At 46.6% G+C, this 144,179-nt stretch overlaps 1 protein-coding gene across 1 annotated transcript; it reads right to left on the bottom strand.

Moving 5' to 3' along the window:
• Nucleotides 1-23,612: 23,612 nt before the first annotated feature.
• Nucleotides 23,613-110,014, bottom strand: LOC119179762 (uncharacterized). Its single transcript, XM_075868328.1, has 4 exons — nt 109,839-110,014; nt 99,446-99,567; nt 92,909-93,020; nt 23,613-23,817 (listed from the first exon to the last, which is right to left on the bottom strand). The coding sequence occupies exons 2-4, from the start codon at nt 99,531-99,533 to the stop codon at nt 23,715-23,717; spliced, it is 303 nt and encodes a 100-aa protein (XP_075724443.1). The 5' UTR covers nt 99,534-99,567; nt 109,839-110,014; the 3' UTR covers nt 23,613-23,714.
• Between the last annotated feature and the right edge of the window lie 34,165 nt (nt 110,015-144,179).

Here is a 144,179-nt window from a genome sequence, read left to right as displayed (position 1 = left end):
AAATCGCACTTTTCAGGTTCGCATTGGCACTACTCTCTCGCGTATTTCACTCAGAAGAATGGGGTACCACAGGGATCTATTTTAAGCTTAACCCTCTTTATCGTGAAAATGAATTACGTTGCAAAAGAATTACCCCGTACTGTAGAGAATTTCGTTTAAGTGGATGACCTACAAATTGCATGTCGCTCTTCTAACATACACTCCTGAAAAAGACAGATACAACAAACTATAAACTATCTGAATGGGCAGATAAAAATGGCTTCAGATTTTTAAAACACAGAACGGCGACCGTTCAGTTTTCACGCAAAAGAGGACTCAAACCCTACCCTAATTTACGGCTTAACAAACAAAATCTGCCCGTAAGAAAAGAACACAAGTTTCTTGGTGTTATATTTGATAAATCATTAGGTTTTACACCTCATATAATTGCTCTGAGGAAAACAGAAATTTAAATCTCTCAACACTCTAAAGATGTTATCTGAAAAGAGGTGGGGCTCCCATAGAGTATGCACTCTTCATCTGTATCAATCATTATTACGCAGCATCGTTGATTACGGTTGTACAGTATACGGATCAGCCAGACCTTCATACCTCCAAAAACTAGACCTCATTCAAAACCATACTCTACGACTATCGACGGGAGCATACCGAACATCCCCAGTAGAAAGCTTACAACTAGAAGCTAATGATTCATGCCTAGATGACAGACGGTGCTTACTTTTAGCAACATACGCTCTAAAAATTCACTCATTACACTCACATCTATGCTTTAACATTGTTACACAATGCAGAGAGAGACTCCTATATACCAGTAAGCTTTCCCATGTAAAACCGCTCTGCCTCAGAGTAGAAGAGGTTTGTCGAAAATAGATATTCCAGAATACTATCTGCACGTCTGAAAAAAAAAAACACAAGCTATTCCGCCATAGAAAAGTCTTCACGCCATCAGCGAATTCAGGCCTACAAAGCTCAAAAAGAGTGAAACACCGACGGAACACTTCATACAGCAGTTATACTGTATGCAGAAAACTTACCAAGGTTTCACAGAATTTTACACCGACGGATATAAAACACAGGAACATGTGGGCTGTGGAGTTATCGGTGTGGAGTGGCAAAAGAGCATACACTTACCAAATCACACTTCAATTTTTACGGCTGAACTTTTCGCTATATACACCGCAGTAAAAAAGTAATAGAAGACAACAGCCACAACACAGCTATAGTTATTCTCTGAGTGCACTCCAATCACTCGCATAAAAAAAAACCGGCTCCCCATTGTAGTAGATATATTGAAACTCGCCGCAGAGGCAAACGAAACCGGGAAAGCCATAAAATTCGGCTGGATCCCAAGTAATGTTGGTATAAAAGGAAATGAAAGGACAGATAACAGTGCAAACATGGCAACAAATATGCCGATAAAAGTCTAGAAATTCCTTGTACCGACTGTGTAGCAGAATTTAGGCGATCACTCAACAAACACTGGCAAGTAAAGTGCGATAAGTATTGGCGAATGAAAGTCACCAGGAACGTTTCATAGTAGTTCAGTGCATACTACAAATTGGGGATACATGCCTGACCCTTAGCTACCTTCTGCGTGAGGAGCAACCACCGGCATGTCAGAGGTGTGCAGAAAGCTTGACAGTAAGCCATCTTTTGATCTTTTGTACAGAACTAGAGTGGGAACAAAAACTTTTTTTCAACCCCTATACCATCAACAAACAGAATTCCATCCATCTTTTTTATTGGCGAAAACCCTACAATTTAACTGAAGAACCTCATCGAATTGCTAAAAGCTATAAATGTACTGAAATTACTCTGACCCTTATTATCAAAAATATTAGAACCTGTAATATTTCTGTTGCACACAAAAATACGTTGTCTTTGGTGCAATATAGCGATAGTCGCTTTTGCGTCACAAACTCCGACACAACACCAACATATATACCCCATATAGTGGCTGGGAGGATAGCCGCCGTGGTAGCTCAGTGGTAGAGCACGGAACACGTTATTCAAAAGTCGCATGTTTTGTTCCTGGCCACGACAAGTGATCTTTTCACCCACTTTTCTTTCTTTACACTTACCTTTCAATTCGGTCTATTAACATTTCTATACTTTTCATGTCATTATTGTCTGTTACATTACATTATTATTGTGTCAAAACACGGAAAAAAGAGCCCTTAAGTACACACTTATTTTTTGTAGTTATTAACAATGGTCTCGTACTGGCCGACTTGGTGCCTGAGGTTTTATGCGAGAGATTATTGGTCAGCTGCCAGCTCGTAATAAGTTCATGTGCTACGTGAAGGCACGCAGGCTCATAAAAGAGTGTGCCACACTCACCGCCTTGGCTACAAACGGCGCTGACTGACATTCCCACGTTTAAATTGACATAGATACCCAACAAAGTAGCTGGGAGGATAGCCGCTGTGGTAGCTCAGTAGTAGAGCGTCGAACGCCTTATCTGAAAGTCGCAGGTGCGCTTCCTACCCACTTTTCTTTTCTTTCTGCTCATGAACCATACAAGCGGTCAACAGCCTCATTGTACTTTCCTTGGCTTTATTATCTGTTAGATATCATTATTATTGTGTCAAAACACGAAACAATGAGCTCTTAAGTATACACATAAGTATACACATACAATATACACAAAAGTATACACAAAATACCACACAACTAATTGCAGTGTTTTTTATTACCGTATTCAGTAGGGCCGGACTGATTTTTGTGTTTCGCTAATTTGGTAATTAGGAAATATTGTTTAATTTATTCTGATGTCAACGAAGTTGGGCAGATAACTCCTGAAAAAAATGTAGAGTGGTTTGTTACACACACCCTGTAAAAGTTTCTGCGTTTCTATCTGTTCATTATAAGTGTTTTGCAGATTAATGCAGATGCCTGCGAAATGTACTGCCCCCACAGCGACTGCGGTGCTCTCAAACTTTCTGCATGCGAACTAACCCCGCATTTAGCTGCGTGTACCGCCGTTTACAGGCACCAGGAATGTGAAGCAGCAGGTGACCTTGTGGTCTATATCATAAACCGTTATCGCTTTTGCTGCATAAAGCGTCTGACAGACGCAACAGTTACGGAAAGTGACTGACTCGCGAGTCGAGTGTTGAAGCGAAATTCTTACGACTGAGACGGTTTAATTGCACCTAGAAAAGCAGATATGGTTATTTCCCTAGGTGCTGCAGGTAGAAAGACGCGGCAGGCTGCAATAGTACTAGGCACCATGACTCCTGGCACGTAACTTAGTCCGATGACCATAGTGAATAATTACGATGAAAAAAAGGCTCCTTTGTAAGAAAACGGCTAAAAGCTACGCCCATAAGCGACGATTTTCACTATAACATGTTGGTGCATATGGCAATAAATCCTCACGCGACCACAAGTAGCGTGAGTAGCACAAGTAGCTCCAATCTCTGCGCCATTATCAGCGCAGAGATTGGAGTGTTCAAATCGACTGTCTGGAGGAATTTGCCAGTAGATTGGGTACACCCCTGTCATCTGCATTTTCATAAATGCCTGGAGCCCTAGTATCTGCAAAACAGACTTGACTTCGTGAACTGGATATTGATTCAAGTTGAACAGAACTGTGTATTGCTAACAAGGTACTCTGGACAGACGAGGCCATCTTTTTCTGAAATATCAAGTAAATCTCTACAAAGCGCACTGCTAGAGCGCAAGAAATTTATACTGGCTCAGAAAATTACGCCACCGAAAGGAATGGTATGATAGTGTTTGTTGTCACATACCTAACAGCAAAAAATTGGCCCATTATTTTTGAACAACACACTAACTAGCCGGAGGTACTTAAGTAAGATTCCTACAAGTCCAGCTCAATACTTTCACTGCGACTTACCACTGGCTCGGCTCGACGCGATATAGTGTCAGCATGCCGGGGCGCCAGCCCACAGCTCTTTCGAAGCGTGCGCGTGGCCTGATGTGAACTTCCAAGGGCAGTGGATAGAGGTGAAATGGGCCCGTACATCGGCTAGCTAGGTCGCCCGGCCTTATTATTCTGGCCTTTCTTTGCGACCCCAGAAGAGTTGCAAGACAGAATAACTGAAGTATGCCGTGGTATTTCACCAGTCGTATTAAAGGCAGTGACATCGAACTTGCTCAGAAAATCCCTGTGTTGTATTGCAACAAAATGTGACCTCTTTGAGTACGTTTTGTGTAAGTGCATGTGGCCAAATAAGCATAACACCAATGAAAAACGGTCTATGGTTATCGACGTGTCTGTTCTTCCGCCATTATCAGCGTTTTGAAAAAGTTTTCTTTTCTTTTTTCAGACATGATCATTGTCCTTACAGCTATCCCGCAATGATGCAATTGTTTCTTATGACAGCGCAAACAAAACTCACTGTGTCTGCAGAGCTTATTGCAATTATGAATCACAGCGAGAGAAGCAATATCGCTGGCGTAAATCGCCCAAATAATTTACCTACCTTCTTTTAGGCGTGAGTATAACCAGGTAAGAACGATGCCAGTTTGTACGCACGAAGTTGAGAGTACTGCGATGGTGGCGTGCAAGAGCGTATGTCACGTGGTTCTGTTTTGTATATCACAGGCATCCACAGTAATCTTAATACCACCAATTGTGGATAAATATAAAGTAAGAAAGTATTTAAGATGGTGCTTGGCAGATCAGTCCAGATGTTTTCCTTAAGAAATATTTACGTGATTTTGCTACTTCCAAAGTAACTACCATTATTTCGCTAATAACCAAGTAAATGAAACAAACAAATAGTTATACTTACTCCATACTATGGTAAGAAAACGCATTTGCTCTCTTTGCTCTCACCGTCTTCTGATGCGTCGGAGTATATTTACCATGTATATATATATATATATATATATATATATATATATATATATATATATATATATATATATATATATATATATATATATATATATATATACGTGTGTGTGTGTAGTGTGCGTACAATAGCCTCATCCAGTTTTGAAACAAATGTGTCAAAAGTCTCGTGTTGCAGAAAATTGCACTGCGGCATGCTTTCGTGTCGGCTTTTGCGTCGTTGTTGTCTACGGAAAATCGAGAAATGAGCTAATAAAATGAATAAAAAAAATTATGGGTCCGAGTTAATCCAACCAGGGCCGTTTGCGTAGAATGCAGGTGATCGACCACGCAATTTTGCGTCTGCTTGAAAGTACCGTAAAAAAAGCTCCCCATGCTTGGAAATGCAGTCGAAATAACAGACATGTTCTACGAAGGCATGAGTCTTGTATACAGGCTCCATATTACAGCTTGTAATACCGCAGGGACATTGCGTGGAGTGCACATATTCATTGTGTTAAAGAACGAGCTTTTACCATGACGACTGCATGGTTTAAAGCCGGCCACCCACTTCAAAAGACACGCACGGTACCTGTGCGTGTCTTTAGCAGCTTAGCCAGCCCTCTTATTTGGTACTAACTGTAAACAGTGCACATGCGTACCCCTTATAGAAAAGGAAATACAATTGTTGGGCTAATAAAGGATAAAGAAGAGAGAGCAGCTTACGAAGCAGCTGTCATGGTACGTGTGGCTCAGCAACATGCTTCAATGAGCCATCGATAAAACTCTCTCCTGCTGAAATCATGTTTGTGAACGACGTCACAAGGGCGAGTCAAGTGTAATATATCTTTTCACTTGCTTTTGTGAACATTTAATACATCTATATCTATGGCTTCTTTATTAGGAAAACTTTGTGCAATGTAAAGCGTTTTTGCTTTATGAATAACACATACATAAAACTGGGAATACGTAAGAACACCAGGTTAGCTGAAGTTAGGAGGTTGTAGGTAGCCGGTGGTTTTAGCCTTGCATAATTTGCAGGCAATTGCCCCGCCAGGCTTCCTTTTCGCTAATTGTAGCTACTGTCTTTTTTTGACAAAGCATAATCAGGCTCTTAAAATAAAAATCTTGCATAGCGTGATGTAAGGCTTCATAGGCCGGTAGCCTCTGTGCTATTCCACATGCAGTATTGTGCCGATATCTCTATCTCACTGCACCATACCCTAAACATATTTCTCACTTATCACCAGTCACATGTGAGGTCTGTAGCATTCAACGATTGCAAAAGAAGTCGCGACACCTGTTTCCTGAAAATCGAGTGACCACGTGAAAACACAATATCAGTCACGCTGTCACATGGCGAACCTAAACGTTGCAGTCCCTCAAATATAGCTTGCCGTTCCCTCTTAAGCTCACATCAATTAGGCGAATAAAGTTATATATAACCTTTTTCCTTGCACTTCGGGCACAAGGGCGTCGCGGAGAGCCTCATCTTGTGAAGTCATGCACGTGTACGCGCTGAACCCATTCGAATACGATGAAGCAAGCAGGCCTCTTCTCTTGATAGTCCTTTTGTCACATTTGGCTGGTGAGACGCCTGCCATAACGAGTGAAAATAATTATTGACAGTTTTTTGTAAGATACGCTGATTGTCTATGGGAGCCTTCTTCGTCGGTGTAATATCTAGAGCACACTGTGAACGTCTGTCAGCCTCCTCATTGCCCGCTCTACCCTCATGTGATGGTACCCATTAAAACTTAATGTTTATACCAATGTCATGCAGGTATTTAAGGATTCGCAATGATCTTTGAGTGCATGAATCCCAAAATCGTACCACGTTTTAGCCGCTCCAAAGTGGGCTTACTGAGCGAAAACAGCACGACTTGTAGTTGACTTCAAAATTTCACTTTCTTAAGGGCTGTCTAAATTGTCACGCTTTCACACACTGTCGATGAAAAAATGCACTCGAGTTAGGCTGCCCAGGACACCTTTAGAAACGGGATCACAAACGCTGCAGCGCTTTCTCAGCGCACTATGTCAACTGATCCATCGGTGAATCCTTTCAAAAGATTGGCATACTATTTATCATAAACTCAAGTACAAAAGAACGTAATTCTGCTGTGGGTGTTGAAGGCTAGCTATGCGTCCGTGGAATCGTCACCTGGCAGCCGACATCCTCATGCGACCAAGGTGGTTCTTGTCGAAGCTGTCTTTGTTTGGGAAAATCGATGCCAATATGGCGAAGAGTGTTCAGGGACACAAAAGCTCGCGATTCCGTGCGTCGCTCAACACTACTGAGTAGTACTCGTTCTGGGCTCGATTCACCAAGTTGGCAAAGCTGTTTCAAAAGTCGTTGAGAGGCGAGAAGACGTAACGGCGGAACAAGAACTTCATGAAGCCCCTTTATGCTCGCTGCAAACTTTAGCACTCCCAAAGCGAGTCTGAGGCTTTTACGATAACTTTTTTTAAGCGGCTCGTACTCTGAGGCAGTTGGAAAAGCACGCAGTTGAAAATCACTGCCGCGTGTAGCTATATCAATGATGTTGGGTGGCTCCCCCAGTTTCTTCCTGCCATGGCTTGAAGAATATTTACACGGAGCGACAGCGCTGACACTGTCTTGTCTACTGCCCGTTGCCAATTGATCTACTGTCTAGTTTGACTCCAACGAATCTGATTTACCTAACTTGCTGAAATGATGCATCAGCAAGTAATACTTTTATCCTTGTTTCTAGTCTTCGCATACCTGCAAATAGCATGATTCTACACTTTTCAGCTGATTTTGTTAGCCTAAGAGAGTCAAGATAAGTTTGTGCGATGAGCATAACTCTTTGGCCAATCATTTCCAATCGCTTATGCTGATATCCAAACAGCCAGATGCATATGTTGTCGGCATAAATTGATATTTTAGCTGCCTTGCTGACAGTCTTAAGAGATTAGGTAAACCAGCCATGGCCACGTTGAACAACTGTAGAGACAGGACAGTGCCCTACAGCACTCCTCTGGTGGTTTTCCTTGAGCTATTTAGCACTGTCCCTAACTTGGCCTGCATCGAGCGATCACTAAGAAACGCCTAAACAAAGCGTAAAAGGTGCCCTGTTATTCCCATAGACGCAAGACCACAAATTATCGCAACATAGAACACGTAGTCGTACGCTTTTGAAACGTCCAGGAATATTGCCGGAGTTGAGAAGCCGCTTGCTCATGGGTGTTCCATATGACGCACCAAGTACAAGATGTCCTGTGCACTGAACCGTTGCGGAAACCATGTTATACATGCTGGAAGGGCCTTGTGATTCTCCATCAACCATGTCAGCCGAACAAATGCCAGCTTCTCTATAGGTTCGCTATGCACAAACTTAGTCATACTGGTCTGTACGATGCCAGTTCGGTCCTGTCTTTACCTGGAGTCAGCACTGGCACAACCCAGGCCATTTTTCAGGATTGATGATTGTTTCCAGGTTCCAAACATAAATGAAATGCATCAGAAGTCTGCTCTTCACTTCTGCAGGCAGATTTGAGATCATTTGGCATGTAACTATGTCAGAGGCAGGAGCACAGTGTCGACTAAGGAAACTTATGGCTTACGTAAGTTCCCGCCGCGTGAAAGATGCGTCGATGGCATAAGTAAAATGAGGTGGAGTCGGTAATGTGGTTCACTTTCTCCTCCAATCACATAGACGTCAACAATCTTTTCGGATAGAGACAGCATTGATGTATCCTTGAGTGACGCCAGGGCAATAAACGGTCTCAAAAGCTGGGGCGTGCTTTGGACACTACTTTCCACTCGCCATATCCTTGATAGTGAAGTAATTACACTTGAACTCTCACAAAACGTTGGCCATTGTTTTCTCCGAAGTTTGTTGCTACATCGCAGTATGGCTGCTACAATTCTGTTCAACTGAGTTTTGCTCGCTTGTTCACCACCTCTCCGCATTAGACTTTTCTCTGCCCTTCTTCTAGCCACACACAAATTACGGAGTTCTGAGTACGGGACAGGAAAAGGTACAGGTAGCTTAAGCATAGTGGTTGCAGCATCTTTGCTCACCAGGATATTCTAAATCATATCTCCTGATCGCTGATGTAGATGCTCTTGGTAGCGATCCTAATCAGTTAATTTGCAGGTTTTAGTTACAGTCAAATTGTAGCTAGCAACATTCATGAATATAGGGGAATGATCCATTGCCTTTCTTGCCGGAGCTGTGCAACACGTGAGTTGAACTTCAATTGAGTGCGAAGTCAAGTCAATAATACATGTACAGGCTGGTGTCTAAAAAATGTTACATTGCCATCATTCGCAATGCATAAGTCTAGCTTATCAATAACATTTTCCGGACAACGTCCAGGTGCATCCGAACCCTTGTCCCCCCATGACGTGTGTTGGGCATCTAAATCACCACAAATGATGCGTGGAGCTGGGCAATGGTGACACAAATATTCTAAAAACTTTTTGATCAAAAATTTCTTGTGAGATGACGCATTCACCAATGCACTGCTCATCTCTGCCCTGATTGCACAAACTTCAATAACATCTGTACACAAGTCCGCCACATTAAGAGCTACTTGTGGTATCTCTCTTCGTATATAGACAGTATCACTTCCATTTTGGAAAGTCGTTATGGTGGGGTTCTTGTCAGTGACGTATCCAGTGATCTTTGTCTCAGTAATTGCGCCTCCGCCAGAGCCAAGATCGAAATTAGTTATGCTCTCGAAACTAGCTGTAGTTCTATCATGCGAGAAACAATACAGGCACAATTCCACTGCATTATGAAATGCCCTTTTCGGCAATTTAAGGTGCACAGAGCCTTGGCCTTCGACATCTTACTGCTGGTCGTGCCCGAAAAAACAAAACAGCACTGATACTAGAGGCAGCACGGCCTGCAGCGTGATGTTTGCAGTACTTGGTAGCATTGTCGCTAGGTGATAACGTATTGAGGCAAACAGGTCACGAAAAATATCCGTGTGTCGAGGATATATTCCTCATTTCTCTTTGTCTTCTGCTGGTATTCTTGCCTCAGTACTCTTGCATAGGTAGCTTGTGTAGAAATGTTTTCAGCAGACTCAGTTGGCTCCTCGTTTTTCTTGACTGGTTTTGCCTGGTGTTTCCAGAAAGCATTCTTCTGATTGCACCCCACGTAAATTTTTGGGCTAGTTGATATTTTGTCTTCCAACAATAGAGGAAAATCCTCAGGTGATTTAGAAACGAACTGGGCAGTAGCTGGTTTAGGCACCGTAAAAAGGCGTTTCGTCTAAGCAACGCACTCACTCGGAATAAGAACCCACTATAACTGGCGGAATGGTCACTATTGTAGTTTGCGCACCAAAGTCCGCCCTGCAAGTTTTAAAACATGTGGATCTCTACACCGTTCGCATCGCAGCTCTTCTTTGCAGAATATTGCCACAGGACCAAAACGTTGGCTTTAGAGCACCTCGGTTGTGGCTCCTTGTATTCAGCATGTAAACGCAAATACCACCACGTCCGTGGGTGTAACAATCATCTGAGTCATAAAAAAAACTTCTCTTCTAACAATCACTTTGATGTGAATCACGCCTTGGGGTTCCGTGTATCCGAGAAGATTAGCCTCTATGTACCATCTGGAACACCTCTGATCAAGCAGGTGTTCCGTAGGTAGGCATTCGGAAGATGAGCACAAACTGCTACACCACAGAGCTTGTTACACCTGAAAAGCGCATTTACTTGATCTTCAGCGGCCACATCAAGCAGTAGCAAACCTTGAGCAGTGAAGTAACTCAAAACTGGCTCAAAGTCAATGACTAATTTCACCAAAGAATGTAAAGCAATAGCGTTCACCTTTCTTAAGTCTTTTCCGCTCTCTACAGGTGATATAATTACCGCAACACCCAGAGTTATGCTTTTGCGGTGGCTTACAATCTTGATGTTGTCGTCCTTAATGTTCGATGAATTCTCTACCTTCTTGTCTTGTATCACTATTGTGGTTATGTCCTCATCCGTTTGAGGTTCATTGTTATCGCCGCCGTTACGTTCGCCTGTCATTAGTCTGGTCATTTCGATGACGTGTGGGATTGATCACGCTTCTATCCTGGTCACTTGCGTGGCTGGGCCATGGCGGAACTCCCGGAATAGTATCCTTCTTACGGTCGCGCCTTCTCGAAAGGGGCCCGGTAAGGAAAAAATCTTGATGCAGCAGATGTCTCCAAAAAATGACGGAAAATACCACACAATAAAAAAAATAGAAGATTGAGGCTAGTGTTAGGACCACTCTCAACATCGTCATAAGCATACCACATCAATGCAATGAGATATGCTGCAACCTTCACAATTTAAACTTAGGCATTGAAAATTGTATACCCTTATTAGGAAGTATATTTTGATTCTCCAGTTATTCCTTCGTTGCCATCTCTTAAGTGTTGAAGAAGTGCCCGTCATGCGTAAAATGGTATGGGGAAAAGTCAGCTTCGAATCACATGAAGTGTTTCGGTACAGATGTGAAACTCACCTCATCTAGCGAGCCACAGTCTGAAATTTATTACGTCAGAAGTAGAACTGGTAAGGTTTATTGGTCAAATGGCGCGAATGGTAAAACCGCAGAGGATTAATCTGCCGAGAGATCATCTTCCCACCTACACGCTCCTTCCACCTCTTTTCAGTCGGGCACGTACACGCCGTCATATTACGCTACTTGCAGAAGAAGGGCACCATGCGTTTTATTCATTGTCCCGCCATGCAAAAGATTTGAGGTCAGCCTCAAGGATAACCTTAAATTTTGTTTATTGTCTATCACTAGATGTCAGTCGTGCTAAGACGCTCAAAGACAACCAATTGGATTTTGTAGTGTGCGAGGAGTTTTTGGCACCAGCCACGCTTGCGCAAAGGCCCCTACACCAACACAAGACCTTCCGGTTCACAGGTGACATGCCGGCACTTGCTGGAATAGTAGAAGTTTGATCGTTCATGGGATGCTATTGCACGTAGGTGGGCAAAAGGGCAAGATTTTACAGTGCAACAAAGTTTGGGCTAAAGAATGATTGGTCATATAAGAGAACAAAAAGATTGTGCTCCTAGTATAACGCGGAGGTCTAAAATAATGAAAGAAAGGGCTGTGGCCGGAGGTCTCGTGTTGCCCACTACTGAGGGCATACGTGATGAACAGTAAGCTGTCTCCAAAGTTGCTATGGTTAGACGCCACGCAAGTTCGCAACATAATCACCAGTGTCCGATTTGCTCGTTGGGTTTCCATTATTGAAAAGAATAACCTTCATAAAAAACTAAAGTCGCAGCCTTATAACCTCGCATTAAAATGCCGCTTTCACAAATACTCAGCAACACTATCTTCCTTACTTAGGCGTGCTAAGCGCAATTACTATCGAAATCTCATTGTAAAAAACACAGGTAACACGAGACGCTGCTGGAAAATCAATAATAAACTTTTGAACTTGAAAAACTGCTTAGAGCCCACAATAAAAATAAAGCAAGGCGACGAAATATATAACGACCCTGTAAGAGTGGCCGCCACGTTCAATGAGCATTTCTGCGCATATGCGGATACGCAGCAATCACCAGGTCATCTACGCAATATTCCACGATGTACTCATTCTTTTTATCTTCATTCCTCGTCTGCAGATTAAGTCCTTCAGGTCACCACATCACTAAAGACCACAAGTGCTGGTTTAGATAATATTGATCCTTTTAAAGTAAAACTAGTTTCAAACTTAATATCACCACCTTTGGCAGTAATTATTAACAAGCTGTTTTCAGCGCGTGTGTTTCTGAGCATCCTTAAGGCTGGTAAAATAGTTCCAGTTTTTAGGAAGGGTGATAAGACTTCTGTACAAAATTAGAGGCCAATCTGTATCCTGTCTTTCTTCGGTAAGGTAATTGAAAAGTTATTCGACAATAGATTAATGCGTTATCTGAAAAAAATAATCTTTTATCTCCACAACAATTTGGATTTCGTCAAGGATATTCAACTGAGCTGGCAATAATTACCCTAATGGAGGAAATTAAACAAGCTATTGATAGAGGGTTACTTGTGGGATCTGTGTTTATCGATTTGACGAAGGCTTTTGCCACTATAAATCATCACGTTCTACTTGCTAAACTCGAATCATTTGGTATGTCTGGTCCGCCACTAAGTTTTATTAAGAGCTACCTCAGTAACCGGTCTCAAATGGTTCATGTTAATGGCCACTTTTCAACGCCCAAGTTAATTAATAATGGTGTTCCACAGGGATCGATTTTATGCCCACTTTTATTTCTGATGTTTTTTATTGATCTACCTACTATTCTTACAAGGACCAAGTGCATACTTTACGCTGACGACAAAACCATCTTTCAGTCCTCTAAATCAGTTTCTTCACTCCAGTCTGACCTGAACACAGATTTACTTAACATAACTTTATGGTGCCAGGCAAATTATCTTCAGATAAATGCTACTAAAACCTTGTTTATGTTGTTACATTCGCCGCGCATTTCACTTGTTATACAACCTTCCCTTCACATTGGTAATACCGTCATAAACATTTCCAGAGAAGCGCGGTTTCTTGGCGTAATCTTACATAGTGAACTAAAATTTCATAAACATGCAGCATCACTCGTTAAAAAGATTGCATATGGTATTCACGTTATCATCAAGACACGAACTTACTTTCTGCCTCACATCATACGTACTTTGTATTTTGCTTATATCCATAGCCATATTTCGTATTGCGTATCGTCTCGGGCCAACACATATTTCACGCACATCGAACGTTTGCAGCGACTTCAGAATCAAGCAGTTAGATTAATGACTTTCAGCCCATTTTACTTCTCCTGCAGCTCGTTGTTTCCTCAGCTTACCATACTCCCATTGAGACAAATATTTTAGCATAGAATGTCCATTGTCGCTTTTGGACTCATCACGCATGACATTTTTATTGCATGCATTGATCATCGTCACTTAACTAACGGTAACATCACCCAGTTTTCCCAGTGCAATAATCTTCTTTTGCCGGCCGTGAGGACAAACTATGGCAAGTTCTCAACCTTATTTACTAGCATAGCCATTTGGAATTCATTGCCTTTCGAATTGAAATCTTCGCATAACATCCATATTTTCACTTCGAGCAGTAAGAAATATTACGTTCAGGAATTAATCAACCCACACGATTCGTGTAATTAACTGTTAATAGGTCTCCACAGTTCTGTGCTCTTTTACTACTTCAATTTGTTTTTGTATAATTGATAACACTGATAATAAAATGTGTTGCATTTGTCACGTAGAGTTCCTTAATATTGTTTTTGTATTCACTAGCTTTTGACTATTTCCTTGTTATTTTTCAATAATGACTATTACCTTCATGTTGTGTATTGATCGTATTTTTATTGTTAATCAAGATTATTCATTATTACTCCCAAGTCCGTTTACTATTGCTGTATTTTTTGTAATTACCCTATCCATGTAGCCATAGGAGGTCTCTCTGTCAGTTTCTCTGAAACTTTGGGACCTCCTGCTGTAATAACGCTAACCATGTAAATCAACTGAACTATTTAATGAACTTGACTTGGCTTGGTAAGGCAATTTGTGTGTGTATGGTAAGGTGTCGAATGTCGAAGCTCTGAGACATACATAGGGAGGTGTTCCAAGACCTCTGCCGTGAGCTGACGTCCGCGGTCACTTATGATACGAGGAGGTCCGCGGCGCATTATAATCTAGTGCAGCAGCAAGGAGGAGACTTCGCCAGCAGTCGTAGATGGTAGGCAAGCCACCTCGCAGTAGCGGGTAAGATGATTGCTGCGAACTACAATTCATTGGCTGCCTTCTGACGAGCGCGAAAAAAAGCTCATGAGGTGAAGGCCAACTTGCTGAATTGGAGCACTGGGAGAGATCACAGACGGTACAAGTCCGGCTGGAGCTGTCATGACTTATTTGAGGGTATCATTGAGCACAACTGGCCGCCTACTTCTCAACTCACTGGGGCATGCTTGGCCAGTAAAAGCACTCCTGTGCGCCTTAGATTGTTCGCGTCATTCCCAAATGACCCGAAGCTGCATCGTTGTGCTTGTCTTGCAGAACAGATGAACGAAGTGTATCTGCAAGCACCAGCAGGAATGGGTAAGCCATGGCCGAAGTAGCCGTCATGCGAAGCAGTCGGCCTTCCGAAATGACTGCTTGTGCTTTGACAAATAACTGCTCCAAACTGATGCCCTCCCGTGTGCTCCATATTAAAGGTGGCTTGGTTACTTACTGGGACATATACGTTGTTTAAAATGTGGGCATCGCAAAGTGTTGTTTTAAGTGGCATTCTAAAAAGTCATTGATTGTCTCAATTTGTACATTAGCATTCAGTCGTATTCTTATTAGCGTAGGACCCAGCGTGGAAGGCCACCTAGTCAATCTCGAAAGCTTAAAGCCACCTCAAGCAAATATGATGCTTGAGTACCGTGACCACTAGGAGGAAACGACCGCAAGAGTACAAGTAGAATTGGTGTTAAACAAAGATGAGTGCCTCACGCCCTTGCTCAGTCACAGTGTGTTGCGTTCCGGCTTACTTATTATTTTGCTAGTACCCAGCCATTGGATGAAAAATCTTGTTTTTATCCAGTGGCCGCGGCTGGCATATGCTATCACGTGTTCCTTTTCATTGCAGTGTTTACTAATACTGCAGCTATAATCATTCCACTGGCGTAAGTATGAAGTTCGGTAGGCACAGAGGGGTCAAAGTACTGGTAAAAAGGCTGCGACGTTAGTAGATATTTCAGTTTGTTGTAGGACGTTTGCACTCATGTGTCCAATCAAATCAAGTTCCTTGACACAGCAGATTACTTAAGCGAAGGCACCGTTAGCAAATTTAGGAATATATCATCAAAAGTACGAGCACAGGCGTAGGAAGTTACGAAGGTCCTTCGCTGAGCGACGTGGCTATTATGACTTGACGACCGCTTTCTCGTTTGACTGGGGCCTGATGCCATCTTAGTCAACAGAGTGTCCTAGTACCAAGGTTTGTCGCTGGCAGTAAGGGCACTTGTTAAGATTATGAACCAGCCCGGCGTTTCTAATGCCAGCGACTCATTTACTTTATCAATGTCAGCCACCCAATCCTTCTGTTCGCCACCCTCCTCTCTAGTCCTTTTCTGCTCTCACCTATCGCCTAGTCTTTGCCTGTGCTTTACAGTCATAAGAGAAAGAGCCGTTCATGTAGTGCCTCCCGAAGGTAATAATAAACAGTAAGTTTATCCTCATTTCTGTACAGATTCGTGTGGCGGCGTCTTGCATTCATTGCTATCACAATGTTGGCGATCACGTTGACTCTGTAAGTGATACGGCCATTTCAGATGGCGTGTCACCTTTCGTGGCACTTTGCTGGAACCAATAAAAAGGCCTAAAGGTGACGCCATTGCATGACTAGGTTTGTAAGGTGGTGGCGGAAATGCTTCGAGCCACAAAAAAGGAGCGTGAAGGAACGAATCTGACGGACGTATAAGGTTGAGAAAGGACACACGTCTATTGGGTTTCTGGAAAAAGCTGTCGTAAGCACGCGTGATGCAAGCAGCCCTACCCCTCCTGTGACGTGACATCACGACCACTCTCTAACTAATACGGACCACAAGCGACCGTTGAAAAGCACGCACTTGAACTGACATTGAATAAAATAAAAAAAGCTTTCCTAATGCATTCTTGAGCACTGTCCCCGTGTTCCTTATGCTCACTAAATTTACGCAAGAGCAGAGACTACATTTTAGGCCACACAGACCAGCATCCATAAATTCATCAGATTCGGTAGAAGTTTTACATAACCCAAACAGCATCACGGTTAATTATTACACTCTATCCGGGGTACTGAAAGCAGTCGTTTCTTCGTCCATTGAATGCATAGGGATCTACCAGTAGCCTAATACAAATCTATAGACAAAAACTGGCAGATCCCACGTACCTGGGGAATTGACGTTATGAGAAGCATGCAGAGGGAATGTTGATTGATATGTGGGGTTTAACGTCCCAAGTACAGAGGGAAGGTGACCGTGTTGTAATATTCTTACTGTGCGACACGTTATGAAATCACGCAAAAAATATGTATAAATGTCGCACGTACAGAAATATATCGAAGAGTTCTTGATGTTTATATAACTAGTTGTTTGCACTTGCACAATGATGCCAGCTTGAACATTCGTATTGGCCAAGTGGTGATGGTGGTTGCGATGTTACAAAGGCGGGGTTAGCTCGGTCTAAAAAGCCGGCAATTGTTGCACCTGAGCTTCTCCTAAAGGAAAGAAGTCAGTCAGCAAATGTCACTTATCCTAGTGTCTCGAAGGAAAGTCATCAGGATACGTTGCACGCTCTGTCCCGTCAGCGTGGGTACTTCAGAAAAAATGACATCTTTTAATGCCCTGTGCTTGTGACAACCTTTCTGCAAGCTGGGTAGCATTTCTGTTTTTTTTTCTGTGAAACTGCGGGCGCAGCCCAATGAAATGTCTGATGTCACCGACATCACCAGAAACGGCACAATACAGGGAAGCGCTTCGCCCAGTCTCGAAAGACCAAGCCGGCGGGTATGTGGAGTCAGTTCTTATTCGATAAAGCAGCGTCACTTGTTGTCTGAAAAGTCCGTGGATTACGCATGATTGATGCGGGGACTTGTTGATCGCCCTGAAGTCCTTGCGTATATAGTTCTTGTTGTTCTGGTAAGTTTTAGGACACCTTATTGTTTGAACGCAAGTTTGCGCTTCACGTGCAAAGGCAAAGCTTGGTTATTGCCTTCCATTCTAACGTGAGATGGGATCTAATGAAATTTCACATTGATACTCTTGCCGATCAGGTGGTTGATGAGTGCCAGAGAATGTCTCGAGAATTTTTCTTGTGGTATTCCTCAATCCAGTCGCTGTAACGCTGACTGTGAATTAGTCAGAACCACCAAATCTCGAACAGAAAGCGTTTGTGATTTTCTCAAAGCCGCAGTGATTGCTGTGCTTTGTAGTGTCGTGGACGTCACAACACGATCCAGTCAGCCCGTTCATGACACGCCCAAGGAGGGTATGCAGAAAGCCGCTTTGCAGCTATGAGTCAGTGTAGACTTGTAGGTGACCACGGTACATGGTGCTCAAATCATCCAACACCCGAAACATCGCTTCCTCAGCTTGAACAGTGCGTTTCGTCGGCAGTTTAGGGACCCTGAAGTTACAGGCAACGTTCACAAAAGGCCACAGTGGGTTGAGAGGTCTACGGTGAGGTGATGTCAAGCCGAAATGTCGAATGGAGTTCGGCGCCGCGAAAAAATACAAGTCAGGTCTTGCTCTTAACCGCCGGAGAAAGACCGTCTCTGTGGAGGACTCGCCCAGTCTTGATATTTGCGTCAACAAAGCCTGAGACGCCAGAAGTTGGAGTGATAGATACTTGGCTTCATTGCTGGTCTTGTTTGACGTCGCCTGCGGTACTCCCATCGCCAATCGAAGACCCTTTTTGCGGACTGCCTGTGAGCGTTCAAAAAGCTTGGTGATGGGGATATCAGTGGCAGCTAGTATATAATGTGGCTTGTTACGAGCAAAGCATTCAGCTTAAGCGTCGACATAGGATTGTTGCCCCAGAGTACACCTGCCATGCGACGAAGAGCGTTGAGTGTCTGCACGTATGTGGCCACAATACCGTTAACCACTTGTCGCCATAGTAACTTGTCATCGACAGTAACGCCCAGAAAACGAACACTTGTCCCACGACGAAGGAAATGGCCACTGGTACTCAGCGACAGGCGCGCTAACTTTCGCCGCACCCCCGGGAAGAGAACGAAGGCACACATCTCTGCTGATAGAGACAGGCCAAGTGTCGAAAAATGGCGTTCAAAGATTGAAATGGTGGCCTGTGCTATCCGGGCCAGATGTTTGTATCGGTACCTTGAGATTAAGGTGCAGATATCATCGACATAGAATAATAATTTAATTGCTTTCAGAGCTACTTTCAGAGCGCCTGGAAAGCTGGCCTAGGCAACGTAAAAAGCAAAGGAGATAGAACACTTCCTTGTAAAACGCCGAGGAAAACGCTTCGCTCTACGCTAATGCATTTCTAAACTTAACCTGGACATGCCCGTCTCCGATCAATGCATGTAATAAACGAAGAGCATTTCCCGAAATACCCATTGGTTGCAGTACGTTGACGATGCCCGTTGGAAGCACACAGCCATATTTGGCAACGTCCATAAAGACGGCGAGCGTGGGGAGGCCGCTAACACGGTGGTGCTCGATGTGGCTCAGCACGTCGGATGCACTGTCCTGGGCACTCAGCCGTGATTAAATTGTGTCATACAGGTGGGCCATTTTCCTTGTTTCTCAAGGTTAGTCTTGTGCATATGAGTCTTTCCATCAACTTAGATGCGCATGACAATAGCGATGCCGGTCGATGTCAGGTGAGGCTCGCAGTAACTTTTCCAGTCTTCAGCACTGGCACCACCTTTGCTGTCTTCTATAGAAATGGAATCTCTCCTGTGCTCCAGACATTATTAATTATGTCCAAAAGGGTGCACCTTCGATCACATGGCAGGTTTGTCAGCATCTGACTGCTGATCATATCTAGAGTCAAACAGCACAAAGTCTTTTTTAATTTGCTAAGCGCCATATCCATGTCTCTAAATGTGAATGGCATATCCATTGTATGGGATGATTGAGGTAGAAGAGGTATCGCCACTCCTGCTGATCTGCCAGATGTGCGTACGTCTGAGAAATCTTCAGAAAGGGTTTGCAAATCTTTATCTTGCTTCAATTCGAGTGCTTCTAGTGGTCTGTGAGAGCGGATCTTTCCAGAAAGACTATTTGTGACTCTCCATATTCTTGTCAAGGGTGTAAACGGCGATAAAGTTTCACAGAAAGCAGCCCACTGCACTCTGCGTAGTTTTTTTGTGTGGCGACATATGGCAGCGTTTATGCGGTTATGTTCAGTTTTCACCGATAGGTTTCCTTTTTCTGATAAGCCTCTACTCCGCTCTTGTACGTGCTGCGCACAGGTTCTTTAACTTCAATTGTTGAGCAGGGAAATTATCGGGCAATTTTAGTAGCAACGTAGCCACTCGCTTTCTTCGTTATATGTCTGCAAACAGCTCCCCAGAGCATTCGTCAAGTGCTGTTCTGTACGTGTCCCAGTGAGTCACATTGCAGAAATGTTGACCAGTGGTTCCAAATTCAATGATATTGGTGAATATAGAGAAATGGTCGCTGCCCATTCTGTTTGGGACCATTGCCAATGATACAAGAAGGTCCGTCGAGCGTAGTACATTGTCTATCACACTCCACAAATCCTGTTGCCGGAAAAAATGTTCCTTTGCCATTATTGGCCACACATACGTCAGCAGCATTTTGCTGCTGCTAAAAGTTACTTGCCTCGGGAGTCAGCACTCTTATTTTACCAGAGGGGGTGATGTGCGTTAATTCACTACAGATTATTTGAGAAGCGGGATACCGAGTGCAAATATCCTTTAGGACAGCCTCTATAGAGAACTTCCTTGGTGCACTTTTCTAAACCGATATTACACTGTTTTTTCGGTTTTCTATGCACACTTTCACCGCAGGGACTTCAAGTAAGTTGGAGCAGAGGTCTTGCACTGGTAATGTGACGTGCGTTACTTCCCGCCTTATGTATATTGTGACGTTTCCATTTGCAAATCATGGTATGCTCGCATCGCAATGTCAGATATATCATGTGGGCGTCCTTCCATTTGGGAGGCTGGCTTTCAAGAGGGCTGAAATCGGTATTGGAATGTCTCGCAAGACAAGTTCCCACAGACACTGCACAAGACCGGAACAATTCCATCGCATTATGAAGGGCACGTTTGAGGGAAGGAAATGGCCAGGCGGGCAAGATATTCCCCATATTCTACTGTGTATGCGTGGAAGCGGAGCACAGTATCACTGATTCAAGAGCCAGTACAGCTTCCAACATATCTTTAGTAGAAATCGCTGGCATCTTTGCGACGTGTGAGTGCAGTGCCTTGCACGAAGCTTGAGTCACATGCTCGATGTTTTCATGTTGATTGCTTGCAATTGTTTTAGATTGGTTCAATGCAGCAGCATAGGTGCGCTTGGTGGACTCTGAGACACCTCCTTCAGCAACAATAATAATTTTCGTTGGTTCAGTTACGTCTCTTGTTGGTTTCAGGCGCGGAAACGTTCCTGTGCATGGTCATTATCTAAACCACTACGTTGCGGCGCATTGGTTGTCTTCCTTGTGTTCGATAGTTCGCCTACAGCCTTCAGGCCGAGAACAAATGTATTATTTATTCTCTGAGCGGCTGTTTGTGCTGAACATTTGCCATGGCTAGCTGGATAGTCACCACTGCAGTTAGCACAATTTTTGTTCTTTACCTATACACGGCTTCAAGTCATGAGCACCCCCCCCCCCCCAGCGCTTGCAGCTCTGTTCTCCACGACAATGTTTAGCGACCTGCCCAAAACGCTGACATTTGAAAGAACGTGTCCGTGTGTCCACGTAGCCTTCCAGCTCATGTCTGCTAAAGCCAAGGTTTATCTCGTCCTGGCGCTCTGATTCGGGCGGTAATATGAGCACCATAAAGCCAGTATGCCTGAATTGCTATTCGTAGGATGAGGTTTGGACGCGATGGATGATTCTTCTTGCGTGGTATACTCCGTGAGATTGCAGGTATGTTAGCAACTTTTCGTCCGAGTACGATCTTGAGACTTTTTTTACGACGCACGTATTCTTCATATAGCTATGGGATACACGGGCAGATATGGCTATGCCACAGATGTGTTTGGTCTCCAAAGCACGTTTGCTTGATCTTCCGTCGCAATATCCAAGAGCAAAGAACCCTGTGATTTGGAGTGACTCTTGTCTGGGGCTACACCGACTATCGTTTCAATCTCAGAAGAAAGGACAATAGGGTTCATTTGCCTCAAGTAGGTCTTTCAGATGCTGAAGCAAGTATTAAAAAAATACACCTCTCCTGTCTTTGCGATGACACACCACATAAAGCCACCCTCGTTCATATCTAGATCCACAGAGTTCGCCGAGTTGGGGTCTCCGATGTCAGTTGAGGCGTCCTCAGGTTCAGTGATGTCTTTTTGCTTGCAGTCAGGCATACTTGCGCAGGCCAGTTGATCTTTGTGGCCCTGTGTCACCACTTGGGAGGTAATGGTGGCACTCTCGTTGACCCTTGTTTCGGTCCTTTTAGTACCTTTAAAGCGGCGGGTTGCCTAGCACTCGATGCTCTCTGATAAGGGAGGTACCTTTTCAAGTCGTCTGACGTCTTTATCAGTTCTGAGATGTAGTATAAAATGAAGGAATGATAAATGAAAGTGGAGATACTTAGGCAGGTAACACAAGCTTCGTAGTCGTCTTCCTCCTTACCTGCGTATTAAAAACACCAGAAGCTGATATATTAGTTCGCGAGGATGCTCGTCCTTGGACACTGCTACATAAATCAGTTTCAGCGCACGGCAACTAACCATTATAGATGTTTACCCGACGTGACGGCTGTAAAAATAGAGTAAATATGTAATGTTTATAAAACTTGGTAGGCCGCACTGCAAGCACTATTGACGTTTACGACAGTTAGAGTTTGCTTGAAAAGGAGCTCCGAGACCTGGCGTAGCTCTGTGGGAAATGACTTCATTGCCACGCAGAATGCTTGGGTTCGATTCCAGCTGGGACGCTGACCTTTATTCTTTGCATTTGTCGAGTCCACGTTACCGCTGTCAGGCATTTTTAATGCTTGCGCAATAAAATTGCCCATGTGGGTTCTCGTCATTCTTGGGTAGATACTAAGTGTCAATCACCTGTCGCAAATATTCGCATACTAGTGGCGCACACTCGCTCGTAGGTATGTGCCATCGTCTGACGGCAAGTGTTTGACGACGTACGTGGTGTGATTGTGACATATTTTATGCCTTTACAATCGCGTCATAACCTCACATGCGAATTTTGGTTCATCCCAAGTGAAGGGGTTGACCACGAGAGCACCAAAACGTAAGCTGCTAGATAGATAGATAGATAGATAGATAGATAGATAGATAGATAGATAGATAGATAGATAGATAGATAGATAGAGAGAGAGATAAGCTAAAGGCCATCAAAGTTCGCTAAGAAATACTTCACAAAAAAGTAAGTCACCAAAAAATAGGCAGTCACATGTCATTCGCCGCTGTCGGACGTATGAGACACAAAAGCAGGCCAGAATAACGCCGAAGTTTGTTCTTGAAATAATTACCACGGTGGCCAGTGTAGAGAGTGTACCAACTGTTGAATCTGCTACAATCGTCCATCAGATCGTTCGAGGAGAACTAGGAGGCTGACATGAGAGCGTGACACGTGATGTGGCCAGCTCTCTTCGGTGATATTTTCCGAAAGCTGTTTTTATCCCGCAAATGGGTTCACCACTCTGTAACGTCCGAAATAGGTGTTTGACGGTTTTAGTGGCCAGAAAGCTTGGATGGCCACACCACACAGAGCAAAGGTGCCCATAAAGTTTCTTCCAACATCCACGCTTCGCCTCCTTGTTCTTAGTCCGGCAAATACACGGCGTAATATTACGGTACACCAATGGCTGGCTTAACGAAGTAAACTTACGCATGTAGGCGCAATGTCTGATCAAAATGTTACCTCTTATATGAAAAAAGTTTGAAGGATTCAGCGTCACGATTTGAGAAACATATCTATGCAACTGTTCAGAACGTTTCAAATCTGAATGACGATTTTTAAATTTAGAGCTTCTTTGTGTCGGTTTTCTCTCAACAAATTGTGACAGCATGAGATACCTTGGAGGAGAGATGGGGACCTTGAGACTAGTGCCGCTTCTTTCACTTACCCGGAAAAGCAGTAATAACCAAAATAAACGAGTAAAAAAAGGTGTCTACCAATTGGAAAAGAGGCATACACTTTATTCGTGCTGAATTCGCGGGCCGCAAACAAATCATTTTAGAGACCCCTACATTAGGGTTCCAAATGATCGTCCCACGAGATCATCGAATAGCTCGGCAGCGCTCGCAGCAATGTGGGTAGGCGACCGGGCTTGCTTGTCCCAGACCTGCAACATCTACGCTTTGGCCAGTTTGGAATGGACACCTGCGTTCAAAGAAGTTTTTGTTTTGCTTAAATTTTCTGCTCCTACAGTAGTACTGCCTCAAAAATCAAACATTTCTACATTGAAAGCGGTAAATGGCCTTGGGTCAAACAAATATCTTTCGCCACCAGAAATGATGAACGTCTGTGTAGGGTGCTCTGTAAGTTATGTCTTTTTCTGCTTCACATCCAAGTGCCCATGCCATTGAGAGTGCCATCAACAACGTCGACAACTTCTAGGCAGCCTTGCTCCCTACCCACACGCGTAGTAGTTTCGACAGAATTACTTTTAAAACGAGAAAATGAAAGAAAGAAACGAGGCTGATTCTTTTTTCTGGAAATCGGTAAAACACGAGAGTGAAACATGTCTTCACCGAGATAGTTGAGTGTTTCTTGTGCATTGTTTCGGCACAAGGCCGAAGGAATGAATGCTACAATCAGGAATTGCAAAGTCACGCGAAGAATGGTAAGCAGCAGCAGCTCAAAACTTGCAGCGTGCACCCTTAAGCAGAAAGCAAGTGCAGCGCCGAATAACAACTGTCACAGCTCCACACTTAAAGAGCGCTGAATAAACAGAAAAAACGGTGTGAGAAATGAGCGCACGAGTATACAGAGGACCAGTGCGTATAAGTTTCACATTTCTTACTTCGTGTGTGATCTGCGTGCTCTTTTCGCCAATGCGGCCGCGGCAGTTGAGTGACCTTCGTGCTCGCTTGAAACACGAGTCTGATACGCACACGTGCAGGAGACCACGCTTCGTCGAGCCGGCGCTTTCAGAAACACGACAGGCGGTGACAATTGACGCGCCCAACGCGCGGTTGTTGTGCCATCTCGCTACTGACAACGAAAACGCGCTGAATAATTGGACCTCTAAAAACCTCCAAATGGTTTACGGCGCAAAATAATGGCTTTCCATTAGCAGCACCGACTGCATGCGCACTGTAGCGTGGTGGTTAGCGCCGCGCGCTGCTGATTGATAGGCCACTGTTTTGACGTTCCATGGCAGAGATCTCGATTATTGTTTTTTTTCTTTTGCCGTATATACTTTACATGTGTCGTATATACTTTACAACACCATATGCGCGAGGGAAATACGTCCGCAGCACAGTGGCGAACCCCGCCTAAAACACTATCGTGTTTAAAAATGAGGAACGCTTAGTAAATTTCAAAGTGTGTTCGGCGAACAATGTGCCTCTGTGGCCAGTGCGGCAGGGTCAATAAGAATGGAAAGCGATACGCGGGTCTCTCTTCTGGCCAGATTAAACATGCTGGGCACAGCGACTCTAGGCAATGAAAATGTTAGTGCTGTTGCGCGGCCACTGGTTAAAATATTGGCCGCATATCTGCGCGCTTCACTGCCATAGGTCCTCAAAAGTTGATAGTCCTCTGTATAGAGACAGAGACTAAATCACTTGTTTGACATTTTACGCGACGAGATTGTTGAATGGCACCCTTAGGCTGAGATTACATTGGCGTGGGCCGCTGTCAACAGGCGCTGGTAGACACATGTACGCCATTTGAAAGTAGTTTCTAAAAAATTAAACTTTTAAGAGCCGCCAACTACTAGTGCGTGACAACACCGTGTCGTTTGAGTGAATTGTAGTACTGCCCGCCAGTTATTCGTAGTGCCGAATGGTCAGCGTACCGTAATTAGCACTGTGGCCTTTAGAATTACGTATTCATATATTAAAAATGGACACATACTATTTAATACTCGCGCATTGTTATTATTTACAATTTCTTGTGTTTTGATTGACAATGTTCACAAGCATGAATAGAGCAAGGAGTTTGAAATGGCTGGGCGTTCGCTCTGAGCCTAAAATTTTGTCAGGAGGCGGAATTGTGTGATACTTAGTATAATAGAAAAAACAGACATGCCAGAATTTTTCAGTTGAAGTATCCCACGATAGACTACCGTCTTTAAAAAGCCGACTAATGCCACGTAACTTGGTAATCAACGTTATGCAAAGCAGGCGGAAGAAAAGTGGTAATCTTGTAGTTTTTTATCAAGAGACACCTCATGAAATGACGCTGAATATATCTCCTAATCTTGCACGCACAGACATATGTTGAAGAGCGACACATATTTATATACCAAGTTTTTTGCCCTTGCGCAACAATACAAACAGAAGCGTGAGCTTTAGCAACAACAAAAGCGATAAGCTGATGCGAAGCGCTCGTGCTTGCGAGGGTGTTAGCCGTTGAATTTTCTTGCCTAAATCGACTTCAGTGCATAGCACACAACTATGGTAGGCTCGAAGTGACGGCTGTAGCATAGGAGTATATATTGTGATCATTATTCGTACGCGTCTTCTTATCATATCTACATACTCATCATCGTCATTCTGATTTGTGTTGCGGGGCAGAGGCTCGGCATGTAAAAGAAGTGTCTTGCAGCCAAAACGTTGCTTTACAAGTAGTGGAGAGTGCTTTCCAGCTCCCTCGTCCTCTCTCTTAGGCGCTTTTTCGTTATCTGCGACGTCAAACCATCCCTGGAGCTCCGGTCAGGTCACCGTCTGCGCAGTCAGCCTATGGTCATGTCGCAAGACGAGCAAAACAACACAGCTCCATACTGTTATGCCTGCGAGTCCACAGCGAACGGCCGTGCCTCTGAAAAAGGCAATCTGTGTCAAGGCCAGTCCGCCTGACGCGATCAACAACTCAACGGCGCCTCTCTGGCGTGCACGTGCAGTGAGTCAGCCTCGGCAAGCGACCCGTCGAGTAAAAAAACTGGCGTCTTCATGTCTGGGGGTCTGACGCATTGCGCGATGACCCCATTGGAGGAGTCTGCCCTGACGACCAGCGGCGCTTCTGGTTGGGCATTTTGGTTGGACCCGGTGCAAATAAAAGAAGCCCTGCGGCGCGTCGTGATCGGCGGCCCTTGGTGAAAGCTGACATGTGTGTCAGAGTGGACCCGTTTGAGAGCACACCTTTGTGTTAGAGAGGAGAGCTCGGCTCTTCGAGTCTCTGTCGGCCCCAGAGCCGAATTCGTAACGCCTCTGTATATATGCTGTACATAAACCTTGTTTAACTCACCGTCGTCTCGTCCGCTCGTCTATCAGCTCTGCGCAGAAGCAGTCGCGAGCTGAGAAACCTACGCTACCAAACGGCTGGTGACCTTCCCTGCGGAGTTCGAAGCAGTGGCGCCTTCGGGACCGTGTTGGCATTGCCGTCTTTCGCAACAGTGGTGGCAGCGGTGGGATCGGCCAGCGTCGTAACAGTGGTTGCAGCGGTGAGGTTCGTAACGCCCTTCGTAACGTCGTCAGAGGTGGTCGTTCATAACAGTGGTTGGCAGCTGCGGGATCGGCCGGCGTCAGCGACATCGATGCGGTGAGTCCCTGATGTTTTCCCCTCAGTTCACCAGACTACTCTAGCTCAGGTTGTAGTAGTTTAGAGAAGGGCTGTGTGAAGCATTGAAGTGAGCTTTGATCGTTTCAAGCAATGTCGAAGTGCTTTGAAACCAAAGTTAATGCGGAAGGGGTAAACATGGGAGTGTAAAAAATTGCTTGCGCGTCTTGCTAGTAGGCTTATAGTGAGTACGGCAAGTATATTCTTAACAGGGGCAAACAGCAAGAGGCTAGTGTGAACGATGGAGAAACCTAAAGTGAAGGAACTCATCGAAATTTGTGAGGAACTCGGCATTACTTTGAGCCGTGCGAAACGAAAGCAAGCGATCATTGAGATCATGAAGGATGAGGGAGTGTCGGCTGAGGAAGTCGATGAGGCCTGGGTGGATATCAAAGCACGCCACGAGGAGGCTGAAGGGTGAGAAGCTCGCGAACGTGAGGAGGCTGAAAGGCGAGAAGCTCGTGAAGAAGCTGAAAGGCGCGAAGCTCGCGAAAAAGCTGAAAGGCGCGAAGCTCGCGAAAAAACTGAAAGGCGCGAAAATCGCGAAGAAGCTGAGAGGCGCGAAGCTCGCGAAGAAGCTGAGAGGCGCGAAGCTCGCGAACGTGAAGAATCTGAAAGGCGCGAACGTCGCGAGGAGGCCGAGAGACAGGAGCACCTCGAGTTGAAACGAATAGAATTGGCAATCCTACAGTGTTCGCAGGCGCCTAGCATAGCTTCTCCGACGATTCAGGTCAGCGGTTTTAGAATTCGGGACCAACTGCCACCGTTCGTAGTAGGCGAGGACATGGCGAAGTATCTCGTCAAGTTTGAACACGTCTGTGAGCGAAACGCTTTGGAGCGGTCTCTTTGGGCGCGGAACCTGTTAGCTCTTCTTCCCGGCGAAGTGTCCGACGCGATAACTTGCTTGTCGAGGGAAGCGTTTGAGAGCTATGACGAGGTTAAGGAAGTGCTCTTAAGACGTTATAAGTTGTCACCCGAGGCTTCCAGGCAAAGGTTCCGGTATGCTAAAAAGGGGAATGAGTCACACGTTGAATTCGCGTTTCGTCCTAAATCTGATTTAATGGAATGGCTCAAGGGCGAAGGTGTTTATGACGACCTAGATAAAGTGGTGGAATGCGTTGCATTGGAGCAGTTCTACCGCTGCATCGAGGAGGATGTCAAACTTTGGCTGCAGGACAAACTTGGTGAAGTACAGCTAAACAAGGCAGCAGAGTTAGCTGAGGAGTATTATACTCGCCGAAAGTTGCACAGCAGGGCAGTGCGCGTTGAAAAGAATGAGAGAAAAGAGGGCTTTTCAAAGAAACCTGATCAACGGAGACCCGCTCCGCACCGTAATTTCAAGAAGGACGCGTCTCTTACGAAGGACAGTGAAGGGGAAGGGCAAACGGAAGCGGAGAAATCGAGTGAGGTTTCTACCACACGGGCATTTGAATCACGGAAGCCGCTAATCTGCTACAACTGCAAAAAGGAAGGGCACATGGCGAGAAACTGTCAGGAAAAGTTTGCCTTCGCAACAATTCGAGAATCAGAAAAAAACATGTGGTTGTTGGAGCCATATCTCCAAGAAATTAGGGTGAATGAGAAAACGTGCCGAGCACTTATAGACTCCGCGGCAACCATGGATGTTGTCCATCCTTCATTGGTGTCTCCGGATGACTTTACAGGAGAATGCGCGTGGATCAGGCAAGTCGCCGAGGAGCAGAGTGTTCGCTTACCGATCGCCACCGTTGTCATTGAAGGCCCGTTCGGTAAGCTTCGCACCGAAGCGGCTGTGTTTGCCGCGCTAAACGATCGTTTTCTTTATCTTTTCTCCAACAACTCAGAGCAGCTTCTCGAAGAGCTGGGTAAATCGTTCTTCCCCGACTTAGCGTACATGGCCCTCACGCGATCGCAAGCGCGGAAGCTTGGCCTTGTTCAATGTGGTGAACTCTCAGGTGACCTTGTCGGCTGGTCGACGGAACCCCAGAAAGGAAATTTTTCGCTTGAGTCTTGTGAGCAGTCACGCGAGCGGCCCGTCGCCGAAGCGACCAGCGCGGTATGCGCAGGGGGAGACGACATGGCGCCATTGAGTCAGAGCGAGAGGGTTGCAACGCTCTCGCCTGTAGCGAAAAGTTGGGGCGAGCTGTCGAGGGATGATCGAGAGACGCCCATTCAAGAGCAGCGCGAAGACCTCTCGATTAAAGCGCCAGTGGAAAGCCACATGAAAGCTTCACAAGTGCTGTCGAAGGAGCACTACGAGAAATCGGTGAAGAAGCGCGCTTTTGAAGTAGGAAGTCAGGTATTGCTGCTGCGGCCGTCCAAAAAGAACAAGCTTGAGGTTCATCGGGAAGGGCCCGCAAAAGTAGTATCGACGCTTTCTGATACCAATTGTGAAGTTAAATTAGGAAGGTGGCCAAACAAAATTTACAACTTGATAAAACCATACGTGCAACGTCAAGCGGTCGTCAATCAGCTGTTGAATGCTTCAGAGGAAGAGGGAGCAGAAATTTGGAGTTCTAGTGATATATTCGAAGGGGGATCGAAAATAATCGGGGGGCAGATAAACCTAGAGCCTAGGTTAAGTGAAGGCCGGAAGGAGGACCTGAGAAAGATTGTTTCCGAGTTTGGAGACGTGTTTTCGGACCGCCCCGGAAACACGAGGGTGATCGAACACGATATCGAGCTAAGCGGTGAGGGGTCAATCCGTAGCAAGCCGTATCGTTGTTCCCCTGTGCAACGTCGCAAGTGTGAGCCGCTCTTGGTGCCGCATAAGTATCGTCGACTAAAAGTGGCCTGTTACTGAGGTGGAGCATGATACTCCAACAGCACAACTTTGACGTTCGCTACAAAAAAGGAAGGCTAAACGCTAATACAGACGCATCGAGCCGTGCGTTTAGTTAGTACCTTCTCAACCTTTCGGTTTCTCGCTAGCGATTCGGGGCAAAATTTTGACCTCATCATGACCTGAGCTGAGCGCTCTCGTCCAGAGTGATCTCAAGGGGCCAACTTTATGTGGTATTCTAATTCGTTGCGTTGTTGTAAGCGTGAAAATTCAAGTTCTTACTTTAAGAGTCTTGTGTCCCACATGTGCCTCTTGATGTAGAGGGAACAAAATTCCGATAGACACGTAGATAGGTATATGTTGTACTATACTTTGTCTGGTGTTCTGTTGGGTGACCGAGGGCACTTGCTTGTGTCGTGTGTTGTCTGTTGTCGAACCGTTCTTAGTAAGTTGCAGAACCATCGACAAGCGCTGAAACCGAAGATGGTCAGAAGAGACGAGCGAAGTTGGCCAGCAAGTTGTGGCGACAAGCCAGTAGAGCTGGGATCTGTCGTCAAGAATAAGATGTGTTCCCGGAACAGAGTCTGGAGCTGCATTCTCCCCATGGCCCTGGAAGCGAACCTGGAGGGACCAGGCGAACGAGCGCGCCTGTCATCCGAGCCCCGTGGAAGCAGCTCGTCTTTTCGGCGCATTGTCTGGCGGCGGGGGTGCTGTTATGCCTGCGAGTCCACAGCGAACGGCCGTGCCTCTGAAAAAGGCAATCTGTGTCAAGGCCAGTCCGCCTGACGCGATCGACAACTCAACGGCACCTCTCTGGCGTGCACGTGCAGTGAGTCAGCCTCGGCAAGCGACCCGTCGAGTAAACAACTGGCGTCTTCATGTCTGGGGGTCTGACGCATTGCGCGGCGACCCCATTAGAGGAGTCTGCCCTGACGACCAGTGGCGCTTCTAATTGCACATTTTGGTTGGACCCGGTGCAAATAAAGGAAGCCCTGCGGCGCGTCGCGATCGGCGGTCCTAGGTGAAAGCTGACTTGTGTGTCAGAGCGGACCTGTTTGAGAGCACACCTTTGTCTTAGAGAGGAGAGCTCGGCTCTTCGAGTCTCTGTCGGCCCCAGTGCCAAATTTGTAACGCCTCTGTATATATGCTGTACATAAACCTTGTTTAACTCACCGTTGTCTCGTCCGCTCGTCTATCAGCTCTGGGCAGAAGCAGTCGCGAGCTGAGAAACCTACGTACCAAACGACTGGTGACCTTCCCTGCGGAGTTCGAAGCAGTGGCGCCTTCGGGACCGTGTTGGCGTCGCCGTCTTTCGCAACAGTGGTGGCAGTGGTGGGATCGGCCAGTGTCGTAACAATACACACCGACTGCACCCCTGGGCATGCCTTCTTGGAATGTCACCTCCCCTGAAAAAGATCCCCCGATGTTCGCCAGCCTTCGTGGTGAAGACGTTGAAGACTGGTTGGATGAGTACGACCGTGTGAGTGTGCTTGACTATTGACAGGATTCTGTGAAGCTGTCCCGGGTACCCTTCTATTTGACGGGTGTCGCTGAGACATGATTTCTCAACCATGAGCTGGATTTCCCAGACAGGCCTACCTTTAAGTAGCAGCTCCGTCAAATATTTGCGAACTCTTCTCTACGTGCAGACATAGCCAAACAGAAGCTTACTGAACGTGTCCAGCACTCCGGCAAATCCTATTTCTCGTACACTCAAGATGTCCTCACCCTATGCCGTCGCGTCGACAGCTCGATGGCGGAGCATGACCGCTTCCGCCACTTGCTCAAGGGCATAGGCGCCGCCGCATTTAACGCTCTGGCGGAAAAGAACGCGACCACAGTCGACGATATCATCCGTACGTGTCAGCGGCTCGATGACCTTCAACTTATACGTTTACAACCTGAAACAGCAGATCTCAGGTCAACGCATGATGGTGAGCTCCGTGCATTGATATGGTCCATGATCCGCGAGGAGCTGCAACTCCAGGCCACCTCGTCATCTGATGAGCTCCGCATGACGCCTTCTGCAGGCAGCCTCCACAACATTGTGAGAGAGAAACTAGCATCCATGACGTGTGAGTAACTCCCGAGCTCGCATACTACTCCAAAGCCGACGTACGCTCAGGTAGTTGCAGTTTCACTTTCTCAGCAATCACCACAATATGGATCAACCATGGAGCCTTCACTGAATGTCCTCGCCCCAAGGGCAACGCCTCCTTCTTTTCAAGCCTGGCGTCCATCTCGACCAATAATCTATTATTGTGGAATACGCGGCCCGATCTCACGATTTTGTCGTCGACGTCAACAAGACGAAAGGCGTGGCTATGGTGACTTCGAGAGGGATGAGTTTGCCCCTGCTCCACAACATCGCCACCCATACCAACTGTACCAACGTCGCTCACCCTCTCCACGGCACTTCGATGCAGCCAGTACCTTCCGCTCCTCGCGCCATCGCTCCCCGTCACCTATGCGCCAGTCCTCGTCACCACTCTGTCCGGCTACCACGGCGTCTGATCATCGCCCAGAAAAATAAACAGTGCAGCTTCAGGAAGGAAAGATGCATTTTTCAGACTGCATCGAGCTCCCCCGGAACGCGTCTCAAATGTACTTTCAGTGTGCGTTGAGGGTATATGTACTGAAGCTTCGGTGGACACAGATGCATTGCTCTCAGTTATCAGTGTGGACTTCTTTTCCCGTTTGCGCAAAGGGAAGACACCGTATGATGGCCCTCCACTTCGAGTGCTAATGCGGTATTTGTTCTGCCTTCAGGTGTTTGCACAGCACGAGTTTTTTTTTTTATTGAGAGCATCCTTCACCATATGCAGTTCCTCGTTCTGTCATGGGGAACCAATGCGCTCATTTTAGATGAGAATTTCTCTCATCAGCTTCAGCCGTGATATCTTCCCGTCAGAGGGTCATTCGCATGTAAGGTACTGTGCTTTGGTGTGATAACGATACCCATAGCCAGCGTTTCATCACCGCTGATGACTGTTTTATTCCTCCAGATAATGAGCATATTCTGACTCTGACATCCGATAAGATCGGTACTGGTGATGTGTTCCTAGCACCGTGAGGACGCAACATTTCTGGTGGACTTACCATCACTCCTAGCCTGGTGCGCTTTTGTGATGGCAGAGCATTAGTTACGGCAGTTAACCCCACTTCATTGCCTGTTGCACTGCCCCAGGGAAACAGTGTGGTTTGCTTCACAGATACAGAACCATTTTCTCTGGTGCCCTTTCACGCAGACTTACCATCTTTCTCTACGAGTACTGATGACCATGCTACAACGGCTGCTTTAACAGCCACAATAAATCCCGATCTCACGTCGGCGCAAAAGCAAGAACTTTCAGGTATGCTTGAAAAACACAGCGCTTCACTTGACGTATATCCCAAGCTTCTGGGTCTCACTTCTGTCGCCGTGCTTCGAATTGAAACGGAAAGCAATACAATTCTACGCCACTGCCTATATCGGGTGTTGTCCGCAGAGCGGGAAATGATTGAGGACGACGTTGCTGATATGCTGAAACGAGATGTTATCCAGTGTTCGTCCGACTTGTGGTCATCGCCTGTAGTGCTATTCTGAAAGAAGGATGCTTCGGTGCGATTCTGCGTTGCTTATTGAGCAGTTAATAAGATCAAGCGCAAAGACGTCTACCCGATGCCACGAGTCGGCGACGCACAAGACTCTCTGCAAGGCGCTGAATTTTTCTCCTGCCCCGATTCATGGTCTGGTTATTGGCAAATACCTATGCACACAGCGGACAAAAAAGCTGCCTTTGCAACACCAGATGGGCTGTACGAATTTAACGTCATGTCATTCGGTTTATGTAACGCTCCTGCCTAGTTTGAACGCATGATGGACACAGTTCTACGCTGCCTAAAATGGAAAACAAATCTCTGTTATCTAGAAGATATCTTCATTTTCTCTTCTTCTTTTCGTCAGCCCCGCCGTGGTGGTCTAGTGGCTAAGGTACTCTGCTGCTGATCCGCAGGTCACGGGTTCGAATCCCGGCTGCGGCAGCTGCATTTCCAATGCAGGTTGAAGTGTTGATCTTAGTTTTACGGACGCTACTTTAAAGTTATTACAGACCATCACGCCTTAAGCTGGCTCTCATTACTGAGAAACTTGTCTGATCACCTCGTTCGTTGGGTGCTCCGCCTACTAGGGTACGGGTTTGACGTCATCTATGAGTCATTCAAAAGACACCAAGATGCAGATGCTTTCTCTCGCTGCCCCCTTCTACTGTCATCATCGAGTACGTCAGATGATTGCTCGTCTGGTGGGCAAGACACTGCGTCACCCTTCGCATGAAAACACCTTGCCGTTATCGACACGCCGGCTTCAAATCACTGCACCGAGTTCGCCACAGGCCAGCGTGATGATCCATATTGGAATCGAATTATCCAAAGCCTAAATGGCATACCACCTACACCTAATGCTAGATTGCGCCGACAACTACGGCAATTTAAGCCCTATAACAATATGCCCCGTCGTTAGGTTTACACTACTGATGGACACCGCTGGGTTCCAGTACTTCCGCGTTCTCTACGTCATCAAGTCCTCGAAGCTTTTCACGACAACCCATATGCAGGCCACTTGGGATTTCACAAAACACAAAACCGCATCAGAAACCGTTTCTTCTGGCAGGGCATCTCTACCTTTGTGGCCAAGTACGCTGCATCTTGCCATCTGTGTCACCGGCGGAAGCGACCAACTTCCTCTTCTGCTGGCCTTCTGCAACCTATCCCATGTCCCGAGACTCGTTTCGCCATCGTTGGCGTAGACCTAATCGGACCTCTCCTCATCACGCCAGCAGGTAATCGTTGGATTGTGACTGCTGTAGACCGCCTGATATGGTACGCAGAGAGTAACTCCACAAAATAACTGTATTAAATATGTGGGTGCACTGGTTTTGGGACGTTAAATACCACAAATCAATCAATTAGTCAAACATCTGGGTGTATGGTGCGATGAAAAACTGGACTGGCATGATCACACTGAACATATTAAAGCTAAGAGTACACGCGCTGTTGAGATGATAGGTAGGCTTGGCCGCATCCGTTCCAGTCTTCGCAGAAATAAGCTGATCATAATTTATCACTAGTACATTTGTCCGATTCTTGAATTGGTGACCCGCCCCGCCACGGTGGTGTAGTGGCTAAGGTACTCGGCTGCTGACCCGCAGGTCGCGGGATCAAATCCCGGCTTTGGCGGCTGCATTTCCGATGGAGGCGGAAATGTTGTAAGCCCGTGTACTCAGATTTGGGTGCACGGTAAAGAACCGCAGCTGGTCAAAATTTCCGGAGCCCTTCACTACGGCGTCCTCCATAATCAAAGTGGTTTTGGGACGTTAAACGTCAGAAATCAATCAATCAATGAATTGGTGACCAGTCGAATAGTGTGGAATGGTGGGATGCACCGTCTGCTACCGGTTTCCGGGTCGAGAAGAGTAGACGACGGTGAATTGCTTAACCACAAGCCTCAGATTATTCGGGCTTCGCGCGCGCGGTGTTCAGTTGTTGAGCCGTTGGCTGCTCCAACTCTAGCGTGAAAGGCGAACGGCGAGTATTGACTCCTAAGAAACAAAAAAAATCTGTGGGCCGCGGCTGTGAAGAAAGCCACAGTGACAGGTAGCCTTTAAGTACAGAACGTTCAAGCCAGAGTGTGCGAAAATTATTGTATCACAGGTACATGTGTATTTCACACTGAAAAAAGCTTACGTATGAATTTTCTACGAATAACATATTGACAAATAAATTGTCGCGCAGGCGCACCTGGCAAAGATATTATAGAAAGGCGCAGGCGAAATCTACCTGCGATATGAGATTAGCGCCGGCCATCGCACCCATATATAGGACAAAAAACGCGAAAGCTTCATGCAAGAGTAAGTTTACACGAAGCGTTAGACGCGTGCATTTGCGTTCATCTTGGTCAAACTGTGCGCGAGGACTGCACCCAAAGGAAGAAGTTCGTTAAACAAGCGCAGGATTTCAATTATTTGACGCCATCTATGTCTGACTGCATTGGTTGTGTGCCAGTGTGCTGCACAGCTTGATCAAGATCTGGCTTTGACTAAGAAAGGCATCTTAGAGCGCACTGAAGGCAAGAGAGAAAAAATATATCCCAACGTGCTCACGTTGCTGCGCTTCATGCCGAATAAGTGCTGCGCTTCATGCCGATCGACCGACGACGTCGGCCGAAGCAGCGATACAGAAATGAACTCTTAGGACAGTTCTACAGTCATGCCCAACCCGGAGATCTATAAAATGGTGATCTTGTATCAGAAGTAACTTATCATACAATGAAAACTGTTTTCTATATCTACTGATCGGCTAGCCAAACTGACAATACCCCCGAAGAGCATAAAAGCATGGCAGATCATTTTAGCGCGAAAAAAAAAATTCGTTGCCGTTCATGGCTTTCGTAGCTTGTCATCGTCGCAGTCACGGTTAGCAAAAAGAAGAAAAAAACCAACTTCAAAAGCATTGACATTGAGCAGTGAGTGGTTTTCTTTAACTGTGTGGTACAAAATGCGCCACTGCTAACCCACGTGGTGCGTCAAACCGGAAGCGGTCGTATTCCACAGTTCCCTGTGATTGCCCATATTACCGGTCACCTATTCGGATGTGTACTATTCTCTGGTGGACCAGCATACAATATACACCCCTTGGTTCCCTTGGAGCGGGAAGCTCTTAGAAGTTCTTTAGGTGTGCGAAAATTCACAGCAAACTATGTTTTGTACCAAGAAGCTCGGATACCCACTCTTGCTTGCAGATTACGTAATTTAACAATTAAATCTATTTAAAATTTTCTGAATCCACTTTAAGAAGGTGACAGTTAGTATTCTTTGCCGAGCCCGGTATCTTTTTCAATAAGCATTGGTCCCGTGTATATAAACCCCAAGTTCTATTTGTTGAAACAACTCCAGATGCTTTAAATGTAATGTATTCCAGGTAACACCATCTGGCAAACCAATCAGCCAAGTGCAAACAGAATTTGACAATATGTTCCTAATGAATGCTAAACACTTGCCCTCAAAATATTTGATTGGCTTATTAGAAGAACACCTGTATCAATTAGGTACTAAGATAGTAATTGCAACAAATGCATCTATGAGTTGCGAGAAGGCAAATGTGGGTATTATTTCTCTCTCATTATTTTGAACCTTTTCATAACGCCTCCCCGCTTATACACCAATATTTGAAGCGGAATTAACGGTCGTTATACTAGGTTTTCGTAAACTTCCTGCGACTCATTAGACAGCTGTGATAGTGACTGACTGGTATTTCGTGTGTTTTTTTTATCATCGTCGTTGGCATCAGCAGTACTAAAAACTTTTAAATCATTATTCCCAGCAAACATTCGTCTAGTGCAAATTATATGGTGCAAGGCCATCGTAGTATATTTTTATAAATGAGATGGCTGACTCACTCGTGCGAGCATCCCTTGACCTTCCGATTGTGCCAATCATGCCTCTTACAGCTTATGTAACAGCAGCGAGGTTCAGGAAACTTTCCCCTCTTGTAGACTCATCCAAAATTACGATACCGAATCGAGATTTCACGCACCTGCACTTCGTAGGGAATAATAAATGGTGTCCCACGCGTAAATTGGAAGTTTCTATAACAAAATTACGCTTCCGTGTACCAACTATTAAATTTTGTTAAACGGGTCTGGTCTGGTGCCATCCCCTCTGTGGTCAAGCTATAATGAACCCGAATATATTGACCGCTTTCTTCTCACTTGTTACCGTTTCAAAATTCACAGAAAGAATTGTTTGAAGATTTTGTTCAAAAAGCTAGGAATATCACATACTACTCCTAATATTTTGTCTTTTTGAGCTGCTTCATTAGGACACAGCAACAGGAACGTCTGTGGGACTCTCTCGTAATTTCTATGTAACACAAGAAGATTACCTCACTGAGCCATTGATCAGCTCTCGATTTTTGTTAGCCAATGTAACAATTATTATTTAGCTCCTACACTGCAATGATTTACCCTCTAAAGAAATTTCATATAATGATCACACCTCACACATTCAACAAATCCTAATATTTATATTCTTTGCTTCTTTCCCCAATGTGCCAAATTAATCCCACCAGGTCAAAAGAAAGTAATCGTATTTCCGTAGCCTAGGTAAAATTCCAGACAATCCAGCCAGTGACCGCACTGGCAGTCATTACTGACCAGACAAACCTTCTCGCACAAATGAAAGACTTCGTGCGAAAGGAAGTGGCTCGGCAGCTTTCTCTACTGCCTTTTGCTCAACGCCAGGAGCTGGCGCAGCAACAGCCACTGCGACACCTACCACCATTGGCTCCCATGCTCCGACTTGTGGTCCAGGAGCAGATTTCCGAGGCTATCCCGGTGCCCTTGCAGCAACCCCCTTCACCAAGCCTCTTACTTACGCTGAGGCACTGAGTGGCAGCTACACCAGCCCTTACCGTTCCAAAGACTGCTGCATACCTCAGCCCCGACTCAGTCGTCCACCACCTGGGCTCCTCCCGTTGCAACCACTGTCTCAACTCACCCGTCCGCCACATGGGCTGCACCCTCGTCGCCAATACTTGGAGAAGGCGTGATAACCAGCCCCTTTGTTTTGCGTGCGGTGGTCCTGGCCATGTCACCCGATACTGCCGTCGTCGCGTGCTGGTATACACTGACAACCAAACACAGAGGAGCTTCATGGGCCATCCTCCATCTCATCTAGAATATTCGTATCCTCAGTCAAGCTCGTCTTCACGGGATATCTGCGTACATTGTCTGGTCGCGCACCTTCACCCTGTCGTCGCTCCCTGTCACGCATGCGTCGTCGGCCAGCTGCTGAACACCAGGGAAACTAAGCGGCGCAGTTCAGGAGGCAAGAACTGTGCTGTCGAAACTCTCAAGTCCTCGGACATTGCCATCAAATATTGCCGAATTTTTGTAGAAGGTACTCGAGCACATGCTCTAGTTGATACTAGTGCTGCAGTTTCGTTAATAGACGCTAAACTTTGCTGCAAGCTCTGGAAAGTGAGTACACCTCTTGATATGCATGATATTCTTGCAAACAGCGAATGGAGACCCGGTTCAGCTTGTAGCCGTCTGTACTGTGCGACTGATCATCGCGAAGGACCACTACACTGTTGAGTTTATTGTCCTTTCGTCATGCTAACAAGACATCATACTTGGATGGGAGCTTTTATCGCGTAACCACGCCGCTATTGATTTTGCAAGATCCGAAGTTGAACTCTTTCGGTTTTATGTCCAACTGGCCGACCGCATGCAGCCCGCCGCACACAAACTCGTCGTCAAAGAAGGCACTGAAATTTCTCTGACAGCAGCTGTGTTGCTCCACGTGCTCAGTGCAGCATTATGGACGAAGCTGCACTCTTTGAACCATCAAGCATCTTCCTTAGCCAAAGATCACTTTTTCTGCCTTATTCAGCCCTCTCCATTTCTGATGGAAACAGTGCTCTTTGCCTCACCAGTCCCTATCCTTATTCCGTGGATCCGTTTCAAGGTGAATCTTTTTGACATGTGCATGTCATTCATAAAAAACAAATATTTACCATGGCACCAGAATGTTCTGGCGACTACGACGCCATCAGTGCGCTCAACTCTTCGAATGTACCTCCTTCCGAGCTTCTCAATTCGGCGATCACTGACGAACTATCACCATCTGAATGCTTAGAGACTCTCCAGCTGCTCTACCAGTTCCGTTAATCTTTTGACGTTGCTCAACCCGCCATTAGCCGAACTCCCAGTTTCATTCACTGCATCGACAAAGGTTCCAACGCGCCCCTATTACAGCGACCATACAGCGTTTCCACCGCGGAACGCCAGGTTATCACAGAAAAGATTGGCGATATACTGAAGCGCGACGTTATTCGACCTTTCCGAAGCCTATGGGCATCACCAGTCGTTCTTGTTAAGAAGAAGAATGGTAAATTTGCTTCTGTGTTAATTAAAGGCGCTTAAATAAGATCACTCGTAAAGACTTTATCCTTTGCCCAGAATTGATTACGCTCTTGATTGCTTACAAGGTGCCAAGGTGTTTTTTTGTCGTTAGATTTGCGTTCGGAGTATTTGCAGGTGCCTTCACAAGATGCCGATCATCCAAAAACAGCCTTCGTGACGCCGAACGGTCTATATGAGTTCAATGTTATGCCCTTCGGCCTCTGAAATGCGCCTGCCACGTTCAAGCCCACGATGAACTCAGTTCTGCGGGCTATGAAATGGAATATATGCCTCAGCTACCTCGACGATATTGTCGTCTTTGCACCCAATTTGCAATACGTCGTGTACGCCTGAAACATGTCCTCACTTGTCTAAAGAATGCGCAGCTCCAAGTGAATCTCAAGAAATGCCACTTCGCTGCTCGGAAGTTCACCAATTTTGTTCACGTCCTGTCAAAGAATGGCGTTCTTCGCGACCCGGCTAAACAGCGCGTTGTCACTGAATTTCCCGAATAAATGACTGCAAAACGGTCACGCAGCTTCGTAAGATTGTGCTCCTATTTTCGTCGGTTTGTGCGCAACTTTGCTCCCTAATTGCTTCTTTGACGCAACTTTTAAGCAGTGCCCACGACATCTCATCATGGTCTTCCGAGGAATATCACGCATTTACCACTCCTCACCATCTCCTGATATTGCTGCCTATATTGCGCCATAATGATCCCACGGCAGCAACTGAGATCCACACAGGTGCCAGCGGTGTCGTGCTCGGTGCAGTTCTCGCTCAACGCAAGCCAGGATTCCCTGAGTATGTCATCGCTTACGACAGTAGATTGCTCAACAAAGCTGAGGTACACTACAGCGTTACCGAAAAAGAGAGCTCAGCCATAATTTGGGTGATTGTCAAGTTTCGCACATACTTATGTGGCCGCATGTGGGCTGTAGTTAGAGACCATCATGCCTTATTTTGGTTGTCGCCACTGAAGGATACATCAGGTCGCCTTGCTCGTTGGGTTCTGTGACTTCAAGAGTTTGAAATCCGCGTCGTGTGGTGTTCGGGCCGCCAGCTTGCGGAAGCTGATACGCTCTCGCCATTACCACTGTCCACTGAGTATGCCTCTATATCTTCTATAAAACTCGCGCTGTCAGCTGTTGACATCAGCACAACGTCCTACACGACGTTCCATGGACAACTTCGCTTCAGCACGTTTTATCTGAGGTACCGATTTGTCCAACGTCTCGAGCAATGCGACGCCAGGCTTCGCACTTAACCATTCGAGGTGGCTTCTTGTACCGGCGCTATTACTCACCAGACGGCAGGAAGTGGCTGCTCATTATTCCGCGAGAGCTACGCTCTACAATCTGTACATCATTTCACTCCGACCCGCAATGCGCTCACGCGGGTGTCTTCAAGACCTACAAACATTTAAGGAAGCGGTACTACTGGCGTGGAATGTTTACTTTTGTTCGACAGTTTATTCGCGGCGGCCACGAGTGTCAGCGGCGGAAACAGTCACCGAATCCAGGAGAAGCTCTACTACAGCCCTTTGTGTGCCCCGACCACCCATTCGATCGCATCGGAATTGACCATCATGGACCACTGCCATTGACCACAGCAGGCAACCGGTGGGCTATCGTTGCAGCAGATCACCTGACACGGTAGACCGAAACCGCTGCTCTTACGGTGACTGCTCAGGACGTCACAACTTTCCCCCTCAATCGGTTTGTGTTGCGTCATGGCCCTCCTCGTTAGCTCCACACTGACTGGGGCCATGTATTTCTATCCGAAGTAATCCAAGCACTTCTACGCCAGGGCCATATTGTACACCAGATGAGTACTGCTTACCACCCTCCGACGAATGGCCTGACTGAGTGGTTTAATCGGACCCTGGGTGACATGCTTGCGACGCATGTGGCATCTGACCTAACGAACTGAAACCTGGTTCTTCTGTTTGCGACCTACGGGTACAACACCACCAGCTTTTCCCCATTCTTCCTTCTATACGGACGTCAACTATCGCACAGAACTGACACTTTGCTGCCATACGAATCAGATACATTTGAGTGCACGAGCGCGTCCGAAGCCACCCGTTTTGTCGAAGAATGCCGCCAGCTAGCGAAGCAGTTTACTACGGCTGACCACCAACGCCATAAAAAGGCCCCCAATGATGACCACCCTCCTGCCGAAAAGCTCACCCCTGGAACTCTTGTATGGCTGTATGCACCACAGACCTGCTTTGTCTACCAAGCTACTTTCAAATTATCATGGTCCATACCGCGTGGTAGAGCGCCCATCACCCGTCAATCACGCCATTGAACCGTTTACGCCGCTCGTTGACCATCGTCGGCGTAGACACGATGTTTTTCATGTGTACCACTTGAAGCCGTACTTCAACCCTCTCGTTCCCTCCTATTAAATAGCCAGGATGACTTTATCTTTCTTGATGGGGGCAGTTATGACAACACCAGAGATGATGACAACACCAGGCAACAACAAGCTTCATCGCCGAGAAAGGCACCACGAGATTGGCGCTCGAGCACCACCATCTGCTTCGCCCTCTAGCTAACTGGAATCTTCCACCCACCTGTTACGTTCACCCAATAAACCTCTTTACACAGAGCAATTCGTGCCATATAAGTATGGGCAGAACTTTGTGACTGCCCAAACAAGAGCAAGACTTTCACGCTCTGTGTTTGAATAGTTGTGCTCGGCAGCTGTGAGAAGGCGGCTAGCGTGGCGATAACTCAGTCGTGTCCCCACTGGCGTTGCGCTAGGACGGCTCCAATCCCGTGACCACTAGCATCGGTTCGAACTTCTGTCGTAGTGGACGGGTCAAAGTGGGCCAATAGAGGTTGGGCCTTGAGGAGGGTGATGAGGTGAGAAAAAGCGGCAGCTTGAGCGGAACCCAACGTAAAAGCCCTGTCTTTCTTCAAAAGGTCAGTAAGTGATAGAGCGATCGTTGCAAAATTTTTACGAACCTTCTAAAATAGCAACAAAGTCCCACAAAGCTCCGCACGTCTTTGACAGTCTACGGTACAGGAAAGCTCGTGACGGCACCAGTTTTCTCCGGATCAGGCTGCACACCTGATGCGTCGGCAATGTGGTCCAACATCGTAATCTGCTGGCGGCCGAAGTGAAATATCGACGAGTTTAGTTGAAGGTCTGCAGTGCGGAAGATGTAGAGAATTGCTTACAAATGCTGGAGGTGTGCCTGAAATGTAGCGAATACACAAGGACACCATCCAGGTTGCACGGGCATATTGACCACTTGAACCCTTGTAATAGCGAGTCTATCATACACTCAAAAGTGGCTGAAGGGTTTCATAGCCCAAACGGCCTCACCTTGAATTGGTAGAGGCCGTCGGGAGTTACAAACGCTGTCTTTTCGTGGTCTTTCTTCTACACCACAATCTGCCAATAGCCACAACGTAGGTCAGTTGAAGAATTTGGGAACTGGGGAATTGAAAAGTATCGTGCGCCGTGAAGACAATCGAGGTCATAATCAATTCGGGGCAAAAGATAAACGTCCTTTTTTCTTGATTCGAATAAGATGGCGGTAATCAACACATAAGTGCCAAGTGTCTTTTTTCTTTTTAACGAGCACAACAGGAGATGCCCAAGGGCTCGAGGAAGGTTCAATAATTTGTCTAGCAAGCATCTTGTTCGCTTCTTGAATTACCTTAGGCTCTGTGGCGCACACCCAGCATGGTCGGCAGTGAATGGGAGGAGAATCAGCAATATTGCGGTGCTTCAGGAGGTAAGTCTGACTGAGTGAACTGCTGTCGATGTCAAATATGTCGAGGTATTAGGCCAGAAGGCGGTATAGGATGTCGGGTTGCTCAGGTATGAGTTTCGGGTCGATCAAGGGGGCGCAAGGCTGCATCGAGGGATGTGGCACCCTGCGGGCGACATGGAAGATCACAGCATGCGTCTGCCGCAAAACCGGCGACGTGTCCGTCTATTAAGGTTAGAAGCGTGGAGACTGAGATTCCGTGTGGTAGTACTTGCTACGTGAAACAACGCGAAACCGAAATTGAGAATGGGCAGACGCGTTCAATTAGAGGCCATAGTTACGACGGAGTGTGGCACAGTGATGTCGCGCGCCTGGTGAACATCAGGAATAGGCACGACGACATATTCACTATCAACAACGGGTGAATTTGTTAGCAACTCAATGAGTTATAGGGCTTTCGGCAGTATCCGACTGAATCCTGTGGTGCGGAGGCTTTTCAGCAGCTCGGGGCGAGAATCTGGAAAAAGTGGAAGTTCTAAACACAGAGTGCCGGTGGAGCAGTCGATCAGGGCACAATGCGTCGATAAGAAGTCTACCACGAAGTAGAGGGAATGAGGAAAATTGTCGAGCACGGTAAATAAAACACGAACATGCGGCCGGAAAGGCTAATACGACCGGTACACATTTTAATGAAGGCCACAGTTCCACCATCGGCGACACGGACGGCTTGTGTTGTGGCAGGCGTGAGTACTTTTTTGAGGTGGCGACATAGATGAGCACTCTTTATGGAGACCTGAGCTCCAGTGTCAACTAAAAACGTCATTGAAAGACAGTCGACATGCACTTCCAACAAGTTCTTTTAGTAGGCAGCGTCAACGGAGGATTTTGGCCAGTCGTACCTAATGCAGCAATATCTTGGTGGCTAGTACGCCAGAAAGGAGCAACGCTGAATGCTATATCAGAGTCAGGTCAGTAAGGGTGGCGGACAAAGATATTGAAGTCAGTGCATACGTGACTGCCCCACACTCTATGTGTAGAGTGGTCATTCGCCATATGGTGATTATGGATGAACCGGCTGCACTTGAGCGGAACATGGTTAATGATCGCAATTCACTGGCTCTGGCCATCAAAAGAATGAAGAATATCGGCTTGGTATTTATTGTGTTCGACGGCTTAAGAGTCCCCAAGTTTGTAAGGTATGGGCCAACTTTGGTACGTTGTTACTCGTACCGCAAGCATCTTGAGGTATGCTACGTGTGTGGGAAGCTTGGACATTGGGTTGATGGCTGTCCTGCGCCCGATTGCCTAGAATGTCGGAGATGCAGTGCTTGGACTCCTGCAGAGGACCATAACTGTGAGCCTTGTTGCAAGCTTTGTGGAGGTCGACACCTGATGGTGGATAAACAATGCAGACGACGGTACCCAGGTTCCCTACGCCGTGTGTGTTCACCGACAGGAGCGAGCCGCAGCAGAGCTAGCAGCGGAAGAAGAAGCAGTCAAGGCGGTGCAGCTGGCAAGCATCTCTCAACGCTCTGGCAGACGCTCGCACTCTGGGTGCCGTTCGAAGTCAGGACGATGGTCATTATATGAGAGTCCAGCCTCAAGGAACCACTCTGCGTCTATTGCTTGAGTCGGCAGCTCAGCTAGAAAACGGACCACCTGGGCTGACAAGGTCAAGGGTGGACCCGTCACTGGCCGAACACGTGAGCAGAGCCAAGAGCATGTAAGTTGTAATCGGGATAAGGACAGGATCGCACAGATAGAGAAATTATATCATGGCTCAAAAGCAGCCATTGAAGGGCTTGTAACAGAGATTGCTGAACTTATGAGAAGTTTACCGTCCGGTAACAGCACCAGTGAGGGTATCAAACCTGATACCCCGGTTAAGTGACCAAGGTCTGTGGAGCTTTTTAAAATGAACATGGCTGACGAGGAGAGTCCGGCTTCGAAAAATAGTGCACTCTCGATTTTGCGCGCACACGTCAAGGTTGGTTCTGAGCTTAAAGAATTGATTGCGACATTGCAGGAAAGCATTATTCAGATCAATATTAGATTGCAGCGGATAGAAGAGAGAGAAAATATCACGGTTTAAAGATTAGATAACATGGAGGTATATATTATCTAGACAGTGGTTCCTGCTATGGAGCGGGAGTGCTCTCAGTCACTGGCCGAGCAGAACAAGTCCCCTTGTGGAAACAAACTCAGCATGAGAAATCCAAATTTGCATAGCCAAGATAGTGGCTTCATAAATAGTTCATTTAGTATTTGGCAGTGGAATTGTAGGGGGTTCACTCATAAGAAGGTGTCCCTGCAACAGTTTGTTAGAACGACCAATGGTGAACCTCAGGTTATCATGTTGCAGGAAACTCTGCCATCCAGCGTAACCTTAACCGGTTTCAAAGTTCAGGTTAAATATAATGAAAAAGGTGGTGGGCTCGCAACAGTCATCAGCAGAATGTTGGCATATGTTAGGCGTGATTTTCACAATGTGGATTACAGGATTGAATATATTATGGGCGAGGCGATTTTAGGTCGGCAAGGAGCCGGTCAGAGGAGAGTTTACCTGCTTAACTTTACACCAGCCCCTGCAACACGAAACAGAGTTTGAAAGCTCTCTTGAGCAAGGCAGGCAATCTTGCTAAGGACGCACTATTGCTTATTGGAGAGACTTTTATGCATCCTAGCTTGTGTGGAAGTATTTCTATAGCACAACCAAATTAGAGAGACTTTGGCAACAGGCTCTAGAATTAAGTATTTTATTTCTCATAACAGGCGCTTCGTATCCTACTGGTGGTGGCACGTTGACATGTAGAGATTCGACACCAGATCTTATTTTTGTTCGTGGGGTGGCTGATTTGGGCAGATCAAATTCAAATATAAATTTCGGCAGCAATCATTACACACTTATGATTACTTTAGAGCTGGCTCCTCAAAGGAGCGAAAATTTAAGCTTGTTGACTGGGATGCATTTAGAAAACGGCGAGAACAGAGATACGAAGATCATGGGAATAAGTTGACCTTAAAACAGTGGACTACTCAGCTCAAGAGTGACGTTTAGGCAACCACTAAAAAACTTAGAACAGCTCTGGACACAAAGCAAATAGATAATTGTCTGGCACACTTGTTGGCAGAGAAGCAGTCACTGTTGGTGAGATGGAAGGGTCCGCGGTTGAACAGAAGGCTTAGAAAGCTTGCTGCAATGGTTAATTAAAGATTGAAGACCACTGTCGGGTATTAGGCAAGCACCAATGGGATGAAGTATGCAATTCTCTGCATGGTGGTAATAAAGGGGGGGCACTTGGAATTTACTCAGAAATCTACTGGATAAGACCAATTCTAAGTTTAATCAGAAGACGGTTATAGGTAAGCTGGTTCTTGAGGCATGCCGAAACTCATCATCGAAAGAGGTGCTGAAGAATTAGGCTGAGAGATACCTTCCACTACAAGCCCGCCAGAATACATGTGACGTTTCTTGGGAAAATTGTGGGGATGAGAATATATTCATGGATAACAAACTAATGAAAGTGACATAAGGATGGCATTGCAGTATCTTAATGTTGATTGATATGTGGGGTTTAACGTGCCAAATCCACCATATGATTATAAGTGACGCCGTAGTGGAGGGCTCCGAAAATGTCGACCACCTCTGGTTCTTTACCGTGCCCCTAAATCTGAGCACACGTCCCTACAACACTTTCGACTTCGTCGGAAATGCAGCCACCACAGCCGGGATTCGAACCCGCAAACTGAGGGTCAGCAGCCGTGCACCTTAACAATTACTCACCACAGTGGGGCGCAGGATCCTAATAGCCAATCGCCATCAGGGCCAGATGGCATTTCTAATAAAATGTTAAAGAATTCAGACGAGGGGTCTATTAGGTTCCTTCCGCGGGAGATAAATAACTGACGATAGGAAGCATCTTTCGCAGAATAGTGGAAAGTTGCGACTACTGTTTTCATACTAAAACCGGGCAAGAGCGTAGGGCTGGAAAATCTCAGACCAATTTCGCTAACATCGTGTTTGGGGAAAGTCACTGAGCATGTCATTTTAAATGGGCTAACGCGTTCTGTTAAAGGCAATGGAGTCTTTTTGCACTCGATGATGGGTTTTCGTTACGGCCTCTCGACTCAAGATGCCATGCTTTGGACTAAGCATCACATACTTGATAGGCAGACAAGGGATACTGAAATACTACTTGGGCTTAGTGTGGTAAAGGTTTTCGACAATCTCCGACACTCCTTCATTGTACAGGTGCTGTCTGACTTGAATTTGTGGTAACGGCTGTTTTTCTTTGTGAAGGCTTTCCTTTAGGATAGAAGGACGTCTCTCAAGTTAGGGGATATCAACTCTTCTATGTTCAAAATGAGTTGTCGCGGTACACCACTAGGATCCGTACTCTCGACAATGTTGTTCAAACTGGCGATGTCAAAGCTAGCTAATGTACTGGACACTGTCGAGGGTATTGGCTATACTATCTACGCGGATGACGTCACAGTATGAAGTGTCTGCGGTAGAGAGGGACAGCTTGAGGCTAGGCTGCAGGACGTGGTAACGCTTACGGAAAACTGTATGGCTTGTATGGGACTCAAGTGCTCCTCTGAAAAGTCATAGTTAATCTCAAATTTAAGAAGTTAGGTTGTAGGCCAAAGAATTGGGTACCGTAAGCTGAGACTTGCATCACAATTCATACTTGCAATTGGCCATTGGTACCAAAAGTTGATGCTATTAGGGTCCTTGGTTTTGTAATTGAAGCAAATGGATTGAATAATATAACTATTCAGTGTATTACCAAGAAGACACAGGAAGCCAGAAGACTTATCGGAAGGATCTCTAACAGGCATAAAAATTAGGAGAAGAAGGTGAGATGCGTTTGGTTCACGCATTTATTTTGTGCCATTTTTCGTGTGTAGCTGCTATGCTAAATTAGAAAAAGAGAGAGAAAGACAAATTAAAAGCTTTCATTAGAAAAGCTGTTAAGGCGGAGCTTGCTTTGCCTGTGAGTACGTCAAATGATATGTTGTTGTGGCTGGGTTTGCATATTACTCATGATGTAATTGTCGAGCCTCAGTGCATAGCACAGAGAGAACGATTGCTGGGTACGCCAGCTGGTAGGTATATCTCGCAGTCAATCTTAGAATCGGTGGTGACTCATGATGGTGCGCGCCTATACGAGTTAACCGTGAACATCAGGGCTAATATCGTGGTTCGTCCGTTTGCGCGAAATGTGCACCTTGTTCTTAATGTAGGGAGGCGAATGGCGAAATCTAGGGCTTTGTTGCGTGAGGCAAAGGATCAGAAGGAAGAGTCTGCGTTTGTTGACGCAGCAAGGATTAATGGGAAACATGCTTACTCAGTGGTGGTGGTACATGTGAAAGGGAGCATTCCAAATGCCGCTTTTGTTTATACGAAAGATCTGGGGGTCACTGAGCAGGCGGCTACTACCCTAGCACTTATTGATTCGGAAAGAGTTTTAGTGTTTAGTGACTCTCGCTCTGCATTCAAAGCCTTCTCGAAAGGAATTATTAGCGAACTGGCTTACAGACTGTTGCAGGGTAAGGACATCACTCTGCATACCATAGCTTGGTTTCCAGCGCACATGTGGTCAGTGGATGGAGCCCCGCGAATCGTCGACGAGGTAGCGCACGGGGAGGCACGAGGATTAGTGGGCCTTGCCATTCCTGAGGAGGCTGAATCTCCCAATCTGGAGTTTAGAGACCAGCTGTTGACGTACAACGATATAACCAACCATTATTACTTTGAGCGCAGGGCGTTCCTCTTGCCGCATTCTAGATTTACGAGGCCAGACGCGGTTAGATTAGGACTTCTGCAGGCGATTACGTACCTCACCCCAGTCGTCAGGAACGAAATAATCCGGACTGCCGGGTTTCCATTTCTTGTAGTGAGTGTGGGGCTAGCTCAATTTTGAACACATACTCTAGCACTGCTCGGCAATGGCCGGTGCGGTTTCTCGTGGTGAAGAGTAGTGGCAGCGAACGCCGCACAGTGACGCGCTGGTGGACAAACTCAGGGCTGTACAGAGGGCCCGTGTGGCGGCAGAGGGGCTTGGTTTCTCTGTCCTCACGTGGGAGCAGCCAGCATCAGTGTTGGACTGATTCTCAGGACTTCAAAAATTTTGATTGATATGGGGGATTTAACGTCCCAAAATCACTATATGATTATGAGAGACGCCGTAGTGGAGGGCTCCGGAAATTTCGACCACCTGGGGTTCTTTAACGTGCACCCAAGTCTGAGCACACGGGCCTACAACATTTCCCCCTTCATCGGAAATGGAGCCGCCGCGGCCGGGATTAGAACCCGCGACCTGCGGGTCAGCAGCCGAGTACCTTAGCCAGTAGACCATCACGGCGGGGCACTCAAAAATTTTTTTCCATACCATACCATAGTGCTTTGCCCTTACGGCAAAGCTGTGACTTTTTTCTTCGCCCTCTTTTTGGCGCGTCTTCAAGTTAGTTTTGCACCGTAAAGAACATCACTCAAATGTTCATGTGCAGCTGCTACGGGTTACCTTCACATTATACTCCTTGATAGCGCCCGAAGGGACAGTGTTTTTTTTCTTTCTCAGTGCAAGGGTGCCGCAAGATACCTGGTACATAGGGTATGGACAAATTCCACCGGACATACGTCAAAACAATGCGGTGACGCTGTCTTGGTAGGCAAAAGATGCTCTGCCTACCACAGTTTTGGCTGGGTTTTCAATGGTGCTTGTGGTGTTCTCATACAAGCAACGAGAAAAAAAACGGTATGCCATTGAGCTGCGTCGCGGTTGGATGGGAGTCGCGTTTCACAACTTATTTTTGTTTGTTGGCGCACATCGCTGTTCTCAGCGCTTACGGCTTTCAACCGCTTATGGTGTCTCACAACGTCGTTTTGTTGGCGCACATTGCAGCCCTCAGCACTTATGGCAGAAGTTACGTGCGGACATTGCTATAATTTTACGCATAATATCGAAATAAGCCTATCTGTGTTTGAAAACATAAAATGAGTCGGTAACAGTGACTGTCTTGCAGTGAAAATAACTAGTCACGATGACACAGTCGACGCGGGATGGTGATGTCGCCGACAGCAAATTTTAGCGTTTGGTGATGCATCCAAGGCTTTCATACTAATAATGATTCAGAGGTCATGCATCAATAATTGGTTACAAGTCAGAACAGCTGTTGTTGTTTCGCTAAGTGGTTAGACGCACCCGTCACGATTCGGAAGTATGCCTTTTGGACGTATCTCACATACGATTGAAGAAATTCCATTGTAGAAATAAGCTCGCATATGAATGAACTAGCGGGTCATCATAAAGTATTAGTTCTTTAGAGCTTTAGTCGTGGATATAAAACTTCAAACGTACTACCAAATCAACTACCACGCGTCATGTCACATATGTGTGAGGCTCAAGAAATATGCACGAACCTAATGACCAGCGTGCATGCATGCTTTGCATAGCTGCCCTCGCATCGCAAGTCTCCCGACTGATCGGTCTGTGCGAGAGAGAACAGAAAGGACTTTGCTCTGAAATTTACAAGCACGCAATAAAAACCAACGGAGAGTATCAATCGCAAATGAATTTGCTGCACTCTAGTTTTGTTTATTGAAAACAGCAACGCAAAATCTTTGAAGTTTCGCAATTACACTTTCAGGTGTTTTTTGGCGGACAAATTAAGGGCACAACCCGGTACAGAGAGCTTAAATTATTCTGAGCATAACGAAAAACAGAACTTTTATTTACGTATTGTTGACAAAAAACTTACCCTGTAGAAGCGGTAATAAAACCTGAGTGAAAAACAGCGACGTCATGCACGATTAACTCGGACTTGTGTACGTGGTTATAACAGGCATTGAATTGAACAAGCATCGAAACATGCTCATTGTGAGAGATGAGCAACTCACTTCACAAAGTGGAATCTAAAATGTGGGCCTGAAGTTCTCACTTGCAATTCTATCTAACCATTTCTTTTATCACAAATCATTTTGCTTAAGGGGTGGTCTCATAAAGAGCTTTTTGTTGTTAATAGACTTGTTCTGGCATCAAAAAGCACCACAACTACCTACGGCAAGGACCCGTGGCGTCATTCTTGGGTGAAGACTTTCTCACAGCATACCGTGCACGGAGGAACAAGTTCGTACCAATCAAAAGAAATGCACTGAACCCCAAGGAGTACGCGCCCTGAGAGTGAAGGTGTAGTCGCGAGTGACTGTAAACAAACGAACACTGCGAGTGGCCCCATGTGACGGCATCTGGCCAATACCGACGTGGCACAGGCCTTGAAAAAGCTGATTAAGTAGGAAACAGAGGGGGGGGGGGGGGGGGTGATAAACACATTTGTCGCTGCTTAGCGTATCATAAAGCCCACATGTGCGTGATTTCATCGTTGAGTCTCCCCGAAGTTCTAGCCTCTCCTAGTCGGCGGAGCCATGAATACGCTATTTTCTCGCTTTTAGCCGCTATAAAATATATTCGCGAGCTTGTTCATTCAGCTTCTTGACGTATTTTATGAGGTTGTGTCACATGAAAAAAGCTTTGACCAAAGTAGCATTCAGGTAGAACACAGTGACTGATGTATTATTTATGCGCTTCAATAAGTATAAGTGGAAACACATTAAAGATTAGTGCGCCTTATTGGTTGAGTGGTTAAACCCGTATAATCTCCTGCTGTTCGTAGCGTGATAAGCTCTCTAATGTAAGCGCATATGGTTTATACTGAATGTTTATGAAATATTGTGATTCTGAAGAGATCAAAAAACGTAGCCTAGAAAGAATGTGGCAGTTTACCTATGAATTCAAGGGTGGACCTGACGTCGTTTTGTACCATTACCGGTGCGAAAAATTTACGTCATATTACCAAAAAACCCAAGTAAAAATAATGTGCGTGCCTGTATTCCGTCCCAGTGGAATGACAAGATATTGTTTTCCATTACCTCTGCATCTTACCTGAGTCTCCTCAAAAGATGGAAAAAAGAAGCTAAACGCACACACAAAAGCTTCAAACACTATGGCCTCTTGTAATAACACTTGAAACATGCACAAACGCTAGCACACGCTGGCGCATACATACACCTAGAAAAAAACGTGCGCCTAGTTACGTGCAAGCTCGCACACGAATACATGCAGAAGCGCACAAAGGCGCTCTTGCACATGCGCATGCTCAAATTCAGACATCTACAAACAAACGCACACGCAGGCATACACATAGGCAGATATACATGCGAACGCACGCAGACACGGGTGTGAATACAGACGTAATAAACGTACGCACTCACATAACCATACACATAGGCTCGCACACACACCGGCGCAAATACTGACATACGCAATCGCAAGCAAATGCAGCCGCACACTTTCACACATAAATGCACGCACACGCAGGCGCACACGCAGGCACACACGCAAACACACACACACATAGACATGCTTTGGCAACTATAAGTGGGGCATTACATACGTTAGCTTACAAAGTGTATACCTTGAAAACTAACGCACACAAGAAAACCTAAAAAAGCTTTGCCAAGGCACAGAGAAAACAGCATACATTAGTGACTCTCTCAGAATAAGCTTAATCCACATTCATATGTATTCGCTATGAAATTCAACGAGCCGTTCGGTTCGCTGTGAGCATTGCATTGTCCGCACAACTTCATCCAGAATTATCTCGCAATGAAAGGTGTGCTTGGAAGGCACAAATTTCTTTTGCTCGATATTCCACTTGCACTGGTTTCCGCGCAAACATTTTATTGCCTTAAGGACTATAAAATATTTTACTCTTTTATCTGACGTGCGGCTGTACTGAAACACGCAGAAACAACGTATCGCCATTAAGAGCGAAGCTCGGTATCCAACAATAAAGCACATTTGGAGTGGGGAGTCTGGAGGATATAGGGCGTCTATGATGAATAAAAATGGTGCGCAGTTGCTTTGCGCGTGACTCACGTGACGTCAGGGTCACCTGACTAACTGGTAGTGCACGTCTCAGCTATTCAGCGCTGAGAATGTGCTGACTCTTTGTGTCTCCTTTACAAAATATAGGGATTTCAGCTATGATATAACGATGATGAAGGTGGTGATGATGATGGTGAATTGTGGTTATGCCCTTAGTATCAGATAGGCAACTCTCAAATGCCTTAACCAAAGTGAAAAACAAAGAGAGAAAATAGAAGAAAAGTCACAATGTAGAATACGGGACAAAAATGAGACAAACAAGAAAAAGAAAAAGAGCGATACACACGCACTCGCACATAAAAAAAATGTTTGCCACAGCCAGCTAGTGTACTCTTCAGGGCACCTATATTGCTTGAACAGTCTGAACACCGTCTGTGCATTGCAACTGCCTGGACATCTTACGCTACCACTAAGCCAGTCTCTGTATCGTGACGTGGGCAGTCTGGCTACTGCTGTGTTCTCCTACTCCGCATCTTCTCGAATTGCTGTGCCAGCGGACATGTCCTGTCCTTTGCGTGAACCGGGCAGAAACCAGCGCAGCTGAGGACTAGGTGTCCGGTTTTCTACTCCTCAACGCATATATTTGACGTAAGGCCCAGTCCACCTCGTGATTTACAGTGCATAGAAGTGGATTGGATTAGATTGATATGGCTGTACTTAGATCGGGCGGTGGCTAACACCACCAAGCCGTAATACTTAGCGAACCAAAAACTAGATTCATTTTTTTTCGTTAAATAGTGAGGTTGAGTACTCCTGCTTTGCAGTGAAGGGTTTATTTTTTAACGAGTCTTCACTTTATCTACCAATCAGATAACCTCCTTCTAGTTAATTCTACCCGCTTAAAGTCTATTTTGCCCTCCCTGTCACTAAACCCCAGTGCTTTGAAATACTCGGGGCCATCATCCTGAACTATAGGGGGAAGCCCTTTACAGAACTTTATAGAAGTGTTCAGCAATTTTCTCTTCCGCTCCACACGAACTGCATACCGTGTCCACCCCTTCGTATTTAGCCCGATATGTCTTGGTTCGCAATACTCTCATCCTGTCTTCAAACAGTAGAGAACTACCCCGAGTATCCTCATATATCCTTTCTTTGGCAATTTTCTGTTTGAAGTTTTTCCTTGGCAATTTTCTGTTTGACAGATCTCTAGTGCGGACCTCTTAATCATGCCAATTCTCAACATATTGGTCTCAGCTTCCATCACCTTCTTCTTAACCATTGTTTCTTTATCGTTTGCACCCCTGCTGTTTTCTAAGTATTTATCAGTCAATTTTCTGATTCGCTTTCTCCATTTTGTATCGATATTCTTCATTTACAAGTAGGTGAATACCTTCCTAGCCCAACGCTCCTCCCCCAATTTTCTCAATCGCTTCTCAGATTTTATCTTGCTGCTAGCTTCTCCACCGTAAAATGATGTCCATCCCACATCACCTTGTACTTCCTCATTTGGTGTACTACCGTGAGCTCCTAAGGCAAGTCTACCTATTCCACGTTTCCTTATTTGTAATCTTGCTTGAACTTCTGATGGCATGCACAAAACTACATTGCCGAACGTCAGACCAGGAACCATCACCTTTTCCATATTTGTCTCACAACCTCGTACTTATTGTAATTTCAAAGTGCCCTGTTTTTCGTCACCGCTGCATAACTGTTACCTTTATTCGTCACGTATATTTCGTGTTCCCTTAGGTACTCGGCCCCATTGCTTATTCATACGGCCAGATATTGGTATTTATCTCTTATTTGTAGCATGACCTCCTGTATTCTAAGCTCACAACTTTTATTATCATTAAAATTATGACTGCTGATTTTTCCTTACTCAATATGAAATCTAACCTATCTCCCTCATTACCGCAGATGTCCATCAATCTCTGCAAATCTTCCTTGTTGTCGGCCATTAGCACTATATCATCTGCGTACATCAATGCTAAAAGTGCCTGTTCAATGATTTTTTCTTGTATCACGAAAAAGAAGCTGAAGCCCAGTCCACTTCCCTCTAATTTGGCCTCTAATCCTTTTAGGTACATCAAAAATAAAAGGGTGACAGAGGCCACCCAATCCTAAGCCCCGTTTTACTTCTGTAGGATTGGATACCTGTTTTTCCCACTTTATAACTGCCTTGTTACCTCTATAGAATACTTTAAAAGATTAATGAGTCCATCTTCCACACCTAGTGTGTGCAGTATTCCCCAAGTATACTCTTGAACCATCTTATCGTAAGCTCCCTTGATATCCAAAAATGCTAGTCACAGGGGCCCGTGTTACCTTTTTGTATTTCGATGCAGGGCGTCAGTGAGAACAGATTGTCTTCCAACCACCTGTGTTTCCGAAACCTATTATCTCGTTCCCCCAGCACCCCTCATCCTCTATCCATGCGTGCAGTTTTTCTTTTAAAATCTGCATCACCAGCCAGTAGACTACTGATGTCACTGTAACAGGACTGTAGTTGTTTATGACAGCTTTGTCCCCCTTTCCTTTATAGATCATACTCATCCTGATAAGTTTCCATCCATCGGGGACTTCACCATCGATTATTTTGCTCACTGCCTCTCTCAAAGCCTGCTTAGACTTCGGACCTAATGTCTTTATCAGCATAATTGGAATGCCATCTGGGACTGTGTATGTACTTCTGTGAACCCTCTTTTTTCCACTTTCCCACTCTCGTTGTGACAATTGAGCCATTGCACCATCCAATGGAGCCATTGCACTTTCCTTTTTCAAGGAAAGTGCTTTTTCAAGGAAAGTGATAAGGGTAAAATTTTCCTTTCACCCTTGATCTTATATATTCAGTAGCTTCGTCCCCTTCTAGCCTAGCACCTTCAGCTGTAGTTATAAACCTCTACTCTAGGCTCATCTCGTTTCTTAGGGAGTTTAGGTGGTTCCAAAATTTCGCAGCTGCCTTTCTATCTTTTTTATCTACTTCTGCCAGCCACTGGGCCCCCTTTCTTCTAATCTTTTCGTTGATCAGAAGGGATGCATCCCTTCTACAGCTTAGAAAAATTTCCCAATTTCTTTCAACACCATCTGTCGGTTCATCGCGCTGCTTTGCATGTCTGTGTTCTCTAGAGGCTTCCTGACGTTTTGCTAGGGCACTCTTTTTCGTCGCACCAAGTCTTGGGTTTGTGTCTTCTTTTCCGGGGTGACTTGTCACGTGCTTTAGCAAGCTCTAGTTCAGGCAGTCTAATTTGATTTGTGTATGTCCACATTGTTTTATTATCATCAGTGATTACTTTCTCAATTTGTTTGGTAGCTCTTACTATTTGCCTTTCTGAATAAAAACTTTCCTGTATTTGCTCAACTTGTCTCCTTCCCACTTTCACTGCTCTTCCAGAACTTAGCTTGATACGTTTGTGATCACTACCCGGACTTGTGGAGCCACCTTCATCTATATGCATTCCACTTAGCTTGTCATACATCTTATGTGACAGCAGTGCGTAAAATATCATCGACTGCAGCCTTCCTACCTACCGTGTTATTTGCCCCTCACACCTCTCGATACTGTTGCACATGATCAAATCATGTCTTTCACACATATCCATGATCATTTTGCCTGTCGGGTCAGTATATCCATTTAGATCTTCTATGTGCACATTCTTATCTCCTAGTATAACTATTTCGCACTCTCCTCCTGACTCCTCAATGTACTTTGATATCAACTGAACTGGCTAACCTCCCTGTCCTTCCTCATTTATTCCTCCTCCTCCTTGATATAAACACCACCATTGCCTGGTTTTCCTCTCTGGCCTTTGCTCCCGTCCACAAGTACACCAAACCAACGAGCGTCTTTGCAATACAACTTTCCCTTTTAGCCATAAATGTTCCTCGCACTCCTGCTTGACCCTTTGCCAGTCTGTACTTTTATGAATGAATTTCCCAATACCACGCCCCTTTCTGCTGCCTTCTGTTCTATACCAATATTCACGCGCGTAGTCAGGACTGTTAGGGGGTTCTTCTATATTTTAAGATGTGTTTCTACAAAACCGTGTACCATCGGCCTCTCCTCTCTTAGCAGTTCTTCTATCTCTTGCCACTACAGCCTGTTCCTGCTAATATACCCTGAATTGGCTCAGCGCTCGTGGCTACATCTATTTCTGCCATGGACTCTACCTATCTTAGATATTGGGGTCACTTTGGAATCGTATCTGTTCATAACACTTGTCAAAGAGTCTCCCTGGTTGTTTTCCTCGTTGCTAGCTACCCTGCACCCCGAAGGGCCCGTGTGCCCCCCAAAAAAGCTACTGCGCGTCCTGCAAGTCGCCAACCAACCTCATGACCTAGCCGCTCAGCGAAGTGATTTCTGTCTTGTTGAAAACCCCCCACCTATGCACCTAACTGTTTTTTGTTCACCACATCAAAGCCTTTCGCTCGAATCATCCGCCATATCTCTATGTTTGCACTGACAACCACTCTTTGCAAGTTCCTGTTACGCACCAGTACCTCCGGTATTGTGCATATCACTACCAGTACCTGAGGAGAAGTGGCGTGCTAGTCTTCGACCCCTTTCACCAGTGTGGTCGCTAGTCCTGCCGTATCTTTATTCAGGACATTATTTAAGCTGCCTTAAATTATCACGAGGTTTCGTCTATCAGGTTTAGTTTTGAGTTTTGCGCTCGCTTCTCTCATGGCTGCTTCCAGCTTGCGTTCTTGAAACGTCGCTATACTGCAACCCTCTTGTCACCTCTTACCCTCTCTTTGATTGCTTCTGCACATCGATTCAAATTCGAGCCCCCAGCGATTATCACATCCTGTGACTCTTCAGCTCGAGCGTCCTGCATGGGGGGGTTACTTGCACCTGTGACGCCAGCTACTATGTTCCCTCCAAGCCCCACCACTACTTTAATGAAGCTGGGCCTTACGACAATGGAACCGGCTGAACCGGTTTTTAGGGGCAAAGCTTTTTATAGCTACACCCGTTTGTCCCTCGTAGCCGTAGTGGTAGTGTGTAACAACTATAACATTTTGACCTTCAATGCGGTGCCGGTGAGAGATTTCTTCTTTGCGTTGTTGAACAATAAAAGCTTGTGCTCAATGTACATGCCAATGGCTGCTAAGGGGGAATGAGAGAGAGGAGAATTCGGATTTTAGTTAACGCGCACGCTGCAAATTTTTTATTGTTCGACAACGCGCAGAAGACAAGAAAGGTTTGCTGCGTCATACTCGCTGGGTGTAACCTTCTAGGTTTCAGAAAGGTTTGGCGAGCGTTAGGACGCAGTGTCATGAATACCGTGAACTAGCATATACCATGAACCCGAGGTGGTTAATGGTGGGAAGTAGACACGAAGCGCAAGCCGTAAGAAAGTGCGCGTGTGCCTCCTCTCATTCAGTCCTTGGAATGTCCGCTGGACGACGGTGCTTCTATATGAGGAATATATAAGAAAAGATGCGAGATGGTGGTACTTGGAGTGTTGAATAGGTGGACAAACGAACACACAGACAAATGCATGGACGGAGGCACGGATGGCTGCATGGACGGACGTGCAGACGAACGTGTGGACGCACGAACGGATGCACGCACGGACGGGCAGATGAACGCATGCATGGATGGATGGAAACAAGAACAAATGAACGGACGGATGCTTCGCCCCACTATCCATCATTCACTCCGCGGATATGCTGCCATTTTTTTCCAAACTTGCTAGCTCTTTCTTCTCCGCCGTTCTGGTTGGCGGTCCCCTACTGTTCTCTCCGTCGGCCGCTCCTTTGTTCTCCTTGGCTAGTGCTTGCTATGTGGACTTCAGCCTTTCTCCCTTTGCCCTCGTTTTTTCTTGCTCTGTCGCCAACGCAGTCTCCAGCTTGGCGATTCACAACAACAGTTCACTCTGGGCAACTGTCGTTTTCTCCCTTTTTTCTTTGACCTCACATTGCCTACACATCGTGTGAGCCTTCTCTCCATTTGCTTCTGCACGTGGGTCTATTTTCAAATTCACTCCGCATCCTGAACACTTTACAGCCTTTTTAACTATGTCTTTACAACACCAATTGTCCTTATGACTTGTCTCACTCAATTATTACAAACCACGATTCCTGCCCTACGGAAGAAAGAAAGTACAAGCTGTACTACAAAAATTTGCGTGTTCAATGTACGTGCACCTCGCCCGCGAGGCGGCAACATAGAAAAAAAAACAAAAAGAAACAAACACACACATGCGCACAAACTAGTAAATACCTGATGACTCACGCACTGCATTGAATAGCGCAGTGCAAATTCACAGTGCATAGCACCACCTGCCGAGGCGCGTGCAAGTCATTTAGCACCTTCAACGGCCTCCGAGAGGGTGGGTGGGTCGCGTGTTTCTCTCTAGCCGTCCCAATCGCCGTCCTTCTCTGCAAAACCAACGTGTATCGATTCACGCGCTCAGCTACCGCGAGAGGGCGCGGCTTTAGGCGGCGTCCGAGGTGGCAGCATAAAGAAGAACGTACAGGATTCCAGCGTGCGCGTTTTTTTATTGCGGTAGCAATTATATGCACAGTCTCAGCTGGTTTTCGCTAGTTGCTGCTGCCGCCGCTGTCATTCAAGTATATACAGGGAAGGATGCGCTAGCATCCTCTTTCTGTGCAGCAACGACCACTTTTCCGCCCTTATCTCGGAAGCGAAAAAGAGGAGATGGGGGGATTATGGTTGTTGCTATATTGGAGCAAATATCAGCGCTCTGCTCTTGCCCCCACAGCAGGCGTGAGTATTTATGCGCTGCGCTCTCAACACAAAAAAGCGGTGCAAAACTTGTACCTCAAATGGCCTTCCACACATCGATGCGCTCTACACATAACTAATTGCCTCCAGCGGCAACACACGATGGGCCTTAGTACCAGCATGCGCTTCCCAAGGAAAGTGCTTTTTATTAACGCCGTCCCTACGCACGAGCCTTCTTGTTTTCATCTACTGTGGCCGCGCAGCAGGAAGCTTGGATATTTGGCGAGCGCATGTTTACTACCCTCATTATTGCTCCTAAAACGCTAGCTTTGTTTCGTAAAACATTCAAGTATGTTGCTATCGAATTCATTGCTTAGCCGTTTTGGTGAAAGCATGACTTTTGTTCCGCCTAAGAGCAAGAATCACCGACAGAGCTTTTTGGCTGAACAGAAGGATTTTTTTTTCTTTTAACTGCAATTTTTTGTCCAAGTTGCAAAAAAGAACAGAGGAACTGCTGCAATGTCCTTATAGGTACTTCTAAGGATGTATTGATACGTCTAGGGCATTCATTGTGGTCTCTTTTGTGTCTGTGCCAAGTACCTCAGTTTGATAAATACAGAGGCGTTCTTGCATTCCTCCTTTTTGGAGACCTATAAGGGTGAAATTGATATGTGGAGCACAACGTACCAAAACCAACATATCATCATTAGAGACGTTGTAGTGAAGGGCTCCGTATATTTCGACCACCTGGGGTTCTTTGACATGCACCCAAATCTGAGCACACGGGTCTCACCATTTCCACCTCCGTTGAAAATACAGCCGCCACAGCTGGAATTTGAACCCGCGACATGCGAGCCAGCAGCTCAGTACCTTAGCCACTGTACCAACGCGGCGGGGCTATAGAGTGAAACCTGGACTAATTATAGGTGTCGAATCATATTGGTCTCCTATCTTGACTCCAGATCTACAATTATATAGCGTATTGTAATTTATGAGGTGACTAACCAAAGCGCAATTATGCTGTAGATAACTAAGTGCTCTCGTCATGTCACTGATATAAGTTACATAAGATGAAATCCTGCCAGAACATAGTAGAAGGCTTCGGTTAGGCGACCTGCATTCATATTCACGTCATTCCCGCTGAAAGAGCCTGAGTTGTCATCGTCAACTTTTTCGTCTTCTGACTTTCAATCCAGTGTTGGCAGCTCAATGGCGATACCAGTGTGTGTTTGTTTAATGTAACCTCAACTGCATCCAAATCAAAGGACCGCACGTGCAGCTTAACGACATCTTTCTAATGAAAAACTCACATTTCTGCCGCAAAGGCGAAGCAATGACCGCATAGCAACAATTTGAAAGGTCACGTGTAGAATGGAAAGCAGATCGAAACGTGCCCCGCATTTTTCGCGCACAAATGACGCCCGAAACCTACTCACAGTTAAGGATGCACGCGAATAAGCGTCTCACTTGTTACTTCGCTGAGTCTGAAAAGCGCGCGTTTTTTGGCGAACGGAGACTGCAATGACTGCAGTGACCTTTTTGCGCCAGGTTACTACAACAGAATCATTCCACGTAAAAGCCTGAAGTCAGCCAAGGCGCACAATTCTCCCCTCCTCGCCGTCGCGAGATAAGGGCGCGCGAGAGAGCTTAGATCCTCTTTTTTAAGCCCGGCATAGTACGTGTGGGAAATAAGAGCGGGCGCCGCTGCGCGATGTGGCGACGTGTGCTCATTGCGTCATCATTCTGGTAATGCCGAAAACACAGCAGCGGTAAGTGGTAGATGTCAATAGCTTGCCGTTTCAACGGTGAAGAACGTTCTTCGGGGTGGCTTAGTGAATAAGGCCTCGCTTTCACGACGCAGAGTCCAACATTCGATTCCGCGCGCCCGAGTGCTTTTTTGGATTTTTTTCATGCGTTTTCAAGTATGCAGTTATATATACGGTGCATGACACCGACGCCGACGCCGGTGGCAAAATCCATCCAGCCGATTGTGTCCATATATTTGCTATCGCAATAAAATAAAGTATTCAGATAGGTTGAGTACAAACGAAATAAAAAGTGCAAATTGTCACTGTTATATAACACCACAATGCTTCTGACCAGGTACGTCAAACTCTTAACGTGTGTTCCGTACTTCTTCAAGAAGCAAAACTTCTTGATGTTCGTTCTTACATTGCCCAAAGTATTTTCTAAACACCGTAAATTGCAAAGTGCGAACGGGTGACCATAGGTGAGGAAAACGTACCTCAAACTAACCCGCGGTCGGCGAAAAATCGGCGACGTTAAACATAGTCTAGACACTTGACGACCATCTGCATCTTCCTCTCTGTATCTTGCTTATGCGGATTGACAGGAGAATTCTTTAAACGGCGTTAAAATAAAAAGAAGTGCGAGTTCTATGGAAGGAAAGACAAAAAGCAACCCTTTCAATCGAGTGCAACCTGTGAGCGTAGAACGCGGCACTCTTTTGACTTCGCTTGTTCATCAAGGTGTCATTTTTTTCTCCGCCTGCGCCCTCCATACTATACAGTTTGCAATATTTGAAGTACAGTAAGTTTGCAGCACATTCGAATCACTTGCAGAAGCCTGGCCATTATAAGTGCGCTATTGTGGGCAGCGCAGGTCTACAGCAAAAAAGCCCATATGAGAACATATACGCCGAAGCCTTGAAAATGCCTTTTGTATACCTTTGTTCGACATTACCAAGTGAGCGTGACGTTAATAGAAGCGCGAAACCACTCTTTCTCGCCACTTGCAAGCTTCGCCAAAGGCGCGGTAGCCTTTTTTACATGACGAAGCAGCGCCGCGGTGCCGAGAAAACAGCATGCTACGCCCACCTTTGGAAACCCTATTGAAAATTCTGGAATAGTGGACGCTGGTATTTTTGGTGAATATGGTGGGAATAATACTGGGTATAGTGGAAATGATAGTGGATATGGTGGAAATGATAGTGGATATGGTGGAAGCTGTTGTGGTCACAATGGCTGATGATGGTGACAGTGGAAAGTATGGTGGCAGATGTTGGTGGTGGTGGCGAGCCAACAGTGGTGTCAACGGAAAGTGCTGGATGATGATGGCGCGAGCGGAAGGAATGGTGGCAGATGGTGGTGGTTGAGGCAAGCCAATGGTGGCGACGGTAGAAAATTCCGGCTGATATTGGCGATTCAATACGTGTTTGGTGGATGGCTTGGTTAACAATCAGGATAATGGTGGTGTGTTGGAAGCCTGGGAGATGATGATCGCATGATAAAAAAGCATATGGCAGTAGGTGAAATCTCTTATTTACTCTTAAAGTATCACTTTGAAATGCGTAAAGAAGTATGTTTACGGTCGAAAGAAACGGACGCCACTCATTACGCTTTCTAGCGTGTTTTTTTTCCTGTGGTGTAAACAACACTTTAAATTTTGTGAAGTGTAGATAGTGGCCATGAATGCTTACATTTTGTGCACGTATAAAATAGTTTGACATGCGCGATTTGGTGCTTTGTTGTGATGTTTAGAAGACTAGAGGTGTCGCTTTGAACATCGACAGTAAATAAGTTACATCGTCGCGCAGTACCCGAGAAATAAATGAGCTCCAGTTGGCAATTACCCCTTTCAACGGTAGACAAGAATACAGCGGTCGCTTGTTGTCGCGAAGCTAGAAACCCAACTCTCGCGATTTTTACAGACCCAATTATTTCGGTGTACATTTAGGTTAACAAAGTGCGTGCGACACTAAACTGCAGAAACTTCTGCCTTCGACATACGTCGAGACGAGACTCAGCAAGTTTGACTTTCACCCTTCTGTTCTACCACCATGATTTTCACCAAAGGTTAGGCCGACTGACCGATCGCGGACAAGTGTTATCGGGGCTTCCGTGTTTCAGAATACACCATTTCGATGAGTAAGAAGCACAATACAGCACACCAGTTGCATCATTCAACTGAAATGAGGCATTTTTGTAGTGTACAGTGTCCGCGGAATAAGGGACAAACATCGATGCGACGCGGCGCCAGCACTCACAGCAGCCTGTGCTCTTTGTCTGCGACAGCCGCCGGTCGTACTTGCCGGTACTTCTCTAGCTTTTACGCAAGAACACAGACTTGTCCAATCGTATGCTTACTGAACCAGTATGCTAGCATAATGTTTCCTGCGCACTGCATTCGTTTTCGCCTAGCTGTTCGTAGTTGTTGCTAGTTCTGGAGCTACAGCACTTCGCTGGCATGACTGTCCTGTACGTTGCGCGCAAAACGTCAGATTACTCTATAACTTGTGTGCGCATATCTATGAATTAAGCCTAAAGTCATCGTAAAGCCTGAACAGACGTCGCCTTTGAAAAAAGCAAAAAAAACGGATAATAAAATTGACATTAACCGCCGGCAATCTGTACACGGTACTCTGTCCACTTGTGTTTTTTTTCTTGCAGTTTTGAATTCTAAGAAAAATATAGCGATGCTGCCAATGTCACAGTGGAAATCGTGCTAGGCAGCCGTTGTTTGTTGTTGATGAATGTGTCATTTTTCGTATCAGGTGCAGATCTCATCTATCTGGAATAAGCAACAAACAAAACTAAAGTTGAACGGTCAAATCATAAGTTGACTTGTGACTTAACAACAAGCTTCCAACAATTCGACGTGATGCAGTGATTAACGTATTAAGCTGAAAATTCTAATGCAGCACGTTCGAATCCTCGTGGTCACGTCTTTACGGGTGCTTTTTGCATTGTTTCCTATATGATTATTCTTTTCATATTTTTTGGCAGCTCGTCACAGTGGTTCCAACGCCAATTCACTTTCCAGCATTGCCGGCACTCCATCATCCACCATGTGCCACCATCAATCATGTTCCACCCTTATTTCGAGCACCATAATCTATCAAAATGGTAGATAGTGCAACCCACCATTCCTATGGTGGAAGTTTTTTTCAATAGAGAACACGCTTTCTGCTTGCGATTGGGTTGATCGGAAAGAAACCCACCCCCCACCCGCCATCTCAGTGGCCATGCTCCTGTCCTTATAAACGCATACGTCAACTGCGAGAGGACAGCAGAGGCCATGGCTGTGGCGGCTAGCGACGCCGTACGCGAAGTGTGTCGCCTGACAGCAACCCGTTTGCTCAGTATTGGTGTCACAAGTGTTCTATATAAGCTGTGCTATCAAAGCCCACCATTTATGTCGCTCTCGGAGTCACACCCCAAAACGCGCGCCATTGACTGCGTTGCCAGTGACGTTTCCATCCCGTCGCAGCGGTGGCGCGGATGACGCGTCCATCCGTTTCTACTGAAATGTTTAACATGGGCAAGCCACGAACAACTCTAGAAGAGCGCCGACAGTGGAAACGTGAGAGAGCACCTATGCCACACAATTTGTGACGCCCCCTTTACGTTTGCGGAAATGCGATAGGCCCGTATGCTGAGATTTTGGCGCACGTTAAAGAACCCCAGGTGGTCAAAATTTCTGGAGCCCTCCACTACGGCGTCTCTCATAATCATATGGTGGTTTTGGGACATTAAACCCCACATATTAATCAATCAACCCCTTTACGTTTTAAGTATGCCCTTTCTAAACGCCCTGCCTTCATGGTGATAATGGTTTGCAGTAAGTAATGAATAAAAAAGAAAGACAGATATGAGGTGAAGTCCTGGTCACTAATTGGGCGAAACAGACAGACAGAAGTCGATGCTGATAGAGCCCAAAACATATAGTTCGTTCGATGCTCTTTGTGCAGACGCAGACAACAGCATGATCATCTCGTGCTTGGTGCGTCTTGCTCCTCGTCTTTTGGTCGAATTCTCCTGGGACGCGGTAACACTCTACAAGCGATGGACGGCGTGATAGCGGCTAAAACATGCGTGCACGATAAAGGTTGTCGCTTCACGTTGGTGTGGTTCGAGAACGCAGTACTTTATATTTTGTATCTTGTCAAACTTCTTCACGGCTAGGTTTTGTGACGAAGAGGGCACCATAGTCGCACGTATGGGGGCATCACCTGCGGATGAGATCAAAGTGGTGGCATCAAAATAAGAGTGGTAATGAAGCCCCTAGAACTTCACACTGTTGCGGCACTCTCGTCCTCCCTTCGTGTATCTCCTAGATCTTCTCCCCTTCGCACTCGCATTGCGAGCATGGTGCCACCTTTAGCCGATAGCCGTCGGACTGCGTGGAAGCGTTTTTCTTGGCTCCACAGTTTTTTGTTTTCACTGTTTATTTTTTTTAGTTTAGTAATACAGTTTGGAGTTTTCTATATCGCCCACACAGTCTCTGCTGGCCAGAGTTAAATGATGAAGGCCCACATGGGCTCTTTCTTATTTTTTTCCGACAGACAGACAGACAGACTGACAGACAACAAACTTCAATAGAACTGGAGGAGTTACTGCAGAACCGTCTAACGAGGGGCCCGTTGTAAACGCCGGCTGCGCCCACACAGAGGAGAGAACGCCGTAACGCTCCACCCGTTCCTCGGCCCTCTGGACTACCTGGATTTGCCTGCTAAGTTTCGTACTTCTGATGGGCTTCTCCCATTCGGCTTCAATTGAGAGAAGGTTGTTATGCAGCGTGCGACATTGCCGGAGCATGTGAGCCATAGAGCAAAAGGTTTCATTGCAGTCAGGGCAGCTAGGGTGAACGTCCACGTATATTTTACTTAGGAATCTGCGCGACGAGAAAGACCCCGTCTGCAACATTCTCAAAGTAGTTGTTTCCTTAGCAATGTTTTATAACCCCGTGCTAGCCGATCCACTTACTGTCCCCTGGCACTCTTGGTGATGGGTGACAGCCTAGAGAGTTCACCATCAGGGGCAGCTCCAAAACGCTCGCGAGCGTTTCAACTACTTCTCCTGGAGCCAAGTAACATCTTTCGGAAAGATCAGGCCAGCAAACCGCTTTAACCACGCTGTCATCCACGCAGGGTTCGCCAGAGCCCTACTCAGCCACGCAGGCACAAACGACCCGCCACGGCTGTCCCTCGCCCCACAAACCTAGCACCAGCATTGCCATTTAGCCCCAGCCCCTTTAGCTCTACGGGTGCCATAGTTCATACAGCTGAGGAAGTCCCTGCTGCCATCTTAGCTCGCCCTCTCTCCCAAGGCATTCATCTTACCACCAAGGCAAATTCTAAGGATTAAGTTTCGGGGAAACAGGAGGACAGAGCATGCACACACATTCGAGAGGAGAATCAGGCGGGACAGTTCACCCTTTTAAACAAGAATCTTCCCTCTACTATTGAAGTGGCGTGTGAAGACAGTCGAAGCAACCCAGATTCTCCCCCCCCCCCGCGTATGGAAAGTTCAAGCATGACCGGTCTGGAGGTGCCATTCCTCGTCTCCAAAGAAATGAAGCCTCTCAGTGGCGTCCCCTCACTCCGACTTCCTCGAGTCAGCTGCGTGCTGCCACCGCTGACGGCTGAAGGAGCATGGCCCTCTGTCATTTCAGTGTCGGAGGGAAGCATCTCCTTAACATCCACCATAGCGGCTACTGACTTCAGGTCAGAACAAGATATGGATCACCAGCAGACTCCAGCTGCCCTAACCTCTACCCTTCTCCCAAACTCAGTGCTTCCACCTGAGTACAGTGCGTCTGTTGAAAACATTGAGGGAATCTCTCCTGAAAAACGAAAAACAGATTATCAGCTGGTGCGCCGTAGTTGCAACCCAGGAACCGTCTCAGCTCACAATTTGCCGCCCCTGACCCCAATAGATCGCTCGGGCCACACCCCCTTCTGTCATCCAGTGGTTTTCATCGTCCCGTGACAGCCGACCCCAAGACCCCTGTTCTGTCTGCTCCTCCAAGCGATGCAGAGTCCACGCTTGCTCAAGGAGTGCGAAACTCTGTGCCTCAATATGACACAGTCCTCTACTACCCTGTGACAGTAAAACTACTTGTGGCCTGGCCTCCCAAGATGCAATCTATGCCGTCCCGCCAGCACTTGAGAGCGTAGATAGGGTCAGAGCCAACCTTCGAAGGAACAATGCTGCTGTAGATGTCTCTACCGGAGCCTACCCCAATTCGTTCCTGGCTATCTGTGACATTTGCGGTATTGCGATGAGGGCCAAGCAAGCTTCATACAACACCTGTAGCGGGGTAATCTATAATGTTGGTCGCGCTCTTTACGAACAGGAAATCTAAAACAACATTATGTTGTTTGCAGGTAGCCCGTCGGCTGGCTACCCGCGGAGCTGTCCGTGTGCTCGCTGTCCTGGAGGTTTCCACCAGTGCTTCCTGAGGCCTGAGCATCCGGTTCGAATTCGGGATTTACCTCCGTTGCTACTTCCAGGGCACCTTCGTGCTTCCTCTTCTTGGGGTGCGGCCAAATCGCGCAGTGCTGTTAAGCCTATCAATACGGTGTCTCTCGCCTCTCCCGGCGAGGCATATTCTACCTCGTCAGCTTCCCTTTCTAACAGTGATTTGCCAATCAATTTGTTTTGGCAGTGGTCTGAAGAGCGTTCCTGTGGCCCTGGTTCCAACCAACGGCGAGTCCATACGCATGGAAAATCCGAAACTTATCAGGAAGAACTCTGGAAGTTTTTCGATTATTATCAAATGATTACCGAGGTGCGTCATTTTGAACGTGGAGGCATTCTGTGCTGCTCGCGAAGAAGGCCTGCATCACTGATCTTCTAAAATGCACAACGTTTGTCTCAAAACCGGTGAGCTGTTTCGTGCCTGTCCATTTGGCCTGTGTGAAGGGACTAGTTCGAGGAGAGGGACTTGAGCCTTACACCAGCTAAAATACTTGAAATGTTTGCGGTTGCAGGAGCAGTCTCTTTATTTTGATGCTCGCTAAACGTTGAGAACGAAAGGATCCCCACAAAATTAGTGATCGTGACATTTGCCGGTACGGCTCGACCAACCGAAATTAAGGCATCGCCACTGATTTTTCGTGTAGATGCGCTATCCCCTCAGTCAGTGGAGTGCAAAAAATGCTGGAGGTATGGCGTACCTTCAAGGGATGTAGATCGGATGTGAGGTGTCGCACATGTACTGACCAACATAAACCTGGTAAATGGTCAACCCAAGTGGTGAGATGATGTCTGTTCAGAGGAAATGATGCAGCTTACGATCAAAGTTGCCCCATAAGGACACATGAGTTGCAACTTCTAGAGATAATTGAACGACAACGATGCTCCCGGCGTGAGGCCCGATCTATTTTCTCTGAGTGCTGACGTCCTTGCTTGATCTAATAAAGTCAACGGTGAAAGAGCCATGACGAAGCTTTTGGATTGTCTGTTCATGAGCCTAACGAAGTCATTGGCACAAATAGTGAGCACTCAGTTGACTCAAATTTTGCAGGGAGGTAACCAACCTACCGTGCCCCTTCCCTACTTTCACCAGGTAACGTTACTAATATTCCTTCAGAACCAGGCCCTTCGAAGTCAAAGCCAGACACGCTGAACTCTGACCGTAGAATAATTGTGCCTCTTGTGCAGGATTTAGATTGAAACTCGAAATCCTATTCCCATGTCTCACAACCAGAAGAAATGGACTCTGACTGAAGAAATATGAGAAGACATGCTTTTCCTGGGGCACAAGACTCCTCAGTTAGTCCTAAATCGAGCAATAATATTAGAAGGAAAATCCATCAAAACTGATTTTTTTTCAAAGGATAGCATCTTAGAGGAAGCAGTGAGTGCTGCTGGTATCTCTTCAGAATAGGGAATTAAAGGTACTGCAGTAGAATTGCAACTCATTTTTTTTCAGTAGCTACAGACAGACTTCATCTTTGCGAACATTATTCCCCTGATATTTTTGCTTTACAAAAAACCTGGCTTGCACAAAATAAGTATTTTAGGATTAAGAATTACTGCACACTTAGTTTAGGCTGCCCAACACGGGATGAAGGCTTGGCAATATTTATACCATTTAAAATAGCCCATAGAGCTAACATTATGTGTCAGGCAAAGACTTCAAAAAGCGAGATTTTAGCATTAGGCAATACTGTTACTGGGTTCCTCCCATTCTCATTTATTAATGCTTCTTTCCTGCGGGTTTTCTAAATTCTTACGTTCTAGATACTGCAGTTTACCATTCACAAAATGCTAAGGTATTAGTAGGTGACTTCAATTCACATCATATTTCGTGAGGTTTTAAAACTGATTCGACTAGCAAACGTTTGTGGGATTGAGTGAACAAGAATAACTTTATATGCCTAAACACAAAAACTCCTCCTTTTATGCGTAATCAGTCCCCCTTGGTGCTTGATCTAACTTTTCCTAACGCTAACCTGTCCATCTTATCATGGTTTATGATTAACTCGAAAACAAGTACTGACCATATGCCAATGTTGTTTGATGTGGTATGTCCAATAACCTCCAAAAAGAGATCATTGCTTACGCATGCAAACTTTAATACATTCGAGAAATCATTACGAGGCGCTTTACCTAACCACCCTAATGATGCGGAACTGCACGCCATCAGAATAAGCGGCGTTTTAAAGAGTTGTTCAATAACTAAAAATTCACCCTTGAAAGTTGTAAACCTTCTACCAACCTTTGGTGGAATGCAGACTGTTCGCGGGCTTATAGACTTAGAAAAGCTGCACCGGAAAAAATTAATTATCAATCAGTGTCCCTGGAACTGGAGTTAATCTAAGCATGCGGCCGCTATTTTTACAAGAACCAACGCTAATGCGAAGGACAGTTTTAACTACGACAGATGTGAGTTCCTTTCAAAGCCGGTCAACAGAAAACACTTTTTCACTTTCTGAGGAATAAGAAAGTTCTTGCGGTACTAAGAAATATAGAATCTGTAGTATCATCACCAGATGAACTGAGGACCTTTCTAGAACGTACTGCTCAGGGCCTAAAAAGTCGCTTTACGACACTTCTCTCATACCAAGCACAGTCCCACAGGGCTGAAGATTTTGAAGAGGCCCCACCTGTAGAACTAGGAAACGTAATCAAAACTCTCAGACCATTTTCTCCTGGTCCTGGTAGCATGATCACTTCGGTGATAAAATCAGTACATAAAATATAGCCACTTGGCCTACACGAAATTATATATCACTCACATAGAAGCTCTTGGATTCCATACGATTGTAGAATGGCAAAAGTGATTCCATTATTACCAAACCAAGGCGCTGGGTTTACCTTAATTATTATCAGGCCCATTGCACTAACATCTAACCCAGTAAAACTCGTTGAAATAAATATATATAGACGTATAGATCGATGGATGTCTAAAAATTGACACTGAGTCTATGTCAAACTAGAATGAGATGTGTTTGCTACATTTGGTGTGCGCTAGTGGATCTCGAAAGCAGAATTCAATTTGCTCGATATCAGAAACAATACTCCGCTTTGGAAACTTTAGATATCACAAAAGCCTATGATAGAATGAAGCATATGAAACTGCTAGATTCGCTTTAGAACTCAGGACTGCCTCAATACTTTGTGACCTGTATCCATGCTTTCTTAGGTGATAAAGAATTTTACTGCTCGAAATCTGGTGTCAACTCTTTGATATATGCAAACGAGATGTCTACCGCAAGGGTCTGTAGTATCGCCCTTGATATTTAATGCACTACTATGTACCATTCCCATACAGCAGGGTGAAAAGGTGTATGTTTATGCCGATGATATGCATTTTTTGCTGCAACTGCGGACATTCACACACTGCATCTGAGTCTGCAGACATACATGGATCACCTGTATATGTATGTAGCTGGAGGATATCAACCTTTTCTTCAATTTTAACAAAAGCTCAATCATAGTTTTCGCACAAAACCCCCGTGCAAGTTTCACTAGTGTACCGACAAGACGCCATACATCAGGAAGTATCGGTTAAGTATTCGGAGTAATCTACACCGAAACACTTACCTGAAGTCTCCACATAGAAAACATTGCTGTTAAGGAGCACTTGCTGTAGGGATGCTGCGTGGGCTCAGTAATTATCATGTCAGTTTGCGAAGAGACGTGCTCGTCATGATATATTGCATGTACATTCAACCGATATTAGAATTCAGCTGTGTTTTGTTTTTTGGTGCTCCGGCTTACAAAGTTCGTCCACCGATTCTTTTAGAACGCGAATTTTTACGCTTATGCCTAAGGCTACCTAAATATGTTGCGAACAATATCCTATACAAAGAATCTCACCTGCCTTCTCTTATCACTATATATTTTGGTATAGTGCACCACGAAAAGAACACATAAAGAGAGACGCACACACACACAAAAAAGAGAAACGTGCACACAGACAGCGCTGTGTGTGTGTGCGTCTCTCTTTTTGTGTCCTTGTCGTGGTGCCTTCTAGCCTTATAAATGATGAACCCCGACAACTGGCCCAGGCAACGTGTCTTAGCAAATTTTTCTTATCAAACGATTTTATATTTAAACAGTACGAACAGTTTTTAAGGAGGAGGAGGAGGAAAGTTTAAGCGGCAGGAGAGGGAGGTCAGCCAAATATTAGACCGGCTAGCTACCCTGTGCTGCGGAAAGGGGTGAGGGGAATAAGGGATGATAAAAAGAAATGTCATGAAGAGAGAGAGAGACATTACAAAAAATAGCAACAAAGGAAAGGCAACATCAAATAGTATAAGACACCAAAGTATGTCTCTGAGGCCAGTTTTTCGCAAAAGGCGCAGAAAAGCTTTCAAACTCTTCGGGGCTGAGGATGCGCTCGGCCGATGACACAGAATCTTTTGTTCCGACAAAGGCCGATCATCCAGTCTATCCAAGCTGGAGCCAGTATTTGTCTTGGCGTGTTGAAATGGGTGCAATCACATAGAAAGTGCGCGATGGTTTCTTCGCAGCTGCAGTGAGTTCATGGAGAAGAGCTGGCCATTCTAATAAGATAGCAGTATGCGTTCGTGAAGGCCACTCCAAGCCACATGCGGCATATGAGAGTGTCCTCAGGGAATACGAGGCTGCAGATCGCTATCCAAGTTATGCAGGCACGCGTTTGTGAAGTCTGTTCAGTTCCACTGTACCAGTGTGAGGTGACGTGCCAGTGAACGAAGTCTTATAGCTGCGTCGGTTCTTGAGAACGGGATGGTTGTGTGTTGGGTACCATCGTGTGCAGATCTAGCAGCCTCATCTGCGCGGTCATTTCTATATATACCGCAATGACCTGGTACCCACTGATACACTATACTGTGTTGTTTCTCGATTGCTTGGTGATAAAGAAGCCTCATTTCAGCCACTAACTGTTCATCAAGTCCGTAGTGAAAGGGTGACATTAGACATTGAAGAGCTGCCTTCGAGTCCGATAAGATAGACCAAGTTCCCTAATGTCCTTCAACTATAAACTTCAGAGCTGCACGTATGGCGGCGAGTTCTGCAGCTTTGGACGACGTCAAATGCGATGTCGTGAGTTTAATTCTGATGTGTCTCGCGGGAATAACCACCGCCTATGCTGACCTTACCGAAGACACCGAGCCATCCGTGTAATTGTGAAGACGTCCATTGTGCTTCTCTTGCAGGAAGAGTATTGTGGCCCGTTTGAGGGCTATATGCGACAACTTCTTCTTACTTTGGATGCCAGGATTTGTAAGCATGGCTTTGATTAGAGGTTGGCACCACAATGGTATCGGCAGCCATGCTGCTTGCTTGAAGTACAATGGAAGCACTGACCATTGCTGAGCTACAGTAGCGCTGAACGCTGAGTAGGGTCTAGAAAATCGAAGTGAGGCGAGGTGATGTGATGAAAGCCAAGCGAAATGTCTTAGGTGCATTCTCAAAGCATCTACGCAGATGTATACGTACAATGATGACTATACGTACGCAGATGTATACGGATATTCACGTACAATGATGACTTTCCCTGCTGTAGACGCGCATTTCCCTGCTGAGACCAAGGCATATTCGCAATGCATGGGATTGGATCGACTGGAGGACGCGCAAGTTTGTTCTTTGGATCCCGCAAAGCATGGGTAAGCTTATCGCATATAGCCGAGGAACAGAACAGTGTAGAGTTAAGGCATTGCTTGTATCGATTCACCCCACGTTTTTCCAGCAAGAAACCTTAGCACGTGGGTGATTATGGTGAGTTTAGTTTTGATGTGGGCGATGGGACGGCTCCAGGAGAGGTCGCAATCAACTATGACTCCAATGAATCAGTGGGTTTCACGTAGTTGATCATGTGTCCGTTGAATTTAATAGCATATGAACTCATCGCCTTAAGCGTGAATGCTATAAGCGGGCACTTCTCTGATGACAGGTCTAGTCCATGTTCTTCCAGATACATTTTCGCTAGTTTTGCCGCTCTTTGAAGCCGGGCAGGCAAATAAAGGCGTGTTACGCCTGACGCCCAGATGCAAATATCTGCATATAATGACAGATGGACTGATTCTAGAAGTTCGTCAACTAGACCGAGGAGCGCTTTATTGAAAAGTATGGGGCTAAGAACACCACCTTGAGGCATTCCACGACGGATGTAATGATGCGTTGTTGTGCCAATATCTGTCTTTACAAAGAAAGTTCTGCCTTTCAAATAGCGGTCGATTTACTGGTAAACCCCACCCCCTAATCTAACTTTTTGCATGACATCCAAAATGGCTTCTTGTGATACGTTATTGTATTCACCTTTCACGTCCGAGAAAAACGCCGCAGATAAACGTTTCAATCTTTTTTGATGCTGCACATACGAGGCCAGGTGAACACCGTTATCAATTGCGGACCGCTTACGCTGAACGCCCGTCATAGTATCAGGATGTACCTCGTGGTGCTTCAGGTACCACTCTCGGTGAGTCAAAATCATCCTCTCCATCACATTCCGGAATAGCTGGTAAAAGCTATGGGGCGATAAAAGGTCAAGTCCAGAGGGTAATTACCTGATTTAAGCACAGGAATGAGGTGGCTAGATTTGCGCGAATAAGGAACAAATCCGCTGCTCCACAAGTCGTTGTACACGGATAGAAGGGCCCGTCGAGCTGCTTCACCGTGGTTGCAAAGTGTCAAGCACGTGATCCTATCCAAACCAGGCGATGAAGTCGATTGCATGCCGTCAAGGCTGCTTGGGATTCCTCAACAAAGAAAAAGGTGTTCATTCATGAATCTCTGGAGACTGGAGTGTTTTCTAGCTGACGCGTGGTGCACGCGGACGCCTGACCGGCAACTATCATGCAGAAATGTTCTGCTACTTCAATTTCGGTGTGGCCTTGGTAGAGAGACATACAATTGAAGGGGCGATTTGAGGTGGTGATGTTCGTAGGCCAAGAACAATCAATCCTTCATGTTTGCGTCCAAGCTTCTGTGAATCGAACGATTCGTATAGAGTTTTCCACCAAAAGGAATGAAGTGGATTGATTCGCCGCTGAATGTTTTCTGTAGGCACGTTGCCTCCCTGTAGTCGTGAAAGGACTTAGTGTGCCTATATCTTCGTTCTACACGACGACGGTTCCCTCTTAGTCGTTCCAGTTCCGCTTCATGTTGACAATATTTTAAAGTAAATTCATTAAAATAAGTCGCTTCTAGAGCAAACCCTGTAATCATATCTTCGAGGGTGTCAAGAGGAGACTTTTTGTTTTCTTGACACATCTTTTCCGTCAGTGACCTGAACTTTGTCCAGTCGGTGCGAGTCCAAGTGTCGCAGTTTTGCGATTTCTCCAGGCTCTTTATCGTTAAATAAGTTGATATGTGGTCGCTGCTATGAGTTTCATAGTCTGCGAACCACTTATTCTTTCTATTTAGCCTTTGTGACTGAAATGTCAAGTCACGGCAGCTGCTGTATGTCGTTTTCTGTAGAAACGTCAGGCATTCGTCGTTTACACAAAGCCGCTGCTGCTCAAGAGCAAAGGAGAATACTTGCCTTCCGCGACCGTCTGTCTTCTGACATCCCCTTAGTGGGTTGTGAGTGTTAAAATTTCTGGTGATGATTCATTGTCCAGATGTGGCTGTTAACAGTGCACGCAGTCTTTCAGGTTCAAAACGACTTGAAGGTGATATATACGCGCCTACCAGCGAGATATTGAGGACTTTACGTTTTACTGCCAAGCAGAGAGATTGGTTGTCTTGGTGAGGTGCTACACCATGCTTGATATAGGTGAGGTCACATCTGATATATACAATGACTTTACTCTGTCCGTTGCAGGTAACGGACTTCAAGGCTTCGTACCTGGATAGCCGTATTGCATTGTGTAGCCGTGGCTCAGAAAGAACAATAATTGGAAACGGTTTTTTTTAACACAATTTCATGGATATCAGAAATACTGGGCTTGAGGCCTCAGGCATTCCACTGAAATATCGAAGCACCTTTGAGTGCTTTACGGAAGGCTTGCAGAGGAGGAGCCAGAGTGCCTTTCCAGACATGATAGCACCGGTATCATCGCCTCTACTAACTGAGGTGAACTCCAAGTACCAAGACTGTCAATGCTAGTGAGGAGCATGCGAGTGGTATTGATGAGGGCCGTCACCATGGCTACGATTTCCTTATAGCGACTATCCCCGCGTCCTCGTTTCGAAAGAATTGTAGACGAGCGATGCGGTGTCTTAAACGGCGGGTCTATCGCTGGCAGCGCTGGTCATGCTTCAGGCGATCCGGTGATGCTCTTGTCTTGCTTGGATGATTTATCGTCGGTGTGTCTGGACGCTCGAGGTGGTATGCCGGCGATCATTTGGTGAATTGCCGTCCTTGCTTCGGCACAAGGCCTCCTCAGGGGCCACCGACGACGAGACCGCCGGCGTCGTACTTTGGCAGCGGCCTTCCTGTGAGTTGAGCCGTCACGGACCATTTGCCTCAACACTTGCATTTCCTTTTTCATGCTTGGGCATTATTTCGACGACGCTTCCTGAGGGCCATAACAGTTTCGACATTTTCGAAGTTCTGCCTATCAAGCGTCTACGCTGTGTGATTCTAAGCATAGTGAGCACACAGTCAGGTTTGTACAACTAGCACTGACATTGTGGTGGTTCTTGGGCCCTCAGACGCACAAACCCAAGACAAGAACAAGAGAAACATCTATTGACTTCACACACAAAACAATCACGACACTGTGGCTATCTGTACAACACACTGGCTCCGTAATTCAGTCATACAGTCCTTATGTCTACGCGCCCGCGAGTAACCCACGCGTCCTCACTACTCGGAAGTCTAATTCCGTCGGGTGCCACTCACGCTCCCGCTGAAAACGATGGCGTAGACGACGGAACCTCGCCGCGGGAAGGTTGCCAAGTGCACTGGGGCTCACGAGCAGACCATCAGCTGCTCGTGCTGGACCAGGCGGCCCCACGCTGCGGCCGACGCAGCACCGAGGTCGCACCTTCAATTGGCGGTTGTGCCGGACCGGCTCAGACGTGGCACCGTGGCCGTGATCTCGGTGACTGGTTGTGCCGGACCCGAGTCTGGACAGTATCAGTCACTTGCCCTGGCCCGCACGCTCGTCCGTCACAGGAACATCATGTCAGGCCCGGCCAGGAACCGCCACTCGCCTCAGAAACATGCCAGCCTCGTCCCGGTTGGGTTGGTGACACCCGCTCGTTGGTTCGGTCCCCTGAGGCCCAACGCTAGCGCTCATGCTAGCTGGCCGCGTTCTTCCTCTGCCCGTCGCTGTTCCGAAGCTCACGCGCTCACGTTCGTCTGCCCCCGTGCACACTTTCGTCTTCGTCGGTTATTTTCCGCTGTCGGTTTCACTTCAAGTTTCGATTTTGGTTGTGAGAAGCACTCTTACCACACACCCCCAACTTCCAGTACGTTGTACACACGTAACACACAGTTCCCGAATATAACAAAGGTTCCGCACACTTTAAATGTCACAGTTTAGATGTAAAAAAAAAACCAATTGCACTATGATGACAACATGATAAAAAAATTGTGTACAACGGCAATAAGTCACTGCTCGGTAAAAGCCGCACGACTCATATAGTCGGCACCAACGTTGTTCACACCACGAATGTGTTCCACGTGAAAGTCATATTCCATAAGAAGGCGACTCCACCGCAGGACTCGATTATTTAGGTGCCTAGCTGACTGAATATAAGTCAATGACTGGTGGTCACATTGCAACGTGAACGGCTTAGTGGCTTGCGCACCTCATACTTCTTTAACATGTTGATGTGAAAGAGCGTAACCTTGTGGCCCAGGTTTACTAGGTAATCCAGTTCGCTGCGTTTCTCAAAAACAGGGAAGGAGCCCTTCCAGGAAAGCACCAGCTTGTTAGCATCGGCTGGTAACAACACCAGCAACTGGTCACCAGGGACAAGTTCGCGCTGTCTCTCTTTCTTATCGTAGTACCCTTTCTGCAGCTTCTTCGCCTTCATCAATTCTTCGTGTGAAAGCGCACAGGTGCGTTCTAAACGTTGCCGCAGCTCCATCATATGCATGTATGTCGTCTTGGTCTCGTCATCGAGGCGAGGGTTTGTCCAGAGCTCCTTGAGAACAGCCATTGGCCCTCGCACGTATCTACCATATAATAATTCAAAAGGAGAGAATCCAGTGCTACATTGGGGAAGCTCTCGGTAGGCGAACAGTAACGGACCAATGTAACGGTCCCAGGTTTTCGGACGCTCTTGACACATTCGCCCTATCATGCGTTTTAATGTCCCATTGAAACGTTCAATCAAACCATTGGCCATCGGAAGGTATGGCGTAGTAGGCAGTTGTTTGAATGAAAGCAGTCGGCTGAATTCCTTCATAACTGTTGACATGAAAGACGTGCAGCGATCACTGATGATCTCTTTAGGTATGCCAATGCGAGAGCGAGAGAACATTTCCAGGAGACCTTCCGCTACCTGTCTCGATTCATTGGAGGGAAGTGCTACCGCGTCGGGGTATCGTGTCGCAAAATCTATCATTGTCAGTACGTAGCGATTGCCCTTTTCAGATGTTGGTGACAATGGGCCGATAATATCAATGCCAACTCTCGTAAGCGCTGTCTCGATGTTAGGCGTGGTGCCCAAGGGAGCGCGTCCCACCAGGTGGCGTGGCACCATCCGTTGACAAATGTCGCAAGATTTCACGAAGCGTTTTGTGTCAGATTGGACACCCGGCCAGTAGAACTCTCCAGTGACACTGCTTACTGTCTTCGTGATACCTTGATGGCCGGCTAAGATGCCTTCGTGGGCTAGTTTCAGCACCGCCTCACGCAACTGTCGTGGTACAACAAGTTGCTCCAAATTAGTTCCATCTGGCAAGTTGTGCTTGCGCAATAAGGTTCTGTCCCGAATGAAAAACACCGTTTCTCGATCGTTCGACATGATTTTCTTGCCAACCGCCTCGAAACACTTTCGCAAAGTTTCGTCATCCACTTGATATTTTTTAAGCGCCTCACTTCCCACTTGTAAAGCAGGCAGAGTCATCACAGGTAAAGAAGTGTGCTTTTTCGTTTCTTCTGCTTTCCCCACGACGACTTCTTCAGGTAGGGACCACATTTCCATGGCTTCATGCGGTGGCTCATACGCTTCCTCCGCATTCGATCTTGGTTGGGTTGCGTGCAAATTGCCAGATACATCCTGCTCACCATATACAGCATTCCCTTTGCTAGAGCCTGTGCCTGGTGCACGCCTTGTTTCCACATGGCCATGGTCATGCTGTGGTGCTGACTCATTCATAGGTAACGTATCCGGCAATGCCGTGCCCTTGATGTTGCCCAAAATTACGTCGTATAATGGGTCGGTCATACACTTAACGAGTACTTCCCCAGTAAACAATGTACATTGCAAAAGGACTTTTGCCTCTGGGAGGTATCGCACAGTACGGTCCAGTAAGTATACTGGGCTCGTCGTTCCCGTGAACTTCTCCTTCGGAACCAAGGATTGCCGCACGACGACCGTGTTGCAGCCGGTGTCTCAAAGCACATGCACTGGTCTGTCCTCTAAGAACCCCTCCACAACAGGCATGTCAGCTACTCCAATGTTCGCGGATCGTCGACGTGATGTGGCATTGACGATGGGTATTGTTCCGCCGTCTTGGAGAACAATGTAGCCACTCTTATGGTGTTCAGGTGTCAAGTCTTCGCGTTTTTTCGATAGCATACATGATGCCTGGTCTTTGCCGAATTTTCTACCGGGGCATCTGTCACTGCTGTGTCCACTTTGTTTGCTTACTCCGCATCGGCTGAAAGTATTCCCTTTCGTGCGGGACCAGCAGTCGGCTGCACGATGGCCTGCCTTGTCACAAAGGAAACAGCGACTTGCAGGCTTCTCCGTCTTCTTCGCGGACTCCGGCTTGGACACCGAAGGTCCCGGATCCTTGGGAATCCGTTCTCTTCCTAAGTTTGGGAGCGCCCGTGCTTCCATGCAGTTATCGGCAATCTAGCAAAGCGAACTCAGGGTTTGGCAACTTCTCTCCTTGAGAAAGATCCTGAGTGCCGGAGAACAACCCTTCATGAATTGCTCACTTATCATCAGATCTCGCAGGCTAGCAAAGCTTGTCTCCGTTTTTCCCACTTCAAGCCAACGGTCAAAGTAGCCGGAAAGTCTTGCAGCATACTGCAGACCAGTCTCGTTTTTTTCGGGCTTTGCTTTACAAAATTTTTCGCGGTAGCCTTCCGCAGTATAGCGGAACCTCTGAAGAAGCGCCGCTTTCAGCTGATCATAATTCAGCACAGCTGTTGGATCTAACCGGCCTATGACTGTTAGCGCTTCTCCTGTCATGCATAGGCTAAGCAAAACAGCCCACTTTTCACGCGGCCACCCTTGACACGTAGCGACCCGTTCAAATTGCTGCAGGTACGCGTCGAGGTCGTCCGGAGCCTCATTGAAGGGCGGAATCAGTTTATGCGGACTGCAGACCTCTGTTATTCCTCTGACGCTCATGCTGGATCCTCCTTGTTTGTCAGACACCATTGGCTGTACCCTGCTTGCGCTCTCCTGAAGTCGAAGCTTCAGTTCGAGGATCTTCAGCTCTTGTTCCTGCACCTTCTGCTGCTGCTCTAACAGATTCTGCTGCCTCTCAGCGTTTTCTTTCGCGATCTCGCGCTCCCTAGCGCGCTCATCTCGAGCTTCATTGCACTCTCGCTCAACCCACTCTCTGAGCTCCTCGTTCTCTAACCCTAGCTGTCGGCCAAGTGCAATAAATTTCTCCCTATCCATGACAAAGGCTGCGTCTGAGTAATGGCTTAAGAGTAATGGCTTTAGATTTTAATAAGCCATCCTGGCAGGCTCGCCCATTGTGGTGGTTCTTGGGCCCTCAGACACAGAAACCCAAGACAAGAACAAGAGAAACATCTATTAACTTCACACACAAAACAATCACGACACTGTGGCTATCTGTACAACACACTGGCTCCGTAATTCAGTCATACAGTCCTTATGTCTACGCGCCCGCGAGTAACCCACGCGTCCTCACTACTCGGAAGTCTAATTCCGTCGGGTGCCACTCACGCTCCCGCTGAAGACGATGGCGTAGACGACGCAACCTCGCCACGGGAAGGTTGCCAAGTGCACTGGGGCTCACGAGCAGACCATCAGCTGCTCGTGCTGGACCAGGCGGCCCCACGCTGCGGCCGACGCAGCACCGAGGTCGCACCTTCAATTGGCGGTTGTGCCGGACCGGCTCCGACGTGGCACCGTGGCCGCGATCTCGGTGACTTGTTGTGCCGGACCCGAGTCTGGACAGGATCAGTCGCTTGCCCTGGCCCGCACGCTCGTCCGTCACAGGAACATCATGTCAGGCCCGGCCCGGAACCGCCACTCGCCTCAGAAACATGCCAGCCTCGTCCCGGTTGGGTTGGTGACACCCGCTCGTTGGTTCGGTCCCCTGAGGCCCAACGCCTAGCGCTCTTGCTAGCTGGCCGCGTTCTTCCTCTGCCCGTCGCTGTTCCGAAGCTCACGCGCTCACGTTCGTCTGCCCCCGTGCACACTTTCGTCTTCGTCGGTTATTTTCCGCTGTCGGTTTCACTTCCAGTTTCGATTTTGATTGTGAGAAGCACTCTTAGCACAGACATGTTCCAATCTATAACATTACCGGTCTCAAGGGGCTTTCGTACGAAAGATCGCAATGTGTGTCGAAATTAGCCGACCTAGACTTGGGATGGAAGGCTGTCTCCCTTGAACAGGAGCTTCACGCAGCGTGTTTTGCCAAGGTGACAGGCTTGAAGTATAGTAAGTTCTGCAGAAACTGGTTGGATGATAGCAGCAAAGTCACTTTCGCTGACGGAAATGTTGACTTCGTAAATTATGCCTGCAGTAGATTCACGGCCATCAGGAATGTATGAGCGAACATTGATGTTATCCAACATTTTGACATTGCTCAACACTTCCAAAGTGCTTCGTTGAGTGACGTCTACGGCAAAGATATTCTTACGGCCATTTATCCGCCCGTCCGTGATCTGTCCGTGGGCGATTTCTTCAAGAGACTTAGGCGTGGCTTGACGATTGAGCCAGTTGAGACTATGAGCCGCATTAGCCGGCACAAACAGAATTGTGTATATCGTAGGCTCTCGCATTTTCGTAGCACTCTTACTTGCTTAAGGAGGTGGCACCATTAGTGTTATTTTTAGTTGCTGCCTTGTCGCAGGCACGGAGTCTCGTTCGTCAGAGCTTTCGTCGCTGGCCGTAGAGTAAATTAGCGTGTCCTCGCTCTCGGCAACACTAGGGTGGCCCGTACGCTTTCTCGTGGTAGCTGCAGACGACGTCGATAGTTGCGATGTATGCCCAGCTGATTCCACGTCCATTGCCACAATCACTAAAACGGTGTCTTCTACAAAGCCACAGAAAAACTCCAAGGAATTTACAGATACTAACAGCACCGTCAAACCCTCCTTTTCAAGAAGTGAACTATTTTAAAAAACAAGGCACTGTCTCATTCATGGCCTATCTCCCTAGGTGGGTTGCGCCAAGGTGTTGAGGAACCACCCAACTAACATTTCGTAATGTTAGATGGTTCACGAGTGTTTCCGAGTGCTTCAAAACATTGTTGTACGGTTCGCCGGGAAAAAACACTTTCAGACGTTATATTTTCCGAACAACGCCACCGCGTTCGCGCTCGAAGCCCACATCCAACCCAACTTGTCTGCTTCGGCTTATACCGCCTCACTGAAGTCACATACACTTCTCGACCACACTTTATAAGTTGCGGTGGCCCCCACCCATGCGCTGAGTGCTCTACTGGGAGGTCAAAATGTTTTTCTGCTGCGGCGGCATCCATCCAGCCACTGCACCATGCTACTCCCGATGGCAAGACGAGCGGCGTCTTCTTGAGTCACATGCGAGTGATTTTTCTCTAAGAGCGTTGAGCCGCAGTGCCACGAATACAATGAAGTAGTATATACCATGAACTCGAAGTGGTTAAATGTGGGAAGTAGATACGAAGCGCAAGCCGTAACAAAGTAAAAGCCGAATTCTCCTGTCACTCATTTCCCATTAGCAGCCATTAGTATGTACATTGAGCACTATCTGACAGGAAAAGGTTGCTACGTTATACTCGCTGGGCGTAACCTTCTTGGTTTTAGAAAGGTTTAGCGAGCGTTGGGCTGCAGTGCCATGAATACAGTGAACTAGTATTTACTATGAACTCGAGGTGGTTAAAGGCGGGGAGTAGAACCGAATAGCAAGCCGTAAGAATGTGTGCGTGTGCCACCTCTCTCGCTTAATCCTTGGAATATCCGCTGGATGGCGGTGCTTTTATATGAGGAATACATGATGAAAAGATGCGAGATGGTGGTACTTGGAGTGTTGAATGGATGGATGAATGGACACACAGACAGATGCAGGGATGGACGCATGAATAGACGCAGGGGCGGTTGCATGGACGAACGCAGGGACGGACACACAAACAGACGCACGAACGGACGGGCGGATGGACGCATGCACGGTCACACAGATGGACGCATGGACGGACGGAAGCAGGAACGAATGGACGAACGAATGCTTCGCCCTACTCTCCATCATTCACTCCGTGGATACGCTGCCAATTTTTTCCCGAGAATTGTCCGCGAGTGTACTGCCTTTTGAAAATCCTGGGTTGGTGGATGCTGGAATCAATGGTGACTATGGTGGAAACTGTAGTAGGCATAATGGCTGATGACGGCGAGAGTGGAAAAAATGAAGGCAGATGGTGGTGTTGGTGGCGAGCCAATGGTGGTGACGGTAGAAAATGCTAGCTGATGACGGCTAGAGGTGAAAAATGGTGGCAGATGGGGGTGGTAGTGGTGAACATATGATGGTGACGTTGGAAAATGCCGGCCGATGGTGGCGAGGTAAGACGTGTTTGGTGGAAGGCTTGGTGAGCAAGGTGGGTGACGGTGGCGTGACGGAAGCTTGGTGGATGATGGTCGCATGATGAAAAAACACATGGCAATATTTGAAATCACTTATTTCAAGTATTTCATTATTGTATGCGCAGAGATATGTGTTTATGGTCAAAAGAAATCAACGCCGCTCATTACGCTTTCTCGCACGTTAATTTTGTTTATTCCCGTGGCGTCAACAGCGCTTAAATTTTTGTGGCGCGTAGAATATGTGGCCGTGAATGTGTTTACGTTTCGCGCACGTACTTGCATCAGTTTGACATCCACGATGTATTTCTTTATTACGATGTTTAGAAGACTAGAGGTTTTACTATTAACAGTGACAAGAAATGTTTTACATCGGCGGGCAGTTGTCGAGAAATAGGTGAGCTCCAGTTCGCCATTGCCCCTTTTACTGCTAGAGCAGAACACAGCGCTCACTTGATGTCACCGCGCTAGAAACGCAACCCTGGCCATTCTTGCTTACTTTATTGCTTGAGCCGTACCTTTACGTTAACAAAGTGCGTGCGATTACGCATAAAATTTTACTTTCATAATGCGTCGAGATGAACCCCAGCGAATTAGACTTTCACCTTTCTGTTCTACCTCCATGATTTTCACCAAAGGTTAATCCTACCGACCGAGCCCGTACAATTGTTATGGGCGCTGCTGAGTTTCAGAATGCATGATTTTGACGAGTAAACATGACAATACAGCACAGCTGTGGCATCATTTAACCTAAATGAAGCCTTTTTCTTATTGTTTACGGTGTCCGCGCAAGAAGGGACAAATATCAATGCAACGCGCTTGCAGGACTTCCACCAAATCTACACCTCCCCTCACCGCAGATGCCCGCTGCACTCGCTGGCACTTCATTGGCTCTTACGCAAAAACACAGACTCGTCAATTCGAATGATTTTTGAACCAATATGATAGCTTAATGTTTCTGGCGCACTGCATTCGTTTTGGCCAAGCCGTTACAAGCTTTTACGTAGTTGTTCCAAACGACAGAGCAACATCGGTGCGCTGGCATGACGGCCTTGTGGGTTGCGCGAAAAACATCACAATCAATTCTGTGGTCGTATCAAACGAATGAGCACAGATGCGTCAAAACGCCTGAACAGATTACGCCCTTTGGAAGGAGTGAGAAACCGATAATAAACTTGGCAGTAACCACCGGTAAACTCGACTTGCTCCTCAGTCCACTGAGTTGTTTTTTTTCTTGCGGTTGTAAATTGTAAAAAAAACATAGCGCTATTGCCATTATAGCAGTGGCAATCGTTACAGGCAGCACTTCTTCGTGTTTATCAAATGTGGACATGTTAGCAGCAGATGCAGATACCGCCAATCTGAAGTACGTGACAAACAAAACTGCAGTTAGACAGTTAGTTTACGAGTTCACTACTCCTTTATCACCACAACTGCCATCTGTGGGCGTGGTGCAGTAGTTAGTGTGCTCAGTTAAAAATCCGCAGGTGGCAGCTTCAATTCTGCGCTGTCGCACCTTTCTTGTAGGTGCTTTCTACATTAGGTTTTATACAATTATTTATATTATTCATTTAGTGGGAGCTCGTCACGGTGGTTCTGACGCTGCTTGCACTCCAGCACTACCGGCTTGAGCACCCCATCCACCATCTGCTCCACCATACGCCACTATACACCATGTGCGACCAACATTTACACCACCGTAATCCACCATTCCTATGGTAGATGTTTTTCAATAGGGTGAGCAGTGATGATTTCTTTTTGCGCATTGTGGACTAGGCTGAGCGTGCGACAACACGCTTTGTTGTTCCTGATGGCATGCTTTGACGTGACATCTAGCTTCTCAACCTCCAAGCAGTGCGCCAGCGCCCTCAGAGGTGGGCGCTGCACTCCTTTGTGGACGGCCCATAGACAGAGTACAACCAACTGGACGCCGTGTGCCGACGTCATGCGCAGCGGCTACGCGACCGCAGCTGGACGGCCGTTTATTCTTCTCTGAGGGGTCCACGCCACCGTCGCTGCAGCGGGCATATCACGCGCAGGATGATTAAACCGAAAATGTCACGCTACTGAGTCCTTGCAGTAGTCATTGTTCAGGGAATGATTGTTCAGGGCTTACTGAGCTGCTTGCGTCTTCATTCGCGCCTCCTTCTCCAAGTACAGGGAGTGTCGCCACTGTCACGACAACAGGTGCGTTCGCTTTTTCTCCCGTGGAACTCGCCACGTCAGCTCACAATCGTTCTCTCTGCGAGAAGGATTTTTCTGACCCCGAACCAGAACGGGTTCTCCTCAAAAGACGCAAGCGCAGCGCCCCTGGTCCGAACAGAACCACACATAAAGCACTCAGGAGCCTTTCTTGCTGGACGCATTCGAAAGAGCTTTCTCCAGTGCTGTCCTCCCGGATCAGTGGCTCTCCGCTACTGTTATTCAAGTCCTCGAGCAAGGCAAACGGTCACACTCAGTCAAGTCGTATAGACCCATCTTTCTCACCTCAGTTTCCGGCAAAACAATGAAAGAGATGGCCCTTTATCGACTGCAGTGGATCGCGGATGTTGACAACGCCTTTAAATCAAAACAGTGTGGATTCCGCCCTCAGCGCGTGACACCCGACTGCATCACTGCGATCGTGAGCACCCTCGAGCAAGCCCTACACGATAGGGAAATGGCCAATCTGCTCCTCCTTGACACACAGTCTGCGTTTTAATCGCTCCCCCATGCGTCCGTCATCACTGCTGTGCGCGCGCTTGGTGTCGAGGGCAAACTCTTCATCTAAGTTCAGGCGTTCCTCACCGACCGGGCATTTACTGTGCGCGTAGGAGGGGCGCCAATTGCGCCGCGGTCCGTAAGCTGCGGCGTCCAACGGGGCGGTGTCCTTATCCCGGTTTTGCTTAATTTGGTACCGGTGCCACTCAGCAGGTGGCTTTAAAACATGACTCTGTTCGCTGTGCGCTAAGTTTTGTACGCGGACGATATCGCTCTTTATGAACGTGGATCAACTCGTAAGTGCTCAGCGGTGCGCCGTTCTGCACAGGAGGGCCTCCAGTGTGTGGCTATCTTCGTTAGAATTATCAGGCTTATGATGTCGGCGTAAAGAACCAAGGCCCTTGTCATTCACCCTCGTGCTTAGGCCCTACGACGCCTCCCATGCCTTCAGCTAGAAGTGCGCCGATAGTTTGGCACAGCGACGTCTACTGCCTTGGCCTCACGATAGACAATCACCTCCAACGATTTCTGGCAGTGCGGCGCGTACGCCAGACGAAGCGTCGTGTGTAATCGGCTGTGTGCCGTTTACTCGTTCTACTCGTTCGTCGTAACGGCTGCCCCGCTGCCTTCGCCTGCACTATATGCGAATCAATGGCTCTATTTACCATCTTATTGTAAGACATTTAGCGCAACCTCCACTTTCGCAAACACTCACACAATCACTCACACAACCACCCGAGTAACACACACAGCATTCAACGCTCAATACCAACTGTTTATTACACCCAAAAGACCTTCCTATATACGTACAACGGAATGCGCAAAGCCAACAAAGAACAAAGCTGCGCATGTGAAAATCCTTTAGCAATAGCGCAACCGCAATCGCGTCAGGCAATTGCTATGAATATATTTTATGCGCCGAATGTTTCAGCGAGGATTGACTTACTTGTGTGCTACATCACTGAAGCCACCTGCAGAACAAGGGCTTACGCATTTTGCATCTGGAAAGCTATCACTCCAGAAGGAGTAAGTGCCTTGTTTGGGGTTGTGAAACCTTCTTGGGGTAACGTCAAAAGAGGGCTGAAAATTCCTAAATCGGAATTGTGGCGCCAAGTAAGGCTGTTTTATGACTGGCAACGTTTGATCCATCAGTGTGAATACCTGGAAGAAATTGCCGCTTATAAACTCAGGAAGATCAAGCGTCATGTAACGCAGTTAACTGAATCAAGATGGAGGGGCGAGCTGACCCCCTAACTGAGGCTTCATGAAAAACGAAAAATGGAAAGAAGTCGGGACATCGTTGTTCTCGTGGGTGCAGTGCTGCCTGAAGGCATTGAAAAGCTACTACGAAAGGGACCAAAGTACGCGTGTACACCAAGGGTTTCCACCCATGACCTGGTCAGCCTGAACAGGGATCTCTCAGCCAAGGCCAACCATGATCGAGAAAGATGCCTGCTAGACGGTATGGACTGCATCACCAAATTTACAGCTCAAGTTCCAGATAGTAGCTGTAGCAGAAGATTAAATAGGGTGGTGTCATTTTTTAAGAGGCAGAATTTGATGTTGGTACAAGATGACAAGGAGGATGGGTTTTTGTTACTCCTCAGGGTTTACACAATGAGAAGGCGATTAGCGCTATTGACAAAAATTTTTTACCTTTTAAAAGGAGTGCTGTGCGCGTAAAATAAAAATTTACAGGGTTCTGTAGAGAAGTAGGTTTACCTACGCTAGCTAGCACCCTTGCAAGCAGCAAAAACATCAACTTGAATGTGTTTTTTTCCGCGAAAACCCACACAGATGACATATCTTTTATAACCTTCGTTAGCCTAAGGAGTTCATGTCAGGGAAACATTAGTGAGTTTCTTTTAAGCAAACTAAACACGCTTTATGTGAGTGATCCTTTCCGCACCAAGAGATCCAGTGATGTTGGTGATTTCATTTGGTCTAACCAGCAGATTTTCTTTGCTTTTTCAGTAGATGTTAAAGACTTGTTCTATTGTGTTCCTCACAATAAGCTTTTAGGCTCTGTCCAAAAGTGCCTAGAAGATAATAGTCGGCTTATTTTATGAACAATGCCGTCGTGTTCGTTGAGAACTTTTTAGCGCTTTTAGAATCTTAACTTAATGTCACATTTATTACCTTTGACGACAAGCCCTATCTACAACGGCAAGGAATCTCTATAGGATCCTGTGTCGCCCCAGTTCTGTGCAATATTTTTTAGCTGACGTAGATAGGACATTGTAAACTTTTTAGGTGGGGGGAAGGTTCTGAACATTTTTAGATATGTTCACAACTTCTTTATTCTTTTACAAAACGGGAGCCCTATACACCCCCGATAACATTTTAAATTTTCAAGAGTGTGGTTGTACCTGGAGAAGTGTGTGTAGTAAGGATGCCTTATATGAGGTAGAGCGCGTTTATTGTGAGGAAGTGTTAACCTTTTTTAAAAAGCACGCACGTGGACTTAGCTTCACTACCGAGGTACCCACAAAGACATGTCTTCTGTTTTTATACATCAAGCTACGGTGGGACAGTGAGCATTTTTTTTGGTAACACCATCCTCGTGTGAAAGAAGGGGCTGTTGCAGTGATATTCTGCGCACTCTTAGATAGTACCATCCTCGTGTGAAAAAAGGGGCTGTTGCAGTATGATTCTGCGCGTTCTTAGATAGTTAAAAAAAGAATTGTTTCATTTTGCCTAGAATCTTCGTTGACTAAGTCGTGTCCACACCTCACGCCTACTAGTTTTTATGATCAGATCAGCCGACCGACTGTGGCGGGGTTCCCTTCGTCGGTCATAAACACGGTCGCCAAGTCACTACTGCAGAAGATAAAACGTGGAACACAAAGGGATGAAGCTGCTCGGGATCCTTTAGGGCCCGAACCACGAGTGCTGCCGTACTTGCACAAGCTCTCCCAAACTTTAAGAAGGTCGCTGCTAGGCATGATGTCGCTGGGGGATGATTCCACGAGAGATTGACACGGGTCCAAAAGTTGATGTTTTATATTTCATTGAGTATTTTATATTTCGTGCACCTGTCACCAAATAGCCCGAAAGTCAACTTCGTTTTTGTGATTAACGGCATAACTTAAGAGAAAAAAAAATATCAAACTTCACCATCACGGAGGCACCAATATCGTCACCACTCATTTTCGAAAATTGCAGATGTTATAAAAAGACAAACATTTTTGTTTCAAGGAAGATATTGTTTACCTGAAATGCATGTTTAATGAAGAATGAATTCATACGGTTTCAAGTTGGTAGACCTTAAGAAAATAGCTTTTAGTAATGTCTAATTTTGTGACAGTTTGAAATAAGTTACGTATTTCCTGTTTTTTTTTCTCCGAAAGTAATGCAAGCAGCGTTTTCAAACTTGACGCGTTTTAAGGATATAGTGTGTTCATTAGGTACATAATATATTGCTTCCGTAGGGCAAATGTAAAGTTTTATATATTGCCTTAAAATTATCATACTGGCAAAAAAGTACTCCACTGAAGTTTGAATATTAAAAAAAACCCATCTTCGATTTTTCTTAAATTCTCGTAAATAGACAACCGAACGTTGTCATAAAATATAGAAAAACATGTTGCATTATTTCGTTTTTAGCGACAATATTCGTGGTACAAATCAGAGCTTTTCGAGAATGCGCTGATAAGTTGAGAAATCTAGAAATCGTAACGGAAAAGTGGCAATAAGCTTCAAACGCAAATAAACGTGACCGCATTTGGTGAAGAAAGGCTGTTTTAGCAGATAGGAGTAACTATTTTGAACATGGTATTCTACAGTATCTGAATTCACTCTTATACGTAGAGCAGTGAGTCTTCTAATGTGTGGTGCCTCTCCATTATTGACACACAGATGGAGCTGCTGTGACGGCCATGTGTTTGCAACACGTTGCGTAAGAGAATTGAATGTTTAATGAGTTCATAAACGATTCATAACAAATTTTTATCATTTGGGGCACGAAGACTGCCGCATTAAACTGAAGAACACGCTTGTCATCCGATATGTCATCCGTCATCTGCTCATCCGTCGTCTGCTCTACGGATGAGTTGTCATCCGTCGTCTGCTCTACGGATGAATTGCTGTGCGCGGCATTTTGGAGGCAATGCTTTAGATCATATGGTTCAAAGTAGGAACAAAGATTACGCCTCCAGTAATTTTATCGAGAAAAACATTGTGAAATTCATTTTAACGTACTATACTTCTGTTTTGAATTCGCACTGTGGATTTTTGCACAAAAGTATCCTGATGAATCAATGGCGCCTCTCTCACTGCCTGTGTCATTGTTTTAACAATATTGTTACGGTGCATCATCGACAGGAGCAAACGTGGCACTTTATGTAGGCGTTGGCGAAGGTTGGCGCTCAATACAGAAATGTGCGCTCCAGCATCTATAAGGACAGAAGTAGCTGCACCATCAACGTCAACGTCTAACAAACTTTGTCTCCTCGGAAGCGTCAAGAGATGATTTGTAGAGGGAGTCGAAAAAACAGCGTCACCTCCAGGCGCTGCAACGCTTAGTTTTGCGGGTAGGCAGGAGCGGGGTTGAATGGGGACGATGGCCTGCGAGTCGGCGGTGAGCGAGATGACTGGCCACGTCCTGCAGGCGAACGCGACTGACGACCATGCGGTGAAGGAGATTGGCTGTGGAACCTTCTGTAGTTGTTTGGTGAAGAAGACTGCGCGACAGATGCAAAGCGGGTGCTGTTCTGTCGGTAGTAAATTTCAGACGACGTCCGGGGTGGTGAGGATCAGCGGTAATTGCAGTACCGGACGACATGATCGATACGGTGCCAATGAAAGCAAATTGTTCAATTGTCCACGGTTCTCTACGCAGCAAAGTCGCGAGATCGGGCCGTAAACTGCTGCTCGTGATAGGACGAGAGTGGACGCCTTGGAGCTCGCTGCGGGCACACCAAAGCGCACACCAAGGGAGTACCCATGCTGGCGAGTTCTTGGCGGACGATGGCTTGAACCATGTTAGCAGTGAGTGGGGTCGTATCTCTAGTGTGGGCCGCAGCAGAGGCAATGGCTTCAAGTTTGTGCTGTACAATTCGGGTCAGCTGATCCGATAAATCTAGAGGTGGCGGCTGTGTTCTTGCAGGGTCTTCACAAGGTGACGTTGCAGCCGTATTCGGAAAGCAAGCAAACATGCTGTCAATCCACCGGCTCTTCGCTTGCTGAAAGCGCCGACATTGTTTTATGATGGCGTTCACTGTAGAAAAAATTTTGCAGATGAGGAGATTGAATGTGTCATTCGCAATCCCCTTAAGATAATGTCCGACCTCGTTAGCCTCCGGTATTCGGCATTGGCTTTGCGACACATTGCTGACACATCTTCTATATACGAGACTCACGACTCCGTCGAGGTCTGCGCCCGAGACGCAAGCATTTTGTTCGCGGCCATTTTTTTTCCCATCGGCTTTCCGAACAGGTCCAACATTTTCTCCCTGCACACTGCCCAACTCCCAAGTCCTGCTTCATGGTTTTCATACCACGCTTTGGCGGTTCCTCTAAGATAGAATAACAGCTTCACCAGCATAAGAGTCGGGCCCCATCGGTATCGAATACTCACACGTTCGTACTCTGTCAACTAATCTTCAACATCCACTTCATCTGGATCGCCGGAACCGTTAAACAAGCCAGGATCCCGCGGGGTTCGTGCACGAAAGTTGTGGTCGCAGAAGGAGATGCAATCAAGGAACATCACCAGCTGCAGGAAAACCAGGACCAGATGCAGACGCCATAATTTCCGTCATCGTTGCGAAATGATTTTTAAATGACGGCTGCTGCGAGGTTCCGTTGCGAAGTGGCTTCCCAGCACGTCTACCAAATGCACGTACCAGTATGAATCCACAAAATGAGGCTTCTTTACGGCTTGAACAAATATACCTTCAGACTTTTTTCATGGGGGAGGTTATTCAATTTCAAAACAAATAGGAATATCATCAATATTCTTACGTTCGGAGTCGGAGTCCGAGTCCATTAAGAAGGCATATAACTCGAACGCAGGGTTGGATGAGTGCCAGGCTTTCGCCGTTCCTGAGACTGTGGCCCATAAACCTGCATCCTCCTGGTGGAAGAGATAGAGAAGTAGTCAATGTTTAAAGCCGTCAAAACGGAGACCTATACGTTAGTAACACCACGAGTTAGACATTTACAGTCACGGTAATTTGCTTTATTTTAGCGTGATTGGGATTCCCCTCGAAAGCACCTTGCCACCTCTTGTTGTACGCTGCACGGTGTGTCTCAAAACTTCACGATGGCTTCGGACTGTTCTGATAATATTACGCGAACGACATGAGTAACTGTTTTTATTCGAGTACCACGGACAAAGCACTGAAAGTTTTGATACGGTCCCTAGAATAGCGTTCCACAGATAAACAAATGGCTCGACAGCTGACACCCCTGCTAGTTTCATAACAATATTTCAAGCCTTTTCTGTTGCCAAATGAAGCATTTATACTTTATCTACTCGGCTGTGCTCTTTTCTCCAGCAAAGCCACGCGACGATATAAGGTCTATCTTGTAATCTTCGATAAAAGAAAAGATGTTGTATCAGTAGCAATGTACCTCTCCAGTGTAGAAACGCATTGTCCTGTTGTCGCCGCTTTAGGTTCACCTCTGGGAGAGTGGACTCGGAATAAATAGGGGTAGACTTACCTCAAATAATCCCTTGCATTCAATCCTCACAAAGTTGTAAAGAAACTGTGCCCACTTACACACATATTAACCAGAACAGTGAGCAAGAAATTCAGTTAGGTGTGTCAGAGATTGAGAGCCTATGGTTCACTGAGCAGTATTAAATTCCCGGCATGACGACAAAAAACTCCCTCTCTCCCCTTTCACTTTTTAACTCAATACTGAGATGAAGGTTCTGACGTGGAATAGGGTTTCTGATAGCATGGAAGCTATTTGAGATTGACAATTCATGACATGATCACACAAAATAAACACGAACTATAGTCTTGTGTGAAACCTGTGAAAAAAAAACCTGTGAAACCCTGTGAAGAAACGTAACTTAAACGCTCACCACCTTGGCTACAAATGAAGCTGGTTAACCCTCCCTGTTTTAAACGTACATATATACCCAGAAAAGTGCACAATGGGGCGCTCTCCGTTGTAGCTCAATCCGTAAAAGGTCAGACTTATAACTTGAAAGTGGTGTGTTTGAATCCCACCGAAAAAAGGCGCTTTTTTTCCCCGCAAGAACGTCGAAGGTAGGCCACAATATTTAGTTCAGAAATAATAAACATCAAATACAGTGCCCATTGCTCTTTTTACACAAATTTTCTTTGCTTAATTGGTTGGCCCTACCAGTCAGTTCTTCTCATGTGCTTGTATCTTTGAAGATGTATGAGTATAACTGGCAGCGCTTATTTGCGATGAAAAAAGCTTCGTTAACATTGCTCTCTTTCTTTGCTTTAGGCGTCTGATTTGTGAAGATCTATGAAGAAGTATGCGTAGATTTAATCGGCTCCAATTCAAACAGTATTAGAATGGAAATAAGCTCATGAAGACTCAGTATCCACTTTCTTCACAGCGTATCTTTTATACGCACTAAAGCTAACTGTAGCATAAACAGGGTAAGTTTCTTTTCTGCTGCACGCGGAAGTTAAACAAGCGTGGCAGACGCTTGTTTGACAGGTGGCGAGAAACTAGAGTCAGCTGGCAAGCGGGTTGGCTAAAATGCCGTGAAGGCCTTGAGTTGGGCTAACCTTTCTAAGTTTAAAACAATGCATGTAAAAGTTCTCAACTTGGGCCGCACATAATAAACTAATGCATCATAAACAAATGCAAAAGCCAGAAGAATTCTGGCTTTTGTCACAAATCTGGAGACAGCAAAACCTGTGGTTTCAAAAACAAGAAAAGAGTACCCATCAATGTCGCTTACTAAATGCCGTATAGACTGGGTCGGTCGTCCTCTAGCATGGGGCTGCAGTAACGTACTGCACCAAATGTGTGAGGTGTGTCGTTGCCAGGGGCTAAATTTCTGATCACTATTTTGTTTGGTTCGTTATTTATAAGTTTTGAATTTTTTTGCAGTTGTGGTGTCTGTTGTTTACTTATGAGGAAAACTGTCAACGAGTGTGACTACGGCCCGTAACGAGAGTGCAACTGCGCCAAACCGCAGCGTAAACTGAGCTGCGTACAGTGCTCTGGTGTGAAATACTCAGCTCTATGCAGCTTCACGCTGGTCAAATAGTGCCGTCTGATCCGTCGACCACCGCTCTAGCTCTTGCAATAGAGATTAGTCACCTAACACTACAAAGAGCTTATAGTGAAGAAAACAAAAGGCAAGTGAAAGGCCGCGAGGTTAATGAGAAGAAAATTTCCGGTTGGCTATCTTGCACTGTGGTGTATTGGAGTGCATAGGGTGACAATAATAAAAAGGTACATCAGTTATGGTGCCCAGAAAAGCTATATTCCCTTAACAAGCACACACACACAGCCACTCCCCACTAACACTGGTTTATCGGCTGGGAGAAGCTCTGAATAAAATTCGCACGAGGTGAACGTACACACAAGAAGGACAGCGAGGCTGGAACGCCGTCGTTCCGTTGTAGCGTTCACTATGTCTCAAATATGCAAGAATACTTTCTGTCTGTCACTGGCATGGAGGCGAAAGTTCGGCAAATGCAACGTAGATTGGGAATTGATGTTTGCAAGCTTGCGGATGTAAGGTGAATCTGCTTTATTTTTTCATTGGTGAGATTCAATGAAGAGGTGATAAATGTGTGTACAGGTGCACGCACATGCATACGTTCAGCAGGCGCATGTGGTTAGCAGTTGTTTGCTGTTGCGTAGCGATGCTGACACTAATATATATATATATATATATATATATATATATATATATATATATATATATATATATATATATATATATATATATATATATATATATATATGTTGGCAACACCAGTAGCGGTAAGCTGATATGAAGCATGTTGGCACTTGTGCGCGCGAGTAGGATTGCCCTTTATCTAAAATTAAATAACCAAAGTGCAACCACAATCAATGTTACATGGACATAAGGGACTAAATGAAGAGTATATCGGAAGCCTGGCATGATTATATGGTAGAATACGGCATTGCCACGCAAAACGCTAGGGTGTGATTCCTGCTAGGACACAGACTATTATTGTTTGAATACGTCCGGTCAACGCCGCCTATGGCAGTCTTTTTTAACGATCAAGCGTTTTAACGATCAAGTTACGCATGTGTGTTTACGCCGTTCCTGAATAGATATATCATGTCACCTGTGGCACATAATTGCAAACCAGTGGCACATACCTGCTCCGGGTATGTCATTGTATTTGGAAAGTGTTTGACGATATACACTGCGACATTGTCAAATTATTTATTTTGTGACCAGAACGTTGTGTTCGACAAACCACCTTACCCTCCTGTACAAATTTTTTTGTTCTCAATTTAATGGGTATTGTGAGAGCACTCAGACGTAGATAGATAGATGCCAATAAGCTTGAAGTACGCAAAGAAACGCTTCACATTTAATATTTTTCTAATACATCTATCAAACAGCATTATACAATAATACACCTCTCACGAAACAATGTACAATAAAAGAGTAGATAATGTGATCCTGTGATGATACGGTTGTTTTTCGCAGTATAATGGCTCCTCTACTAGACGAATCAATCACTTTTTTTTCGTTTTACAATCTTTTTACAAAACTACGCAGTACTGAGCGAGCATAAGATCTTATGCGTGAAAGTTTTTAAAAGGCAACTCAGCCAGCCCATTTTGTCGCATATCAGCAGCAAATTGTGAAGGGCAGTAATATTGCCGTTCACAATTGAAAATACCGTTGTATTGTCTGCTCAATGTTTAAATGACGAAGCTGATGAAAATATACATCTAGAAACGCAGTAAATGCGCCCTAAAATATATACACACAGAGGCCACTTGTCATATCACTGCTAAGAAGCCTATGAATCTAATGTCGGATACAGGCTTAGCTAATGAAGTGCTACCAAAGCTAATACAGGTAATTTTTGAAGAACCTTTAAAGAATCAGTTTGACCAAGAAAGATGGAGGTGACATTGGGTGTCGTTTCCGCCCCGTCGCGGAAATTTAGTGGCTAAGGTACTCGACTACTGACGCGCAGGCCGTGGGTTCAAATCCCGGCTTCGGCGGCTGCATTTCCGATTCAGGCGGAAATGTTGCAGGCTCGTGTGCTCATATTTGGGTGCACGTTGAAGAACCCCAGGAGGTCGAAATTTCCGGAGCCCTCCACTACGGCGTCTCTCATAATCATATGGTGGTTTTGGGGCGCTAAACCCCACATATCAATCAATCAATCAATGGGTGCCGTTTCAGTAGTAGTGTACGAAAGTGCGCAAGCAATTCTTCAGTTGTAATTACTGAAATAAAATATAGTCAACAATTTCTTCTCCATCGCGTAGTTGGGTCGCAAAGTACCTTTAAAACAAAAATTGATGGAGTTTTTCATGCATACAAGCCCGAAAACTTCCCTGCCACAATTATTTACTCCGTGTTAGAGGATAGACTCAGCACATTTTGTCGTAATATGCCCCTTGCTTCAAGACAAAATTTGTCAATTTTTCACGGAGTTGAAGGCCACGTGACTAAAAACTCCTATGAAAATTTGAAATACCCTTTTTTTGTCGTCACCTGCTTGCGTGCGTGTGTGCGTGTGTGTGCGGCCATATGTTTAGCAACCAGTGTGAAACTCAAGTGCAATGTGTGGTTGTCGTGTGACCATCCATCGACAGAAAGTGAAATTATCAGTGCATCAAGGGTTTGTAATGACCACTTGGTGTTTAGGTTGAACGTTTAAGGTATTTCGCACTGTTGACCTATACATCTATTCAATTCCTGAACCAGTGCGCCACGAACACTTCGCTTCAATGGGCCGAGTTATGAAACGTTGCAAAGGACAATTTAATGCTAACAAAAGTAAGCTCTTGTGATCATCAGCGGTTGCGCGAAGAACTTCACCGTCTGAAACTTTGAAGTTATTCGAAGTAGGCTTCGCTAAACCTCGATAAGCTGGCTGGCGGCCCGTCTGAGATCTGCGCTGGTGGCATGCTTTGCCCTGACCACTGGTGGTGATTGCTTCGCATATTTTCACCGGTACTTCACCGGCTGCAACCTATAAGCGACGAGAAAGCCTCGCTACGCCATTGGTATCCAGCCGGCGGCATAGCGAGCTCGCACTGCCGCATAGGCCGCCATGGCGAGCTCTACGAGCTAGCACCGGCCACCAGCAAAGCAAAGAATGCGTTTCTCAAAAAATAAAGGCTGGTGGAGTGAATAGCAATTTATATTTTTTCTGTGTCATGTGACGGCAGCTGTCAAATGACTAACGCCAAGCCGAACGCCGAACAAGACAAAGGTGCACCGAATAGGCGTATCGAATTGTGAGCAACTGGAACCGAGTCGGTGAACTGTCTCGTTTATTTATATCTCTTTTGCGTATCTAAAACTGCTTCGAGAGCAAACATCTGTTTTTGTGCGTGTGAAAAATAACGTCGAAAAAAACTGTACGGCAGAAAACATTTCGTGATCGCCAGCTTTCATTCATCGTATAGCCGTGCCGTGCTCCTGAGTGAAGCCATAGTGGTATAACGTGGTAGCATTGATGTCTCGGTTTTTCGCCGCTGCTGCTCAATATTCTCCTCTGATATGTACTTGAACGGCCCCTAGACACTTCTTTACGATTGGGTGTGTTTCACGCACTCACACAAAGTACCGCAATTTCACGGTCAGCCCATGTGAAAGAGCACCAGCAGATTATCAAGTGTCACAAAGTTGAAAAGAATTAAATATTAAGCAAGTTTAAGATCGAAGGCATGCGTGTTGGATTTCTTCCTTGAGGACACCGCAAATCGCACCCTTTTCGTGATTATTTAGAGGAAATTATTCGTAAAGGAAACGTCCCTCCAGAGCTACATTAGAGGTGAAAATACGGTGATTCTATATACCCGGTGATGGAAGTCTGGCTGTCCAGCACGGAATGAAAGCTGGGGTAGGTGTGGCTGCTTGAATTCGCGAACGTGAAGTGTGTATTTGTGTACGTTTTTCAACATTGTGTGCTTCGAGGGTAATTTTATTCAAGTTACACTGAAATAATTTTTTTCTCGATGCTTGTGAAAATTCATTCCGACGCATTCTTGAAAAATTACCCTACTTTATGCAATAAATACTCTTCTAAGTCAATCAGAAAACCCCGTCCTGTTGAAGAGTAAATTGTTTACTTTCTGTGGACGGTGTTTATAAAGCTCTCATTTTGGTGTGCGCTGGATGACGAGCTGTTTATACCTATGCTGCCTTTTTTTGCTTACAGTGTAATATTCTCAGCAAAATTCATTTTGATGTACAATTGCTAGTTGCATCGTTCGCTTCATTGCGTGTTTTTTTTTCTTTTTTAACACTGTAAACCAAGGTGCTGTATATTCAAGTATATAGCTGAAGCTTTTTATTCTAGGTTAGTTTTTAATTATTCTTACTCATTGTGTGGGATCTCGCAATGCACCCATCACTTCCAACAAGCACAATCTGTGCCGTCAGGAAGAAAACCGTTGCGAAAATCTTCATGTTAATGGAGGAACGTTCAGTTGGTCTTGTGTACCTGGAAAAAAAGTTCAGCTGCATGTAAAATATTCTAGCAAGCAAAATGTTCTACTCGTACGAAAAGAAAAACTACATCTAGAGTAGGTATACCATGAAACTATCATGTTTCATATGTGTTCTATTCTTTCTGAAGTGTGATTTGTGTCACCTGTTGTACCAGTGAAAAAGAATATACGAATTTCACCGACATAGCTGTTATGAACTCCCAACAATGACCTACTTTTTTGCAAGTGCTTTATTTTCATTTCCTCTTCGAATAATTTAGATACAAATATCTGGACAGATAGCTTGGGGAAGCTTGTATCCTTTCCAGCGTTGATAATACGCATACAGGTCAGTGCAGTCTTTTACATATAGGTTTAAAATTACGTAGCTTAACATACAAATAAAAGGGTTTTCACGAAGTGAACCAGAATGGTTATAGCAGATACTTCAGTGGTGCTGATTCGCAAGAAAAAAAAAGAATTTAATACAATGCTTAAAGTTACGTGCGGTTTTAACCTTCAAAGGTAGAATATTTAAGACTTTAGTTCCATTGATTTCAATCAATATTTCACCGTATACATTATGCATTTCGGTAAATTCAGATTGCCTCTCAGCGCGTGTGTTGTACTGCGCATCGGAAAACAAAACACGTTACAAAAAAAATAGCAGAATCAGTGCTCATAGACTTAATAACTGAAATTGAAATCTTAAGACTACACAGAGCCCCGCCGCGGTGGTCTAGTGGCAAAGATACTCGGCTGCTGACCCGCAGGTCGCGGGTTCAAATCCCGGCTTCGGCGGCTGCATTTTCGATGGAGGCGGAAATGTTGTAGCCCTGTGTGCTCATGCAGATTCGGTTGCACGTTAAGGAACCCCAGGTGGTCGAAATTGCCGGAGCCCTCCACTACGGTGTCTCTCATAATCAAATGGTGGTTTTGGGACGTTAAACCCCACGTATCAATAAATCAATTAAGACTACACAGAAGTGTAATCCATAACACTTGCTGTGTCTGAAAATTGTTAAAAATGTTATCTTCGCTACTGCTATGGTTAATTAATTTCAGTGTTTTTTTGTAATTTTCATAAAGGTTATACGAGTATCTTGTAAGTTACACTTCATCATTCTAAACAAACACTGATATGGCTACGGCAAAACGCATATTATAGAGATTTTAGTATTTCACGGGGAAAATATTGTCTTGCTCTAATAAGGTGACAACATCCGCACGTGACCTTCCTGCACACGCTCTAAATATGTGCTTACCAATGTATATGGTGGTCGAAAATTCCGCGAATATATTTGAATATATCAACTTTTTGTATTGGGCTATTCTTTAAGCTAATACCTCCCGGTCTCAACATCATTTTTATTCGAGCGAAAAATTACATATTTAGTTTTATTACAATATAGAGTTTGTTTTGAGAACACAACGAAGAAACGCTTACTAAATCAGCCATCGCTTCTATTCGCAGTGCTGAGAGTGCGTCACCAGTAAATAACAAAGCTCTGTCATCCGCGTACATTAGCACGTAAGAGTTGCGTAGAACATCAGGAAGGTAATTATTGTATATTGCAAATACCCCTGGTCCCAACAATGATCCTTGTGGGACTCCACTGGTGATTGCGCTGGATGTTCATTAATAGTTGCCCTCAACTACCCTTTGTTTCCGTGAGAATAAATAGCTTAAAAAGAATTCAAGCAAATTGGTGATACCGTGACTTTTATTTCTCGCAGTAATATGGAGTGGGAAGAGGTATGAAATGCTTCCTAATGTCTAAAATATTCCTGTAACTGACTTACTTTCGTGATGACCTAGTTGTCTATCAACTCAGGCAGTGCATGATGCACATTTAAAAGAAAGCCAGCATTTGGCGGAGATTGCTACCAAGGCCTTACACCCGCGCTCTCACAACAGACATGCTGGTGCTCCAGTATTTTTCCATAAAAAAGGCGGTACAGAAGTGCTATGTATGCTGCGGAATTACTTTAAAAGACGCTACCTATAGTCACAGGCAACTACAAGCGCAGCATGAGTCACACCACGTCAAAAGCGCTACAAGTGCATGGTTCAGTCTTCCTGTTCTACCATTACCTCTGCTATAAATCGTCATACCCACCGTTACAGCTACGCACTGGGCAATTACATAGCTGCGCATCTCACAATAAAAAGTGTTCGTCAATCCTTCGCTACTTCGTAATTTGTAATTATTTATTGCACAGTCGGTACCCCGCCAGTGTACTCGCAGCCGACCTATTAACCAAGTTTTGAGCAGACTGTATGTAGGCGGCTCTAACAGCTAGCGCTGTGACTGTCTTGCGCACATAGGAGGCATATTGATTCCTTAAAATTTGCAAACATTCTCTTTTCGCTTGAACTACCAATCACTTGGTAAATTATTCAAAATGAGCATTATTGGAAGGTTCAACAGCATTATGTCTCTGGTGGACAACCCTCTATAATTAGAAATTTAAAGAGCTTATTTGTGCTGAGACTCGACTTTCAGGCAGTGAGGCTTCCACATGCAATTACCTCTCTTGCCGTCGTATTAGGTATGGTACGATTAAAAAAAACAAACTCCCGTAATTATATTGTTAATTTGTAGGTATTTCGGATTTTTGAGCGCAAAAGCAACTGAGGCTATGCTGTGCCAGACACAATGTGTTTCGAAATGGACATTTAAAAGGTTAAGTTTCAAAGTTTATGTAAAAAATAATATTCTTTCATGAAGGTGATGACGGCATGCATGGTTACTAGAGAATTATCTGCTAAAAGTTGAGATGTGTGTAAAGGTATGTGTTGTTTTTATAGTGTGCTGAAATATTTTTTTTCTGGGTTCCATTAGCGAGTTAGTCAATTACGTTTTGTATAATTTATAGCGGTTCTTGGCATTTCCCGCAAAGCGATTTTTCTTCCTTTGCGAATAAAGAAATAGTGTGTCAAGTGTGTGCCCTATGCGACGTCGGCATAATATAACTTCGATAAACTGTTCTTGACGACGGCAGGTCTTCCATTCGCCAAGTATAGCCTTCACTAAATGAAGCTTGTTACTCTGGCATAAGTGCCACTGTTATTGTCATTTCGCTAACAATGCTAGACTGATTTCGTGCAGACTGTATATATGTTGAATTTTTACTATAGCTACTGTTTGATGAGCTGCAATTGAATCACATTTATTTGTTTTTGATTTTCAGGTATTCCAACGTGGCTTGGGACCCAGCAGAACTGGATCGAAACTGCATGGTTCTGTAAAGCCATTAGTTGGTGACATGTCACAAACTAACCACATCTATTCGGGTTTTAAATGCAGCGCTTTTAGTGCAAAAAATGAGTCAGTATAGATTATTGCTTTCTTGTGTCTTCCACGCTCCACCGTGGTGGTCTAGTGGCTAAGGCACTCGACTGCTAACCCGCGGGTCGCGGGATAGAATCCCGGCTGCGGAGGCTGCATTTCCAATGGAGGCGGAAAAGTTGTGGGCCCATGTGCTCAGATTTAGGCGTAGGTGAAACACCCCAGGTTATCGAAATTTTCGGAGCCCTCTACTATGGCGTCTCTCATATTCATATGGTAATTTGGGACGCTATACCCCATATATCAATGTATCACTTTTGAATCTTTGAACCCAGTTTTTCCAAAATATATATATATATATATATATATATATATATATATATATATATATATATATATATATATATATTGCGATAGATGGGCCTAGTGTGTGTGCGTGTGTGCGCCGTTATACAAACGCAAATAGGACAAACAGGAAGAGGGACAGTGATTAGCTCGTGGTTTCTGGTAATCAGTTTGGCTGGACGCTCGAAGCTTCTGTAAACAGAGGTTGGGACATATTCGAAATCACATTACAATTTCTAGTAGATGTGCTGGTCAGTGCTGCATGCACTGCAATCATCAAGTAGAGCGAGACGTTATTGACGTCTTACAAATCCAGCAAAGGTGCGGCGTTGCTGGCGGCAACATGGCCTACAACTTGAATTTGTTCCCTTTCGACAACTAGGCAGAATTATGACAAGGGTGCAGACGAAGATACAAGAGACATCGACGATACCTTCTCCATGCATTTTCAACCCCCTGCGAAGCCCGAGGCCCTTTCACTGTCCCTTTACGAGAAGGTCGACAACTGGCTTGATGACTACAACCTTTGCGCCAGCGCCAACGAGCGGAACGTGCTTGGGAAGCGTAGGTACGTCTACTTTAATCTTGAGGACTCTGCGCGTGATTGGTATGAAAACAATGAATTCGCTATGGGAACCGGTGAAAGTTATGCACCCAGCTGCAGATTACCTTTCATAGTTCTCACAAAAAAGAACAAGCTAGACGCCTCCTGAATTTCCGGATTCAGTGCCCGAGTGAGAGTGTTTCCATATTTATTGAGGAAATGTCGTGGCTGTTTCGGCGATCAGATTCCTATATGGCGGAAGAGCAGAAGGAACCCCTATTGCTGCTGGAAGTAAGAGAACAGGTGTTTGCATGACTGGTGCTGAAGCGTCCTAAAACTATAGCGTATTTTTTTCATGAATCCGTGGCGATTGATGGAGTGTTCAGGCAGCGATCTTCTCAATTTGAGCGCATTGGCAGTCTTTCATCTTTCTCACCACCACTGGAAACACCTGACGCCACCACCATAAGGAGCCTTATGAAGTTCATGCACATTATCGTTCGAGAAAAGCTGCAGAAGCAGCAAGCAGTGTCTTCTGCGACCTACTTGATTGCTCTAACAGAAGTAGTGCGCGAAGACGTATGGCACCTGGTCCAACTCATGATAACTCCACGTTTAGCCGAGGCTCCTCGTTTAACGTGCGCGGAAGCACTGCATACTCGAGCACCAACTGTCGGCTTAATCGTCAAATCCGTACACCCAACAGACGACGACGTTCATTTCCCGTGCGTGGGTCTTGTGGGACGACCACCTATGTCCTTGAGCCCACGCCGAGAGAACTAAGAACAGCAACCTCAGAGAGTGCGGCCACTGCTGACCGATTGTTACAACATCCTTCACTGAACTGCCTGCTGACGTTCGACTCCTTTTCACCAACGTATGCCACTAACGATGAACTTGTACTTTCTCAGATCTCCGTTCTTGTCGACAAACAACCTGTAACCGCTATGGTATGCACTGGCGCCGATTATTCCGTCATAAGCGCTGACCTCTTTGCTGACCACACGTCTCTAAAATTTTTGAGTCCACTGACATTGCTTCATTCGTCGTTTTGCGCGAAGGTTCATAGAAGTTTATTCTCGAAATGGATTTACTCCGTGAGAATGTAGCCATTATTAACCACAGAGGCCTGCTTATAACACATTCTGGTGTGCATACGCCAGGCAATAAAATACTGCTGCGCTGACCACGGCACTTAAAAATATTGACGATACCATCGCACTTCTGCAGCGAGCAAGTATGTTGCTATTGGTAGAAAGCAATTGCGACAAAAATAATGATGTCGCCAAAACTAATGTATTGGTGTGGTGCTCTTGGTGCGGTGTCTGGAGCAACATTGTCCAATTAAAACATCGGAGGACTTAGCCTTTGATCATGAACGGTCAGATACGAATAATTTTACGCACGTTTATTGACAGTTTTACGTCCACCTCATAAATAAAACAGTCCCAAGGTGTGAAGCACCGCATTTGACGAACCCTACCGAATGGCCAGTACAACAGCTCCGCTACTGAGTGTCGCAAAGTGAACAGGAGGCGGTGGAGGATGGGAACAAGAGAGTGTCAATAAATAACTATGCAGTAGTAAAGCGCTGCCGCGAAACGAAGTGTAATTGAGAACGGCGAGGGAAAGAGTTATACAAAAGATATACATTGATAATCTTTTTGAAGTGAATTGTAGACGCCCAACTTGGTGGGTCAGTATTAGCTTAGTCTGATAAACTATCCAGATTTCACCGCTTCACAGTGATTAGCAGCGACCGCCTTTAATAAATGTGAAGGTTGCTATTCGCAGAATGGACTTAAGTTCACACAATCGAATTGACCGCTTATTTGTACTGGTTACAAATAACATTTTTTTAAATTTTGCTAATTACAACCGTAAATATATTTCAGACGTATCTGAAGATCCTTTTCACCATGCTGAAGAAAACGCCCCAGGCAGCACGCAGATAACTTCATTCTGTAGTTTTTCAAAAACACTGTACACATTTGCCGAAACACGCTTTTGCGAGTGCGTGCGTGTGAGTACTTGCATGCGTGTGTGGGTGCTATGCGAGTGGGCACAGAGCCAGGCAAGATACTTTGAAGTTGTATCGCTATACAGTACAAGATACCCAGGCGAAAATAATTGGAGGCGCAAATACAAGATACTGTCACAAAAATGTATTTGATACAATATTTGGCAATTGTATATTAAGGGACTTCATATATTCGCAAAATTTTTATTATAGACCCCGATAATCAAGTAGCTAACACGTATGCACAAAAACAACGACTTGCATATTTCTTAAATATGCCCAATTTTATTATGTTAGTTGGTGTCTCGAAAGTTCGTTCCAATGTGAACTAGATTGCTCCCTAAGAACATACTGGGATATACTTTGGCTGCTAAGCAGGACAGCTCTGGAGACCCTTCGCTTACAGCGGTTCTTCCTTGTCATTTCTGTAATAAATGACTTGCTGCTGAGTTTGGTGACCAGCTAGCGGATTGGATTCCCACATGAGCTTCAATAAAAAATCTTTTGCACGATGGAAAAAGTACCGACTGGCGTGCAGTTTCAGATTGTCCATAAAATATCATTTTGAAAACTTAATTAGCGATGCACACCAGCAACGAAACTGGTAACGCCAGTATTGTAGAACATAGCGTAATAGTGCATATATGCCTACGTTCAGCGCATAAAGCTGCTATTTCTGTTAAATGCAAAGCATTTCTTAGCGAACTTCGGTGACATTACGTGTATCTATCTATCTATCTATCTATCTATCTATATATCTATCTATCTATCTATCTATCTATCTATCTATCTATCTATCTATCTATCTATCTAGCCACCTACGACCTTTAGCTCTCGTGGCTGTTTCGATAATGGTATCGATACCAAACTTGATGTGGCATAACATGAGTGTATGAAGAGCATATTTGACTAGTCATAAGATGACAATCATGACATGAATGTCATGAATGTCACAATTTACATTTCATAGTCCTGCAGCTTTTGTGGTGGATTCGTTCACACGACATGTTCCAAAACTGGTATGGTATGACATGACTGCTTGTGAACATAAGCGACAGACCCTAACATGAAAACCGTAACATGCGTGTCATGTAGCAACATGACTAGATACCATGCTCATGGTGGGCTTCTGGGCGTTTCGCTAGCGTCACTTATACCAACTTTGGTATAATGGTGCGTGAATGGATGGCGAAGGTATGGACTGATGCAAACAAGATAATCATGAAATGCGTGTCAAGTAACAACATGATTACCTGCCACGCTCATGCATGCGCTGGCGGCCGTATCACTAGCATCAAATGTAACAAACTCGGTGTTTCCAGACGCGAACACACCAAATAGCTACGTGACACATCCAAACATGATGCGCTCACATCCAAATATGACGACTACATAATGCGCTCTCGCGACGCGCTCGCGGCCATTTCGCTAGCTATACATATGTCAAATTTATTATTACGAGAAGTAAATGGAGGATAAATATATGTGACTTGTTTTAACATGTTCATAATGAGATGCGTGTCATGTGAGAACATGACTACATGACACAGTCAAGGCGCTAATACATTTTGACGGGACGCGGTGCACGTGCTCGTCGGCTTTCATTTCATTGCGTCACGCCGGCGTTGCGACGCCAGGCGCTAGTTGTGCCATATACACACTGGTGCGCCGTGCTCCGTTGCTTTGTTGCATGCACGTTTGTGCGCGTCCGGCATCCCTTCGTCATGAAAAGTTTCCAGATTCCACGTAAAGTGGCAATTGATGATATGCGAAGCTCGATTGTGAAAGATTCATTTGTCATTTTAAATTCAGCACAATGCTACGAGGTGGAGGTAATAGATAGCCTACATGACTTCCGTGCCATGATTATCTTGTTTGGATCTCTCCTTAACCTTCGTCATTCATTCACAACATCTTATACCAAATTTTGTACATATAGAGCTAGCGAAACGAACGCGAGCACGCTATAAGAGTGGTTTGTTGTCTTGTTCCTAAATGACATGCGTGTCAGGATTATCATGTTTGCCGCAGTTATATATTTCATCATCTATTGACATCTCTTAACACTAAATTTGGTATATGTAGAACTAGCAAAACGGCTTCTAGCGCATCATGAAGAGCCCAAAATGCTTCATTGTAGCGTGGACGCGTGTGAACGCAGGGCACATCGACGCAACGTTAGCGAAACGCGAGCAATCCATAGTGACTCTTCACTCGATCGTGGAGCAGAATGGACGTGTTTTTCCACCGCTCCTCCCAATTCTTTGACGCTTTTATGAGTTTTTGCTCACGACGCTCTCGTGGAACAGGCCTGCTTCGAACTTTCCGTTGAGGACTTTCACAGCCAAGACTGTTTAAATTGTTTCGAAACGTGAATGTGCTCTTCTCAACAACTTTCTGGTGACCAAGCAAGGCTGATACATCGGCGTCTCAGTGACACCGCACCGACGCCGCTGCAACGTTCGGCGCTTGGCTGCATTCGTGGGAACGCCGAAGGCGTTGCAGTAACATTCGGTGTGTGCCTGATCTACACTGCTTAGACATGGCTTCTCCGGTTTCTACCATTGAATCAGCAGCAAGAGATGCTGCAGACACCAACGAATATGCAGTGGATCCAGCCGATGGTTCTTGGTTCACTGCTACCCGCTGACGCATGCCAAACACTACAACAAATTCTGCACCCGAGCTCTTGCCTCCCAAAAACCTAGTGACCCCGCGGCCGCCACCTTTACCTTTGGATGACTTCAAGGTGATCATCTGGCCACGAGGAGGCCTTCGCCTCACTGAATGGGCACATCACGTGTTTGCACGTGCCACCTGCATGACTGCTGGGCTGCCAGGAGAAACAGTGAACAAGCTCCTTTCTCGCATCCAAGCGGAAGGCAATATAGCCATCGAGAGCCCACCAGACGAAACTATTCCTACAAAGTTGCAAGCCGTCTGTGCACTAAGTCTAGGATCGCAGAGATATGAAATGCAAGCTCATGTAGCCGCTCCTGACAATTATTGTAAAAAGTCATCACCAGCCCTGATAAGAATACTTCACCCACCAAACTCCTCGAGAACATCTACGCACCCGACGCCGAAGTCTTCCACACCCAAATGATGGGATACACAAACACGGCGTTGATAACTTTTGGAGGCCTTCAAGTTCCACGTTATGTTTACTACTACCACGCGGAATACCGATGCGACATTCACTGACCTCGCAAACAAGTTTGCATAATTTGCCTTGCATTTTGACATCGGGCAGACGTATGTCCGACCCCGACAAAACGCCGAAGCAAAGTATAGGGGTTTGAGACACCAGCACCTGAGCACAGTTGTACAACTCAATTCTTCCACTGCAAGGGTGACCACCCAGCGATGCACCCCAAATGTCCTGCGAGAAAACAGAAACCTCCAAAGAAGCATTACGTCAAGAAAGCAATGGATGCGAACGCGTTAGCACCATCCCCTACATCACCACCAAGGGACACAGGTCCAGGTCCAGAACTAGGCGCAGCATAGCCAAGAGCACAGAGAAGTCTCAGGACAGGGTTTTGGAATTCTCAAACACGCCAGGAACCGCATCCAAAACCATCACCACCACCCTGGGACTGATCCCCCATAAGAATAGAGTCGTGAGTGCAGAGAGACCGGAATCGCCACCAGCCAAGAAGCCAGCACCCACTGGACAGACGCCTCCAGCTAGGGTGAGTTGGGCAGTGGGGCCTCCCAGCCTGAAATCTTCTTTACCTCATTCCTCCTATCCGCCCTCATCACACAACCAACCCAACGTACCTCTCACATCTAAGGCACATAACTGCACTAAGCAAGAGCTGCAAGATGCCCTCACAAATCATAGAGACTCGCTTAAGGCTAACGTAACCAGCATGATCACGCAGTCAAATAATGATTTCCATGCAGAACTTAAGGATTTAATAAAGGCCCATGCCCAAGCAATTGTAACAGAGCTAAAGCAGCACATACATGAAAGCTTCGCGTAATTTAGTACAGGGCCCCAAAACTCATTGCCACTGGCTACAAGCCCAAAAAGTCTGACCAAACGACCCCACCCTTACAACCGCCTATCACTCTTACCTGAAGACACAGACCAAAAAGAGCAAGATGAGCTCCCCTAGTCCTGCCTTCACCACGTGGCAGTGGAACTGCAGGGGCTTTCGACGAAAGAGGAGCTCCCTGCAACAGTACACTGCCACTTTCGCGCACCCTCCGGATATCGTGGTTCTGCAGGAGACGCTCTGCACACATAGCCTCTCGGGCTTCCATACATACACACATCAACAAACACCATAACTTCTCGCAATATTCATATCCAAACACTTGACAACTGTAAAACACACACTGACGTCATCCACTCTACATGTGCTTGTTGAAATTATTTCTCAGAAACACAGTCAGCAGAGCTTGATTATACTGAACATCTACAGTTCCCCTAAATCTAGAAGGGACGACTTCGGGTACCTTATAGGAGAAACGTGCAAGCTAGGGGAACAGGTTTAGTGGTTGGTAATTTTAACACCCCACACACGTCATGGGGATACCTATCAGCCACGCGTAAAGGTACCAAATTAGAACGCCCTATATGCAGTCACAGATTTACACTGCTCACATATACGCAAGAGCCAATCAGAGTTGGAACCAGCGCAATCAGAGATACGTGCCCTGACCTAACCTTTGTACGGGTAATAAGCAATTATAACAGGTCAAATCTACATGAAACATTAGGTGGTGATCATTGCATCAATTTCCCCTACACTGCAAATCTCCAACCCCTGTGCTTCAGAGCGTAAGGTCCGTCATTGAGAAAACAACGCGCTCAGACTGACAACAATGGGATACCTTTAAATGAATGGTCACAGTGCCTGCAAGCTGACCCTGATAAGGCGACCAAGAGGATAAGCACTACAACGAGAATTCCAGATGTCGACAGCCGCCTTTACACCAGTGGGAAGCACGCAGAAGCCTCAAAAAACGCTGGCGTACGCAGAGACACAATCGCAAGCCTAAACTTCGCATTGCTCAACTCACGTTGCAAGCCGAACAATACACCCCAGAGTTCACGAACAATTGGCACAACTTTTGTAAGTCTCTTAAAGGAACGCTAAGCACTGCGCGCACGTGGGCTATACTAAGAGCCCTTGTTTACCCGTGAAGTATCAAGTACTAAACTAGCAGTACCATCCTAACACTTCTTTACAAGCAGGATTGGGACGACAGCAGCATCTTACACACGCTTCAAAAAAGTACATCGCTGTAGGCCCTTAGCCAAAATATAAAAACTACCCATATACAGAGTCAACATCTCTGGATGCTATCACTTTGCACGAAGTTCTAGCTGCCCTTCTGAATATCAAGCGCAGCACAGTGTCAGGGAAAGACAATATTCAATACTTTCTCATACAAAACTTGTACGGCAAAGATATCTAACAGCCTAAAGATTTTTACAACGCTCACTGGGAATCCGGAACATAACCCTAGGAATGGAGACATGCCGAAATAACACTAATTCCTAAGTCCAGCAAACCCCTAGAGCTTGGAAACCTGCGAACAATCTCGTTGACGTCTTGTCTTGGTAAATTAATGGAGCATGTCATCCTCCAAAGACTTCAACCATAACTTGAGGCCGGATTTTATCCGGACACACTGTTTGGGTACCGGGCTCATGTTTCCAAGGATGACGTATTTCTCCAACTAAAATAGGAAGTAATGGGCAGGCTCTGTTTTACACAAGCTAGAGCTCTGCTCGCCTTGGACATACACGGTGCGTTTGACAACGTCTCGCATGACCTATTGCTGGACAATCTCGTGTCACTCGTGTCAACACACTGCGGACGACGAGTTTACGGCTATGTGAAAGCATTCCTAACAAACAGGGCGGCAACCACAGGATTAGGCTCTCTTCACAGTGACATCATAGAGCTTGCAGGTAAAGGCACGCCACAAGGATCGGTGTAATCCCCGACACCCTTCAACATCGGCATGGCTAAGTTACCGCCTTTACTCGACACCATTCCATGTCTGCGCCATGCTTTATATGCCGACGACGTTACTATATGGGTGACCAAAGGCTCAGACGGACAAATAAAAGATGCCATACAAAAAGCAGTAAGTACTGTTCAAGCATACACACGAGCAGGTGGTCCAACATGCTCTGCAAATGAGTCGAAACCTCAACACATTCGTCGTCCCTAGCGAAAGCCCTGCAACAGCCCACAAATCACAGGCACCTAAGAGGACCGTGTCACTCCCTGCGTACAAAAACTCCACGTCCTTGGCCTTCATATACAAGCTGATCTCAAGGCAATGCACACCATCAAGATATTAGAACAGCAAGTTTCTCGAATAACGCATATGATCCGCTGCATCACCAACCGAAGGCATGGACTTCAGGAACAAAATATTCTACGTATCGGTAATGCCTGCATAGTAAGTCGCATCACCTACCAGTGCCTTATCAAACCATAACGCTTGCACAACAGAGAATACTGGACATTCTCCTTCGTAGAGCCATCAAGGCGCCGCTTAGACTACCTACGTACGCATCCACCAACCGTCTCCTAACCATGTGTACACAACAACCTGAGGGAACTAACCGAGGAACAACGTAATAGTCAGCTACGAAGACTTTGCAGCACCGAAGTGGGATAGTGGGTACTCGTCAGGCTAGGGTACCCTCCGAATCGATGTGGATACAGCACACCAGGAAAACAGCTACCCACTGACTTTCGAGCAAGAATTACAGTCGCGCCATTTCCACGCAATATGCACCCTGAGCGCAACGCTCAGCGCTAGCGGGCAAGGGTGAAAAACCTCACGCGCCTCATCAATCAGTCTCCTCCAAACACTCTCTTATACTGTGACACTGCCAGACACAACTACCGAAGTTTTACAGTTGGAGCACTGGGGACATTGCTGACGACGTAGTATCTTCAATCAGCATACCTACAAAGAACATAAGTGAAGGCGAAGAGTGCTGTCGCTCTGGTGATTTTGCACGCTGCCATAAACCTTCCTCACGAAGATGTTATTGTAATCTTTACAGACTCAATGGTTACCTGCCATGCCTTCACACGGAGTATTGTTCCACAGCACAAACACTGAATTTCGAACACCACGTTTCACACGCCACTCAAGTTCCAACTTATCTAGACCTCTGGGTACGCCTCTCTTCCCGGTCATGACTGCGTTCATGCAGCTACCCGAGCACTCACTAACCGGGATCCGGAGGAAGAGCTGTCCAACCCAGATGAGGAGGACACAAACACGGAACTTCTAGGATATTGAGACACTCTGGATTACTTTAGACGAGAACGCATTCGGTACCCTCTACCACACCACACGCTCACATGAAAAGATGCAACTGCGGTGCGTCAACTTCAAGCGAACACGTTTCCGAACCTGTATTTCCTCCAAATCCTCCATCGCACTTATAATTCTGACAAATGCCCTTTCCGTGGAGCGGTACCGACGTTATTCCACGAAACACTGGAACGTCAGTGTCCGCCAGCCAGGTGCTCTGCCAACTCCCCTATTATTTCTACCCTACAAGACTGGGAGGCCATGCTGCGTGATGAAAGCCCGAGTGACCAGCGGGCGCTGGTTCAGCGGGTGTCGGACGCAGCAGCGGCTGTTAAAGCTCTAGACTGAAAACCCCACCCGACATTTTTCTATGCTTGAAATAAGAAGCTTCTCTCTCTCTCACTCTATAGTCTGATGCCAGGCGCGACCAGCGTATGTCGGCTTGGCCCGACGGCAACTGGTACGAAATGCGACATGCTTCATTTCGTGCCAGTGCGTTAGCCAGACTACGCTGCGTCTCAATCTTTTCATGACGGAGGGACGCCTGACGCGCTGTAATGCACATGCGTCAAAGCAAGGCAAAGCGTCGAGCGCCTGCGATTATATGACAGGACTGGCCCCTGGCGCCGCAGCGCCAGCATGACATGTCGACATGGACGCCAGCGAGCTCGCGCACCGTGTCCCGTCGATGTGTATAGGCACTTTGGCTGTGGCATGTAGTCATGTTCTCAAATGACACACATATCACGATTATCATGTTTACATCAGTCACATGCCTCCGTTATCCATTGACGTCGTATAATACCGAATTCGGTATGTGTGAGCTAGCGAAACGGCTGCGAGCGCATCATTATTGCGGCATGTATTCATGTTGTTACATGACACGTATGTCGTGGTTATCATGTTTTTATGTGTCATTTACTAATGTCGTCCGTTCGAATCACGTAATACCGAGTTTGGTGCAGGTGAAGCTAGCGAAACGGGCGTGAGTTCATTATGAGTGTGTCATGTAGTCATGTTGTTAAATGCACGCATCTCATGATTATTAAGTTTGTTTCAGTCGCATACCTTAGTTTTCCGTTTTAGTATATATATAGATATGGCGCTAGTGAAATAGCTGCGAGCACACCATGAGCTTGGCATGTCGTCATTCGTCATGTTGTTACATGGCCCGCATATCATGCTTTTCATGTAAGTGTCAGTGGCTTGTGTTCGCCATGCAATCATTACTTACCATAACAGTTTTGCAACATGCCATGTGAATGAAACCAATGCCAGAGCTGTAGCACCATAAATTCTAAATCATGACATTCATGACATCCATGTTATGATTGTCATACGATGACTAGTTAATTATAATCTTAATACAGTCTTGTTACGCCATACTATGTTTGCTATCGATACCATTATCGAAACGGCCAGGAGAGCAAAAAGTCGTAGGCTGCGAGATAGATACGCTCAAAATCGCCGAAGTTCGCTAAGAAATGCTTCGCATATAAAAGAGGAAGACACAGTGCGGTCTTGGTAACGCATTAACGTGATATTAAGCATGTCGCGTTTCGCGCCGATTGCCGTCGGACCTAGCCGACGGACACTGGTCGCACCACTCGCACCTGGCGTCAGACTATGGAGTGCTCGCGTTTTGCGAATGTGGCGTCTCTGTGCCCTGCGTGCGCGCGATATAATGCTACATTGGAGTATATTGGGCCCTTTATGATGTGCTCGCGGCCGTTTTGCTAGCTCCACATGTACCGAATCGGGTGTTACGTGACATCAATGGATGACGAAAGTATATGAATGGTGCAAACATGATAATTCTGACAAGCGTGTCAATTAGGAACATGACAACATACCACGCTCATAGTGTTCTCGCTGCCGTTTTGCTAGCTCCACATATACTAAGCTTTCTATCACATGACCTGATGAAAAGACAAACGTAAAATTCACAGCAAAGCATTATATGCGGCATAACTTACCTCCACCTCGTAACATTGTGCTAAATTCAAAGTGACATATCAACGTTTCTCACTCGTGCTTCGTGTATCATCGATTCCCGATGTACGTGGGACCTGTCATATTTTTGTCACTCAGACTCAGTCTCGCCATAACAAAAAAAATAAAGTAATGCGCGGAGCGACATTGTTCCACAACTCACCACGAGACAACGCTGCTAATGACTCTATTATCGTTTATTGCTACAATTACCTGGTATTTATATTAGAAAAAAGAGGGCGGAATAAAAAAGGAAGCCAATTATAACCACATTAGTGAAGGCGTGTTGTCTCAAAAGTTCTTGATGAATAAGCTATGACGCACAATACAAGCGTACCTGCAATTAGCTGTGATAATAAAGCATGACGAATTGTCAATTTACATCTTAAGAAAAGATATAAAAAATTCAGTGCGTATAAAAATTGCCGGTAATGGCTTCTTGAGATGTTCAAGAAATAATTGCTATGTCAAATGATCTGGTTTCCTTATGAAGACCCTTATCAAATCTTTACGATGGGCTCTAAATATTTTCTTTATTTCAATGCAAACTCAATGTATTGATTTCACGAAGCAATAGAATGTTTGGTGCGTTATACTGCGCACACGCCTACATAACCACACATTTGCTTTCCAAATTGCCTTGCCAGAAGAGTAAACTCTTGTGTATATAAAAACACCAGTAGTAGCAAAAACAAAGTCAATAAATAAACGTAAGGATAAAGCAGAAAGCTTGTCTTGACTGAAGTTTACACAAGGCATAAGGCGTTCTTGAGACCGAGGAAGAAGAACAGTTTGGAGCATTACGTTTTGTATGGAATGCAAGTGACGGAGAACTGAGAAAGCACTTGTGCTAACACTTATATAACAACATTTAATAAAAATAGCAGGAACAATACTACTTAATATGCAAACATATTGTCTTCTCGGCAAACGCCTGTTCTATTTGTTATGAAATTAGTAGTTCCGCACGCTTTGTGCTACGCGGCACTTGTAAGTGGCTAAGGGTAAAAATCATAACATTGACACAACTGAGAAGGAGAAAATCGAGAAAACGAAATACACGCCGGCTTGATCGATTGACTGATTTTTTATATCGGGGTTAACGACCCACAACTATCATGTAATTATGAGACTCACTGTAGTGGAGGGCTCCGGAAATTTCGGCTACCTGGCGTTCTTTATCCAGAAACCAAATATGAGCACACGGGCGTACAGCATTAACGCCTTCATCAAAAATGCAGCTGCAGCAGCTGGGCTTCAATCCCACAGCGCGAGTTTTTATGCTCGTCCGCTCCACCAAAAAGGACGTGCCGGCCTCATTGCCCAGCCTCACTGGTGGAGTCGGGAGAAAAGGTGCAGTGTTGTCACCAGTACTAAACTAGGAAGCGGAGTTGCGTCTGTGTTTAATATTTCGCAAGGTACGGTGTAAGCTGTGACCAGAGTATCTTGTATTTCAAGATACAAGACACATTATCGAATGTAATGCAAATACAGATACAGATACTCTTCTTGCGAGATCGTGATACAGATACAAGTTACCCAAAGAGTATCTAGGATAGTATTTATGTTCTTTAATAATTTATTCACAGGATTTTTGCTGGCTTCAAAGTGAAGCCATAAGCAGAAGTGGGTAACATATAAATATAGCACACTGAACATTTTAACAATATTGTTGCGAGTGACTGTGTTTATTTACAGATGATGTGAAAAGGCGTTGTGAAATAGCAGCGTACTTCTGAGACAGGCCAAGAACGCTTCCACCCAACTACACAGTCCAGGCGCCGCTCCACTACTCTTCTTCTTCTTCCGCGCCCCGTAGGCTCGCGCATCTTCGTTTCATTTCCCCCGGCGGCAGACGAAGCTCGCCGAGCGAGTTGAATAGGCCTATGATGGTACTGTTTGAGGCGGGCTACGTGAACAACTTGCGTAGTGCGCGAACGCCGGTTATTGGCTGTGACTCGGGCGACAACGTAATTCACGTCACTGAGACGAGTGACTATAACGAATGGGCCGGAATAGTTTGCTAGAAACTTCCGGTACAATCCTTTTCTACGAACAGGAGTCCACAGCCACACGTAGTCACCAGGAGAAAACTTTACGGGGATATGCTTGGGATCGTAGCGACTCTTGCTGTGTTCTTGCGAAGACAATGTTCGAAGGCGCGCTAGTTGACGTGCTTCTTCAACGCGACACAACGTCTGAGCGATGGACAGATCTTCCTGATGCGAGAAAGGTAATAGAGTGTCCAGAAAACTCTGTGGATTTCGTGCGTAAAGCAGAAAGAAGGGTGAATGTCCAGTAACTTCATGCTTGGCGGTATTATACGCGTAAGTAACAAACGGTAAGACGGCGTCCCAGTTCCTGTGGTCAGCATCAACGTACATCGATAACATATTCGTGAGAGTTCGATTTTTTCTCTCAGTGAGACCGTTAGTTTGCGGATGGTAAGGGGTGGAGTAGCGATAAGAGGAGCCACAGAGGCGCAAAATTTCTTCAACCACATCGGCCATGAATTGTCGTCCATGGTCACTGATGACAACCCGTGGAGCACCGTGACGCAGTATGACCCGTTGTAACAGAAAAGAAGAAACAGCGGCTGCTGAGGCCGATGTCAGTGCGTCTGTTTCCGTATAACGCGTTAAATAATCCACGCACACTATAACATATCGGTGGCCCGATGGAGTCTTAGGAAGGGGTCCGAGCAAGTCAATGCCGACTTTTTCAAAAGGAGATGTCGGTGTAGAGATGGGCTGCAAATGACCCGCCGGGGCAGTGGTGGATGGCTTGTGGCGCTGACATATAGCGCAGCTGGTGACGTACTGTTTTGTGGTCTTCCACATTTTTGGCCAGTAGAACCTCTCACGTAGTCGATGCAGCGTACGTGTGAATCCGAGATGACCGGATGTTATGTCATCGTGCGCAGAACAAAAGACGACCTGGCGCAGGCTTTCCGGTACCACTAGAAGCAACGGGAGGCCATCGGCTGAATAGTTTCTTTTATACAGCAAGCCATTTGAAATTTTAAAGTGCTTGTCGACGGAGTTATGTGCAGCTTCGAGCAAAGGTTTCAGAGTAGGGTCGCACTGCTGCTCACGTTTGAGGCTGCTGGTATCTGGGAAGTCGGACGAGACAGAAACTAAATAGTCATCAATGTCATTGTCGTCAGCATTGGTGTGTACTGAAGGAAGGCGGGATAAGCAGTCGGCATCTGTGTGACATCGTCCGCTCTTATAGGTAACAGAAAAGCTGTACTCTTGGAGGCGCAACGCCCAACGAGCCAGCCGGCCAGAAGGGTCACGAAGTCCCACAAGCCAGCATAGTGAGTGGTGATCGGTCACTATTGTGAACTCGCGGCCATGTAGATACGGTCGGAACTTCTGAATGGCGAAGACGTCTGCTAAGCACTCGAGCTCAGTGACGGTGTAGTTCGTCTCTGCTCTGGTCAGTGTCCGACTGGCATATGCTACGACGTGCTGGCGACTGTTGCAGAGTTGGACCAGCACAGCACCAACACCTAACCCACTAGCATCAGTATAAAGTTCAGTCAAAGCATCAGGATCAAAATGCTTTAGGATGGGTCCTGAATTCAATAAAAACTTCAGCTGTTGAAATGCAGCCTCGCATTTATCATCCCACAAGTACGGTGTGTCTTTATGAAGAAGGGACGTCAGTGGGGAGGCAAGTTGTGCGAAGTTCTTAATAAATCGGCGGAAATATGAGCACAGACCGAGAAAACTTCGCAGGTCCTTCACTGTTCGTGGTGGTTCAAAGTTGCGAACCACTGCGGTCTTCTGTGGGTCTGGTCGCACGCCTTCTTTATCCACGAGAAAGCTTAATAAGAGGGCTTGACGTTCTCCAAAATGACACTTCTTTGAGTTTAAAACAAGGCCAGCTTCGCGTAAGCATTCAAACACAAGCGACAAGCGGTGATTATGCTCTTGAAAAGTCTTGCCGTAGATAATCACGTCATCTAAATAGCACATGCCAATTTCCCATTTTAGTCCACGGAGTACTGTATCCATAAATCTCTCGAATGTCGCTGGAGCATTGCACAAACCAAAGGGCATAACATTGAACTCAAAGAGACCGTCTGGTGTTACGAAGGCCGTCTTCTCTTTATCTGAGGGATGCATAGGAATTTGCCAATACCCAGAACGCAAGTCAACAGAAGAAAAATAGGAGGCAGAATGCAGGCAGTCCACGGCGTCATCTATACGTGGCAAAGGGTAGACGTCTTTTTTTGTGTCGGCATTTAGGCGACGATAGTCTACGCAGAATCTCCATGAATTATCCTTTTTCCTCACTAGAATGACAGGAGCTGCCCATGGACTACACGATTCTTGTATGACGCCCTTCTTTAGCATGTCTTCAACTTGCTCAGCGATGACTTTCCTTTCGGAAGGCGAGACACGATAGGGCTTCTGGCGTATTGGTGGTGCTTGGCCTGTATAGATGCGGTGTTGCGTACGTGAAGACGGTGGCGTAACGGTAGACGTCTCGTCTTGGGCAAAGTCAAAGACTGAGGCGTAGCGTGTGATCACCTCCTGCAGCAGCGACCGTTAAGTTGATGGAAGTGACTTGTTAATCATACGGTCAATGCTGGCAGAATATTCGCGGTACGAGTTGGCGTGGGGTTTCTTTCCATCCACCGACAGTTGGAGTGACCGTATGGTAAGAGTACTTTGCTCTTGAAAGCTTGCCAGTTTAAGTCCTGCAGGCAGATATAAAGGCTGCGCGGAAACGTTCACAGTCCACAAATCGGCAAAACCATCGACGATGAGCACGAGGCAACGAGGCACGATAACGTTTTTCTTAAGGGCGTTACTGAAGTTCGGCTCGGCTAAACCATAGTAAGAACCCGCACAAGAACGCGAAGAGTTTACACGCACAAACATTGCGGTATGTGGGGCCAAGCAGACGTCTTCAGACACGGAAAACACTTCCAAGCAGTCATCAACGGTATCTTTTGTCAATGGAGGCGGCAACACGGGACGAAAAATAATCCCACCACTACCACAATCTAGAGTTGCACCACATTCCCGCAAAAAATCTATACCTAGAATGACGTCATGGGTCGCTCGTGCAAGCACCGTTAGTTCCGCTCGAAACGTTTGATTTCCTATAGAAAGTAAAACAGAACAAACTCCTACCGGGCTCAACGTTTCTCCCCCTACGCCGCGGAACGTAGCACTCCGATTCCAAGCAAACATTACTTTCGTTCCTAGGCGATTTTTAAAAGACATGCTCATTATGGAAACGGCAGCACCGGTATCAACTAGTGCAACAGTACTCACATTGTCTACAAAAACACTCACTTTGTTCTCAACCATTACAACACAAAGGGGTCTTGCGGAAAATGATTTTGCGGCCTCGCCCCCATTGGTCGCACCCGTTAGTTTCCCAGTGGTGGTGGCGTCCCCGAGCGGCGACGAGGAGACGGGGATCGCTTTTGGCGTGCTGGTGGTGGGGTAACGCTGCGGTCGGAGCAAGGCGAGTCAGCACGCGCTGCGTGTTGCTGTTGGAAAGAGCCTTGAAATGGTCTAGACTCGCCAGCAGGTACATAGGGCGTGTACACGTTGAAACGTGGAGCTCGCTGCTGGCGACGGTAGCAGTACCTAGCGATGTGTCCAGGTAGCCCGCAGTTGTAGCAAGTACGGGTGTCGCGTCTAGTCGTCCCCGGCGAAGTAAACCTCGTCGGTTGATAAAAGCCGGGCGATGGTGGTCGAGGAGTGAATCACTGTGACGCAGCTTGCCTGCGTTCCTGGTTTCCGAGTGGTCGTTCACTCCTCCGTTCGAACCGATCAGTGTAATTCGGGCGAGGCTCAAAGTAGCTCTGTCGCATCCGAGGTACCAGTGGTTCACGGGGCCGTTGTTCGAATGCACACTGATGGCAGACACTGGCGGTGTCCACAGCTTGCAGTTGAGCAAGTTCTTCCTTAACTACTCGTCTTATAAGAGAAGAGATCCCGTCCTGCGATGGAAGGTTGACACTTGCAATCGTGGGCACGTTGTCAAGACGTCCAAATTTTGGTAGGACTCTCCTCCTCTTTAGGGTTTCAAACGCTCGGCAGTGTCTCTTTAAGTCGGAAGGTGTGTGTAAGTCTTCCTTAGTGATAAGGAAATTGTACACGTCTTCCGCGATTCCCTTGAGGAGATGACCTACCTTGTCTTCGTCACACATGGTCGCACTCACGATTCCGCAAAGGTTCAAGATGGCCTCGATGTAGGTGGTGCATGTTTCGCCAGGTAACTGAGCCCTGCGTGAAAGCGTTTGCTCCGCTCTTGACCTTAGATGTTGAGTCACCAAAACACCTCTTCAGCTCGTCCACGAAAATGTCCCATGTGGTCAATGCACTCTCATGGTTGTCCAACCAAAGAGACGCGGTGCCGACGAGAAAAAACACCACGTTCTCGAGCTGCTTAGCAGTTCTCCAGCGGTTGCTGCGACTCACTCTTTCGTAGTGCTTGAGCCAGTCGTCAACATCGTCATCCGGCTGCCCCGAAAAGGTCCTCGGCTGACGCTCCGGCATGCCGCAGCGATCTTGTCCTGGCGGGTGAGCGTGTTGCTCATCAACAACGAGGTTGTTATGGCCTGCTCCCGCGTCCTTCATGTCTGGTAGCTGTGGTGGCAAGCCTGCCAAGCGTCTGCTCTGTCGCAAAATCGGTAGAGCTGGGTCGTCCAGATCGATGTACCCGGCACCTTCCACCAAACTGTTGCGAGTGACTGTGTTTATTTACAGATGAGGTGAAAAGGCGTTGTGAAATAGCAGCGTACTTCTGAGACAGGCCAAGAACACTTCCACCCAACTACAGAGTCCAGGCGCCGCTCCACTACTCTTCTTCTTCTTCCGCGCCCCGTAGGCTCGCGCATCTTCGTTTCAATATATTACGCACAGAGAATGCCGTGGACACACAGGTTTTAACGTGGTAAAAAGAAAATTATGCAGTGCATGACATGCAATTGCGCATAGCATAATACCTATATAAGTGCGTACTAACTACACTTGTGTAGTAACCACGCAACGTCACAAAACAAAAAGTACAAATATGGCAGGGAGATATGCTATAAGTTTTTTAGCTCCGATAAGGATGACGCCACTGTCGCGGCCTCCGAAATCCCACAAGGGAGGCGATTCCACTCCCGTACAGTTCGTGGGAAAAAAGAGCCCATGTACGAGTTCGTTCTGCAAGAAAATCCTTGTAATTTTTTTGAGTGATCCGCCCGCCTGGGACGTCGCACGACGTTTTTTATATACGCACTTGAACCAATGCCACGCTTATCGTGGTAGAGCAGGTACATATATTTCAGTCTTTCGCGACAGCGCCGCAGATGTAAAGCTTTCAAGTTCGCTATCTGAAGCAAAGCAGTGACTGACGTAAAGCGCTTGTATGAGCGAAAGATAAATCGAGCAGATTTTCTTTGTAGGTTTTCTAGTTTATCAATCATTTTCTTTGTGTATGGGTCCCAGACCACGCAAGTATATTCCAAAAGGGGACGAAGGTAGCTTTTATATGCTAATAGTTTTATTTCCTGCGTTGACTCTCGTAATGATCATCTAAGATATCCAAGCTTTTTCATGGCTTTCTTTTTTAGAAAAGTGATATGTTCATTCCACCGGAGGTCCGAAGTGATTACTAAAACTAAGTATTTATAACGATTTACAGCACTAGTACAGTGACCATTTATTGAATACTGGAAAGTAAGTGGTGCCTTCTTTCTTGAATTGTCATTGCGACGGTTTTTGTAGAATTTATGCTTATCTGCTATTTTTCACACCAAATATTTAGTTTGTCCAGGGCACTACATAATAATGAATGGTAGGCAGGTGTGTTTACTTCCTGATAAATGATGCAATCGTCCGCGAACAGTTTAATTTTGACAGATATATTGTTTGCGATATCATTTATATATTTTAAAAAGAATAGTGGCCCGAGAACCGACCCGACGAATTTCAAATACATGTTCAAAACCGACAAATTTTAGATACATGTATCTCTGATACTGCAGAGGCCTCGGTGTGCATGGTGAAAAATGTGGCCGTAGCATTACAAGCAGTGAAAAAGATCCTTTGTGCAAACAGTAAGCATAAAAGTGGTCAGTTCGACAAATGCGGCCAGAATATGTCCTTCATCGTGCTGAAGGTAAAATTTGGCAAGAAATCTTTATATAGACCCTTCCGTTGTTTCTCTTCTCGCGGACGTGTACTTCAATACACACACACGCGCGCACACACACACACGCACATATATATATATATATTGCCACGCACTCCATTTCCGAAGATTTGTTGTCATCCCGAAATACTTTACGATTCTCCGCGCTAACCTGGCCTGCAGTTTTCGACCAGCTTCCGGACTGTAGTAGATGATTTTGATAAGATCACGCCCACTCTGCGAACGGTACAGATTATTCTGGAACATACGCCACCGCCAGCGATAACGCTAGAACATTTGACGGCAAGAGTATAAATGCTGACGCGCTTGGCCGCTTGTCAATTGTTGATCGACGGCCGACGCTCCGTTCGCCGCTATCAGTCGAAGACTGCTACTGTAATTGGACTTTCCGTTTACTAGACACAGTTTCGCCCAAATAAACAGTTAAATTCCAACACAAAGTCTCCTGTCTTCGGCCACCTTACGACCCCGTGACATCAGGTGGAGAGCTGCTTCTTTGATATTTCGGACGCCCCCTGAAGCCGCGACCGCAGCCCAAGCGGCAAAGAAGACACAGACGCTAATCCTGAACAGCGAACAAGCCGCCGGCAGAGGGGACTACAACCAGAGTACGGGCCCTTCCTGAAGCAGCCAGGCAGACCAACATCCCGACATCATCTACTGCAACCATGACCGCCCCTGTGCAGCCTACACCACTCCTGCTCCGATACCCCAAGGGGCCGCCAACTTTCCGCGGTTCGCCCCTGGATTACCCGGAAAGCTAGATCGAAAGGTTCGACCACGTCGCCACCTTCAATGTCTGGACAGACGACGACAAGCTTCCGCATGTGTATTTCGCCATAGAAGATGCTGCTCGAACCTGGTTCGAGAATCAGGAGCGAAGCCTTACAACGTGGGACGTCTTTCGCGCCAGGTTCCTCACCACTTTCGCAAGTGTGGTGCGCAAGGAGACGGCCGCAGTTCTTCTCGAAACCCGGATGCAGATGCCAAACAAAAACGTGGCGCTATTCACGGAAGATATGATTGTCCTTTTCCGCCACGCTGACTCCGACATGTCCGAGGAGAAGAAGGTCCGTCTGCTTATGCGAGGAGTAAAGCAGGAACTCTTCGCCGGGCTGATCAGAAACCCGCCAAAGACGGTCGCCGAATTCATTTCAGAAGCATCTACAATAAAGAAGACGCTCGAGATGCGCACGCGGAATATAACCGTAACTTCTAGTCTACAAGCTACGCCGGCATTCAAGGACTTGGAACCACTGACTTGCGTGAGACGATCAGAGCGATCGTGCAAGAAGAGCTGCGAAAATTACTTCCTTCAGCGCAGCCTCACGTAGAATCTACCGCGGACGTCGTTCGCCAGAAGATTTAGCAATCGCTGGGCGTTCCTCAGTCTCAAGAGCCTCAGCTTCAAGCCATGAGTTATGCTGCTGCAGCCCGCCGCCACGCCCCTCCTCCATGCGCACGCCAAAACGCTGTCCCATCGCAGTTCCATCGCCAGGCGCCACCACCGCCACCACCACAACCGACGTCCTACCGTTCACCAGCGGCCTAGTGCAGTGCGCTGTGGAAGACTGACGTCTGGCGCACCCCTGACCACCGCCCGCTCTGCTACCACTGCGGCGAGGCCGGACACACATACCGCCGTTGCCAGTACAGACAGATGGGACTGCTTGGCTTTGCCGTCAATGCACCGCGTCCACAGCCAGGAGAACGGCCACGTGACATCACCGACTACCTGACAGGAACTCAGTGGACACCACAAAGCCCTTCCCGTTCGCCGTCGCCCAGCCGTCGCACGTCACCGCACCACCGGCGGTACTCTGGCCCAACGCGGGACAGGTTTCTTAGCCGGTATCCGGGAAACTAAGGGCTGCAACCGATGGAGGCGCGAATGCTGTGCGACGAAATACGGAAGATCCTCCGACAACGACGACGCCGCGATGGAGCTTTCCGAACGCAACGCTCACCAAGCAAAGCCCTGACGGCGAAACCTCAACTACCAACTGTGACCTGACGACGCAACATGGAAGCAGTGGAACAAGCCGATGGAGCCATGACCCGTTGCCACGCCCTAACTGTAATGCGAGACGGCGAACTAGCGACCTCGACGTCCTTATCGACGGCCACAGTGTGACCACTCTCGTCGATACTGGAGCCGACTACTCATTCATCAGTGGGTCATTCGCCGCGAAGCTGAAGAAAGACAGCTTCGGAAGGCCCTGAAATCCGGACAGCCGGATGTCTTCTCGTAACGCCTGCAGGAATCTGCACAGCGAGAGTCACCATTAACGGCCGTATTTATCCTACTGACTTCGTATGCCCCGCCGCGGTGGTCTAGTGGCTAAGGTACTCGGCTGCTGACCCGCAGGGCGCGGGTTCAAATCCCGGCTGCGGCGGCTGCATTTCCGATGGAGGCGGAAATGTTGTAGGCCCGTGTGCTCAAATTTGGGTGCACGTTAAAGAACCCCAGGTAGTCTAAATTTTCGGAGCCCTCCACTACGGCGTCTCTCATAATCATATAGTGGTTTTGGGACGTTAAACCCCACATATCAATCAATCATTACTGACTTCGTAGTCCTACACCCCAATCACAAAACATCGCATCATAACCGAAGAAAATACCAGACCACTCCATCAGTGTCCGTACATGGTTTCGACGCGAGAACGTGAGGCCATAAAAAGACAAGTTGATGAAATGCTGCGGGATGCTGCGTTGATTATCGCCGCTTGAACAACATCACAAAAAAGGACGTGTATCCTCTCCCACGAATAGACGACGTACTCTATCGGCTCCGTAACGCCCAGTACTTTTCGTCAATGGACCTCAAGACTGGCTATTGGCAAATCAAAGTCGCGAAAGAGACCGAGAAAAGACGGCATTTATAACACTGGACGGCCTCTTCGAGTTTAAGCTGATGCCTTTCGGTCTTTGCTTTGCTCAGCGCCTGCAACGTTTCAACGCGTTATAGATACAGTACAGGAAGGATTCAGATGGCAGACTTGCCTTGTGCACTTGGACGACGTCGTCGTGTTTTCCTTTATTTTCGACGAGCATCCTCGGCGCCTTGAAGCTGTACTTCAAGCCATGAAGATGTCCGGGCTCACACTGAAGCCAGAAAAGTGCAGACTTGCGTACGAGGAGCTCTTGTTTCTGGGGCACGCTATTAGCAAGTCTGGAGTTCATCCCGATCCACGGAAAACAGCCGCCATCACCAACTTCCCGCCGCCCACTGACAAGAAGGCTGTGCGCCGATTTCTGGGCCTGTGCGCCTATATACGCGGTTCGTGAAAAACTGCGCCCGCATCGCCGATCCTATCACTAACCTTACCAAGGCCGACGTGGAATTCATGTGGGAAACGCCACAGGCACAGGCTTCCCAGGAGCTTAATTATTGCCTCCAGACACCTCGGTTACTTGCCCATTTCGACGAATTCGCAGAGACATAAATACACACTGACGCAAGCAGCGGAGGTCTTGGTGCCGTTCTTGTGCACAGGGCTGACAGACTTGAAAGTGTTATTAGTTACGCCAGCCGATCGCTATACAAAGCAGAAGCCAATTATTCCACAACAGAAAAGGAGTGCTTCACCATCATCTGGGCTACGTAGAAATTTCGCCCCTACCTCTACGACAGGCCCTTCAAAGTTGTGAGCGACCGCCACGCCTTGTGTTGGCTAGCCTCCTTGAAGAACTATTCAGGTCGCCTCGCACGACGGAGCCTGAAACTTCAAGAATATGACATTACTGTCATTTACAAGTCCGGCAAGAAACACTCCGACGCCAGCTCTCTCTTTCGTGCGCCTGTCGACCAATCACCAGCCGATGACCCGGATGACGACTACTTCTTAGTAACGATAACTACCGACGACATCACTGAACGACAGCGGGCCGACTCGGAACTTAAGGCCCTAATAGAGTACCTCGAAGGCACGACCATCGAAGTCCTGAAGGTATTTGAGCGCGCGCTTACGTCGTTCTTCCTGCGAAACGGTCCTTGTGGTGCCTTCAGCTCTGCGACCAGAACTCCCGCAGACCCTGAACGACGATCCGACGGCAGGGCATCTCGGTGTTTCTCGCACCCTCGCGAGGATACAAGAAAGGTACTACTGGCCACGTTTTACCATCGATGTCACTCGTTATGTGAGGACATGCCGGGACTGTCAGTGACGCAAGACACCGCCGACAAGGCCAGCGGGACTCCTGCAGCCAATTGAGCCACCTTGCCGACCTTTCCAGCAGATTGGTATGGACCTACTGGGGCCGTTTAGGACGTCCGCTTTCGGAAACAAGTAGATCATGGTAGCTACCGACTAACTCACCCACTACGCCGAGACAAAAGCCCTTTCCAAAGGCAGTGCATCTGAGGTAGCTAAGTTCTTCTTGGAATTATCGTCCAACGACACGGCGCCCTGGAGGTCCTTATCACCGACAGAGGAACGGCATTTACTGCCGACTTAACTCAAGCGATCTTGGCATACAGCCAGACAAACTACCGCGGGACGACAGCGTACCACCCACAGACCAACGGCCTCACCGAGTGGCTTAACAAGACGATCGCCGACATGCTGGCAATGTACGTCAATGTCAAACACAAGATGTGGGACGCCATTCTTCAGTACGTGACCTTCGCATACAACATGGCAGTGCAGGAGACAACGCAGATATCTCCATACAAATTGTTCTACGGAAGGAGCCCTGCAACGACGCTCAATGCCATGTTACCCAACGTCGCCGACGAAGAAAACCTCGATGTGATTGAGCTTCAACGCGCCGAAGAAGCCCGACAACTCGCGCCTCTCTGTATCAAGAATCAACAGACAACCGACAGCCACCGTTACAATCTTCGGCGACGCTTCGTGGAATACGAGCCCGGTGAACGTGTTTGGGTGTGGACGCCAATACGCCGACGTGGACTAAGTGAAAAGCTTCTGCGACGGTACTTTGGACCGTACAGGGTGGTTTGACGTCTTGGCCCACTTGATAACGAGGTTGTCCCCGACGGCATCACGAACTCTCAACGACGCCGATCGCGACCTGAAGTCGTCCATGTCACGCGCCTTAAGCCGTTTCATGCGGGTTAACAAACTGAAACAGTGTTTTTTGTATTATAATGTATTGTAATTTATTCATTGTATTTTCTTGCATTGTTTTTGTACCTTCATCTTTAGTTTAAGAATCGGGATGATGCCTTTTTCAGAGGGGAGCAATGCCACGCGTTTCATTTCCCAAGTTTTGTTATCGTCCCAAAACACTACACAAATCTCAGTGCAAACCGTGCCTGCAGTTTTCGAGAAGCTTCCGGACTGTAGTAGATCGTTTCGATAACATCACGCCCACTCGGGGAATGGTACAGATTATTCTGAAACCTACGCCAAGGCCAGCAATAACGCTAGAACATTCGATGGCAGGAGTATAAATGCCGACGCGCTTCGCCGCTTGTCAGTAGTTTATCGACGGCTAACGCTCCCTTCGCCGCTATCAGTCCAAGACTGCTACTGTAATCGAATTTTCCGTTTACTGGGCACAGGTGTGCCCAAATAAACAGTTGAATTCCAACACAAAGTTTCCTGTCTTCAGCCACCTCACGACTCCGTGATAATATATAAATTGTAGTGGGGAATTCGCAAGGCACTGACTAGTGGGCCCATCTCTCTCGGAGTGCGAAGCGCGAGTGTGTGCACGATCTGTAGACGCTGGACTGCTCGAGCATTTCTGTCTGTACCGGCTGCCTGCCTACTACCTGGCGTCGCTATTAAACTCCCTTGCAAAGTGTTCGAGGTGCTGGGTACACAAACCTGGAACTTTGAAGCCGGAGGCTGCCCACTGCATCAGCAATGCCTGATCAGACGACCGAGCAAGGCACCCTCCTGCAGAGCACGACCCAATCTCAACTGGTCATCGTACCTACCACCCTGCGTTAATGGGACCCCCCCCCTTCCTCAGCGGCACCGAGGACCAAGATGTGGAAGACTGGTTGCAGCTGTTTGAAAAGGTGAGCGCCGCCAACAAGTGGGACGACCCCTCGAAATCGGAGTACGTCCCATTTTATCTCAAAGACGTCGCCAGCCTATGGTTCACAAACCACCGTACTGAATTTACCACTTGGGCCACTTTCAAGACCACTCTTGCAGCTTTGTCGATCGCCCCCAGTGCGCAAGCTGCGTGCTGAACAGCGCCTACGCGGACGAGCACAAAGGCAGGGCGAAAACTTCACTAGCTACATTGAAGATGTTATCGATTTATGGCGGCGCTTTAACCTTGAAATGACCGAACAAGACAAGATCAGGCATATCTTGAAAGGAATAGACGATGATGCCTTTGAAATGTTGCTGGCAAAGGGCCCAAGTACCGTATCCGAACTTGTGACCTTGTGCCAGAACTTGGAAGAGATTCGCAAGCAACGTGCATTAGTTCGGAGGTAAACGACAGCAGACGACTCTCTCGCTTTCCTGGCCGTCGGGGGTGACAGCACCCTGCTGGAGCAGAGAAAAGTATATTCACAAGAAGAGGTCGCACGACAGCTTTCGTGTTTCTCGTATCTACCGGCCGCCGAAGCACCAACGAACCGTCTAACGCCGACAATCAGACAGGCTATTCAGGAGCGGGTCTCCGAGGCGTTGCCATTACCTACGCCTGCCTCTTCATCAACACCTGTTGCCGCGCCACTGACATATGCGGCCGTCGCGGCAATGCCTCCGCCTCGTCTGCCATTGTATACGCGACAACCTGTGCGACCTTCCACCGCGCCGTTTCCAGCTACACAGCAGCACGCTGGAAATCCTTGGCGCACTGCTGACAACCGGCCGATATGTTACTTTTGCGAGATTCCAGGTCACGTTGCGCGTCTATGTCGTCGGCGCTTCGTAGCTAATACACCGAGATACCCCGACTACTCGTTTCGGCCTCCATGCCACGCGCCCCACGTGCCACCTGAAGTTCACGAACGCGATGCGCAAGCTGCTTCTGGCACCCGAACCTCCGATTTTTGAAGTTTTACTTCCCGCTCGCCTTCCCCTTCACCAAGTCGTCGTTCCGTGTCGCCTATGCGTCGACGACCCACCTTCATTGAGACGGAAAACTAACTGCCGCAGCTCCGGAGGGACGAGCTGCATCGTCGTCTAATCGTTTAAGTCCTCGCCTGTCTCCCGCCAATCTTATCGATGTAATCGTCGAAGGTGTACGAACACTTGCAGTCATCGATACCGGTGCTGTGATATCTGTGTTTAGTCAAAGACTCTGCCGCTCTCTTCATAAAGTGACGATGCTTTCTCCCGTAGTTTCTCTTAGCACTGCGAGCGCCCAACAAATTGAGCTCATCGCGGCATGTACGGCAAAAGTGGTTATTCGAGACGTGTTCTACACCATTGAATTTCACGTGTTGGCTTCATGTTCCACGATGTTATCCTAGGATGGAATTTCCTATCACGCCATCGCGCCGTCGTGGACCGCGCTCGGGCCGAAGTGGAACTGTTACCGTTTCGTGATGCACCTTTTGTTGATGCGGCCGTATCTAGTGTGGCTAACCTTGTCGTCGTGACGGACATAGACCTTCCTCCTTTCAGCGCCCAGTTTGTCCCTGCCTGCTGCACTTCACTTTCTGACACTACCGTCATATTCACGCCATCTCACATCTTCGTTTGCCGCCATCACACATCGCTGCCATTCGCAGTTCTTGCGCTTTGTCAGGACACTACCGGAATATTTATTTCCAATCCGAACTCATGCCCCCTCCGTTTGCGCCGCAACGAGACGCTCGGCCACACTCAGCTTATCGATGAAGGTACTATCGTGCCTGCCGATTTCTTCGACACCAAGCTGAATATGGAGCTGAACGCGTTGGTTCCTCACTTTGCCTCGAACAACGTGTTGTCCGATGCACTTCATCGTTCTATTGACTGCCATCTAGCCCCGGCTCAACGAGAGCAGCTTGTTACCCTGTTGCACAAATTCAGGCGTTCGTTCGCCTTTCCCCAAGCGGTTCTAGGAAGAACGAACGCCGTTGTGCACACAATTGACACAGGAAAGAGTACTCCTTTGCGCCAGCGCCCCTATCGTGTGTCTCCGGCGGAGCGTCCCTTAATTGCCGAACAAGTAGACGATATGCTACAGCGCGGAGTCATCAAGCTTTCTTGTAGTCTTTGGTCTTCACCAGTTGTACTCGTCAAAAAAAAAGGATGGTTCAATCCGCTTCTGCGGATCGGATCTACAGGCGCCTAACAACATTACGAGGAAAGATGTTTACCCTCTTCCTCACATAGACGACGCTTTCGATTGTCTCCAAGATGCAGAATTCTTTTCCTCGCTTGACCTTCGCTCAGGTTATTGGCAGGTCCCAATGGCTGAGTCTGATCGTCTATAAATGGCGTTCGTCACACCAGATGGTCTCTATGAATTCATCATAATGCCATTCGGACTCTTCAATGCGCCCGCCACATTCGAGCGAATGATGGACAGCATTTTACGCGATCTCAAATGGAACATCTGCTTGTGCTATCTTGATGACGTTGTGGTCTTTTCACCCGATTTCACTTCGCATCTCACTCGTCTGCGTGAAATTCTACAGTGCCTTACAAACGCCAGGCTTCAGCTTAACCTGAAGAAATGTCACTTCGGGGCTAAACAACTCACCATACTTAGTCATGTCGTCTAGAAAGCCGGCATCCTTCCCGACCCTGACAAGCTGCGTGCTGTTGCCAAATTTCCTAAGCCTACAACAGTTAAAAAACTACGGAGCTTTGTGGGCCTGTGCTCCTATTTTTGTCGGTTTGTCCGGAACTTTGCCTCCATCACCGCTCCGGTCACCAAACTCCTTGCTGGCCTTGCAGATTTTTCGAATTGGACAGAAGCCTGTGACGAATCCTCCATAACATTCGCCAACTCCTTACCTCACCACCCGTACTGCGTAATTACGACCCTACTGCGCCGACCGAAGTACACACGGATACAAGTGGCGTCAGACTTGGTGCAGTACTCGCACAACGCAAACCAGGTTTTACGGAGTATGTGGTCGCCAAAGCCAGCCGCGCCCTTAATAAGGCAGAAGCCAACTATTCTGTTACGGAAAAAGAGTGCCTGGCGATTGTGTGGGCGTTAAACAAGTTTCGCCTATATTTGTATGGCCAAACTTTTGACGTGGTAACAGACCATCACGCACTTTGTTGGTTGGCTTCACGGAAACATCCTTCTGGTCACCTCGGACGTTGGGCACTACACTTCCAGGAATTCGACATACGCGTCGTCAACCGATCGGGGCGAAAGCACTCTGACGCAGATGCGCTTTCACGATCACCCGTGAAATCCGATGATACGGAAATATCAGCCCTTGACATTTCTCTCTCTGCCGTCAGCGTCACAGACTTGTCATCCGAACAGCGGAAAGACCCTTGGATTTTCTCGCTCTTGAATGTGCTTTCTGACGCATCAACTTCCGGTTACCCGCGTGCTCTTCGCCGCCAAGCAAAGCATTTCGCCATACGAGATGGCCTGTTATACCATCGCAACTATCAAGTGGTGGGTCGTAAATGGCTGCTAGTCATACCCAGCCATATGCGCTCTGATATCTGCGAATATTTTCATGCTGAGCTGCAACACGCACACGCCGGTGCGGTGAAGACGTATGAACGGATCCGCCGACGTTACTACAGCGGGGTATGTACAGGTTTGTACGCAAACACATTCGGCCATGTTCCCTGTGTCAGCAGCGCAAGACATTCCCTTATTCACCCGGTCAACTGCAGCCTTTACCATGTCCTGCACGCCCATTTGACTGTGTTGGGATTGACCTATACGGCCCGCTACCGTGCTCTGTTGGTGGTAATCGATGGGTGATTGTTGCTGCCGAGCATCTGACAAGTTACGCCAAAACGGCAGCGCTACCCCAATCAAGCGCTACCTCGGCAGCAATTGATCGGTTTGTTCTTCGTCATGGTGCCCCACGTGAGCTCCTGAGTGACAGGCGCCGTGTATATTTGTCTGAAGTTCTGCACCAGCTCTTACATTCATGCCGTACGGCACACCGCACATCAACAGCCTACCATTCTCAGACGAACGGCCTAACGAAACGTTTCGATAAAACCCTCGGAGACATGCTCGCTATGTATATTGATTCCGACGACTCCAATCGGGACGTTGTCCTTCCTTTCGTGACGTATGCCTACAATACGGTGATTCAATCAACAACGGGCTTTTCTACTTTTTTTCCTTTATATGGTCGTGACCCATGCAGCACACTCGACACAATACTGCCATACAATCTTGATGCCTCCTAGTTCAGCCCAGTTTCTGAAATGGCAGAGCATGCTGAAGAGTGTCGTCAGCTTGCACGGTCCTTTGCAGCCGATAATCAAGCCCTCCAAAAAGATCGCCCCGACCGTGATCTTGTTCAGGACACTTTCCCCGTCGGTTCTCTCGTGTTGCTTCGACTGCCTTTCCACTCTCTTGGACTGACTGCCAAGTTTGCACCGAAGTACACGAGCCCTTACCGCCTCATACAGAACCCTTCTTCTGTCACCTATGTGATTGAACCGCTCAAGCCATCCACGGACAAGCGCCGCCTTGATCGTGAGATGGTCCACGTCAGTCGCCTCAAGCCCTGCTACGACCCTACTGTTTTCTTTTCACCTTGAGTTGCCAGGATGGCTCGTCTTCGTCGCCGGGGTATTGTAGTGGGGAATTCGCAAGGCACTGACTTGTGGCACCATCTCTTTCGGAGTGCGAAGCGCGAGTGTGTGCACAAGCTGTAAACGCTGGACTGCTCGAGCATTTCTGTCTGTACCGGCTGCCTGCCTACTACCTGGCGTCGCTATTAAACTTCCTTGCAATATATATATATATATATATATATATATATATATATATATATATATATATATATATATATATATATATATATATATATATATATATATATACATATGTATATATATCCATATCTATATATATATATATATATGTATATATATATATATATATATGTGTGTGTGTGTGTGTGTGACTTGTGAAGCGATGGTTGGTAGGATCTGAAGAGGAAGAGGAAGTGCTTTAGAATAAACATGGGGTATGAGCAAGGCCACGTCGCCAATACATCATTGCGTCACACGGGTCGACAAGATGAAGACGTGGCGGCCACTTAATTACCAGCCACCATCTCCGAACGTCTCAGCAAGACGCAGTGACCGAATGTGGACCACGAAAGTACATCCCAACACTACACCAAGACCAGCATTATGACAGCATCATGAGACGACCTTCCCATCCTCAAGTACACCGGAGCAGCGGACGATAGACCTGTACAGGACTGGTTCGACCTGTTTGAGCACCACGCGACCGCTGCATCATGGTCGGAACGGGAAATGATCACCAACTTCACTGACTACATCTCCGGTGAGGCATTCAAGTTTTACCTGACACACATATTCCAAAACGACGAATCATGGCAAAAGATCAGGGAATAGATGATTGCCTGTTTTAACGACTACGACAAGGACTTCCTCATTACCGACCATCTGCATACAACCACACTCGTCCGTCACAGTCCCCACTTATTTCTCAAGAAACGTGGCGTTCCACCAGGTTTCTCTTCACGAAAGTCGGCATTTTCAAAGTCGTGGCACCAACATACGACAGGAGACGTCGCTCGCCCTACTGATGCCTTTCAAGCTTCGTCTCGCATACATGATCCACCACCTGGTTTTCTACGACGCATCTCTTCAAAGGCTCCTAACGGTCACTATTCGTGTCATAAGGACGCCTTGTTCATGGTAGACCAGCTGACACATGGGGAAAATACCAAATAACGCCAAGATGACTCAAAGAGTGAAAATCAGTCTTCACGCATTAAAAAAGCTTACTCCCCATCTCGCAGACTTGGCCCGCCTCCTGGTTTTCTATCGCTTGGCTCTTTCGTGACTCACAATGTCCATTTCACATCTAGCACGCTCACAATGGTCGGGATAGAGCTGCGGAGCTCAGACGATGCTACGCCAAGCTCTGGACTTACCACCCAAATTCATACGCCAGAACAGCTCGCATGGTTAGTTGCACAGAAAAAGGGTCATTCACAACTCAAACCATACCGAACTACCCCTATCTCTACGTCTCAAGCATTTTTGTGTTATCCAGGACGCAACCACCAGCCTCACACACCAGAACTCCTGCGCTAACCGGACTGCAACACTCTCCCCTGAAGTCTTTGAAAGTTTACAGAACTCTCCTGGAGCATAGAACCAATTGTGAATTTTGACATTTGTGACTCGTGACTATTTAACCTCTCCTTATTTACTTTTCTTCTTCGTAATCCATGCCTTCTTTCGGGGGGAGGGGAAATCGTGTGACGTATGAAGCGATGGTTGGTAGAAGCTGAAAAGGAAGAAGTGCTTTAGAGAAAACATGGGGTATGAGCCAGGCCACGTCGCCAATACATCATAGCGTCATATATATATATATATATATATATATATATATATATATATATATATATATATATATATATATATATATATATATATATATATATACGTGTGTGTGTGTGTGTGGTCTTTGCCAAATGCTGGTCTCGTCCCGCAGCCGAAATGTCAAACAGACAGCGTATAGTACCGTGGAAAACCAACGTGCATCGTACACTCGCAGATAGGTGCCGGATAATCAACAACATATAGGCGGCACGCTCCTGCGTGCTGACTGAAATTCTGTCTATAGGGAGCCCAGCAATAAAATATATCCGTGACAGCTGCGCGGTGCGGAAGTAAAGCCTACAGCATATGTCAGGAGATGCAAGGGGAGAAAAAGAAAAAAAGGAGAGAGCTGCCATCCTTGTCGAGCCAGCCTGGCGCCAGGAACCGGCATCAACTTACGCAGGACTGAACAGCGAAAACAAGTGCGAGCGTGGTAAAAACAGAGAAAGAAAGGCCCTTCCCCCCTGCCACCATTTTACCATCTCGGGACCTGGCACCGGCATCACGTTCCCCGTCGCCTGCATTCCATAGCGTTTGGGAATGGCCGTTTCGTCCCGAAGTCTTGTGATGGTCAATATTCTACAAGATGGTCTTGGAAGGAAACATTTTTCAGTGCTTTATCACAGATTTTATTCAAGATATCATACATCTGCCTGCATTTGGGCAATCCCAGTGTTACCTTTTTGTTTCAATGAAAGAGTACAAAAACTTTCCGTTTTTCAGTTGCCGACGTATTACATTGTGCTATGCATTAAGGAAAAGAGTACTAGTGCATTCGTGACAGCTTACTAAACTCTGGTTTAAGTATGTTGATGCTCGTGTTCTAAGAAACAAGTTGAATCGATGATTTGAGGAAAGCATGGCAAAAAAGAAACAAACTGAAGGCAGCGAGGCAGGGAAAAACCGAAATTGACACTCGACTGGTTGGTGTTTGATTAGCTGTAGTGTACTTGATGATGAACATCAAGTAAAAACGTCCGGTGCAGAAGTCAGCAGGAGAGCGTATGTCACAGACATTCGCTCACTCTTTTCAATATTAGGTATAGTTCTCTTATTCCAGCATGGATTTGTAACAACGAACCAATACGAAGACAACCAGGGTAATACTGTAAGGATAATGTATCAGCTATAAAAATACCCATTTTATAAAGACCAACAGCATGCAGTAAAAATAAAGATTTTAGGTTCGTTCTGCATCATTGTTGACCCAACTGCACGTGGACGTTCGCGAAATGGACGTGCTGAAGCATTGTTTATTTGAAGGGAAACCACCTGTCCGTCAATTATTTGTGTACATCATACTTGACCTTGCGTGCGTTTAGGCATTCACTTAAACAACGATGTGATGCTGAATAAAGGTAAGAGTGTCCACTCCCCATAAATAGGATCAGCTAGAAACTGAGAATGAGTAAAATTTACTTTCTATCACGATATAACGCGCATAAATTCTAATCGCAGAAATAAGTCATCGTCGTAATGCTAAAAAGGCGTTGCTACCCCGGCGTGCAGCTCGCGGTAGTTCGCGCGTAAAGTATGTAAATGTTAGAGTAGACCAACTAAAATACCCATGCAAAGTTTACGTGCGAAAGCGCATTATCTTCGAACAGCTGAGAAGATGCAGCTGTCCCTGACACGCATGTACCTCGCGAGACAAATCAGCGAAATCACTCACAGCACACGCACGTGCGAGAAACATACGTAGCTTTCGATTGCCACGCACAGCCTCGTCCGCGAATTTCGGATAGCGTAACTCGCGGTTCATGGGGAAGCAATAAAACGACGTACAAACACACGCTATTCGTTCTTGCGGAATGGCATACTAGGAATCGAAGTCGGAGCCAAAAGCGCTCGCCGTGGTTCTCTCGAGTTCTTGAAGCCTTCAAACTTTTCTCTGATGAAGCACATGCATATGGCAAAAAACAGTTCAAGATTCCGCCAATAGTTTGCAAAAAAATAACTTGGTATATATTGTCGCTGTTCAACGTAAGCAGTGCACCGAGACGTTGAGACCGAGAACCGACGGCGTGTGTTTTAGATGCGGAGCATCTTATACTCGCGCCTTGTAGTGCGCCGTCCGCACCGCTTCTCGAACATTCGACAGCTGACGCGCGCGCATGCGCCGTCGCGCCGTCGCCCACTCTTCCACCATCTGTGCATCCCTTCCTCCTCTACACACCGCGCGCGCTTCACTCCTCCACCATCTGTGCACCCTTCCTCCTCTACACACCGCGTTCGACATCTACAATTCTCCTGATTCTCCAGTGGACGCGCATGTGGCGTCGCGCTTCGAGAACATTCAACAGCTGACAGTGCATGCGCCGTCGTGCTGTATATATACTCAAGGTCGGCGCTCGCTCGCTCAGTTGCCGCTCGTCGGTTGCTTTGTACGGCGCGTCGACGTCCAAGGTCGCGGTGAAATGAATTACAACGAATCCACAAACACAATGATCGACGTCCCTTCGACCAGCGCCGCCCTTTCGCATACGTGTGTACGTGTTCACTCATTTAACACCCCCTCCTACAACCACGTTAACTAATTTAGCCATCGACCCAAGTAAGTCGCAATTTAACACCCCATTTCACAACCACGTTAACCAATTTAGCCATCGACCCAAGTAAGTCGCACTTTAATACCCCGTTAACCAATTATATGGTCCGCATTCTCCTCAGTGTTCCCCCGAGGGAAGCTGCGGGCAATTTTTTTATGCAGGAGCCAAGAGCACGCGAGCAAAACAAAAGCACGTCGTCTTCTTCAGTCCCTTTTTTCACGAGGCTGTTGGCGCGCACATCGTCTTTGTTCTTTGTTTCGGGCGTGGCCTATGCCTCCCCTAAAAGGACATCACCCCGATGCTATAGCTGAGCCAGTAATACGCGCATGAAACCACTTTGTAGAAGCGACGGTGCCTCGCAGAGTCACTCGCTGACGTATGGCTTAATGCGCACTACGTGCACAAGCTCAGGTCCGTACTGGTGACGCCTTGAACAGTTTGGGCTATCCGGGACGACTTCATAGGTAACGTCACTTAGTCTTCGCAGCACTCGATAAGGTACGCAGTACCTTCTGAGCAAATTTTCGGATAGTCCCCTTCTTCGTACAGGCTTTCAAACCCATACCCTGTCCGCGGTTTTGTACGTTACAGGTGTAAGACGTAGGTTAGAGCGGCCTGCGTCGTACTCTTGCTGTTAGTATATTCGCAGACGTGCGAGCTGCCTGGCTTCTTCTGAGCGTTGAGTAAACGCGTCAGCACTCGTTTTGTTGTCATCGCATTTGTGTGGCAGCATCGCGTCCAACATCGTTCTTACTTCTCGTCCGTGAACAAGGCTGAATGGGGTCATCCGCGTGGTTTCTGGTTTCGCAGGTATGCGAACGCTATGTAAGGGAGAATCTCGTCCCAGTTTTTGTCTTCGATGTCCACATACATTGAATGCATGTCTTCTAGAGTTTTGTAAGGTCACTCGTTCAAACCGTTGGTTTGTGGATGGTAAGCTGTCGACTTCCGATCAATAGTACCGCTGAGCACCAACACATGATCTAAAAGCGCAGCCATGAATGCGTTTCCGCGATCTGTTATAACAATCGATGGCGCACCGTGTCTCAGCACAATGCTCTCTATGAAGAACCGAGCCAAGAACCGAGCCACTATAACCCAGCGGTTACTAACAATAGAGGTGGGAAGTGGGCCCAAAAGGTTCATTCCGATCTGGTCAAATGGCGTTGTCGGAATCTGGACACGGTGTAGCAAACCGGCTCGTTTCGTTGGAGGTGACTTGCGCCGCTGGCTGTCGAGGCAGGTCCGAAAAAGAGTCTTCACGGCAGCGGCGAGTCTAGGTCAGTAATATCTCCCTCAAACTCTGCTCAGTGTGCGCGTGTAGCCTAAGTGTTCAGATGTTACCTCGTTCTGGCACGCTTGCAACACCTCAGAAGAAAGAGTGATAGGGACGGCAAGGAGGTAGGTGGACCCGTCTGACGAGAAGTTTATTTTGTAAAGAACAATGTTTCGCAGACAGAACGACGATAGTCCTCTTGTATAGGCTTTGGGCGCAATCTGGCTTCGTTTTTCTAAATAATTAATGGAGCCAACTAGCTCAGGATTGTCATGCTGGTGATCTGCAACGGTTGACGTGTCGAGGATTCCGAGGAACGCTGTCGCTTCTTCAAAAGCAGCAGCCGACTCTATTGGTGATCGAGATAGGCAGCCGGCGTCCATGTGTCGTTTTCCCGACTTATACACCATCATATCAAACTCCTGTAGTCTAAGGCTCCAGCGTGCCCGTCGCCCGGAAGAATCTTTAAGACTTGTTAACCAACACAATGAATGGTGGTCACTGATAACCTTGAATGGGCGGCCGTACAAGCATAGGCGAAATTTCATAACTGCAACACAACGGTGAGGCATTCTTTTTCAGTGGTCGAGTACTTTGCTTATGTGCGTGACAGAGTTCTGCTTGCGTAAGTGATAACTCTTTCCTCATCGTCCTGGTGCTGCACAAGCACAGCTCCGAGGCCAACAATGCTGGCGTCCGTATGGAGCACTGTAGGGGCTGTCTCATCAAAATGGGCAAGCAGGGGGGTCTTCTGCAGACAATGCCGCTAGTCATTGAAAGCAGCTTTCTGTTCGTCGCCCCAAACAAATGCAACGTCATTCCTCGTGAGACGAGTTAAAGGCGGCGAAATGCGCGCCAAATCTGAAATAAACCGCCGATAATATCCACAGAGACCCAGAAAACGCCTCACTGCCTTTTTATCTGATGGTGTTGTAAACTGTGCAACGGTGGCAACTTTTCTGAAGTCTGGACGAACTCCTGAGTAACTGACTACATGCCCAAAAAACTGTAGTTCCTCAAACCAGAAGTGACATTTCTCCGGCTTGGGTGTCAGGCCTGCGGCCCGCATGGCCTGCAAACCCATTTGCAATCATTCAAGGTGTTCGTCAAACGTTGTAGAAAACACATTGACGTCGTCAAGGTATCCTAGGCAGGTTCTCAATTTAATCCCAGAGAGAACGGTATCCATGAGACGCTGGAAAGTATCAGGTGCGGAGCACAAGCCAAATGGTAAAACCTTAAAATCGTACATTCCGTCTGGCGTCACGAAATTGGTTTTTTCACGATCCTTGGGGTCTAGTTCAATTCGCCAATATCCGCCCTTCAACTCCATGGAAGAGAAGTAAGGAGCGTTTCGAAGCCTGTCAATCGAATCATTTATGCAGGGAAGCGGGTACGCGTCTTTTTTGTAACCTGATTTAGCTTTCGATAGTCCACACAGAAACGCAGGCTGCCGTCCTTCTCCTTCACTAGAACAACAGGTGATGCCCAAAGGCTTTTCGACGGTTGAATGACGTCATCTTCAAGCATTTTTGTTACCTGATGTTCTATCGCTTTTCGTTCTTTTGAAGCCGCATGGCATAGATTTTGATGGATTGGTCAAGCCGTGTCCTCTGTGATGATTTAGTGCTTGGTCAAGGACGTCCGGCCAAGTTTCGACGTCGACGCAAAACAGTGGTGGAACACGTCTGGCAGCACAAGCAGGTGCTCCCGCGGTTGCGGAGTTAAAGTAGGGCTGACATGAAGGTTAGGTGCTAGGTCTTGTGGGTCTTGTGCAGGTGTTGCTTCGAGTGCTGAAAAGCAGTCACAAACATCTGCGATCTCGTCGAAATGCGCCAATGTTGTGCTTTTTGGAAGGTGCAGTCACTCGGAGGCGAAATTGGTCAACAGCAAGTTCGTTCGGCCGTCGGTGACATTGACTATTCCTCGTGCTACGGAAATCCCGTGTGCGAAAAGCAGCGAGGTTAGTTGGTCGGCGACTTCTTCACCATCGAACGGTACGTGACATTCTACTGAAACGAGGATACATGATCGAGGCGGCACGACTGTATAGTGGTCTTCGAGACGAAAGGATTTGTGCTCTGGTGCTGTAGGATCAGTCAGACGAGCACTCTAGTAAAATAAAACCACGCGGTCCGGGATGTTTATTGCGCCATGCTTGGTGAAAAAGTCCATTCCTATAAATAAATCTTTGCAGCACTCTAGGAGAACAATGAAAGTCGCGACAAAAGAATAATCTCCTATGCTGATTCTTGCTCTGCATCTTTCAGTAGGGAGCAGCAATTGACCACCCGCTGTTCTCATATGTGGTCCTGCCCATGGCAGTTTTACTTTTCTAAGACGATCAGCCAGCTTGTGACTTATTATGGAAAAATCAGCACCCGTATCGACTAAGGCTGTCACTTGCTCTCCATCAAAATTTACATTGTGGTCAGCGTTCACCATTTCGTCGTTGTTAATATTCGTCGGCGCCGAGTCGTTCTGTAGCGGCAGTACTGGGGACTTTTTATCGTCTTGTGGTCGGGCTGCAACCTTACGCTGAGAGGTCGCCGTCTTTAGTTTCCCGGCAAGGGCTGGGCGACCTTGTTCCCCGAAGGTCAGCGAAAGTACGTCAAATCGGTTACGATTTCTTAGCAGGGGATGGAGAGCTTACCTGTGCGCAAAATCGGGCTGGTGATTAGGAAGCGACTCGTGATAGGGAGACCATGTTGGTGAAGGTCCTCGAAAACTAGGGTCGTCATGGCTAACAATGTAGTCATCGTTGGCACAGCGACCATCGTACTTTGGCCGAGACGGGTGAAGCGATGTGTCGCGGTACTAAAAATAGCGAGCTATATGGCCGGTACCACCCCAGTTGCAGCAGAGAGGGCGCCGATTGACGGTGCGCCAAGCGTACGTTCTGCGAATTTGTGGGCGTCCTATGTCCTCTCGAGGTGTTGAGTAAGGCACGGCAAGTGATGGCTGGTGGCATGGAGACATCGGAGACATAGGCCGACGTCTGAAAGCCTCCTGCAATGGTTGCGACGAAGGTGCGGCTGCAGGTGGCTGGCAGTATGATGTAATAGGCAGGACGGGTGATGGATGGTGGAAAGCGCTGGCGTAACTCAGTTCACGCTGATCGCGACTGAGATCAGCTGCTGAAAAAGCGTGTCTAATTTCGTCACGAACGACTGCGGCAACGGCGGTCGCTGGTGTATTCACTGGAGGAGTCCAAAGCTTCTGAATTTCTTCTCAGCCAATATCTCTGATCAGGTCACGTAGAGAGCCTTGATTGTCCAGATTCACTGAAGCGGTGTTGATATGGGTGGTACTGGACGAGCGATTGTATTGTCTTGATTTTTGGTGCAGAGCACGCTCAATGGCAGTAGCGTTTCCTACAAAATCGGCCACGGTAGGGGGGGGGGCATTGCGCACAAGCCCAGCGAACAGTTGTTCTTTCACGCCACGCATAAGGTAGCGCAACTTATTTTCCTCGGACATATTAGGATCAGCCCCAAGACATAGGTGCGTCACGTCTTCAGCAAACATTGCCACAGTTTCGTTAGGTGTTTGAAGCCTTAACTCAAGCAACTGCTGAGCCCGTTCTCGACGGTCGAAGCTAGCAAAGGCGTCAATAAGCTGCTGACAAAACTCATCCCATGTGGATATGCGGCCTTCTCGATTCTCAAGCCACGTGTGAGCGCTGTCATAGAGAGTGAAATACGTGCGGGCGAGCTTCTGTTGAGCATTCCACTGGTTGTTGTCGGTGACGCGTTCGTAATGCTCAAGCCAATCTTCAACATCTTCATGTGGGGCACCACTGAAGCGATGAGGCACAAGCGGCTGAAGAAGTGTTACCTGGGCTGGATTGGAAACGGGGCTGCCTTGTATATCTTGGACCAACTGTGGCTGGCTGGTGGAGGCCATTGGTAGAGGTACTTAATGCCTGGTAGAATGTTCGTCGAAGGAGGTCAGCTCAGGAGATAGGCCTAGCAACCGCCGACTGAAGCTGTGCACTGGTGTTGTAACAGGTGGCTGCGTATCGGAACTTGATGAACGGCTCCCAGATGGGGTGTTAAGCGTCGGCAGGCTTGCTACCCAGCGCCTCCACCAAAGTCACGGTTCAAAGTAAGCAGTGCACCAAGACGTTGATTCCGAGATCCAACGGCATGTGTTTTTATGCAGGAGCCAAGAGCAGCCGAGCGAAACAAAAGCACGTCGTCTTCTTCAGTCTTCCTTTTCCCGAGGCTGTTGGCGCGCACATCGTCTTCGTTCTTTGTTTCGGGCGCGGCAATGTACATCCCCACAAAAAGATTCACCTTCATGCGGCGGGCTCTGTATTGTCGTGTTCATAGGCTTCACAGGCTTCTTGCTGTTTTCGTGTGGCGATTCCAGAACGAACGGACAAGCCACAGCAATCTTTTCTTAAAACTAAATAGAGGTGGTTTAACCTTGCCCCACTTAATTTTGAGGCAGCTTGTATCAAGGTTTCTTTTTCCAGGAGATCAGCAAAATTCGTTTTTATGGGAATCCTTCAAATCAGGCTGGCATCAACATTGTCGAGCTTTATTGTTACCCCGAATGATGAATTCTGTTAAGGTGTCAGCAGCTTTCTTTGAGAAGTTGTTGCAGCTTTTCACTTTTTTAGTGCTAGATTTAGCTTTGAGTACATATCTAATGTCACTTGGAAGCGTT

Source organism: Rhipicephalus microplus, chromosome 7 (genome assembly GCF_043290135.1).
Source record: "Rhipicephalus microplus isolate Deutch F79 chromosome 7, USDA_Rmic, whole genome shotgun sequence".
Lineage (NCBI taxonomy): Eukaryota > Metazoa > Arthropoda > Arachnida > Ixodida > Ixodidae > Rhipicephalus > Rhipicephalus microplus.
This window is presented reverse-complemented; position numbering and strand designations above follow the sequence as displayed.

Excerpts from the sequence above, each read along its gene's own strand:
- LOC119179762 (XM_075868328.1), bottom strand. The coding sequence starts at position 99,533 with ATGAAGATTTTCGCAACGGTTTTCTTCCTGACGGCACAGATTGTGCTT. Across the intron at positions 93,021-99,445 it reads TGCGAGATCCCACACAATGA|GAGGATGCAGGTTTATGGGC; the intron begins GTAAGAATAATT and ends CTCTTCCACCAG. Across the intron at positions 23,818-92,908 it reads CTCGGACTCCGACTCCGAAC|GTGTCCATTCCAAACTGGCC; the intron begins GTAAGAATATTG and ends CTTTGAACGCAG.